This window comes from Diadema setosum, chromosome 8 (assembly GCF_964275005.1).
Source record: "Diadema setosum chromosome 8, eeDiaSeto1, whole genome shotgun sequence".
Lineage (NCBI taxonomy): Eukaryota > Metazoa > Echinodermata > Echinoidea > Diadematoida > Diadematidae > Diadema > Diadema setosum.
In genome coordinates, this window is record NC_092692.1 from 8,483,547 (window position 1) to 8,627,725 (window position 144,179).

The window sequence follows — 144,179 nt, forward strand, 5'->3', positions numbered from 1 at the left end:
CTTGAAGATTTCTAATGATGTAACTTCTCTCACTTTATTTCCACAAATCTACTATCACAAAATCACTGAAAGTGAGTATTAAAACAGACAGTCACTATGAATAAACTAAACACAGTCTTTAGAAAGTCAGCAGTGAAGTTTAATGCAGAAAACTTAACAATCAAACCTTATTGGAATGTACTTCATTGGAAGTGAAAATTTTTAAGTGTGTCTATATAATGTTAGTCTTTTAAAATACAGACAGGAGTTTGTCAAGACATGTATCTTTTGATATTTGATCCAAGATCAACATTTATATTCTTTTTTTTTTTCCTTAGATTAGTCTGTGATTTCATGAGGGTAGCATGACGGTGGCATGTTTAAGATGTGGTGTGATCGATATTTCTGCAGGTATTAACCCGCTGAGGACGAGTCCCGAGCATACTCGGGCAAGTGTCTAAGGGAAATGAGTGTTAAAGCAAAATCAGCCTGTCCTCAATGGGTACATATATAAGTGCATTCTCTACAGTGAGCTGTACACACCTCATATTATCTCTTTTTTTTGTGTGTGTATTTGCAAGTACAATATTATGATAAATGCTTGACAAAGAATAGAGTGAAATTTATCACAAAAGTGCACTCAATCAACAGAAAGCAAGTGACACACATTTCTAATCTGTTGCATTTACGTCCAAGTAGAGGACGTATTGTGATTGTGGCTTTGTGACGCTTGGCATGTAGACTAGAGGGAAAAAATGTGCTATTAATTATGATCTCTGAGACTTTTTAGAGTGAGTGAATTTGACTGGCTGCCTGAAATACCTTTTGTTGAAATCATATTGCTTTCTTTTTCTTGTTTTTCTGTTCTGCTTTTGAGCTCTGTATTCATACGCTTATCATTCCATCTCCTGCTATGCACATTAGTGTTTGATTGCATAGTAAGAGAAACATTCTGCAGGTTGCAATCTGGGTATTGATATTTACTCCAAGTGGCAATCTGTTCTTTGTGTCTTCTTTCCTATATTCCTTTTCATATTTGTGAACAATACAAAGAAGTGCACCATATAGCCTACCCGTTTTATGCACTTGCACATAGTTAGTAAATTAATGGGAGTTGTTGCAAATTTTCATGTTCAGCAGAAGAGAGAGATATACAAAAGCACTACTTGCGCAATGTGCATTTACTATATATTGCAGAAACAATTTAAAAACTATTTAAGGCATACATGATATATGTATATACTTTCTCTCTTGTGTGATATATTGGCAAAGGCTGTCATGTACAGAGAAATTTGTATTTTGCACTATATACTTTACATCAAGTAATAGAGGACTCTACCTCTTCAAATAGAGGTTACAGTGAAATAGGAGTCGTAATACCACAGAAATTTCATGACACTGTGTTGACAGCATACTGCACGAGCTGAAATTTTCGCGGTTTTATTTTCGCGAATTTCGCGAATCGCCTTTGAACTGCAAAAAAAACAGCACACGAAAATAACAACACGCAAATAAGTAAGTTCAGTTAGACCCTCGCAACCGCGAAATTAACAACACTCGAAAATGTCCTCCAAGTAGCAATTCGCGAAAATATCTGTACGCGAAAATTTCAGCTCGTACAGTACTTGCATGTACCCTATGTTGATTAGTAAGAATGAATTGCCAGGAATAGCAAGATGTGTGTGTTCTTTTCCCTTCATCTGACTCGTGACAAATTTCCTTTTTCATTGGCAGTCTAAAATTGCTTGTGCGCCTTCCCTATTAGGGCTGCTGTCACAAAGTTAAACTTTGCATGAGTATTCTCACAAGTTCAGTTACACGACAACTTTACAAAAGAGATGTTTGATAATCTGTGACCCAGTTTGTCAAAGACCGAAAGATCTAGAGGTAGTGGTCTTCGTAATATTTGCTACATTGAATAACAAAAAAGCCATTGAATTTTGGCCAAGTTTCATACATTTTGTGTTTTACAGTCATGTGTTGACTGAAAGCCTACAATGGGATTTGCAATATGGTTTGTCTCATTTATTATGAGAGTACATTAATATTATTTTGGGAGTTTTTTAGTATTGTTTCCATATAACCTTAGCTGCATTATCGACTGGATTGGAACGACTTCACTCAAAGTGAAAGCAGTCTTATTTGTTTTGTTTTTTAACATTTGAGGGAATGATTTAGAGTCAATTTCATATACTGTAAAACCAGAAATATATGCAGCATGAAATCTGTGCAACTTGCCACTAGCATTCAATTTATTAGTGTTGACAAGAACTTTTGCATGCATTTTAATCTTGCCAATCCTTGCAAAATTCACAAAAATTTTATGCATGCAAAAATGTTTGGTTTTGCAATAGCCCAGGTATTCACGATTTGGTGTTTTTGCATCTTAGCACTTAAATATGCCACAATGATGCATTGTTTTAGATGCTTTTGGATGCATAGATTATCTTCTTAGAGTTCACTATCATAGCAAACATGGCAAACGTTTTTTCTTTCACTAATATATGTAACTGATTACAATTTAGATAGATGCTAGAGGTAATATTTCTCTTTGGGACCCAGTGTGAAGTGCTTTATGGTACATGTATTTTGACGTGCATTATTGGGAGAAGTTGCATGTCAATTCACTCAGCTGAAATAGCTCTCTAAAAAATTGTGTGACATTGTGAGATTGGCTGCTTTTTTGTGTATTTCCATCCATAGGTAAGTTACATGTACTGTAAGTGAGTTGCATGTACTACTGTGTATCTTTTGCTCTGTACTACTGTGTATCTTTTGCACTGTACTTATGTTGTTTTATCATTGATCATCGCCAAAGCAAACAGGAGATTTGACAAAATCGGTGTAGGGCAACTGGCACCTTTCCAAAGTGTTGTGAGAATTTCTGCACCTGTACCCGAGAAAATGTGACATCAACTTTCATAGTGTCTCAGCGTCGAATAGTCTGCGGTGTAAAAGTAAAGCTATGAACATCACCGCTTTTTCTTCTTCTTTAAGCTAGAGTGACAGTCTATTACAGAGTCTGATTCTTTAAAATCTGCTCTCACATGACAATGAGCTGGTATTCTACCAACAACCAAGAATTGAAAAGTGTTTTGCCCTTGTGTGTCCCAAACCAACTTGGTTTGAAAATGCTGCTCCTGATGCATATTTGTCAGAAACGGCATTTTGTCCAGTAAGCACATAGATGTATGTTAGGGTGGACCATCATAGGGTCAATCGGGGATGTTAAATGACATGGACATAGATAGTCTTCTTGTTCTCTACCGTGATAAATGGTTGCCGTCCACTCTTCCAGTCCACCTAATGTACTGTACACGAACATGTTGCCAAGGGAACCAGGAGGGTTAAATTCACTTGCATATTCCAGTCATGGTTCTGCCCTCAGAGCGGGGTCACTGTCAAGGTCTCAGGCATGCTAGAATGTCATCCATCCTTGGATTGTGAAATCCTCCGTGGACACATTTCAGGTTTTGTATTTATGATGGATACCAGTGCGTCAAGTGCTCATATTATGACTATTATTACTGTTTATTCCTGTGTCACCCTACTCTGTGAGTTAATTCCCAGAAAGACATGACAAATCTTGTCTAGACCCATGCAAGAAAGTGAAATTTACCACTTGTTTCAGCAAGTATGGACTGACATTGTGAGAAATCTCCAAAGAAGATGCCAGAAGATCAATTATTTTGTGAACACGCCATCAGGGCCAATCACCTTCTCTGCCCGACCGTTGTAGTGGGGGGGGGGGGGGGGGATGTACAGTTGTACAGATATGGGGGAACTTCTTACATATAAACATCCTGCTTGAGATCACTGCATTTCCTTGTTATATCAGGTATAAGGTCATGTCAGAATATTAAAATGATGTTAATGAGGATGGGACCTGTAAAATGATTTTGTTATATCAGGTATCGTGCTACATGTGACCTTGTTATAACAACGTTTCTCTGTACATGTATTTGGACTACATAAATGTGGCTGCAATTGTAGATGACACATATATGGAACCTCAAACAGTATGTCATTTGCTGTTCTGTAGGGTCCAGATGTCTCCCTGCTCTCACACTGAAATAAAAATAAGTGAAATACATAGGGGCTAGAGCTGAATGCCGTATATTACAAATTTATGTTATGTTGTAGTTCTTTTTGAATATTCATGCATTTCCACCACTTTTGTTGTGTGTGCGATTAATTATGGACAACTTTTAGGAAGATTTAAATGTAACCAGATGGATGTGCAATTTTTAAGCACAAGTCCATACAAAGAAGGTGGATCTCTGCAGAAATTGACAAGAAACTTCTGTCAAGGGCTACAAGCTAAGAAGTGTCTCTTACAATGTACCTTGTGTAATACTGTACATTTACAAGATGTATAAACTTGTGGGTAGGCTGGCTTCTTTTTTTTGTAACAATTTTGAAATCAAGTCTTACATTGTGTCTCCAATGTGAAAACTTGCATTAGGGAAAGCATGTGCAGAAAAAAAAAAGGAAAAAAAAAAAGAGAGAAAAGAACAGATAAGAAGAGCGCTTCCGAAATGTGGCGATGAAGCTTGAAAGTACAGTGTAATTCCAGGCGATTGTTTCTCAATTATGCTCTAATGAAATGAAGGTCTTGTTTGTTTTTATTTGTGAACAGATAAGGGCCTCCAATTCATAAATTTGTGTCATATTTTGTATTTTTAAAACAAATTCATTCGTCTTGTTTGGTCTTGCTCTATGTCTGCTGTTGGTCTTGCAAAATACTTTTTTATGAATGCTAGGTAGATATATTGCCATGTACTAGCAGTAACCATGATGATGAGGAATATTTATAAGCATGTGTACCTACATTGTGTCTTTATCCCTCTGTGTACTATTAAATGAAAACTTCTTGCAGAAACTTCCTTGTAACTCTGGTGTGTTCAGTTACATGTATTTGTTTTCCCAAGCTCCACATACTTTGCTGCACAAACGGAAGAAAGTACTGTATAAGCTGTTATTTTCGTGTACAGATATTTTCACGAATGAGCAAGTCACAGACATTTTTGCGAGATGCTGTTTTCGTGAATTGACACTGTGGCTATTGTAGGTGCACTAGTAGCCTAGCGCATGGTGACATTTTTGCATGTTGTAGTAAATTCGAGGTCCGACAGGGATTTGCGAAATTTGTGAAAATTCAAACCCTTGCAAAAATAACAGCTTATACAGTGTTGTCCACAGTATTTCATTTGTAGAAGTACTTATAGATTGTAAGTTCACACACTTGTCATAATTTTTATATTTTTAATCTCTTTGCTGTCTTGGGTCACAGGCTTTCCCCACGGCAAATTCAAATGATGTTTAGCAATTTCATATTGCATACATGTACCTGCTTATCATTAACTATACAATCTTTAGCTCAAGTCATCTAGGTGTACATATCAAATGACTCCGTGCTGTGTGCAAGTCAACATTTAACAGAAGTGAACACATTTTCTCTGGTCCTACAAATGTTGACTGTAGATTGCACACAAGGTTACTGCATTCTGACTCCTTTCAATAAGTGCAAATCTCTTTTGTAGGAGTCAGAAGAATTTTTCTCGCTAACTTTCAAATACTGCACTGAAATATGCCTGAAATATGTTTGTGAATTCAGTGAGTACAGAAAAAGAAGTGATGTCACTGTAGAGCTATGATATAGAGAGTTTCTCAATTTTCTTTTCAATGAAATGAACACACTCCCAACCTTTTCTCGACATGAGATATCAAAAGGGCAATAATATCATTCCCTCTGTTGACAGAGGTCAATTAAGCACTTAAATTGTAGAAGTCTTCTTTATACAGTGATAAAAATGGTATATAGATGAAACCAAATTGTCAAGTTTGATCCCTAATGAACAGATTATCCAAATATCCTCAAACTTCACTGATTTGTATATACGTACTACTAATTAGTACAAAATACTAATACTTCTGCTTTCACTGAAGCCACATATCGTCACTGGTGTGACAAGACCTTGTACCGGTATCTCCATTTTTGTGAAAAATTACTTTTTTTGATTAATGGTTAGATAGTCAGTTGAATGCTGTCCTGTCCAAATCCCAGTTGTCTTTCCCCAACAATGTAGCCGCCATGGCATGTCAAAGGAAAGGCTATCCCATTTGATATATTGGTTTGGCTGCCAAGTTTGTTTGCTCTCCTGAACATTTAACATTTTGTAGATATGATGTCCTGTCACCCCAGCGACAATATATGTTTGGGGTAATTTCCCATTTAGCAGTCATGAGATAAGAAACCTTTTTGGGTTTGATGCAAACCTCATCTTCTTTATCAACTCCTCCCCCACCCCACCCAACCCCTTCCCCCTCCCCCGCAAAAGGAGAGACGATAACAAAAATTGATAGGCCTACACACTCCAAACCTGTGTGCCTCCACAAGACTCCACTAGCCTGGTGGGAAAAAAACACAGACTCAAAACTACAAACACAAAGCAATGTAAAATTGGCCATAGGTATCAATTTTATTGACTCAACATTTTTTAAACACATTATTCATAATCACGTCGTCCTCCTCTGTCATCTCTTACTTTGTCAACTATGAGCATTTACTTCTTGCAAAATCGGGAGAAATAAATGAACATGTACAACACGAAATACATAAAAAGGATTCCTATCGTACATTCTATATATTACTACAACCTTTCTATGTGTCTGCATAGATGTGATTGTAGAGAGAGGAAACAAAGTGTAACACAGACGACGGGGGAAAAAAAAAAGCAGAAGACATGATCAATCTAGTGCTGATAGGAACACAGAATAAACACTGAAAGAGTAGAAATGAACAATGAGGAAACAAAACCGGGAATCATTTTTTTTTTTCCATTTCAAAGAATACCCCAACAAATTGATAACAAAACTCAGAATAGAGCACAATATACAGACATAAAGGAACTTGATGCACTTGTAAGAAAAAGGATGTGTACATATTTCTTTCTTCTCTCCTTGAGTACCTCTATGTTGATACTTCACGTAGGTTAAATTCATTTTTTTTTTGTTTAAACTTTTTACAACTGTACACATATTGTGAGAAACATTCTGAAACATGGAAAGAGAGAGAGAGAGAGAGAGAGAGAGAGAAAAGAAATAAAGGTAAGAAGAGCCAATTCTTACAGATTTTCTAATTTACAGATATAATTATTCTCTCTCATTTTTTCCATTAATAGACACAACACATAGCGCCCAGTGTTAAATGATGTGAAATGACTCGGTAGATATCCTCCCATTCCAACATTCTTTCTTCAACTGTGCTCTTTGGAGCAATCGTCAAAACAGAAAGTCAAACACATCAGCAACAAAAATGACCACAAAAAGATTCCAACATTCAGATTAAAAGCCCCTATCAGACAATGTCCAGTCTAAACCGTCTACCATAGCATTGGTATTTGATTTGTTTTTAGCAGTATAGGAAATACTAGTGGTACTTTTGAGAACAGTTGGGGTGTTGAGGTACATCACTGAGAGTATGCGGTGAAATGTATACGGCTGGGGGCCAACAACGAAATGCCCCTGCTCAGCGCTGCCGTTGGTTTTGAGGTGATAGTGTTGGTGAAGACACCTAGAGTGATGAGGGCATTAATGAACCCGGGTCAAAAAAGGACAACGTTTCCTGTCAATGAGGCAAGGTTTCTGGACAGAGTGGTCGGCATGTTGGCTTGAAGAGCATTGGTTAGCGGGACTTGGCCACAAGGATGGGGGTCATTTCAATGACAACAGAGGCTACCCGCTAACTTCACAGAATATCATCACTTAGTAAACACATACAATTGTCCTAGTATGAAGCAGTAATAATATTGGTTCATTACAGGGGGAGGGGGCGGTGGCATTGGAAAAGAGGCAACAAGTCTTGAAGTATTTGTATATCTCAACTAGCTTTCTGCAGTTGTACGATTAGTAACAGATTTTGATCTACTCGGCACACACCATTAGCTCCAGCTCACATAAACAATTACCACATGTAATCTGTATAACAGTGTCTGTTCGGTCCCTGAACTTAAAGCTTGACAATTTCGCTCAAATCACATTTCAAACTATCTACACAACTATTAAACTGAATCTGGGCATCAAGTCTGCCAGTATCAAAACCATCTACCATCTACTTTTCTACTGCAAGAAACTACACGATACCAGTGGAGAATCTTGTAGGGTTGGAGAGCTACTAGAGGAGATCTGGCCTAGAAAATACATATCGAACTCTCTGGCAAGAGTTTGTTTTTATCCCCTCGTCCTTCCTTTGGATAAGTGACTGCAACCTTCAAGACCTTACTGACTGGTAGCAACTCGGAGGCAGTGACGGATACATGTATAAAAGCTTTCCTCCTCTTCAAATGCAAGACAGCCTAGTAACCACTAGTAACCACTAATTTAAAAACTTTTCTCCTCTTTAATAACGCAAGATAGCCTAGTAACCACCAACAGGCCACGGTAGGGCAAGAAGCAATCCACAACATACACTGTTAAGCCAAGGCTATTGCAGTTGCTCTCATCTCACAAATTACAACAGTTTGGTGAGCTATGCCATTTATCCACAGTGTGCTATCTAGAGTGTTTTATTCATCATGTATTTTCAAGCAGGTGCCAATGCGCTCATACTCCTGTGCAAGATATACATGCAGGCTTCTCACACAACTACGAGCACAGCTGTAACTCTAGTGCACACAAGAAGACTTTTACAATGGGCAAACTTAAGAAGCTGGGATTCTGAGGGTTATATGTCTCACTAAGCCACATTTGCAGTTGCTGTTTATGAGACTGTCGGGTAATCAGTAATATTTTTTAAAGACAGAAGTACTTGAGTAAAAGACTGTTTGATGTTTGCAAAAAATCTATCAGATATTTAGTAATATCATTCCAAACCAAGGAAGCAGAGACATGGAGTATGAGTGAGGCACTTTTTTAATGTTTACCTAGGACCTAAAAAAAAAAAAATAATAATCAAAGACCCAATGACAAAATCGCCTACATGAAGTAAGTTTAGTCAGGAGAGTGAAAAAAATGGCAGAAAACTAAAGATGAGTTTTTATCAGAGGTACAAGGAATTTGTGAACGAAACAACATGTCCTATGATTCTAATATACAGATCCTCAGTGACCCACACCTTGGCAGAGCAAACTACAGACAGTGCATCATATTGTATACTAGGACGGTGGTTGGTCCTGCTGAAGTCCAACCCATCCGTCACCAGTAGAGGTTGGTACACTTGCTGACATGAAATCTGGGGGCTCATTTGTACACATCAAATTAAGAAAACAGATCTAGGCCCATTAACTTCTTATGGGGAGCAACAGAATCAACAAGTTTTTCAACTTCATCTTCCTTGAGATCCACCATGCACATCATGCAAGGATGCCAGGTTTTGTTTTGTTTTGTTTTTTGTTTTGTTTTGGGTTTTTGTTTTGTTTTGTTTTTTTTTTTTTTTGGGGGGGGGAGGGTCTAGGGCTTTGGGACTTTGGACTTGGCAGGACAAAACCTACACTGATTATTTTGGAAAATGTGGTTATTCTGAGAAGTGTCACACAAAACCAGTAATGTCAAGTACAAAAGCCTTGTATCCTCTCTTTAAAGAAAATCAAATTAGCGTACAAAAAATAACAAAAAAACTGCAAAATGATGATGCCTAGGTACAGCTCATTTCAACAGTGCTTACATATTTTCATTCAAAAGATGTCTCGCACAATGAAACGCAAGCACAACAGAAAAATGTCCATTCAAGCAAACAGCCATTATCATCAACAATATCTCCCGAGACTAAAAACCTTGCCAATGCTGTCTTCCCATTAATCGATTTCCAGTAAGCAGCTACATGTATGTTACAGTCATCTACACACAAGGAAATGAACACTGGGAATGGGCCTTCAGACAGAATTCAACTTCTATATTCACAGAGTAGCATGGGCCCCCATTCCAAACATCTAAATCTATAAAAGGCTGACCTGGACTCATCAGACTACACATGCCTTAAAAGTTGGACACCGAGCCCAGTTCAGTAAATATCAATCAAGACGTTAAAGATAATGGCCTACCCCCTCCACAATACGGTCACAACAACCGAACAAATGCAGCCGCAACAATGTCGTAGTACTGGCATTTTCTTAGAGGTGCACAAGTCACGCTCTTCGTCATGAAGAGCACATGCATTACAGCATACCTCCCATGAACTTAAAATTTCTGCCACTAGGGCCTTAGGGAGATGGCTGCAAGGCATTCTCAGACACTATGGCCAGAATTCACGAAGGTGTTACAATCTTTGTCCATGGTTTAAACCATGGACAAAGACGGTAGTTTTGTTTGGGGCGCCAAGTGTCGCATGGCCTATTTCGTTATGAAATCAGTCATTTCGTCGCCAACGAATTGTTAACATTTCATAACAAAATGTCTGATTTTGGAACGAAACAGGCCATGTGACACTTGGCGCCCCATACGTTTGTCCATGGTTTTTAAACCATGGACAAAGATTGTACCACTTTTGTGAATTCGGGCCTATGTGAGAACAGGCTTTTGGATGCTACACCAAGACGCTACCAAGGCCAGATCCAACACGAGCACACCTATTTGACGGTGTGTGGAGAGCTGATAATTTTAGTCTCCCTCCGTTTCCTCATTTACGAGCCACATTGGCTCCGTTTCCTCATTTACGTGCCACATTGGATGTCGCTCTCATCAGTTGATCATCCATGCATTACTTCGCAAGTGCATTTTCTGCTGACAGAAGAATTGGATATTAAGTATCATGTATTGGCACAAGTGTTAATATATATCTTTCGTATTATATGCATCTAGAATTGATACCAATTTGTCAAAGAAAAGAGAAAGTAAAATGGTAAGGGATCTAAAGAGGTATGAGATTAGATTTGGGTTTTGAAATAGGGGTAATGTTGCAGTATGATGGGGGGTAAGGGGGATAAGGGGGTCCACTTGTATTGGTAATAAAGACACAACAGGAAAACTTTCCAAAATTGTGACATCAAGCTTACCACAACTGTTTGCCTCTTCATACATTGGTGTAGAATCATGTAACTCCATAAAGAAGTCAGAAGTTATGAGAGCTCTTCTATCTGAAGCGGCAAAACTGGTGTATGTTCCTTCTGTTGAAACCCGGACTTGTTGTGAAAGAGATGCTACATAGGCATTATCAATCTCCCATCACCATTCTACAAGTCTCCATGTACTGCCTACGCTAACAACGTTATAATAAAAGCACTTTCTCTCTATGTGTGTGATAAGGTTCACCCAGCAGTCAAGTGTCTTGACTACATAGGCCGGACCAATTGGGGTCATCTTTCTATTTCCTACGATTTCAAAGTCTTCTTTGCCATGTCATGTCACAGCTCATTTCGAAGGTATAAAACCCAATACATATTAGCATCTCACACATGTCGCCACTTGAAATATGTGAATTTGCTCGGAACTTGTTACGAGGTTACTGGTAGATTAGGAAAAAAAAAAATTGTATGAAATGGGAATTAAAGGATATAAATACCTACCATGAATTAAGAGAGAGAGCATACACTTAGTCAACAGGAAGAAAAGGACAAAACAAAAAAATAGTAACAATTTTATCCACCCCTGAGAATATAATTAACGCAAGTCAAATCAAAATTATATACACACAACAATAGTATGGACAATAGGACACATATACAGCGAGGTGACACAGGATTCCTGCCTTTCAAAACACTGAATACTCCATCATGCTTGAAGCTAAGATTCCTTGGTAGGCAGTCCCAATCAAAAATTCAAATTACCTCCCCCACACTCTGCCTACTGCTACGTCAGACATCCCCTCTATCATTCTGCGTGCCTACATAACCATACAGCAGAAAACTGGCACATTCCAATGAGGACTAAATACAGGATTTCTGTGATCAGCATTACGTGCTATAGACTGGCCGACATTGCACTCTCAAATCTTGCGGCTTTTTTCCCTGCCACTAAAATGTATTCCTCCAATTCTTTTGTAAGCTCGGTAAAAACATCTTGCGCATACAGACTGTCAGTTTGAGAGCGATGATACCCATCGAGTCAGACATAGAACCTTGATGGCGATTTCCCCAAGCTGACATGAATTCCTAGTAATACCTTGAAGGTACACAGAAGTGAGGAGTTGATTCATCTTGCAAGAGACTCTGCTACAGCTTTTAAACATTGCTAACAGCATTATGAAATACTGATGAAAAATATCCTGAAACATTGTGCAGACAATGCCAAAAATTGGTAAAATGGGGGTGGGATACTAGAATTTCTTTTGTAATGTTCACCGAGAACATGGTGATTTTGATGAGAACCTGCATTGCTATCAAAGCAAAGTTCATATTAATCATACACTCTGCATACACATTTCTTCACAAGTCATAAGGAAATGAAGAAGCCTCAAGCACCATAAAGTCTCATGAACAGTGTATAATTATGTGGCATTATGAAGTGGAAACAAACTTAGATTGCTTTTTTTTCTTGTCAAACTTCAGGATTGATACAAACATGGGTAAACATGAGTTTGCTCACAAAAAGGTGTGTTCAACATGGTGAATCTGACAAAAGCATCGCACAAATCTTTGTCTACGTAAAGCCTGAACAGTCACCTCACGGTGACAAATATCAGTTTTTCGAGTGCTGCTTCAAAAGATGAATGACAGCATCTGTGAACATTTGCACCTGACCCAGCATGGTTAGTGAACTCCACTGGATTACCCATGGAGATATGGTTCCTACATATTGGTACAGGGCATAGCATGGCACAACTAGTGCGCCTCTTCTGAATGGGGTGCAGAACACCAACTGTGATCCAGATAAAAACAGAAATATAATATGTTACATGTATATAAGAGATATATATATTTTACTTTCCCTGCTTTCTACACAATCCTGACCATCACACAGGATTGCTCATCATTTCCTCACAATAAATTATGAGCATGGATCACAACTCTACAATGGTCTGAACAGAACTTCATCCAAGACAAAACTGAAGGAAACCTTTGAGGTGTAACAAAACTAACATAAGAACACAAAATTGCTGTCAGAAGCAATACTGCACACTGATGGAATTTTGAACGGGAGGGACACAGCAATGCATAACAGACATCAGATTGAATTCATGAACATCCATTCGCTCTCAGGATCTACTTTAACAGAGGGTGTAACAGCATTCAAAAAGACAGGACACACAGATTTCTGACCCACGTGCCTCGACACAGTTGCATTGTTTGGGATGCATGGCTCCATTTCCTGTGCTCACTACTCGCTGTGAAATCCGCCATGTCAGGCAAGGCTACATGCTCATAGGAGTTTTGGACTGTGAGCTTTTAAAGTGAGCAATCCATATCATATTCACTCCTTACTTACTGTTGAGTCTGATCACTGATTTTTTACTACGAATACAGAAATGACAGTGCTAAGAAACATGTCTCAAATCTATTTTTGTCTACTTTAACTTTGCACTAGTTGCCATACATTGGAGACCAACTCCACCAGACAGGCGCTCCCTCAAACAGACACGTCAGGGGCATCCAGGGACCATTGTCATTGGGCGCATCCGATCAATATCTTTGCACTCCTCTTGGTACATATGAATTCATTCTGCCATAAATTCACCTCAATTGTCCCGTCTCTCACACATCTCTCTCTCTCTCTCTCTCTCTCACACACTGCCACACAAATCACACCTAAGCTGCTCTTCTGGTTGGGTCACAGGCATCAGGCTATCGGTAAACCAATGACTGACTGGTTCCACGTTGTTTTCATCGGTTCCGTTGAGGACCCCTGCAGCATGTTTAGCCGTACCCCAGCCGCTGATCTCAATCCCACCCAACTTTCTGTCTTCACATCCCGTCTGCACACGAACTGGTTCTCCCAAGTCAAGTAGCTTTGACAGCAGGCTGCAGCAAACTGGCCAATATATGTTTCTCTCTTCCCTCACTCACCCATGATTCTTTCTCTCACTCAATCTCTCAATTTCTCTACCTTTTATCACTCTCTCCCTCATATCTACACAGTAAAGTTTATCTTTCTACCTCTCATCTCTCTCTCTCACTCTCTCTCTTTATCTCTTTCTATGCCTAATTCAGAATCTTGATTGGTTTCTCCACATAGTTGTAGCGAGGGCGCTTGTTCTTGTTGACATGGTCCAAACCCAGCCACGGTCTTGGTTGAGCCTGAGGGTTTCCACCTACACACACAGGAAAGAAGTTGGCGATAAAAGTGCAATCAGCAAACATTCATCACTTATCTCTAGATCAAATGTACCTGAACTCCAGTTTCAGGACAAATATCTTCAAAGTACCTTGGAAGTTCTACTTCACTTTATCAACTAGATACAAATGAAGCCACTGATCTTCAGCCTCCAGCTGACCTGAGCTGAATTCTCCTGCACAACATTGGGGTAATATATCTGATGAAAACTTACAAAGATTTCAATCTAATGTGATTACACTGCAACAAGTAACAAGGCAGTACTTCAAAGCATGGGCTTTAAGAGCTTTCACATGACTATATACAGCTTTAGGTGATTTCTTTGTTTCTTTTTGTGCATATAAAGTGGTAAAAACTGCTCTGAAAAATGTGAGACAAGAAATAGATCAAAATGATAATCTATGAACATGTATAGTATAATAAGAACACTGAACTCACACAGGCACGTCAATATAGCATTTAGCAATATGATCAGAATTTCAGTTAGGCAGCTGGGCAACATGACACAGTTTTTTTTTTCCTGATTGAACATCCTGTGCCATACCCCCCCCCCCCCCACCCCATCCTCCCATCCACTTATCAAAATGAGGGCCGATCAAAATCATGAAGAAGGCAGGGAGAAAGGAAAACTATTCTTAAAGTGCGTTCACCTGCGTGTCCTTGGGGCTGGAAGTCCTTGAGTCGAATCTCATACTCTTGATCTGTGGCAGGAAGAGAGGGAACAAGACCTAAAGCAAAACGTACATACATTGTATCACTCAAAAACAAAGCTAGGTATTTCACAGTTTTTAACCCTTTACGCGCCAAGGCACACAGCATAACCTGCCTTGCTTTTTCATAAGTACATGTAGTTAATCTCAGGGATAAATTCACTTATTTATGGAATCACAAGCACACTTAGGTGTAGCATTGTGCTTTGTTCCAACACAGTGAACACAGTGACATGATAAGGATTCGGGGATTAGTTAATCTTTTTTCATTGCCAGATTAGTTGTTTGTGCTAAGCGATGAAAAAAACGCCCTCCAGCATGTCTGCCGATTTTTTTATTATTATTATTATTTATTATTTTTTTTTCATTTATTTATTTATTTTTTTTTAATTTTTTTTTTTTTACAGTAACACCAACTGATATTTATTTGAAACCTTCTCCACTGAAAGTAACACATTTCGAGATGTCATCTCTGGGTTATTATTGGAGTAAAAAAAATATGTGCTACCTACTGAGCAGTGACAGTACCTAGTGCAAGTTCAATAAGCGAATGTTACCAAATTGAATCTCATTCCAAAAAGAACTGTCACGTCACTTTTAACTTCATGCATGCCAGCTTCAGCTTGATGTATGGTATTGCCCGGAAACAAACATTCTTAACAAAAAGCTCTAATTTATTGGTGCCATGTTCTTACCTTCCCCGATGTAAGTCTGCCTCCCCATGACCACTATTGCAAATTTGATCTGTGGGGAGAGGGTGAAGAAAATTTGGGTGAAGGGGAGGGGGTGGTGTTAGCACATATAATCCAAGATTGCTGGGGATTTAGAGTATCAAACATTTGAAATATTGATCCAGCCAGGTTCTCACAAACTGCTTCCTCATAAGTTTGTTTGCTTGCATGCTACTACATCCAAAATATAATGTTTCTACAAAGCTAGAGACATATGTCAAGACGTTCATCTAAACCAACAGCCTGTTTGCTTGTTGTCGTTTTTTCACACTTCAAGACATTAAGTCTCCATGCATTTTCTTGAGTTTTTTTTTCAAATTATTGTTTTCACTGCAAGAGGCACATCATCTTGCGTGCTACTGAATTATTGCAAAAGTGATAATAGGTGAATATCTTGTTAAAAAAAGAATTGAAAATATGTTCAGAAATGCTCTTGTCTAGTAATTACAGACTTGCCATATACAGTGACATTGGTCCAGCATAACTCAAAACGTTTCCACCTTTGCAGCAGTCAAATTATGAATGCACTTAGTATATCTTTTTCTTTCTTTTTTTCAATCCCCAAAATGTTGCTAACACTGGAGCAGCCCTGCGTCCCATTTTATAAAAGATGTAAGGATGGCAACTCTTGCTGGAATGGCAACTTTCCATAGCAACAGCCAATCATGAAGCTGGATTCTTGTCGTTATCATGACAATTGCCATTCCAGCAAGACTTGCTATCATATCGACCTTTTATGAAATGGGGCCCAGATCTGCATCTTACCTTTTCTAGTTCTTTCTCTGAGATATCTAGCTGTTCCCGTATCCTCTCTTTGACATTTGAGAACGGTTCACTCTGCAGGTAGACAAGGAGGGTAGGAAGTGGAGACAATCACAAAAATGGAACACTGTTACAGTATAAGCCACATATTGCACAATGGAGACTTGTACGGCAACAACAATATGAGCATGATACAAAGAGAATACAATATATTTTCTTTTTTTATCAAGCACAATGTGAGAGCACTTGATTAATCTCATTCAGAAGGCAGGCTGAATAATATTACCCTAAACATATTTCAGTAACAAGTTAAAGGAAATAATGGAATTTTGTGGAATTCTCTCTATGTTTTCATTGTATCATTGCCCCACAGTGACATCACAAACTGTGGTAGTCTTTTCATCCTACTATGATCGTACATGGATATCAGCTAGACTTTAAAGGAATTGTTTATAAATTTTGAAATGACATTTCGATTTTCCTCAAGCTTCACTGATGTGCATTTCTGCATTCACTTTATCCACATGTAAATTTGAAGTAAATATTTCTTCAACAGAGACTTCTGGGGAAATGTTTTCATTCTTTGACTGCTGTTGTTTACGTGGGCTCATACCAATATGTATTACTAACACTACAGCGGCACGATGATTGTTCTTTATTGCCTACAATGAACATGAGCAGACCAGCACCTGATCCTTGAAGGACAAAAGAGTACAGCCTTATGAGGAGGGCAAAAGTCCTCCCCACATGCTGGACCACTGCTTCAGTTTCAACTTCCTTCACAAATCTGGAAATATTTCATCTCTTGAATCCTTCAAATTCTACCCCAAGGTGTACTGTTGTTCAACTTTCATTTTGTGCAAAAATAATTTTTGCCCCCTGCGTCTGTCTCTTTTCAGTTTATCCTGACACATGTGTTCTTTTCTCTTGCTGCATCTTTAGGATGTCAATATATGGAAATGGCTCATCATAAGGTGTTTTTTTGTGCGTATTGTTTTATTCACTGCGCTACCGATACTTGCCTCCCGTAATTTGACAAAGAAGGGCGTGCCAAACGTGTTGTACAGGTCCTTCTGGAAGTGAGCTACACACACTAACATCTCATTTTCATTCAGCTTGTGTTGGTCCCGGGGGATTTCCTGCAATACAGAGAGAGAGAGAGAGAGAGAGAGAAGGGGGGGGGGTGGAAAAATCATACATGCATGAATATTGAATGGGTTTGTTTGTTATTTGTTTGTTTTGGGCAATGGAATATTCTTTCCTGGTATCAGGAATAGATACATACACAGATCTGCTACATTCTTGAGACATGCCTGTACCTTTTCTTTTTTAACAAATCTTTACACAAGCATAGACAGTAGTAAAAAGAAGAGAAATAAGAAACATAAGAGTCCCCAAGAAACGTGACACTCAACCGAGCTTTATGATGAATTTGACCTTGATGCAACTTCAATGTCTTGCCCTTGATGGTATATCATTAAATGAATTATAGCCACCTCTTCACAGGCTCCGCATACAATTAAATATATTATTCTTTTTCTATGACAGTATATGTACAATATTTACCTATCCTTCTCGATAGTGATATGATGATTGAAATGGATATAGTCTCGGCTCTCTGCAGCCCTACCCAAAGATCTCCTTTTGCATACATTCAGCGCTCAACATTAGCAGTGGCCCAGTGGCCCAGGGCCACTAAAAATTTACGATGGGTCATCATATTAAAAAAAAAAAGGTTATCTTTTGGTGGCCAGATCTGGCAACTAAGATTCAAAATCTATCATTACACTTGCTTTTTTTTTTGGGGGGGGGGGGGGGGGGGAGGGGCCACCACATATCTATTTTTGGGGGGTCACCAAAATTTCAGATTGAAAAGATCTTAGTGGCCAAAATGGGTCACCAGAGGAAAAAAAATGTTAGTGTTGATCCCTGAGACATATAACTCTGCATTCCTTTCCTAAAAGGTTCATTCCAGCCAAATCTGATCAGAATCCATCCATTCAAAAAGGTGGAAGGTGTATTTTCCTCAACAACTGCAATTAACATTTTGTTCTGTTTCCCTCCCACATACAGGTGTCCACTAATACATTGCAAAAAGTTCACTGCTTGGTGCGCAGAAGACATCATCATCGGCAGTACTTTGCATCTAGCCTTACGTCAGATCCTAATTCCAGACCCCAATATGGGACATACACACACAACCTAACTCAGTTGGTGTTACCCCCAACACTCCAAAGTATTGTCTAATGAGAAGACCAAGGTAGTAGAAATAAACTCACCTCTAGTCTGTACATCTTTGCCCCCTGCATGGTGAGATTGTCGATGGTGTGTCTTCAGCAAATATCTGGAAGATCTTATTACTGATAATGTCTAATAATCTGAGGACAGAAATGCAAACACAAAAAGGTTGTTGTTATTGGATTTGATTTGATTTATTCTCTGTATGACAGTGCTTTGCAATTCCTTATTTTCAGTAATGTCATCAAACACTATAATAGACACACATATGGTACTACACAGTACGGTTATTTCATACAATTTCAACAATTTCAATTATACATATACACCTGTATCGTGTAACACATATACATTAGGTGGTAACTTATCTACAGGATAAATAAAATTCACACAGTAATCATAATGCTGGTCTGACATAAAAGGAAATCTACAATCTGTATGAAATTTCTACGCTGGATGGAAATCACAATTCATATACGAACAGAAATGCACGTAATCTGGGTGTCTTAACGAAACTCAATGCTTACTGAAAAGCTTTGCCATTTACATTAAAAAGAATTTGCAGTGCCATCAAAAAAAAAAGATGGACAAAACATTAAAACACACATGCATGAAAAGAAAAGAGTATCCTTAGCAGAGCTCTCCATTACAGGACAAACTTGAGCAAAATATGTTTTTGTAATTACCAATGCATCATCTGAATTTGCTTTCCGACAACATTTCTCTATCCAACATCATTTCGCTCACCGAGAAAAATGCAAGTTATCAAGGAATTAAACTGAGACTTTCTAGTCATCATCCTCTTCAGAGTACTCTGTGATGGTCAAATCATGACATAATGGGAAATTGAGGAAAACTTATCACTTTAACTGACATCAGAACAGAGGCAGGACACTGTGGAGACTTTACTGTGGCTTACATCATGGCTGCCTGTATTCCCACATCAAAATCAGGGAGGTAGCAGAGAAAAACAAAGGCAATGCTCATTTCTACATGCATTTCGACGGGCAAAAATAATCCAACTTAGAGACCCTGTCATACATTCTCATGTCAGAACACATAAAGAGTTTTAAAGCTTTACGGGAGACTCCTGCAGAATAACGTAGGCTTGGCAGCTTTGCTTTCATGGCCTGCCTCTCATGGGATTACATCAAAGTTTTAGAACCAGAAGGACAATAATAACCATGAGAACTAGTGGTACTTCTTTTTTTTTATGGGGGAGGGGGGTGGCTTTGTTTATGAAACTGTTAGTGTCACAAGGCATATCCTGACAAGGGTGGGGGATGAGGGGTAGGGGAATAAGAAAAGATTCCTCATGATGTGCTCACCTCAGCTTCCCTGTTCCGTTTTCTGAGAGAGGAACGTGTTTCCTGGCCTCGATCAACATGTCTCGCACACAGTCCGTCTTGTTGGGATATAGTACAACCTCCTGGGGGAGAGAAACCAGAGAGAAACCAGCGGTCAGTGAAATCTCTACACCCAATGCTTGCTTTACTTTGGTTTTAGTAACTCTTTCCACAATATGACAAGTTTGCGCTTCACATCCCAACAAAATGCCATGTACAAAGATACTGTGTAGCTACAGCACTCATCATGCAAAGTAAATTTCTACAAGCAAACTGCTTCCTGAGATGATGTCAATGATTCCTTGTTGTACTATGCGACCTAGAGAGAAAAAAGAAAACAGCTCTCATGCAAATGTGTTTGGATATACCCTCAGCCTTGTAAGCTTTACCTATTTTCTCTAGTTGTAAAGGCATACACTTCGTTTCAGAATCCCTGTTGGTACAGAGATCACCTCTGGAATCTGATGCTTGAGCTCTTTGCAAAATACAAATGCAAAATAATGCCTTCCAGTTTAAATACCCACCTTGCCACTCAACAAATTTTCTGAACTCACTGGATCTGAGAGCATTTTGTTTACTCCATGTTGTTTGCCCATACCTCTTGGAACCCTGAGTGCCCGACTGGCCAACGGAGAAAGAAATACTGTAAAAGTGGAAATTTTCGTAATGTTGAAATTTTTGCACATTTTGCACAACCAGGAGCTAGCACGAAAATAAAAGCACGCAAATATTTTTGCGTGCCATATGTTCCAGTTAGCTGATGTCTTGATTCCGTGGAATTAAAAACAGGCAAAACTCTTCTTGCCTGGCCAAGCGCGACAAATTAGTCGCCCGAAAAAATCCACTTTTACAGTAAGCTGGCTACACTCACCGCTTCCTTGAGTTTGTCTGAGACCCATATACACTTGAATTGCCTCTTGTTCTCCAGCTCGTCAATTCTGATGTTCAACTGCATCGGGCACAGAAGAAAAGTAGAGAGATACAGAGAGAAGGAGAGAGACATTTCAATATAAATCACCATAATAATACAAGAACTTGCATTCTGATTACATTACTGTCATATCATAGAGTATGTCATACAGCAGTTCTTAATTGAGTATGCGCTATAATATAAATGACAGTTTATCATTATTACTATCCCTTTTACATTTACATTGTTTTCACTCCATTAAAACGGTCCTGGTAGAGATTGGGAGGGGGGGGGGGGAGGAGAAATTCAATCTAGAATAAAGACACACTGTGCATGGATACAATGAAGAAAGCTGCTGCATCAATATAAGATGGTAATCATGTAACATGTGTTGGCTAACTCATGCTGCTGCACAGTTTCGAAACTGCTAGTACTAAAGAAACTAATCTCAGTCAAAAGTATCATAATCTACTTGTTACCCCCCCCCCCCTACCACCAGAACACAATGGGAGAACTATGAACCGACCCAAACCAGCTTACACAGGAGGTGAGAAGAGCCCTAACGGGTGCTAATGCCCTCACTCCCACTTTCCTGTGTATCTGCATCATCAACCACGAAGAAATCTACATCAAGCACGGAACCAAAATGATTTTCTCTCTCATTTCCTCTGTCGGCACTCACCATCTGGTAGTACAGCTTTCTGGGTTGTCTCGACTTGGTTGGGGGCAGGAGATCTCGTAGCGTGCCCTCAAACGAAAACCGGAGGGGGTGACCGGGACCATCTCTGTGACTGGAGCAACAGCGCGGTGGAGAGGCGGAGATGGGCGGAGTCAAGAGGTTGGCACAGATTGGGATGAAATGAGAATGCAACATTAGCTGCATCACTCACAGAGGGTTTGGGGCTTTTCACTTATACAGAAGAAACTTCACTGGAAATTCTTATACAAGATGAATAGCTACATATCAATCCTCATACGATCCCTTTCATGTGACAAAACTGTTGGCTCCAAAAGGTACATTACTTGAAAACTCTCTATCTGAAAGTATGATAGTAAAACAGAAACTGAAGGATATTCACACAGAACAGAAAGTGAAATTCAGACCGTGAGATCATTGATTAAATACAGAGGCAGAAAGAACAATACAAAGACAGACTGATAAACAGAAAGAATACAAGGATAATAAATCAGACTAAAATGCATGAGCTAGCTGCAGAAAGGTGTTAGGTCATCGGTCTTCATACAGCATTAATAATGCCTTTCCTCTTCTAAACATACACACACAGCGAGACACAAAGAAACGGTGATACAGAGAGAGAGTAACTCTTGAGACAGGTCTGATACCAACAAGACAGATGGGAGCGCGAGTGAGACATGGGGAAACAAAGCATCAGTGACATGATAAACAGTGAGACACAGGCAGAACAGACAGAACAAACAGAAAAATACAAAAATATACAGCAACTACAAAAGGACAGGGATGCCAGCAAAACCTCTGAAGATAAGAGAAAAACAAACAGATGCACAGCAAAAATGACACATTTGATATTGTAAAAGCAAAAGAGAAAAATACACAACTGCACGTAGCAAGCTATCTGCATTAAATTTTATAGAAATACAGACCATTGTTAATTTCAAAACCATATTTTATTCTTTTCAATAATCATAAAACGCACTAACCATGGAAGAAAGAAGGAACAAAAAGGATTAGTTTGCAGCTCTGAAGGGATGAGAAAGAAAGAAAATCAACAGAGAGGCTCACCCCTGGCTCTTGAAGAACTGGAGCAGCATCATGTCTGTGTCGAGGTGCTGCGCCACGGCCTTGGCAAAGTGGAAGTAGTTCATCTTGTTGGAGAGTACTAGCGTGAAGCCGGGGTCGCGTGGGTTCGTCTTGTCGCAGAAGGTCACCTCCTCGCGGCAGAAGAGGTCGCGGAAATAGTCCTTGGCCGTGGCTAGCTCATATTGCATCTTATCGGGATCATCCCTGTGGGTTGGGAATCGATGCAGTGATGAATGTTCAAGATGAAGATTTCATTGATGGTGGACAAAAGAAACAAATACAGTCAAACCAGGAGGCAACACTTTGTCAAGTTGTTCATTTTGCACAGTATCAGTCAACCTGCAAAATTTTGCCAAAATTAAAACATTGCAAAATAAACCGTGTATGAAGTACATGTTACTCTACTTTAAATGCTTCTTTTAACAGCCCAATAGCAACAATATTTGAAGAGTTTGTTTGCAAAAACCCAAGTCCATTTTTGAAGATTTTGAAGTATGGTCTCTGTCATAAAGTACAAAACAATACCCTTTAAATGATATATTGGTCACTACATAATAAAGGTACATTTTTGAAGTTATGGTTAAAAGAAGCAAAAATTTTCTTATTATTCTCTTTATTTTTCTTGACCTTTAATCGTAAATATCTCCATTTGGCAAATATGGACTTATCGGTTTTTGCGAACAAACTCTTCATTTCTATCCATTTGGGACATATGTATTTCTGTCAACATATCTACTGTCAATGCCATAACATCTGGCAAGCTTATTTTGCAAATCCAGACTTGTAAGACATTTCACAAGTGTTTAAATTCGAGATGGGGAACCATAGCGATGGAATTAAAAGTACAGTGTATTACCCTCTTTGAGAAATAAGTTAGCAATTTCCTAACACTGCATTGCTTGAAGAGAAGTAACTATATCTTCACATTTTTCTTTTTGATTTAGCAAATATCAATAGACTCACAGAATTTGCAAAAACATACAAATACAGAAATCTATGCTATGTCCCTCAGACAGGACATAAAATGGAGGTCCCGTGTATGAGAGAGTAACAACTCATGCACGTAAAAGATCCCGCGTCATTCAGTCATCGCAGAGAGCAGGGTGTTTAACCCGGTGAAGTGGTCCCATCTCACATCCAACTGGACCCCATGGAAGACCAGCTTAACGTATAGCTGAATATGGACTATCCAGCCATCTTCTCAGATGGAAATGAACAAACAAACAAAACATGATTATTGATATCTCTCCATTTAGCTTAGTATGTATACTTATTGTCATATTGGCTAAATTCATCATACCGCCCTCATGCCTTTCCTTACCGCTGGAATACAAGAATATCTCCATCCATGAGCTCATCAAGCCCCTTGTCCATCTGCTGGGTGAGGTCTTCTATTCTCTCCGTCAGATTTGGCTTCACCTCCTGTGGACCGAGAAGAACACAGATCCACATGGTTTGAATTTGTGGGGGGGGGGGGGGGGGATATTACACAAGGGAACATGGGCAATTTACTCCCCAGGGTCACTCGTAGCCAATATCCAATAATGCCATGTGGCGGCAGAAAGTGGACAGAGGTCTCTGCTATTGTTAATTCCCGTGGCGAGCCACAATAACAAGTTATAATCAAATCATTCCACAAGCTACACTGTACGTTACTGAAGAGATGAATAATTTGTATGCTGTACTCAACTGAACACAGCTTACTCATGTCACTGGTTGCAGCGCTGCCATCATGCCACCACTGCTTCCAGCAATGTGATCTTTTAGGCCACAAGTAAGCCATCATGCATCTTTGTAGGTACATACTAACAACGACACCCTCCCCTCTCCCCCACACGCTTCCTGTACAAGTTCCCACCATACCTGGCTACTGCCGGAAGCACAAATAGGCACACCAGGAACTTCAATATTTATATTTCTCCCACATTTCACTTTTTGAAGCACTAAAAGCACCATTTATCTCCTTTATTTTTACACAATATCAAAGACAACAGAATGACATGTAGGACAATTCATGTCAGATTTTCAAAAAACAGCAACAACAAAACATAATGGCTAAAAGAGGATAAAGACAGCATCATGCACACATCTCTGCCTACCTCATAGAGTATAAGGTCTGTGTTCTCCGGATAGCCCGCCCTCTGGTTCATCAAAGGAACTAATGCCTCTGCAAATGAGATATACAGAAAATAAAAGGATTTGTATGGTGAATCTGCAAGCACTAGAAGGTCTATAGAAATACATCAATCAAAAATTTTGATATATCATAAACAGAAAAGTTCATGATTACACCCCCCCCCCCCCCAATATATCCTTGGATCAATACACTGGAAAATGCATTTAGAAGAAAACCAGTGTCTGCAACACACATCATATAAACCGAGGATATTCATCAAAAAGAAAATTCCACTGGAGAGTGAATGTTGTGGTCATCTTTTTTTTCCAATTTACTACTAAATTGAAAATCATGACTTCAAAGTAGCGTTTACTACTTTATTTTTTGATGTTGTCAATTCATATCGCACAACAAAACAGCTTGGGGGAAACAAACTTGAACACTTTGAGCTTACCTTCCTTATGATAAAGACATATCAGCATGACCAGTAGTGCAACTTAACATATTCCAATCTTAAGTAGTATGCACTCGTCTAATGCCACGGTCACACCTTCGTGTACATTGATGCACATTGCTGCACTTTGCAGGGTATAGCAAAATGCAGCCTTACCCAGCAATACGCAGCAAATGTGTAGGGTTGCACATATTAGCTTGTAGGTACATGTAGCTCATATGCCACCCATACAAAGACTGTGTATGGCTGGCTATGACTGCCTATTACCTCGCTACAGGACGCTGCTGCTCATAACAGTATGATTCAAATTGCAGTTTGCTCGCCACGTTGCATAATATGTAGCTTGTTCTTTGTTCGTTTGCTGTTCGCTAGCTGCTCCACACCAATTGGTCTCAATGTGTCTCACAGCGAGTTCCCTTGCTTTAGCTGGTTTGTTGTTCATACTCTGCGTGCCACCTTCACTCTACAGCGTAATAGCTCGCCCGAATCCAGCAGTGTATAAATTCTAGTCATTTGCAGGACTGGGCATGAGCATCTTAGCTCTTGACGAGTCTACAAACAAGAAGAAAATAACAATCTGAAAAATATGTTTGTATTGTTCTGAAGAAGAATTCAATTTAATTTTACTTGAATTCAAGCAATTGTAGTGAAAGCTGTCGTAATCCAAAGGTCATCCCTTGTTCTTTTCACTGGCAGGAGTGAACGTTTTTTGACTTTTTACATTTGACAAATTGACTCACATTTCACTGCTGCAATTTCATGAACTGCTCATACAATTATCTTCCTCTTATATTCTTTGTTAATAAATGTTTTGGTGGTGATATTTTGTGTGTATTTTGTTTTCTTTTTTTTTTATTCTAAAGATGTATGGTAGCATCTGTTGGACATGTTGAACCAAGAGTTATACAGTCAAACCTGTCTTAGCAGCCACCTCTCTATAGCGGCCACCTGTCTAAAGCGGCCACTGAAAAATCTCCCTGAGAGAAAAGCCCTGTTAAACACCCTGTGCATAGCGGCCACTTGTCTAACGCAGCCAGCGGCCACAAATTTTGTTTCTCGCGGTAGATTTTAACCTGTCTATAGCAGCCACAGACTCGATAGAGCCATAGCCGAGCCGATAATTCAGCGTGTTTTTCTGCTTTTAGCCGTGCCAGTCATTCATGGGCAACGTTCAGTGTAGATTGCCGCCGCTGCATTCATCACTCATGGAGTCATAGTTATGCACTAGTGCTATGCTTTCTTCATGACTGTACACATGCTACTGTGCAACCATTGATAAACACCGGCATCGTCCTGTGCATGAAACACACTTGTGCATACGTACACACATACATGTACATGTAAGTAATTACAGATGTATACAATAATACATGTACATGTAGGCAATGCACACAAAGTTGGATTACCTGTCTATAGCGGCCACCTGTCTATAACGGCCACCTTTTCCGTTTCCCTTGGGTAGCCGCTATAGACAGGTTTGACTGTATTTCAAATATGTATGTAATTTTTCAATGAACTCTTGCTTTCACATGGCTAACTATAAATCAGCTTTACAATTTTCTCTCTGTGATAGTTTTCATTTTAATAAGACCCTATGATTGTGTATACATGTGCTGAGCCACTCACTGTTGCTTGCATTCACCGGTTGCCACTCATGTTCGGTTGTAGGCGATTTTAAACTTGCAATTGCTTGCAATTGCTTAAGTTTAGAAAATTTTAAAGTAGCGAGCAACTAGCACAGGCCTACAGGATATTAAGTACGTAGTGAGCACGTTTCATTGCCTTTATGGGATATGACTGTCCAAACTTGTATATGTCTATGTTTGGGCGATACGCAACAAAACACATGCTAAATACACAGAGGTGTGACCATAGGATAAATAACCTTTGAATTTGCTAGGATCTCTTGCAAGCGCATTAAAAAGGAATGTCATTTCGACCTACGTTAAATGCTAGTGACTGCTTTTCACGCCAATGAAGAAATGGCAACAGTGAAACACGAGCCACCTTAGAAGCTACGACATGATGCTGTCACATCTTTGCTAACTCATTTCTGGGCTTACAAAGTTGGTGTTTTAAAACTTACGTATTTTGGTTGTGATGGGAACGTAGACATGGCCACAGTATGAAAGACTCTTGGTCTTTGGATCGTACAGTTTCAGAAACAGAAGGACATCACCTGCAAATCAAATGAGATTCAGAGAAAGTGGTGAAAACAACGATGATGATATACTGACTACATCTGCAGCACAAATGCTGTCTTATATCAACATTTTACAAACAAACCTTTAGTTTTTAAAATCCTGCAGCATCACTATTTTATCAGCACGTTATTTTTTTTCCATTTGACTTAAAACATGATATAAATATCTCCAAGGTTAACAGAATTTACGTGATATTTTTGTCTCCAGTATTTCTGTCCAAAATCAGTACTTATACAGAATAATGTCATATCGCACCTTCAAAACAAGCCTCATTTAGGACATATGGCTGACACACCACAGTTAAAAAATGAAGAGTCGCTGATGGAATGAATACACTTGATCATGAATGGATATTTGCCATACACAAATAAGGGGAGAATGATCGACAGATGAGCGAGGTAAGGGATATACTGTATAGGCCATATATCTAGTGAGTCTAAATTTTCACAAATTCAGGACTTCATGACGATTTCTGCAAGTGGTTAAAATTCGCAATCGTGGAGTACTGTATTAAACGGAGAAATGTATACGTGTGTGCCACATTCATATCAGGATCAGAGTCATAATTTTCATGTGTTTTGATTTCGTGAATAGCACCCGACTCGCAAAATTTGCGAAAAAAAAAAACCTCGCAAAAATATTTGGCATATACAGTAATAGATCTTAGAATACAAACATACACAACAGAGAGAGGACCGAGTCGTTCCAAATTCATGACAGCTGTGTGTAGAGGTTATAAAGAATGACTCTATGTCAGGACTGCCTACATTTAAATGCATAAAGCAGAGGTAAGAGTCCAGAAAGCTTTCAGGGTGATACCCAAATGTTATATGCATCTTGATGGACAAAACTGGTCGCTAAATCAGAGACGCTTTCAACATGAGGATGTAGAGAGATATTTCATATTTTAGAGGGAGACTCCTACAGAATCAGGCAGCTTGGGTAAATATTCACAGAAGACATATGGAACACGAACGCAACTCAGCGCAGCAAGTATGCTGCCCTCAGTTCATGGAGGGAAAGAGAAATCTGCTTACTTTCTCTGTCGAAAGGCGGGAGGTTTGATTGAGGGAGCTCTGGGTCCTGTGTCTCCAAGAATACCGTCCACACGCTCTCACCGTCGGCTACCTCATTCATCTGAGAAGAAAACGAACGAAATGGAGTCATTCAAGTGAGCGGAAATGAAAGATGAGGAATATAAGCAAAGGGGCAAAAATCTTCTTTTCCCATTCAACATAGGCGCAACAGATTTAATATCACGAGCGTTCGCCCGCGTCCGGCATGCCTTCTTATCTGTTAAGTAGCCAGCTTGGCTCGAGCTTGGCATGCGCCCATGCCGTCCGCGTTCGGGAACGCCAGCTTAAAAGTCTTTTGTTTAGTGCCTTTGTTTCGAACACATTAGCGTCGACTTCACTGCACCCAATCGACCACGAAGCCATCGCTCCATGTAGCAAGCGTTCGGGAACGCCCGGATTAAGTCTTCCCTTTTAATGTCTTGTGCTGAACTCTTATACACAGTTGATTTCATGGAAGCTTAAAAAATGGACAAATTAGCAAACAAATGAAACCACCAAAGGCATCGCACTATTACGCGTTAGTAACGCTGTGATTACCTTAATTTGCGTCGACGAGAGGCGTAATCAAAAAGTATATCCGAAAGAGTATTTATTCCCCTTACATGAGCGTGAGACCACTCTTGTAAGCAGCTTCTCAGGTGAAGCAAAATGTGTGTAATGAAGTGACAAGTGTATTAAGAAAAACATTCACAATAGCTAGGTAGATTGACGGAAACTTGACACCCATGGCCATGCAGCCAGGCAACAGGCTGGTGGAAATTTCCAGGAACTTCAAAGCAGGTTTGCCGCCAGGCAAAACCGCAGGGTAAAGGAATTTGCGTACGCGCTGAATGGGTCGTAAACATCGTGTCAATTGCATTGGGGCCTGGGAACAGGGCTATGTATAGTAACATTGTGCTGTATAATACGAGCATGCTGATGAAGACACGTGCTGGAGTTGGCGAGAGCTAGCTGATGAGAGCTGCCTGCCTGAAACCAAGGAGGTGCATACACATCTGGCTCTGCTGAAACTATGGAGCTATAGTACAGTAAAGTCGACACGATAAAAAAGTCCTGATTTTTGCCTTTGTTATTCCTTGAAAATTTCTTCATCTTAGTCGACATTTAGAAGTCGACAACTCGCGTAAGTCGACCTGATTTTTTAGTGCCAACTGAGCTGAAATACGTGTTTATTCCCTTGTCTAAGTCGACATAATTTTTTTTTCGCTCAAAATCTTATCGCCAATTCTCTGAAAAAGAATTAATTTCCCGCGAGTCGGTAATTCGCTAGTGTACGGCGTGGTAGCGTTCGCGCCATGCGTCCATTGTCTTGTACGCCAGAAATGAAAGGGCATACATTCATTTACATTCTTTGGAGAATTACATGTAGTTGCCTACCCAAAGCAGTTCACTTTCCCCCTTTTCTCCTGCTCGTTATTCTCAAAACGCACAAACTGTGTACACATAAAGGTCCTAGTAGAAAATCATTTCAGAACATGATACACGTGTAGGTGTTTCTGTTTAACCGAATATTCTAACGTTAATTTTTCCGAAGCGTTAATAGAAACCTGGGCCCGTTTTAAGAAAAGTAATAAATCACGAGCAACTTTGCACATAAACGCAAGTGCGTTGCTGAAAAGGCTTGCGTTTGATAATCATATGAAACTAGAAAATAGTTGTACAAACCTGAACTCAATTGCGTTGAAGTCAAATGAAGTCCATCAAATCACGCGCAACGCTGTATTCAAACGCAAGAGCGTTGCAGGGAAGACTTGTGGTTTTCGTAAGAAACTAGAAACTGTGGTTAAAAGCATCTCTTAACATCTACGGAGGTGCGTTATTGTTGAAAAGTCTTGCATTATTTTGTTTGTTTTTTTCGTACGCAAAATTAAAAATCAAACGCAGCTCTGAAAATCAAATGCAATTGCAAGTCCTTGTGATCACGCGGAACGCTGAATAGACTTGCGTTTGATAATCGTACGAAACTTGAAATTGTAGGGAACTTCTTTAAAGGCATAATTTACCATTTGCAGATGAAACAAAAAACCAGCATTAGTGCTTCAAAATATTTCTAAAATGTGAGTTATGGATAGAAACAACTGCTGTGAAAATTTGAATCTGTATAATCAATGTTAAGTATTGTTAAATACACAAAATGTGAAAAATAGTTATAATAAGAATGCTTCCAGACTAAACCGTCTACAGTTATGGTTTAGTGAGAAAAATGCTGATATCTCCTTATATTTTAGGCTTCATTGTGAAAAATTTATATGACACGATGTTTTGTGATACAACAGACCTACACATATGCATCAAATGTGATATCTTGAACATTTTTTAAATCACTGCTCCCAAAGGTAAACTGGACCTTTAAAACTCAGTTGCGTTTCAACGCGATTCTATAAATCAAATGCAAGTCCATCAAATCACACGCGACGCTGTATTTAAACGCAAGAGCATTGCCGAGAAAACATGCAGTTTTTGTACGAAATTATAAGAAACTGCGTTTTATACGCATCTCTAAACATCTACGGAAGTGAGTTATTGTTGAAAAGACCTGTATTATTTTTTACTTCGTACGCAAAATTAAAAATTAAACGCAACCCCAAAAATCAAATGCAAGTCCATCAAATCACACGGAACGCTGAAAAGACTTGCGTTTGATAATCATCCGACACTAGAAAATTGTAAGAAACTTAAACTCAATTGCGTTTAAACGCAATTCTAAAAGTCAAATGCAAGTCCATCAAATCACAAGCAACGCTGTATTTAAAACGCAAGAGCGTTGCAGAAAAGACTTGCGGTTTCTGTACGAAACTAGAAACTGCGTTTAAACGCATAAAAATCTATACCGAAGCGTGCTATTGTTGAAAAGACTTTAACCCTATTCTAACTGGGCTATTTGAGACCAAGTTTTTACTGAGGGGGGGTCAATTTGACCCCCCCTTCAGATCTCGGCCGCCGATCGCGCGATCGCCGCAAAATTTTGCCTGATCATAGAGCCGGATGTCAACTACAAGATTACATGGTCATACAATAGAAAAATGTTGATTTCATATTTTCTAATAAATTAATTATGCAAATTAACGTATGAAATCATATTTTCACCTATAACTCCATCAAAAAGACTGAAGGATTATCAAATTTTTGTGTCAGAGTTCCTCAAGACACATCAAACAATTTTCTTGTATAAAAATAGCGCAATCAAAATCATTTTCTTTTGTTTTTTATTGTTTTGTTAATTTCTTATGTATTTTATTGTTTTTTCGATCTTTTGTTTTCTATTTTTTTTTGCCAAAATTTGTTTGAGGCACTTTTTCAAGCTTATCTACATTAGAATTGATTTATTTCAATGGTTAAAAGTTGAAATAATCTAATTTATATCAATTAAACAAAAAAACACAGTTTGCATTGGATTTGCACACGAAATCATGAATTCGAGCGGTTTTTGGGTTGACATGCATATGCAAAACATTGCATAACTTCAGAACGGTGTACCCGGACGTCGCAAATTTGGTCTCAAAATATGCGGGAGACTTCAATGAAAAAAGTCATGAAACGACGGCGCAAAATCTTTGCGCGTAGCGGAATCGTGGCGCGAAACGTTGAGGGGGGGTCAATTTGACCCCCCCCCCAGTTAGAATAGGGTTAAGAATCATATTTTTTTATTTCGTAACGGAACTTTCGCCGTGACCGAACTTAGTCTGCACTAGCAGGGGAAAGACATCGCAACATTTACACGTTTCAAACTACCGAAGCGCATCGTGCTTCACGAAATGTCAGTGAAAAAATAGTAGCAAATTATTGTTACTGCAGTTCGCTATTCCGAAGGTTTAAATCTCAGTCCAAAGTTAAATAAGTCCGACGATGGAAAGATATTCATCTTTACGAAGGTTAGTAATCCGAAAGATGTCATTTCCGGATTAACAATTTTTTCTTCTTCTTTTTATTTCAGACTGGCTCGCGCCGTACAGAGCGGTAATGTTGCGAATCGGAGCGCGAGAACAATTCATTTTCAGAGTATGGCAATAGAAATTTAAACAAAACAAAATCACATGGCGACTTAGGGAAGGAAAATCACACATCCTATTTCAACTTAGTCGGCACTGAAAAATTATCTCGACAGAATCATACGAAATCACACGCATATCTTCACAGCAACGCACTTGCATTTAAATCGCAAAGTTGCATGCACTTTGGGGAATATGCGTTTGTTTTTTCAAATCAAATTTAAAACGTACAGTGTCTAGAAACGGGTCCAGGTTTCGGATCCCGCTCTTTCAAAATCTCTCAAGAGATTTGGGTTTTGTGCAATGCCGTTACTAATCCGCGTGTGCTTGTTTCGCAATAAAACTCGAATGAAGATGTACACAGCGATAGAGGCTCAGCTCAGTAGATACCTGCCTCCAGTGACAATATTCATGTATACAACAAAAGAGTTTGTGAGCCCATTAGCGCAATGTCTATTCATGACTATGTGTAGCTGGTGCCCGATCGATACTTTCATTGTTTGATGGCACATGTAGTTGACCATGGAAAGGGGATACATGTATAGGCCTACAGCTTGACTGCTTCCGCATCACAGGAGGAATACCAACCTGTCCATTCTCAAGTCGACCTGCAAAGAGAATCTCGCTTTTGAGCATTTCAGGCTCTTGGAGATGTGGAATTGGGTTGTGTAAAGCTAAAAGCCGCGTTTACACCATGTTCCCGGCAACCACGGCAGTCACATTTCAGGCCATCAAGGACAAAACGAGACGGACGTGAAACAACGCTGTGAGACGAGATAGGCAAATGTGACAGGCCGTGATTGCCGTGATTGATATTCGTTGATGTGACAAATAAATACGATTCATTAATCCGAAACCGCACGAATTTTGTGATTCTAAAGGTGCATTTATCGGGATATGAAATTAATTACGTTACTCTGAAAACGAATGACACAACCTGTTCCTTTTAATTTCTGGGATTAACAAAACATCAGAAAGCAAAGCTTATTTAATTTTCGGATTTTTAGTCTGACATTGGGGGTTAGTAGTTCGGAAAATAAGTATTGAAAATCTTTGAGGCAAGAAAATATGTTGAATTCTTATTATGGCATCGTTATTTCCTTTGCCTTATGTTCATTATTCCGAAAGAAGTATAAGGTTCGTAAATCCGATGGTTCTTTTTGCAGAACCCGCAAAACACGCAAATTTGATATGCCTTAACTAATAAATTTGTTAATCCAAAATTGTATTAGGGCTCGTTAATACCATTTGTGGCATTATTCCGAAGGTTCGTAAATGTGAGAATGAATTACGTGCATGGTACGAAACTTATATCATTTTTGGCTAAAAGAAAATTAGAAACGCCGAATTTTTTCCTGTGACGGGAATATGGGTTTATTTCTGAACGTGACATCGTTTACTTCTTTGCACGATATTCATCATTCCGGAAAAAAAAAAAAAAAATCAGATGGTTCATTCATCCGAAAATGGAAAAAAGGTGGGTCGTTTATCTGTAAAGGAATTATCATATTCGTGGTAAGAAACTTCGTTTTCGAATCAGCTATATAACGTCCGAAATTTCGAAACTTATAAGAAAAGCGAACTTTCAGCATATTAAAATAGCGAATCGTAACAGTTTTTTTTTTTTGTTTTTTTTTTTAATCGAGCAGTGTGGAATAACATATTATATCCGACATTTATTTTAGCATGGTATGGGGCAGAATGTCACTGCTATTCACTTCCAAAAGTAAAAGCAATCATCTGACATTTATTCTGGCATCTTCTGAATGTTATTGCTATTTACTTTCGAAAGTAAAGCAAATATCCGACATTTATTTAATCACCGTATGGAATTGAATATTACTCTGATTCATTTCCGAACGTCAGAGGAAACATTCGACATTTATTTTAGCATCTTCCGGAGCTGAATGTTATTGCTATTTATTTTCGAACATAAAAGCAAACATCAGACATTTATTTTATCATCATACGGAGTTGAATATTATTATTATTCATTTCCGAAGGTCAAAGCAAACATTCGACGTTTATTTCAGCATCTTCCGGAGCCGAATGTTATCCTTATTCATTTCCGAATGCAAAATCAATATTATCTGACATTAATCTAAGCACCGTACGGAGCTGACTCTTACCGTTATTCATTTCCAAAAGTATAAGCAAACATCCGACATTTATTTTAGTATCATACGGAGTCGAATATTACCGTTATTCATTTCCAAAATTAAGAGCAAACATATGACATTTATTTTAGCATCTTACGGAGCTGATTGTTACCGCTGTTCATTTTCGAAAGTAAAGGCAAACATCCGACTTTTTAGTGGCCCGATCGGGCCACCAAAATCTTCATTTCTGAAATTTTGGTGGCCCGACGTGCGTTTTTGGTGGCCCCGAGCCACCGGGCCACCGTAAGTGTCGAGCCTTGACTAATGTCATCGAAAAGTAAACCAGAATGCAACTTCTCGCTTGTGAATTATTGCTTGTGAATAATCGCAAAACTTTGGCAAAACTTTTGGAATACCAGCCCTGTTCATGACGCTTGGAAACTGCGAGTCGAGAGAATTTTGCGAACTGGTGCAATGTTACTCCGTAGCGTAGGCGACTGTACTTGACGATTAAAAATGCATGTGGAGTCGCAATCGTTTGTAAACTGTCTGAAGTGCGCGATTTCTCTCACCCTGTTTTTTGCCACGCGATTTATTTTTAACTGGCAAGAACGATGTGGAATTCTGGCGTCCACCGTAAATTGTGCACTTGCCGGCGCAAATTGTTCTTTTCATAGGTGAAGCCGTGCGCGGAAGGCACGTGGTTGGGATAATCCTTGCGTTCCTAAAGCGGAAAGGAACGCCACGAATGCGACTTGTGAGCAAGTCCGTTCTGTTGCGTCCAAGGAACGCCCTCATTAGGCTGATGAATAGAGGGATTAAGCCCCCCATTCTGCACGCAGGAGGAATAGGGGCGTCCCCTAACAAAAGGAGGAACGCGAGCGTTCCCCATGCGGCCGAACGCTCGTGAAATTAAATCTGTCACGCCATAATACTCTACTACACTCTGAAGACATAATGTGCACAGTGATACTGTTCACTGACAACATTACTGCTTGTTGTTTGCGGCAAAACCAAAGTGAGTTGGTATTTACTATCCAAATCTTCTGAACAAGTAGCTTGGATCTCTAAGGGTGCGTTTGAGTGCTCTTAAGCGAACTGAACCAAAGCATAACGTACCGAACTGTGCCAGATTTGAAGTGTTCAAGAGGTCTTTTGAGAAAGTATACCTCAATTTTATAAAAGGTCACGCATTTTGTAGCAAGAGGGTCATTCACCTGGCGTGGTTGAACTATTTACAGCTGTCCCAAACAATTTTCACAGAAGATATATGCTCCTAAAGTGTACCTTTTGGCTCGGTACAATACGGTACGGTACACTTTAGGAGCATTCGAGCGCTCCTCTGGCGCGGGTACGGTACGGTACGGTACGGTTCGCTTTAGGAGAGCGCTCGAACATGGGTGATTTGTGACTTTTCGTAACACAGGACTTCTTCTCTATGCCATGTCTACGGAACAGACTGCCGTACCTCTCACTAGAAGGGGCCTACACGATAACACACAATATTGCTCAGTCAGTCTCAACAGGTCTCAAACAATGACCAATGGCAGACAAGCTATCGACTGAGGCAACTTGTTGCCCTTTTCACACAAGATGGAGCACAGCTACACACGGAGCGCTTCATGTTTCGTACCCTTTTTATAAATTCTACTTCAGATTGTACAAGGCATCCATTATAACAAATACTTCTTTCACACCTGCTTTCCCGGATCATCGTTTTCCAGTAAGGTGGGCCGAAATGTGTGGTTGGTTCTTTGCGAGAAGGGCCAAATCCTGATTTGGTCCGGCCGGTAACCCATGGACTGGGCAAGCATGTCCATGCCCTCCGCCAGCGTGGCCGATTTCAGGATCTTGAACTCCCTGCAGTGAACAAGGGGTAGAGTAAGTGATTTTACTGCAGTGAAACTGATAATACTCAGTAGATACATTGTACTTCCTATACTGTGCCTTTCCTCCATGTCTGGGTGCTTAGAGCACTTTATGCATGTCTTTGTGACCCTTGCTAATTCTTGACATGTTAACATAAAGTTTTCAGTCATGCAGAAATAATGCAGAATTCTGGTCATGGTAAGAGTGTTCACAATATGTTCTCACAAAAGGTGATTGCACAAAGGAATGTCTTTGAAAAAAACAAAAAAACAAAACAAGTACTTCTACTTCCCATAGCAGAGGCAGGAAACCCATTTTTAATAACTCAAACTATGAAATCAGATTTTAGTGAAGCAAAGAAAATAATCCCCAGCTTGAATTTGACAATCCATGACAGGTGTCACCCAAAGAAACTACCTGTTTGTTGGTGGAACAAGGGAGCTCATTTTTGAAAGACCATCTCATCTAATGTGATCATGACGCAGGAGATGGAATGGAACAATATCTCTCGAAAGAGTATTTCTTTCACAGACAAAAAGACACCAAATTAGACAAAACTATATAGAATTGATGTGTACTGACTTAAAGCAAAAGAAAAATTGCATTCATGGATATTACATACCTGATAAGCATTAAACCAATGAACATTTGAGCTAAACAGAGCATAAATTCAGAGTTACTACAACAAAAGAGGATGATCACTTGACTTTTGGGAGCTACAATACATAACATTGTGCTCTACCAGAATCATAGACAGACATGTGGGATGAGCATATGAGCAATACTTTTCAAAGTGGTCAAACTGCTGAATATTGTGAGATGCTTTCATTCAGTACGATTACAGTTCGACTGAATTGTGCAACAATGGCCAACTGAAGAGATTCAGAGCACAAAACGTGGAATCCAAAGAGCCGTACTTGAATCGTATTCTGTCGAAATCGAAGAGGTCGTTGCCCTGGTGACCATAGAACTGGTCCTCCGTCACCACCTGGATTGTCATGTACAAGTGTGCCTCTGTCCTCTCTTTTCTCCTTTGTGCTTCTAGTTTCCTGCAGTGCAACGAGACAAATGAGAAACAGTATGGGAACAAGCATTCATTTCTCATTAAAGTACTTGGCCAGCTGGGAATCCTCGCTTAGCGTAGGTCTATTCAATGTTCATTCTCATTACGTCACACTGGTGAACTCGAGAAGGGTGCTTCATGATATATGACGATAACCAAAATCTAATCTATTTGACAGACATGTTGCTTTGTGACCTCTTTATCTTGAACTCTTTTGATTTAAGGCCTGCTATAGTTGTGACACTGCCAGATATCTGGGAACACAGCTTTGATTGATTCCCCTGTCGCTGAACTTGGTGGACATGTACTCATCTGTACAGCATTAGGGCAGAATTGATGACATTGGACTCTACTTCACGAGACTGTTCCAGCAGTTTAAATCACTGTTAACCCGTTGAGGACGGGCCAATTTTGCTACAACACGCATTTCCCATAGACACTTGACCGAGTATACGAGGACTCGTCCTCAACAGGTTAAGACTTTACGGTTACACTCCAACACATCCCTACACTTGATAGGAAGATGAGGAGATCACAGACAATACAAGCAAATGGCAGGGATCCACCATCTACCAATTTTATCTGAGTTAAAGGTTGGACACAGACCTCATTGATGTGGACCGACAATTTTGGATAAATGAAGGGCAGGGCTGGTTTATGAAAACTACTACCCTCAGAGTCATGGATTTGCATTCATCATCTTTGTTAATGTGTGTTTTTGTCTTTCATCTTATCGTTCCCCTTTAACCCTAAAAGGGCCGGGGGAAATCCGCCCCCCCTCGACGTTTCGCGCTATAATTCTGTTACGCGAGAAGGCCTCATCGCGAGGCTTCTTGACTTTGTTTGTTCAAGTCTCGCGCAACTTTTGAGACCAAATTTGCGACGTCCGCGTGTACTTTTGCGAAGCCACACCCATTTTTGTAACGGAGAGTTGCCCAAGACGGGCACAATTTTGTGATTTTGTGTACATTTCCTATGGAAAACAGTGCTCTGTCGTGAAAGTCATAAAAACCTGATTATTTTTACAATTAATCACTTTCATTGATTAGTTTTGTGCTAATTATGGTAGAAAAGTGGTCAGTGACAATTTCCAATGAAAAAACAAAGAAAAAACAAAAGTTGAAAAACAGAGAAATACATAAGAAATTCTGAAAACAATAAAATACATAAGAATTGAAATGAATTTTGGAAGTTTTTGTGATGTACAATCGTTGAATATGCTGCAACAGATTTACAGACCAAAAATCAGACTCTCAATGCTTTTAATTAGGCTAATATATGATCTTGAGCTTAATTTGCATAATTAATTAATTAAAATTAGAAATTGATTGTTTCAAAAAATCTTATGACACAATCTTGTAGATTATGACGCAGGTCTCACGCATGCAAAATTTCATCGCGATCGCGCCACCGATGGCCGAGATCTCGGGGGGGGGGGGGGGGGGGGGGGGGGGCGGAATCCACCCCCCCCCCCCCCCCCCCCCCCCATTGCTGCATGTAAAATGCAGCAAATGGAGGTTTGTCATTACTCTGGCTGGTCTGGTTAGAGGAGACTACTAGAAACATATCATCTAAAACTAAGGAAGAGTGCTCTGCTGCGCTTAGTTTGGTACGGTATCCTATGACAGTATGACCCAATCTACTAGTAACTATTAACTTGGGGACTGGGTGAGGCACAGACTGGCGCATTCAATTAATATGCAACGAAAATAACTTTATGGCATGAAAGTATGAATAATGTTTGCTTACTTCTCTTCTTGTAATCTCCTTTTGAGTGTCTCTGGAATTTCATCATCAGGCACGTCTATTAGCATTTCCCCTAGAAGAGAGAGAGGGAGGAAAAAAACACACACACACAACGCATCATATTATATGTAATCCACATATTATCACAAAAGGCAGACAATTTCAGAGGTCAGAAAGGATTAAAAGGCTTTGCAGTGCAGAGACAGCACACAGAGAAGTTCTTAAGCTTGTGAAACAGGAAATTCATTATTCATTCAGCATTGAGGGAATCCTCAGTGTGGACTAAAGATGGATTTCTTATGCTCATAATGGGTCATTTTCATAATTTACCACTCTTTGTACTGCAGCAACAGTATATCGAACTTTATATGGAAACAAAAGGTATTAATCTATCCATCCATCCATCCATCCATCCATCCATCCATTCATTCATTCATCATCCATCCATCCATCCATCCATCCAATTGCACTGTACCTTTGAAGCTGTCCCGTATGTACACCAACATGTAGGCATTTGTACAGTTCCGCACTGAGATGTCGTCGTCATGGCCACCAAAATTGTTGTCTATTGCTTCCGTCTTGGTGCATTTTGAGACTACGTCATCGTCAAATTTACACCACTGCAAAATTTACGAAAGGAGAGGCAGAGCATATAGAAATTCATTACCCACAGAAATATGGCAGCAAAAGAAAAAAAAAAAGATCACACATTGGTTTATAGACATACTGACAAATCTGTTTAATACCATAGTTGTCATTATGCAAGACACACTTAAACTAAAGTTAATGTCACTTCTGTTTTTGTTTTGTTTTTTTCTCATGATATGCTTTTGCAGTATAAACTAGCAGACACTTTACGATGGCACATTTGCAATCGTGTCATACATCCTGGGAAAAAAAAAACACTGTAGCGGCAGGAAGTATTATTTCCATGTAAATCAGTTACCAAATAGGGGTCCCACCCCTTGGTCGCCCTCAAGAAAAGTACTGTGTTTAAATAGGTATGGCACCCCCAAATCCATTAGATAATCCCTCTGAGGAGAGGGGTAACATTGTGCCACACCAGCAGTTGGCACATCATCCTTTGTGAGGCAAGGACCACTTGCACCCCAGCAGAGATGTGTAGTGAAAAAGTCTGTGAAGTCAGGGACGGATAACAGTCGGTAAGTTATAACTCTGTCCAAATTTTTATATATTTGAGATGTGGCTGATCAAAGGCAGTTGCAGGAAACATCAAATGTTATAATTTAGTCAATATTATTGTCTGTATATAGTATCTGTGTTCCTCATGCACAGAAAGGTTACATAGCAGAGGAGAGAATAAGAAGAAAGACATCTCGCAGATTGGTATGATTCGTTCAACCTTTCTCTAGTAAATATTGGTTGAGTATATGAGTGATTTAGCTGCTATATCTGTTTGCAGATATATAGGCAGAATCAAAAGCTATGTTATGTCTTATATTGTTGCAATGAAGTGTCCTACTGTAGATGTAAGTTTGCTCCGGATACTATATGAAATGTGAATTGGCTTGCAGGAGCAGAGTGTAGTATATAACAAGTGCTGTGTGAACAGCTCCTAGCTGTAATCTCAGCTTTTAACCTTGTGTGTGAACATGACAGTATGAGTCACAGTGTATTGTATATAGCATGCTGTAAGAACAAAGAGAATACGATGCCCAAAGTTTGATACAAGTTCAGGTGTATGGGGCAGTGTAGGTGGACAATGTCATTGTCCAGCCAAGTGGCAGTAAAACCCTCTGTACATAAATCGAGATTAGTTTAGCTTTTTCAGACCCAGTTGCAGCATACTTTGCTTGTGGAGTTGGGTAGATGGCATATATCTTACAATTTAACTTACGACGTAGTTGTGGTATAATGAAAGGATTCTTCATTATGCACTGTTTATTTTCTATGAGCATATAAGCTCAGATGTAGTGAAGAAAAAGGCGAATTTTACCTTTCTATCGTGTTATGGGTCTGTGGTGTAGAATAGTTCACCTCCTACAGAAGTTGTGTAGGAGCATCTTAATTGTATGTGCCTCTTCTAATGTTTGGGTTTGTAGCAGAGCAGGAAGGGATTAGCTCACTACGAAAAGAGGGCTGAACGAACAAGCTCTTTGTTTTATCACAGTTTTGCCTCTCCTCCTATGTTCTGTACCTTGCTTCAGCCTTCTCTCTCTCTCTCTCTCTCTTCCAAGTAATCCTCCATTTCCTTCTTTATTGCACTAAATGTAGTGTACTGTAGAAGTTGCTATCTAATTCATGCAATGCTGGAAGAAGCTTGCAAGTTTCGATGTTAGTGAAAGAATACACCGACTCAGTTGAGCCAGGAGTATTTAGGCTATGTATATACTGCGCAAATTGTACGTGCACTGTTGAATAAGGTAACAGAATTAGTTGAATTGAAGAAGAAACAAAGAATTGTAGCAAAGTACAAAGAATGCAAACGTTATTATGTATTTGTATTGTATTTTTCTGTTCACTTGCAGTGAACCACGCTTATGTGCAGCCGATGCTTACACATGCCAGCTCGACGCTGCTAAAGAAGAACGCCAATAAAGATGCTATTAGTGTTTGAATAGTACAGAAATTGGTGCCTGTGATCATTGGGCTCGTCGAGTGGAGAGTCTGATTGGTGCACGCGTGCGTTTGGACTGAATCTTAACCACTTCTGTGTAGAAGGCTCGCTTGAGTGCGAGATAACGCTACAAACACTATGGAGAGTGAATTTTTGAGCAGCAATTTGCATCTCCTCTGAGACTAATGATCCTACAATTCCCAATCCCCAAGCTAATACACTCTCAGTCCCAAACCCAATTTGAGAATAAGATAACATATCATAGATATCATATCAGTCATTTCACAGAACTGAGAACCACCAGCAATCATTCTCTCTGGTGATAGAGAAGAGATGGGAAGGAAAAAAAAAAAGACAAGATGCAGAATGAGGACAACAGGGATGACAGTGGTGATGGTGCTGGTTGGTGATGATGATGATGATGATGATGATGATGATGATGATGATGATGACCATGATGACCATGACCATGAAGACCATGGTGACGATGACGATGATGATGTATTGATGATGAGATGCTGCTATGACAATGAGGATGGTGATGATGACGACGACGATGACATGATGCTATGATAATGAGGATGACGAAGATTACGACGATGACGACGATGATGATCGTTGATGATGATGCTATGATAATGAGGATGACGAAGGTTACGATGACGACGATGATGATGATGATAATGAAGATACCAGAGTGACCCCTTCCCTGCTGTCACTTTTGGAATCACTGCGAAGAGACATAGGAGAGAAATAAACATGAGGCTGAACAAGAAAGCAAAATGATGGTTTTCAATACCCACCTTGCCATCACCCTTGGGATTGATGAAACCTACATAGTGACCCCCATGATTGTCCCCGCTGTGGACCAGCACCGAATGAAGAGTATAGTCCGCTGGGGTGTCCTCTTGTTCCTTCATGAAGGGATCAAGGTTCAGCTTGAAAGGAAACTCATACCTGTGCAGGAGGTCAGACAAATCAGAAAAGAACCTTCCTGAAATAGATGCCAAGATCTATGACTCAAACATGAACTCTGTTACACTATCAGAATTTATCAAAATCAATCACGGGTTACAAGTCACATGGTTGTAAGTTTTGCATGTGGAATCACAAAACAAGGGGGGGGGGGGAATTGTGCCAAATGACAAAAGAGTGAATTGGCTAAGAAGCAAGTAGTATTACTACCACCGGTATCTCATATTACCACTCAACATTCCAAGCTGAAATTACAGATGAAAAAGCAGTTTTTGGCATAGCGCATAAAATTCAATCAGCATATCTACCCCTCACATAGCAAACCTGGACTAGGTATCAAGAAAATCAATTGAACTGTTTGTCTCTGATCATGAAAACTCGATCTGGGACGGAGAGAACGAGGGAACTACAATGTACCAGCGAATAAAACAAAAATATATGCCTCAGTACCCTACCAAGCAGACACATAACAATTTTTGTTTGTTTGTTTGCTTCATTTTACATCTAAGAAGATGGCTGGATAGCCCATATTCAGCAGCAATAGCTGATCTTCCATGGGGTCCATAACACCACTTGGTCACAGAATCACCTCTGATTGCATCACAAACCAGTATGCGTACCTGTCATTGATCTTGACATTGGAGTCTGTCTGAGGATCATACTGGAATCGCATCAGCTGCAGGTGTAGGACCGGAGGGAACTTGATGAAGATGACTCCCTTCTCCGCTTCCTGCCATGTGATCAATGGAAGGGTCAGAAAATGAACAATTTTATGTACGGAACCCACAACAGTTTTACGTTCTGAGTTGAATGATTGCAATGGAAGCATAGAAAATAATGCAGTACCAAATAACAAATTATACATATATCTAAAACTAATAAATAAATAAGTAAATGAATAAAAGGAAAAAGAATCTGTAACAGATTTTTATTAATTTATTTATTTTTTAAACAGCAGTAGCTTATGAAGTTTGCAGGAAACAGGGCATAGAGTGGCAACTGCCGCAACAAATCCAGACACCAACAAGCATTGCCAAGGCTGAAGGGAATATTGCACACGTCATTTTCACAGACTTCACACATTGGGGGGGGGGGGGGGGATAGGGTACAATACACTATATTCAATTCTCCACTGGAGCTCAAATTTGATTACAAAATGCAACTCCAAACTGTCTTGTCTACATAATATGAACAAAATACAATAATAATTCAACATATTTCTATTTTTCTAACACTATGAGAGGGCCTCTTATCTCTTTTAGAAGGCAGTGGGCATAACATTACCCTTAACATATGTCAATGAGTCAAAGGAATGCATACTTTTCACAAGAAATACAATTCTGCATAATGTTCTGTATATATTTTTTTTCTGTTATCACCTTATAATGACATCACAAAGTGTTAGTTGTTGTCTTTGTATCCATCCGTAATGGAACAAGGAGTTAACCAAAACTACAAAAATTCATAACTTTGGAACAGATTTGTCCAATTTTCATCACTCTTAAATGATGTGTCTTTCATTTCTACATTCGCCGAATCCACATACATATTTCAGGCAAATCCCCCTACTTGTACCATGCACTTGTTGGGATACGTGTATCTGACCTGCATGCCATGTTCTCCTGCATCATACTTGTTTTCCCCATCCATCGTTTCCGTGGCGATGTAATCCTTGAAAGATTCATACACTGTGTGGAGACAAAACGGCATGAACAAAAAGTGAGGTAATCAAAGTCCAAAGAATTATCAGTTCACTTAGTTTTATATTGCAATCAATTGTACTTAATGGACAAAACATTGTAACCTTGTTTGGATGAATCTTAAAATCAGCACCTTCAGGATGATTGTCCATCTAATGTACAATCCTCACTACATCATCAAAATTATTCTTGTCACAATTGATGCCAGCCCACGGTATTCTCTCAATTAACGCAATTTCATCATCTGAAAACAACACCCGAGAACGACCTTCAGTCAGCGTGATTATGATGAAATGCGCTGGCACCACCAGTAAGAGACCTGATGAACCTGCACTGTTCAGAGGTGATGCTGATCTTGGTAACATTTGCTAAATTTATGCACGTGCACACATACAATACAACTGCACAAACCCAGCTTTAGCATTGATCTTCCTGCAAGTCCTTGCAATGGATGGGAAATGATCGCAGATGACTCACTATTATTTGGAAAAGATAACACAAACAGTGATTACTCCAGTGTTAAATTGACTCAATTCATCGGGGGGGGGGGGGGGGGGAAGAGAATGTGAAACTCACCATTCTTCTTCCCTTTGATATTCAGCTGAATGTCATAGAATTGCTCCGTCCTCACTGACTCATAGCTGACATGTTTGCACTTGATGTAAGACTAGAACGAAGGACAAATGTGAAAGGGAAACCATATTGTCATACATTAATGACGATCACTAATCACGCAAGTTATTACAAATGCTGCTTTGGTCATGCAATCTCAACATTGCTTACAATTACGGTTTGTCTTCTTAACTATCTCCCCAAAGTTGCATTAGAAAGCAATATCTACAATGGGAATGATAGAAATGCAGAAATTAGTTTTGTCAAGACAATGAACTCATCTCATCTAAAAAATCACATTACTGTTGGTTTTATGCTGCTGTCTTTATTTTATAACTTTTAATATAAAAAAAAGGTTTGCCATTAAGGCATGTAGGGGCGAGATACTTACAATCATTTTGCCTTCGAAGAGTTTTGGAATGATTCCTTCCACAACCGTTCCTTTCATCTTGCTCTCAATGTTGTCCAGAAGCTGAGGAAAGAGAGGAGGAAACAGAATGAAGAAATGTCGGAGCATGACACAGATCTGCGAAACGGAGAATTTTTGCCGTATTAAATTCTTTTCTTTGTTATTATAACTATGCATGAAGCCCTAATAAAACAACTAACATTCCTTTTGGTGGTTTTTCTTTTCTTCCTCTTATTAGTCTACATCACATTACCCATTACAGAACATCACAGAACACAGATTAACTTAGTTAGGCTTTACGTCTTTGAAATTGTAGATGTAAGAATGTCTTGCACTGACGGCTCTGCTTTCCCTTGGCTTATTTCTTCTACGCTCAGAATATTTTCTTAGACTCACCACTCGACAGAGTTCCTGGACATCATGTTGCATGAAAGAATCTAGTGTCTCCCACCTGTGAGAAAGAATGGAGCAAATGAAGTTTAATCAGAATACAAAAAAAAAAAACCACAGACTAATTCTTACCATTTCATATACAAACTCACAAACCCTTCACTAATGACCCACAATACATGACCACGCCTACAAAAGATACATCATCAATCACGCTTTCCAACTATCAGCAACTAGACTACATTATACCCACCATGTCTACTAACCCTGAAATGCTACAAACAGGTACACTGACAAGGAAATTTGCTTAAAGAAATAGGATTCATTAAAATTTTTTGTTGTATCTCATATCTAACTACCAACTTATGTTTAGAAAATACATTGTACACATGTATCTTACAAGTTGAGTGATATTTGCAAAGGTCATCAATACACCAACAATTAAAGAAAATTCTTCCTCCAACACAAATAGAATGTATGTATTGTTTACTGGACTGAAAATCACCCATTTTGCTTCTCAAAAGGAGGATAATGTTGACTACACGTTTCAAAACTAATTTTTCATTATAAATTTAACCGCTTGCGACATCGTCTTACGTACATGCCATTCACGAAATTCATTGTTAGGCCTACATGGCACATACATTAGCCATGTAAATGTAAAGCTCCTTCTCTCTGAGAAACAAATAAGAAAACCCAAACTAGAAAGGCAAGGTGGGCAGTTGTTCTCACACTCTGCCCTCAAGAACAAGGCACAAAACTGACCAACAAGAAGCATTTATTTGTCTGGAGCTCTATACATATGAATGATAATCCAATGACACCTGTGTATGGAACTTTGGTCCTCTGTGATTAGAGAAGACAAGACCCAAGTTGGTCTTGTTGGAAAAGAAAAAAAAAATCACCAAGGCAACTAGCACAAGGCACACTGTGTATATATCTCGGCTGGACCCCATGGCTTACCCAAACGACTTGGTTAGTTTCTTGGTACTGACAGGTTTGTCGCTGTGTTGGAGCTCATAGAATACCCTCTGCAATGCAAGGGGAACGCTTTTTGAGGAGTCGTCACTTTCCGTCGGCATCGAGTACACGGCCTGTCGAGGAGACAGAAACAGAAGTGTTACCACGAAATTATAAAACGCTTGCATTCACAAAAACAGAATCATCATTAAAAATGTCAGTTGTAAAGAAATGAACGGACACTGCAACCCTTGTTTTGAAACTTTACAGCTGAACTGGCCCCCTGTACCTTTAAAAAATGAAGTAAAATTAAAACGTACCCCTAGTCTGAGGAATTTCTAGCTTTATATTGGCACAGTGTATCATAATGTAAAAAGTCTGTACTCAAAACAATTACGAACTACATGCCTCCAGTGAATTCTCATAAGACTAATGAGAGTCTACCACAACTTTGGTGTGCAGTGCACAGTTCACTAGGATACATCTCTGCTTCTGGTCCATGTCAGAAGGCATAAAAAAATACATCCACACAGAATGCAACATAGATATGTGCACACACATAAATGCACCCGTACAAATGTATGTGACCCTCCATCACAAAAATCAACAAAAAGTTGCCAGACATGGTTTTTAGTTAAGGGCCGATTCTGAAAGAGGAGACTCTAACTTTAAAATGGTAACTCAATTCAAATGGACTCTCCTAACCTATCTAAATACTGGAAAGAAAGCACACACTATGGAAGAGTGTGACCTGAGAAAAGAGGCTCTTAAGTACAGGGTCTATTCAAGCGCTTAATCTTTACCACACTGTGCTAGCTGTGTGATGAATGGGACAAAAAACAGGATGTAAACCAAGGGAGCAGCAACAATGAAGGGATTATCAGATTAAGCTGAAATTGAGCAGGCTCTATCAACACATTCTGTCCCAGATTATTGCTAACTTTCAAAGCAATAGCATTATCCTTTCAAAAATTATTAGAGTTGAAAAGGAAGAGTGTGCAAAGGATTTTCAAGAAATGAAAAGAGGCCTCTAAAACATACCTGATCACACTACTCTACTATAAAAAAAAGTAGTAGAAAAACTGCTGAAAACACACTTTCATATTCATTTTATGACCCAAAACTTAGGAATAATGTAGAAAAATAATAGCTCTTCAAGAAAATATGAAAAACTCTAGACTGACTTGGCTGATCCGTTTCACCTCTTTTGAGTCATCAAGTAATATCAAGGGGCGTGACTTTTTGTTGATTTTCTGATGCACGGTCACAGACTGACACAATCATCATCATCATCATCACTGACACAGATATATCCTCACTACGGCTATCGAAGAACAAAAGGATGGAGAGAGAAGTTTTCTGTTTTATACTGCATCCAAGAATGAATGGGGATGGGGGAGCTAACATACTGCTTGACATGTATCCATTATGTGTGTGTGTGTCCAGATGTTCATATGCTTTATCATTTCTTCCACTGCCTGACTATCCATATTGTAAAGCATGTTATGAAATGTTCCTTTGTTGTAGTTCTGTAAAAGTGGAAATTTGTCATGGTGTGGAAATTTTCAATCATTTCAATCATTTCGCGCAAAATGAATCTAATAGTAGCAAAAAAGCTGCTGAAACTGCTTATCCAATAGCAGCAAGCCAACGGAGTAAAATGGAGTCAAAAGGGGCCTGAGCTTTTGATCCCAGCAGAATCTTTGTCAGAGGCAAAATGACAAACATGTAGGAAAAGCAGTCACATATGGACTACACACAACAAGCATAGTCTGAGGAGAGGGCTAGGGACACACAACAGGGGTGGGTTAGCAGTCAAAGTCCTATTCTTTAACCTTCTGTTGTTCCTTATCTTGTTTAATGTTGCCTTGCTATTCACCTCTATCCTTCACAGGTTGCCCCTGTGATCATCACTGGCCCACCTCTGCCTTTTGTCTGTTTACCCCCTTGCTTTACTAATCCCCCTCCCTTACCTGTATGGCTCCTTGCCTTTGGCTTCTAACCCATCCCTTTTGTTTTCATTGTTCTGTGTCCCTAGCCCTCCTTTATAGACTGTGCTTGTTGTATGAAATCCTTGTATGTAATTGCTTTCCCCACATGATTGCCATGTTGCCACTAGCTCAGGCCCTGCAAATGTAGCAAAGAAAACAAAAGCACACAAAGTTCTTGTTTGTTATATATGTAAATACTATTTCAGAGTTTTGAGTCCGCGGAATTGAAATATATGTTATTCGTCTTACCCACCAAACAAAAAAAAATTACTCACACAAAAATATATGTTTTTACAGTAATATACAATTAAATTTGTGGCAAATTCCCTTTAAGTGAGGTTGAAGTACAGTACATACATTTCTCAGCTTGTTTGTAAAGAAGAGACACTGTAGTAGAGAGTTCATGTAGCAGGTGGCTCCCTGGTTCTTCAGACCCACATATCCTGTCAGCTTCTTGGAATCCCAACTGGAAAGGATAGGCAGAGATATGGGAAGAGATAAATTCAATAGATGATCCATAAAAATACGGAGAGTTATACTATGTCACACTTACACTGGTCCAGTGTACAGTGTCAATTCAGTATTCACTGTCATACATGGGACTTGACCTGTCCAAAACCTTTTATGGTACATGAGAGAATCAGAACCTGAAATTACTGTCTCGATAATGACTACGGAAAAGCAGTGAAAGAAAACAACAAAAACAAAATAAAAACCCACAGAGATCAGTGACTCTTGATAAAGAATAAGAGTCACATTAAGAGAGATTTCACCATTAGCATGTGAATAGCAGTCACTGATATGGAGGTGGGGGCAGCTACAACTAACATAGCTTACATGACTACATACAGTCTTAGGTAATTGATAAGCTTTCTGAAAGAGAAAGGTTCACTTCTTTTTCTTTTTGATGAATCTGCTAACAAAGTATTAGAACACTGTGTTCTTTCACATCTATCTTACCATAGAAGTGAATATCATTTTACTCAAAGTGGAGAAACTTCGCACATTCATTCAAAGTGTGCACTGCAAACAATCGAAGAGCTGAAGTCAAGCAACACCATGCTAATGCAAGACCGAGACAATTCATCATATCTTGACTCAGGTTGCCAACATGTTACACCGACAAAAGCCCACGGAAAAGACTGTTGATACGGACGTACATGGGCACAGTGATCTAACTTCATCATTGAGTAATGCTGCTGGCACCTTTTACAACCATGGCATCATGAAATATGGATGTGTGTCATAGACGGAGAGGGGGTCCTTTATACAACATGCATTCAAGTACCACACTCTGGCATATTGGCGAGTATGCCTACTATCAGCACGGTTATCAATACAGTACCACTGCGGCAAGCTGTAAACATATCATTGGAATAACAGAATAAGAATGAGACTGTAGATTGCTTCAAGACATCATTGAGTGCAAAATACTGGCTCTACATTCTATGTACATTAAAGACCTAATTCCACATTGATCATAAAACAAAACAACTCAAGAGCTTACAGTGACAGACTTGTCCGAAAACCCAAATCCCCTGCTCATCTTTCACACACAGCTCCAGGACTACCAAATTGTTAGGGCAATATATTCAAAATTTATGTCACCTTGTTGTAACTCTACCATTTAGTACCAAAAGGTGCAATTTATCACACAGGTTTGCTCTTGTGACTTAAAAAGCAGGGGGAGAAAAGGTAAAGCTGTTCATGCAATCGTATCATGTGACCCATTACCTGACACCGTGCGGGGCATCCGCTACTACATGAACCTCAAGAGTGATAGCGTCATCCTTCACGTAGCCCTTCTCTGGGTCCAACAAGTCCTGTCATCAGGGCCATGCAGAGAAAGAGGAGAAAGTAGAACATAGAGGACGTTCCAAATTCTAAGTTTATGAAACGCGGAATAATGAAGCTACTGTTTTTGCCATATATCAAGCAAGTCTTTTGTGAATCAGGACTTCAAAAAAATGTTTCAGGGGTGGGTAAATTTGTCATCATGGAGTACAGCAATGGATGGAGAAATCAGGAAGTGTGTGCATCTGTTCACACAGTATAGGTGCCCCAAGGCCTACTACTAAAACTGTATTGTCACACACCTTGTTCATGTACTGTGTACTGCATACAAGTTCATGTACGTGTCCATGTCATATTTTTGTCAGGATCAGAGTTAATATTTTTGTGTTGTTAAACTTGCCCATAGCACGAGATTCGCAAAATTTACGAAAATAAATCCCTCGCAAATACATGGCACGTAGAGTACAAGACTCTTCACTTCTCTGTCATGAACGACAGTACGACAATAAGTCTGACTGCATTTTGCATTTTATCAGCATGCCATCATGATTATGCATCCCAGTAGGGAAATTTGCGCTTCTTTTTCACTTGAGAGAATTTGTGGCATTGTGAAATCTTTACAAGGAGCAGGCAATGCTTCCCATTTTGCTCTGTAAAAACACCTACATGAACAATCCAAATCAATGGTTTGAAGGTTACAATGCTTTGCAAACTTACACTCCAGGCCATGAAGTGGCTGAACCCCCAGTCATTCTCTTTGCTGTAGAACAGATGAGAAATTTCTGTGGAAAAAAAAAAGAAGAAAAGAAAATGGAGAACGAAAATGAGAACATTGTGACAGATGGGAAAACATAAATCAGACATAAAAATGAACTCATTTTAATGGAGAAGAAATGACAGAAATAAAGTGCCAGAAAGAAATTTTCGCACCCATGAAACTTTTGCAAATTTTGCAAAGAGCCAAGACTCGCATATTAAAGTAAAATGCATGAGAAAATTTTTGTTTACACAGTGCATTGAATGCTAAACTGCAATACGCAAAAGTATCATGCAGTGAGAAAGGTTGTTGGCTCCAATGCCCGAAAATTTTGTGCTGCAAAATGTTTCTGGTTTTACAGCTTAGGCCTACATATCACTGGAGGAACTATAGGACACAGAACTACAAGTGAACACACATCATTCAAAGAAAAATAACTAGTGTGCAAAAATGAAATGGCTACTGGTCATCTGAGAAGTAAAACATGCAGAAAAATTACATGACAATGCGCCCCACCGCACTACATGTAAGTATCAGTGGCGGATCCAGAGGGGGGGCGCAACCAGCGCACACCCCCCTTTATTTTTAGTTAAAAATGAAAGAAAGAAAAAGGAAAAAATGAAATGAAATCCAGAAGTGGCACAATTAGTTGCACCCCCCCCCCTTTACAGAATTCCTGGATCCACCCCCGAGTATGTAATTTTTTCCCTTGTTTTTATTAAAGCTTGTGAATGCAATCTACAATGGCACAGAATCTTGCTGCTGTTGTTGTTGTTGTTGTGCCCTTCTTTGCTCAAATCATCCAGGCTGCAACTGTTACGAGTGTCCGTGGCAGCTGCCAAATGGTCCATGAAATCTTATATCAGATGCGAAGGGTAAGCACCTCTAATGGTAATGGCAAATTGGAGCTGAGGACTCTGACATTGGGAATGCATATCGTGCTTTAGCATGTACCACGTTATTGGCAAGTTCTTGGCACTGCAGTGCGTGTGCAATGTGCGGGGCTGCCTGATGTGGATGCAGCCATCCAAGACCCAAATTACAATATCAGAACTTTTCCAGAAGATGGAACAGACAGAAGGGAGCATCACTCATTTTCTTATTTACCGACTTTCCTCCCAATTAACAGGACTCAAAACAGTCCATTTTTTACTCAACTGACAGTTGCAATTCATGCATTTGGATGAGCCATGAATTTCATTGTCACACTGTTAGAACCACAAAAACCACACAAAATGGGGGGGGGGTGGCAATGAGCTCAACAGAGACAATAGTACATAAATAAAGCAGAGGAATGCTTCTTGATCAATCCCTCATATCATATCCGCATTCTGCAATATGTATTTGTTCTTTCATACATGTAGGTCAATAGATGGGTCCATGTACTATTCAGATTACTGATTCAGAGCTTCCCCACTTACCAATAGGGGGTGAAAAAATGCAAACAAAAGGTTATTTATAATATCACCATTTCAGCAACAATGATGATGATAAAAATAGTGATCATAATATTATTATTACTACTACTACTACTACTACTAACAATAGTAATAATAATACCACAGGTAATAATAATAATAATAATAATAATAATAACAATGACAAGAATAATAATTGAGATTTTGACATAATTGATTACATGAGGTTTTAAGACCATCTTCACAAGAGTTCAATATGATAATATCATAATCAATAAAGGCATATTTTTGTAATGGAGTAACAGGAGAAATTCCAGAATAGATCTTGATCAGTCAATCTTAATGTCCATAAAAAAAGAAAGAAACACTTGAGATATTTCTGGTTCTACAATTTTGATGGAATGATGAATTTAAGATTATTCATTAATTACCTAAATATATTCACTACAATCCAATCAAACACAGACATGTATGAAACAACATTTTTTTTTTTTTTTTTGGGGGGGGGGGAGAGTGGGGTGGGGTGCCTCTTGAAAAAAAAAAAAAAAGAATGTATGGGCCTTAAAGCTAAACACAACTAACCAAACCAAACATAACCTGATCTATAATTTACCAACACAGAGAAAAATGAGCGGTTATTAATGCCAACTGTCTTCTTAATTCTTTCCCTTGCATTCTCCTCTCTTCTTTTTCCCCCTACTTGTAATGAATATAGAATGAGAGAGCATCAACTCCACTAATGACATCGGCTTTTGTTCACACCTCATTGCCCAAATGGGCCTACATACAGCCTCCAGTCACAGCACCACAGGGCCAGTCAATCTAGTTCCGCATTTAATTAACCATTACGACACCACTCTCAGATTTGGACAGATCTGTAATGCTAGTCTGGCAGCAACCTGGCATGGCTACAGCACAGACACCATGCAGTCAGCATCTCATGTTTCAGATCACATTTTTGCCAAGCGCATGCACACTGCAATGGAATCATATTTGTAAGTGCACAGACGAGAGACCCTTAGAGAGGGTTAGAGAATGCACTATCAATGTGGAAATACATAAAATGACTGTGGAAGAGCAGATCTGATCTACTAGAACACCGTCACACACATAAACACACATAAACACACACACAAACACTCACACACACACACACATGATTGGACTCACTTTTGACGTGGGGGGATCCCCCATGTTGGTTCAGCAGCTTCAGTTCTGCAGTGGCTTGGCAGGACCATGTTCTGTGAACGCAGAGAGGAAGGAAACATGAAAATTACAAGCACTAAAATGACTCAAGAGACAAGTCGGAAAATCTATTTCCAAATCTCAGAAAATAGCTCAAGGAAATGTGGCTGACTACAGAGTTAAATCTGAGCATGATCCATCTGTGGGGTTGATGGGGAAGAATATAATATAATTCATAAATTGGTCCAATTTATACTCAGTTTATACTGGTACATAAAGATGTTATTACTTGGTTGGTTGGGTTTATAGAGCAATTCCAGTGATGTGAAAAGTAGTATAAACAGTCTCCATTCATTATGATTTTGTCAAATTTCTTATGAACCCCTCCCCCCCCCCAACTTTTCCAACAGTATCTCAGACAAAGATGGATGATATCAACTGAACCTCACTATTATGTTTTTCTCTTGTTTTTCCCCTTCAGACACAGCCAAGGATAGAACAAAAATCATCCCAGTTCTTATCTCCCATAGTCATTATGAGAAAACTTCAAAATGTCAATCTAATGCAAAGAGAGAAAATATTCTTTGTGCATGCTGCTTTAAATAATCCAATATAAAGTCTGCACCTGTGTGCCAATAGTTTTCACAAACACTGTCATTTGAATGACATAAATGTGTGCGAGTGTGAGAACATAATTAATACGGCATTTGCAGGTTTTTATTTTCTGCACTAATATCACAGATAAATTGCTCTCACACACAAAGTTAAACTTACTGGGAATCCGAATCGGCATTGCACTGTAAGAAGAAGCCAAGACTCCGCGAGCTGCGCTCAGCACTGTTATGACTTGTCCTGGGCATCGCCATGATTTTCCTGCATAAGCAAAGCAAGGAAATTGCATGCAATGATGTTACGATTTGCAATTAAAAAAAAAATAATAAAAAAAAAAATTGCATAGGGTTTGAATGGATAATTGCATCGACAAATGTAGGCGATAAATCTTACAGCAATTTGTAAAATCAACCTTTAAATAATGGAAACAAGATGAAGCAAGACAAACATCCGTTCACACACAGTTCCTTTCAAAAATTTTCAACAGACTGAATTACACCTATATTCATCAAATTTCTGGCATACATTGTACAATGTTGCAAATGAAATTGTGACATAAAACAGCACTCCAAGTTTTGAAAGAAAAAAGAAACCACAATTTCTGCTTTTCATTTACAATATCCCATGTGAAGCTTGATACACTAAAAATATATGCACTTTGATACTGGTATATCATATTCATGCATACAATACATACAACCTATCTATTCTTGGATGATTACACTACAGCTGACTGATGTGCAAAAAACCTAGTTTCTATTGGAACAAAAACTGTAACATCTTGATTAAATAAACTATTCATTCTCTCAATGAAAAGAAGAAAGAAACATACATTGTACTCTGCTTGGACAAATGCAATGAATAATAAGTTTAATGCACAATTACTAATCAATGTAAAACTGCTATCAATCTGAGAATCAATCACAAATCTGTCATACAAAATCTTCATATTTTGTTGAAAATTTTTTTTTTTGTCAAGATTAGAATTGAATAAAAAATTTTCTTTGAACACAAACAATGCCCATGTAGAACCATCGCAAGTCCATCATGGCTTTCAAAATATTTGGAATCCTGTGTTGGGCATGTGTTTGGCACCAATACTATCAAATACACAAGTGTACTGTGGGTATACGCCATATATTTCGCAAGTCTAAATATTTGCGAATCGAGACTTCACAACGATTCTGTGAGTGCTAAAATTTGCGATCGTGGAGTCCTGTATTGAACGGAGAAATGTGTACGCGTACGTCGCATTCGTATCAGGATCAGAGTCAATATTTTCGTGTGTTTTTAATTTTGTGAATAGTAGCTGACTCGCGAAATTTGTGAAAATAAAAACCTTGCCACATATTCGGCGTACACAGTACTTCACACTGACTCAATGACACACAAAACCACTGTACAGTACATTATTATCCATTCACATACAGTACGTACATCTTGTATCTTCAATGTAAAGCTGAAGATCTTGCTGTGCTATTTTGGACTGCATTTGGTGGTTTCATGTCATACCAACATATATATCACTTTGAGCAGGAACTACTTATTGATTCCAGTCATACAGTAAATTTTGAGCATTAAGTCTTTTCAGTGCACAAAGTCAATAAAGCCATGGAAAAGAGCATATGGATACTTTTAGCACAATGCTTGGGCTTTACACAGTTTTACTAGAGAGAGAGACACCAAACAAAACAAAAAGCATCAGTATTTGAATAAAATCCCTCGGATCCCATTAGCCAGCTGAAATGTTAAAATCCTCCTCATAATGTATGATTTTTATATGAATTGCAGACTCTGTTCCAAGTACACTTGTACAAGAATTGTAAATGACATACATCGTGTAATGGCACAGGGGATGGTACAATGTGAACTGTTTCATACTTTCACTGATCAAATCCCTTGGCATAGGAGAGACAGGGATAGAAGAACAGACAAAAGATGAAAAAGAAAGGGAGATAAAAATAGACAGATAGAGGAAGAGAGAGAGAGGAGAGAGAGAAGTGCAAAAGCGAGAGTTTAGCTCTCTCTCTATAGGTACTAAGTACTTCCATCTACATGAGATGAACATGCTTCAATTGCAACCCTCACTGCAGTGGTTCCTATGGCTGCATCACTGTGTTCTTTGAAAAAACAACAGCAGAGGTTCAGTAAATCCTATTCATGGACTAGCCCCCTCCCACTTCAATTTTTATTGCATTCATTGTATTTACATGCAATACGTAATCTGCAGTCTTTGAATTATGTAATACCACTAAAATCAATATTCATTTCAATACCGAATATTGTTCACATTCGCAAAGCAATTCACCACTAATTATAGTACTTATTCAAAAGAAATCAAAATTTTCCATGAGCGTCCATTATCCAAAAGTCAAGATGGGACTCTCTTTTCCCATTTTCTAGTGGTCCCACCGCTAACCAATTAAAGATGGCCTATTTACCAAAAGGGCAAAGAATGACAAAGCACATAACCTGTTGATAATAAGTCTTTAGTGGGAGCAAGCTGCTAGTCACATCAACTCAATAAATGCTAAACATCTCAGATCTCTTGTCTAAAACATGGATGTCAATTCCAGCAGTGGTATCCCCCTCCTCCCCCATTAACAACATAAACTGGTCTCAAAGCTACTGTACATTGTACAACTGTATGAATTTGCTGTAAGAACATAGTTTGAGCCTTCATACTTCCGAGAACATTTTCAATCGCAAATAACAACATTAACAATCGCTATACAGTACATGATTTCTGGTCAAAGCACATCTGGCAGCATGGCACACAAAGAAAATAAATCAAATAATCTGAAGCTTGATGCCATCTCGACATACAGGCAGCACTCTTGATGTGCCTAAAATATGAAAGCAAGGAGCCTACAGATAGTTGCAAAAAAGGAAAGTCTGCCATTTTCTGATCTAGAAACACAGAATACCAAAACAACACAAGTGAGCGGCCACTTATTGTATACGACTGCATATGTCAAGGAAAAGCACCAGACCAGAAAGAGGCATGACGAGCAAAGGCATCCAAAGGTAAAATTGAAGGAAACCATTCAGAGCTGTACAAGCACCTAAAATGCCACCGTTTACCATTGACAGCAGTGATCAACAGAATGTATGAGTTTATCACATTTGATGCATTCTTCAGTTGTATCACCAAACATCCCACCATACAAAAAAATTGGAATAAAGCCACAAATATAAGGACATGTCACTTGTTTTCTTAATAAACCATAATTGTAGACGGTTTATTCTAGAAATGATTTTAATCACACTATTGTTCATATTTTGTATATTTAACAATATTTACATGTAACACTGATTATACTGATTAACATTTTCACAATGGTTGTTTCTGTCCCTAAATTCACATTTTAGAACTATTTTGATGCAATAAAGCTTTCTTTAAAAAAAAATAAATAAATAAAAATCTGCAAATGGTAAGTAGTGATTTGACTCTTAACATTACCATTGGCAACTTGTTTTTATACAATCTCAATGGCACTTTACGGCTACTTGGTGGATTTGAGATGATTAACCCTATAAAGCCCAAGGGGAGGCACATTGTGCCCCCCTACCAGATTTTTGTTTGCCACTCCTTCGCCCTTAATCCGATTTCAACCAAATTTGGTGACTTTTCCTAAATCTTATTGCGAACATTTTGATATATAATTTAGCTATATTTGATGTTGCTGGTTGCCATGGCAACCATAAACTGACAACCATGTCAGTCAGATTTTGCATCTTTTTTCTGTTCCCATTTCATTTAACAGCATTAGAGTGTATGAGATGTGTGTTTCTTGGCTGAAATTTGTTGAAGGAGCAAAATTTGAAGTAATTATGGTCCTGGAAAGTTTTTCTTATTATTTCCTTTGTTTTTATGTGACAAAGGCATAAAACAATAGATATAATAGAGATAATTTAAAACAATAATGTTTTCTAAAGATTGCCCCTTATATTTTGAGTTATTTTGATTGCTTCACCCAAGTTATGCCTCTAATATCATTAGTTTATCATATTATCAATTTGCAATCTCAAAATTCCAGTATTATGCAAATATGAAATGTCAAAACTATACATGTACCCATCCCAAACATTTCATCTCAGGTCTCATAATGTATCACTATGTTGATATGAATAGCGCCCCCATGTGGTGACCTTGAGAAATTTCAACCATAATAAATAATAAAATTCCACTTGCTTATTATTTGTGGCAAATATGAAAATTATTGGTCTCTGATAAGACATATATAATGAGAATAAAGAAATTATACAGAAAAAAATCATGTTTTTAGCATATACATTTTTTAGCATATACATTTCATATGTATTTCTTCATATTTTGGTTAATAGCGCCCTCCATTGGTGACCTTGTGAAAATTCAAATGCGCGGTCATGTAGAGTATGAGTTACTCTACGCACGTGCCAAATATGACGATGATACATCAAATAATAAAAAAGTTATATGGGGTGCCCCCCCCCCCCCCCTTGGGCCTGCGAGGGGTCAAATTAGCTTGGGCTTAATAGGGTTAACCCATTCTGTGAGAGGGCCTTTGGAGAGTGTGTACAACTCTATGGGGGTCTCTTGTGCCAGTCGGCACTCACTGCACACAAAGGATTATAAATGGAATGACTGATCATGGAGGGGACTGCCTACATCACAGTACCGGGTATTTAATTATACAAGAGTGCTTGCCTGATTTTTCTCCTGTCAAAAAAAAAAAAAATACTGTATATACCGTACAGTTCCGTGTATAAGACGCACCCCTACTTTCGAACCTAAAATAGAAAAACAAAAAACGCAAATTTCCACGCAAAAATTGTGTGTCATCAGCTCAAAATTTCCCTAGAATGCAGCATGTATTTGCTCAATTTTTTCGTTTCCTTTTAAACTTTCTTTTCACGGTATTCTTCGGACATCGGCAAAATATGGAAGACGCAAAATGTGAGACTTGTCTCGGTACTCACTTGCTATTGTTTTGCCTTTCTATCGTGGGGTACAAGGGTACGGTATCATCAAAGATCGTACTCAGAGTGTACGGTACGATCTTTGCTTTCATACTCGCATATTGGCGCGTGTCAGACTGGAAGCACAATGTTAGAGCGATCGTATGCCGAGACGTACAGTGCATACGGTACACTCACTGTTGTTTCACCTCGGATTACCAGTAACACATGTGTCTCTTGTACCATGCTTGTATGTAGTGCTTGCCTTTTGCAATAAGGCAGCTCGCTATCAGCACATGCACACAGACAGCAATGTAATGGACTTGAACACGCAGCGCGCAACGGGCAAGCGCGCTCCGATCCGATCGCTGTGTGCACGCGAGTCCATTGCGAGAGCCTCCGCTACCTTTCGCTATCACAGAGCAAACGAACGCCATGGATATGCATACTATAGTACATGCTTGGCACCATCGTTCACATTTTACGGTGACATAGGGTCGATCCTACTCCGTATTTTACAGCTTTTGTCTTTGGCCAGATTGATACTAGTACATCGATAAGTTTTACGGTATCGGTAATTTAGTAATGATACCTGTACATCGCGTATTATACAGTTACTAGGTTGGCTGTTGGTAGCTTGGTAGACCGATACACATTGGTAAGTTTTAATGATACATCGCGTAATTACAGCTGTTGTCTATGGCCAGATTGATACATCGTTACTACAAAAGGCCAATGTAAGTTTATCCCTTATTTACAGCTGTTGTGTGTGTCCAGATTGATACATCGCTCGTTTATCCGTATGTTTTAATGATTGCTTACCCTCCGGATGTCGATGGGCGTAAATGGCCCCAAGTTGACCTTTAGTGTATGTGACAGATTTTTTCCCGTGATTTGACTGTACCCGTGTATAAGACGCACCCCCGATTTTTCATATTTTCTGATGGAAAAAAGTGTGTCTTATACATGGAACTTTACGGTATATATTAAAGAAATGACTACAACGCTGTATGTCTTGCTTCCCCCACTGGTGGCTTGACTCTGGCTGTTTTCACACTGTTCAAGAAACGTAATTGCAATGCTGAATCACAATTATGATTACAGTTAGAATTTTTGTCCATACACATGACCAAGGAAGGCTTCACCAATTCTGCACTTTTGAATCTTAACCCATTCCTCCCACAATTCTCTGAGAGCCTCCAGTGTCCCCAAACGAGATTCTTTTTGCAGGTCGACAACCACATGCTACTACGAGTGGGGAGGTCTTTTAACAGAGACTAGGCATACACTTGCACAAGAGGTGCTCGCAAATGCATGAGTTCATGTACCAACCATACATACTGTACATGCAATACATGTAGTTTCAATACGTGTGCTGGTGGCATTGCCGCTGCCTAGCCTTCAGATGGTGACAGCTTTAAGTCCTGGCAAACAATATTCTCCGCTCACAAATATTCAGAGATCAAGCATCCCCTAGTTACTATGGGAAAACACTTTGTTTGATATTTGCTACACACTCGGTACATGATGTATTAAGAAATATCCCTATTGCCTATGCTGAAGCTCACATTGGTATCTCAACATGAAGAATGACTCTCATGTCATACAATTTGATATCTACAGTACGTCAAAGCTCTCACATGACATTGTTAACGATCATTTAAAGAATGACTGCATTGATTGTCCACATTTGAGGTACAGTACTGCAATCAAGACCAAGCAGAACCATGGGCGCTGTATACATTAATGTAGTGGATTTCCTCTGGTGAAAAACAGTACCACTACTAGCACTGTGCAAAGTGGTGGGGTTGCTACTGGCTCTGAAGTCCTCTACTACTATACACATAACATTTGTACATTCTGTTTTGGTAAACAGCATCGATGTGGCTACTACACACATAAATAGCTTGCCTTGAAGATTGATCAATATCATATGAAGTTATGTTCGTTGTATCTAATACTTGTACTTACAGAAATAAATGACAATCTGGCATTGCTACTCTTGACAGGAAAGGATGACCTACTACTGTAAAATAGTAATTTAATTATTTTTCCTGCTTCAACAGAGCCATATTGGATGTACAAGCCTATTACATCAAATTGTCTATCACAAGCATTTACATCAGTTGTAATCCTGCTGCTGTATCTTCATCTCCCTATCAAGGAGGTTATGTTTTCTTCAGCATTGGTTTATTTATCTATTTATTTTGGTCTGTCTGTCTGCAAAATAACTCAAAGCGATATGAAAAGATTTGAATGAAACTTACAAGAAAAGCTTAATAATGACACAAGGAACAGACAATTAAATTTTGGTAGACATGATCCAGATAACTGTCTACATCCAGGATATTTTAATGATTTCTTGAAGGCAGATAGGGCCAACAGGGCCAAAAAGAAGGGAGTTCATTAAAAAAAGCAGCATGTATTTGAGGGGTGCGTGCAAGCACAGAGCGTGCATTAGAGGTGCAGCATGCAGAATTTATATTGTAGCTACTGTTGAGGATCTCTTCTGACACACAACAGAAAGGCTACATCATCACTGGAAAATAAAAGTGTGATTTCCAGCATGCATGCCTGAGACACGCACACACACACACAAATTAAAATGCATGTGAAAGTTTTTGTCTACACTTTACACATTGAATGCTAGAGGCAACTTGCGAAAATTTCACGCCGCAAAAAAAGGCCATTGGCTCCAGTTTGCGAAAATTTCACGCCGCAAAAATATTGTGTTATATTACAGTATTTATCAAGAAAATAAGTGATTTTCCGCATGCACCTATGGGTAGAAATGAGCTGCTTGGCAGAGGTCAGAGTGCTTTTGTATTAAAGTTTTGATCTTCTTCTTTTTTTTTTTCCTGGCCTCGTATCTTGTTTATACACAACAAAGGCTCACTGTTAACTGTTACGACCAAAATCACTCTGAGAATGATCGCACAAAAGAAACAATCAACTAATGTTCAGGCGGTTTATTAACAGTGATATTGTGGGTACAGACTCGTAATCGGTTTTCACATCAGTACAATAATGATCACTATAAACAAATATAAGTCAGTAATGGAATCACTTACTCACTAAATCACGAAATCCCTACAGTTTCCTGGTAGTGTCCAAATACGATGCTTGATGCACAAATGAATGATCCGTGATGCACCGATGAATGATTCCTTCGACGTAAATCCAGAGGCACAGGTTACAATAGTCCGCGTTATAAATCCAGGGTATAGTCCACGATAGATGTTCACGGCGAAACGCGCAGAATCCAAACGTTGTGACGACCACGTCCAGTTGATGCGTTTAATGATGATTCACTTTATAATGTCCAGCAAGGAATCCAGCCCGTCACAGCTTTGCCGTAATAATGTCCGTTGACACTAAAATATGGAGTCTATCTCCAATGTAGGCAAACTAATTCTCTGCAGGCAAAATGTCTCCCAGGCCTTATCTCCACAAACACAGTTTGTATAGCAGGTCAGCAGGTAACACAGGACTGACTATAACAAGTCGCTTCAGAGCCAGAAGTGACGTAACTCTCAGAGCAGAGGTGTTGGGTACTCTGCCTACCTCAGAATTTCTCCGGCTTATATACTATCCATTCACCCCTTTCTAGTACATTCTGTAATTTTCTCCAACCTGGGGCCACATACCTGAACATACTAGCAAGTCCAAATTCCAGGAATCCTGGATGACTCACTGCCTAATATGTGCATAACATCATTGCCAAAATTAACTACCAATCACATTGGGCTACAAGGGCAGTGCCTCACTCAGCCAGCACTTCCTAGAATTTTCTGGAATGGGTGAAATCATTCTAGATTGAGTGAGCTATAATGTATTTCCTGTCACATGCATGTACTGTAGCTACATTGTATACCACGTAGAAAATTCTTCACTGATCTGGTCAGCCTGTATGTACTATATCTACATGTATAGCATATAGAATGTTCTCCATTATTCTGGTCACCCTGTGTACATACACATTAAACAACCATGCATACAGCCTTGATACATGTACATAACTACTTGTGTGTACATTTGTGACACCATCCCCCATGGGAAAAAGAAAGCCTTGCCGTAGCAAGGGTTTCTTTTACCTTCACAATTTCTTATTATTTACAACGAACGTGAGGTAAAATCCAACTCAAACAACCATAATCATATACTATCACATGCCTTTTGAAAAGCTGCATTGATTCCATGTTCTCTTTTCATGGATACCATTTACATTGATATTGCTTGGATTCTTGAAGCTTGTACAATCATGTCTAACTGCTTTGCATACATTAATGGATATGCTAAACACATACACTGTAAATGATAGGCGGTGAAAACTTTTCACCCTTGAATTCTGCTGTGCTATCCACTACCTATGTCACACCAACTGACTTTCGGTCATAGCACTCTTTCAACATATTGACATGACACATTCTCTGATCTGTGCTCCTGTCTGGTGTACTGATCACATAGTTCACATCATTGAGTTTCTTTTTGACACAGTATGGGCCACTGAACTTGGCTTTCAGTGGTTCACCTTGTATGGGCAGCAGTACAAGAACTTTGTCACCTGGTTTGAAGGTTCGGGCTTTGGCATTTTTGTCTGCCTTTCTCTTCATTGAGTCTTGTGACACTTTCAAGTGTTCCCTAGCTACCTCACAAGCCTTTGAAAGCCTTTCACAAAACTTTGACACATAGTCAAGTAGGTGGACCTCATCATCCTCAGTCATGAATTTCTCTCTGATGAGCTTCAGTGGGCCCCTAACTTCATGACCGTACACCAACTCAAATGGGCTGAAACCCGTTGACTCATTTGGGGAGTCTCTCGTTGCGAACAGCAGGAAAGGGATGCCCTTATCCCAATCCTCGGGATACTCCTCACAAAATGCCCTAATCATTGTCTTTAGGGTCTGGTGGTAGCGCTCCAACGCACCTTGGGATTGGGGATGATAAGCTGACGACTTCAGCTGCTTCACACCCAAACGATACATCACCTCTTGAAATATGCCTGACATGAAATTTGACCCTTGGTCAGACTGCACTTCCTTGGGCAACCCATACCTAGTGAAAAACTGCACTAGAGCATCTACCACAGTCTTGGCAGTGATATTTCTCAATGGGATAGCCTCTGGAAACCGTGTAGACATATCCATGATTGTCAAGAGGTACTTATGACCCGACCTAGTCCTAGGCAAAGGTCCAACACAGTCGACTAGAACCCGACTGAATGGTTCTTCAAACGCAGGTATCGGAATCAATGGCGCCAGCTTCACTGAATGCTGTGGTTTACCAGCCACCTGACATGTGTGACAAGTCTTGCAAAACTCAGCCACATCCACATTCAACCCTGGCCAATAAAAATGCCTCATGATCCGATCCTTTGTCTTTCTGACGCCTAAATGGCCGCCAACTGGTAACTCGTGAGCAATCCTCAAGATCTCACCACGGTAACAGGGAGGGACAACAACTTGACGGACCACCGTCCAATCCTCATCAGCTGGCCTATGGGGAGGTCTCCACTTCCTCATCAAAATGCCATCTTTGACATAATAGCACTCAGGGACCTTTTCAGCCTCAGCCTCAGAACACGCCGTCTGAGACAAGCCTTTCAACTCAGAGTCTGCCTGCTGTGCTTCAACCAAGGAAGACTTGCTAAACAGCCCATCACTGTTAGCCTTGGAGCCTAATACAGCAACCCCATCATTCAAATCCTTGAAAAAGGTTTCTGCCAACCAAACACCAGAATTCTCCTCCACATCAACAGAATCCGCATCATCTTGAACAGCTCTACGAGCCTGAGACCTAGTCACAACACAATCTGGGAAAATCCCAGGAAACTCCTCCTGCAACTGCTCAGTTTCAGCAACCACCACTGGTTTATCCGAAACAACTGGAGACGCAACCACCTTGTCCCCAGCCAAGTCATTCCCCAACAAAAAGTCAATGCCTACCATGGGCAACTCAGGAACAACTCCAACAGTGACAGGACCAGAAACTAGGTCACACTTCAAATCCACTCTATACAGTGGTACTGACATATAACTGCCATCAACAGTCTGAATCAAGACTTTTGCATTCACTGCACTATCTGGTGGAAAAGTCATACCACCATCCACCATCAACGACTGAGAGGCCCCCGTATCCCGCAGGATGACTACTGGTTTACCTGCCTCACCAGAAGTACATGGGGTCACCTCACCATCAAACAAAAAGCTTCGATAGCTCTCATCCACCTGCTTAGTCCTATCTTTGAACTTGGGAGATCGACTTTCAATGGCCTGTGTTTCACTGAACGGGACACTATTTTCGGGTAGGACACTTTTTGACATGACAAATCCCACCTCCTTCGTTGCACCATTTTGCAACTTCCAACATTGCGACTTTATGTGCCCTTTCTTGTGACAATGAAAACATCTGATGACATTCGCACTTGTACTGGACCCTTTGTCAGATTGAGGCTGTGGTGCCGACAACATTCCTGAACCAGCATTTTGTTGGTTGCTCGACTGATTTTTGTCTCTCTTATTTCCAGAGAAATTTCTGAAAGGTGGTCTGTTTTCATGTCTGTGAGTCAACTCATACTCATCAGCCATGAAGGCTGCTTTATGCAAACTTGTCACTTTGTGATCTTCCAGGTGCAACCTCACACTGAAAGCAACACTCTTTTTGAATTCTTCCAAGAGAACAACCTCACGTAGGTTATCAAAATCCTGATCCACTTTCAGGGATCTATACCACCTATCAAACGTCATTTCTTTTTCACGAGCAAACTCAACATGTGTCTGGCCTGGTTTGCGGTACGAATTTCTGAACTTATGTCTGTACGCTTCTGGCACCAACTCATAAGCATTCAACACTGCCTTCTTGACTGTAGCATAGTCACGTGATTGCTCTTCAGAGAGAGATGAGTACACATCTGCCGCTTTGCCGACAAACACACTTTGAAGGAGCAAGGGCCAAAATTCCTGTGGCCAGTTCAAACTGTTAGCCACCTTCTCAAATGACACAAAATATGCATCAACTCTGTTTTCTTCAAACTTTGGCACCAATCGAATGTTCCTAGCCAAATCAAACTCAGAAGGAGCCCTTTCACGACTTCCAACAGTCTGTGCATGAGTCAATTCCATCTCACGCAATTTCAGTTGTTGCTCCACTTCAAGTTTCTTCATTTCGATTTCTCTTTCCACTTCTCTAGCCCTTTCCCTATCCTTCATTTCCATTTCTTTCTCCTTCAGTTGCAATTTAGCAAGCTCAAGCCGTGTTTGATCTGACATTTGAGCTTGAGCTGGAGTGTCAATTTCTTCTTTGAGCTCCATGTGACCAGCTACTAAGTCAAGAATCTCTGCCTTTCTTACACCTTGTGGAACATCAACATTTAAATGCTGTGCAACAGCAGTCAAATCACATTTGCGTAACCTTTGCAAATCTTTGAGGGACAAATCTGTCCTCTGAACAAATGCCTGAACATCCATTGTACTGATTGACATTGTCACATGTGTTACACACAATGTACAATTGAACAATCAACTCAACTGATATATATCTGTACCAATATTCTAGATTCCGGAACGTTCCAAATTCTACGTTTTGGCTTTAAATTCACTTCCCGGACAAGCCCCCAATTTTGTTACGACCAAAATCACTCTGAGAATGATCGCACAAAAGAAACAATCAACTAATGTTCAGGCGGTTTATTAACAGTGATATTGTGGGTACAGACTCGTAATCGGTTTTCACATCAGTACAATAATGATCACTATAAACAAATATAAGTCAGTAATGGAATCACTTACTCACTAAATCACGAAATCCCTACAGTTTCCTGGTAGTGTCCAAATACGATGCTTGATGCACAAATGAATGATCCGTGATGCACCGATGAATGATTCCTTCGACGTAAATCCAGAGGCACAGGTTACAATAGTCCGCGTTATAAATCCAGGGTATAGTCCACGATAGATGTTCACGGCGAAACGCGCAGAATCCAAACGTTGTGACGACCACGTCCAGTTGATGCGTTTAATGATGATTCACTTTATAATGTCCAGCAAGGAATCCAGCCCGTCACAGCTTTGCCGTAATAATGTCCGTTGACACTAAAATATGGAGTCTATCTCCAATGTAGGCAAACTAATTCTCTGCAGGCAAAATGTCTCCCAGGCCTTATCTCCACAAACACAGTTTGTATAGCAGGTCAGCAGGTAACACAGGACTGACTATAACAAGTCGCTTCAGAGCCAGAAGTGACGTAACTCTCAGAGCAGAGGTGTTGGGTACTCTGCCTACCTCAGAATTTCTCCGGCTTATATACTATCCATTCACCCCTTTCTAGTACATTCTGTAATTTTCTCCAACCTGGGGCCACATACCTGAACATACTAGCAAGTCCAAATTCCAGGAATCCTGGATGACTCACTGCCTAATATGTGCATAACATCATTGCCAAAATTAACTACCAATCACATTGGGCTACAAGGGCAGTGCCTCACTCAGCCAGCACTTCCTAGAATTTTCTGGAATGGGTGAAATCATTCTAGATTGAGTGAGCTATAATGTATTTCCTGTCACATGCATGTACTGTAGCTACATTGTATACCACGTAGAAAATTCTTCACTGATCTGGTCAGCCTGTATGTACTATATCTATAGCATATAGAATGTTCTCCATTATTCTGGTCACCCTGTGTACATACACATTAAACAACCATGCATACAGCCTTGATACATGTACATAACTACTTGTGTGTACATTTGTGACATAACACATTGCCCCCCCCCCCCCCCCAATATATGATATACATACACAGACATGCACACTATGGTATGCAATCACTGATGATATTCAAGCTAGTGGATGATGCTACCCAGTTTGACGTAAATTATTCAGAGATGTGGAAAGGCTCTCCAAGCAAGTCCTGAGATCAGCCTAACTGGATAGCTGTACATGTTTGTACGTTGTAACTACTACTTTCAAATTGGCTACTGTCCATGCAGGGATGGAATGGGCCATATCAAACGATAACATCCAATGTGTCACACAGCAGAAATCATGCACATCCACTGTGATGTATTAATTATGTTGCACTGCCATTCAAATTTTATCAATGACATAGGATTTTTTTTTTTTTTTTAAACCAAGGCATTATTACATACACTGGCTAGCCATCTACATGTAGTTTTGCAACATCCATGAACTTGGATGCAGCAAAGGAATTCCATTGAAATACATTCATTACTACAGTATGAGTACTAAAGTATCAGATGAGAGACTACAACATTGTACATTCAGATGAAATAGGTACATTATGCCAGAGAAAAATGCCAAGGCACTTTATATCAATATCAACATCAAAACTTTGATACACTGGTATGTTCACCTATTTGATCTTTCATACCATGATTGCATTCTCGATATTTCCAAGGGCAACAAAACAATGTGATCAAAAGGTACCTGTAGGAACAAGAGACCATGGGTCTAGCGCTCACCTGAGTATCGCAAGTTCACCTTTCACGCAGTCACTAATCTAAATTATTCACAGCTCTACTAAAATTTGACCAGGTATTCTAAAGTAGAAGATGAAAATGTACAATAAGGGCCCAAATTTTTTAAGATTCCTTAATTTGGGGGGATTGGGGCCCCCCTGGGACCCTCTGGGTGGGGCATGGTGCCCATTTTGATAAATTTGAGATCCTGACTCCCTAGGGATGCTACCTGCCAAGTTTGACGAAAATCCATCATGAGGTTTTCAGGAAGAAGATGAAAATGTACAATTCAGGCCCCCATTTGGACCTTCCCAACCCCCCCCCCCTGCCCCCAAGAGGGGCACCCCTGGATTTGCTATGAACAAACTTGAAACTACAGTCATTAATGTACTCACTCATAGTATTATCTTAGCTCTATAACTTCTGATTCTAGAGAAGATTTTCAAAGATTCCTTCATTTTGGGATCCTAACCCCCTAGGGATGCTACCTGCCAAGTTTGGTGAAAATTGGTCATGGGGTTCTCAAGAAGAAGATGAAAATGTATAATTTAGGCCCCATTAGGACCCCTCCCCACCCCCCTCCCCTGGGTCCCAAGGGGGGGGGGCACCCCTGATTCTGCAATGAACAAACTTGAAACTACAGTCATCAATGTACTAATTCATAGTATCAACTTAGCTCTATCACTTCTGGTTCTAGATAAGAAGATTTTTACAGATTCCTTAATTTTGGGGGGTTTGGGCCCCCTGGGGCCCCTGGGTGGGGCATGGTGCCCATTTTAACAAATTGAGATTCTAACCCCCTAGGGATGCTACCTGCCAAGTTTGGTGAAAATTGGTCATGGGGTTCTCAAGAAGAAGATGAAAATGTATAATTTAGGCCCCATCAGGACCCCTTCCCACCCCCTCCCCTGGGTCCCAAGGGGGGTACCCCTGATTCTGCCATGAACAAACTTGAAACTACAGTCATCAATGTACTAACTCATAGTATTAACTTAGCTCTATCACTTCTGGTTCTAGAGAAGAAGATTTTTACAGATTCCTTAATTTTTGGGGGTTTGGGCCCCCCTGGGGCCCCCTGGGTGGGGCACGGTGCCCATTTTAACAAATTGAGTTCCTAACCCCCTAGGGATGCTACTTGCCAAGTTTGATAAAAATCGGTCTTGTAGTTTTCAAGAAGAAGATGAAAATGTAAAAAGTTTACGCACGACGGACGCCGGACGACGGACGCCGGACGCCGGACGCCGGACGAAGGGCGATCGCAATAGCTCACTTGAGCCTTTGGCTCAGGTGAGCTAATAAAAGGGTGGAAATGACAATGTGATTTTCCTGTGCTCAGTAGAATGGATAAGAATAGCTCAGTACATGTCATTTAGAGACAGGGTAATGGCTGAAAAATACTGTACAGCAAGATATTTTTGCGGCATGATATTTTCGCCAATTGCCACTGGCATTCAATGCATATCCCTATAGTGTAAACATAAACTTTCACATGTATGCATTTTAACTTTAATTTCACAAATCTTTGCTCTCGTGACAATCACAAAATCAAACTGCACATGAATTTTTCTGGTTTCACAATTAAAGAACAGCCCAAATGAGACGGATAGAGAAGAAATGTAAAACAATAAAAGAAAACAGGCGAGAAAGACAGAAACTCAGAAAATCATTTATATTGAGTCAAAGTAGCAGTCTTTCTTTCATAATTTGAATATTTATGTGGCTGTTTGAGTTATCCTCATCTCACAACAAGCACCAGTTGTACAACTATCAAATTGTATTCTTTCAAGTTACAATGTGCTACATGAAAGTATATCAATGCACTCTAAAATGAACTGTACTACAAAAAAGATGACTTTCATCATACACAGAGTAATGACTTCATGGACCTAGTCTCATTTCAGATTGGGCACTGAGAAATCGCTTGATAGACCGGGCGATCAAGTTTAAAGTCTCGCCACATTGACATGATTGGAGCATGCACATACTGGCCATTGGCATGACAGCTGCCTACAGTAAGCCCCATTATTGAAGAACAGATGCCAAGAGACTGGTCATGTAAAATGCATCAGGCAGATCCCTACAAGTACCATGGACCTATACAAGTACTGTATGTACAATAAATGTACTCAAGATTGAATTGCTAGGTTGCTACAGTAAGAACATTATCTGCAGAATGGAGGATGTGTTTACGTGTGTATTCATACATGTGTGTATACCTGAGCTGCTTTACAAGCATGTGTGTGTGTGTGTGTGTGTGTGCATGTGACATGTCTACGTATGTGCCAAGTATGTTGAGTAAAGGTGGATTGGCAGCACTTTTCAATACCCTCATCCCAAAATCTAGTCTGTATAATGTTCTTCTCGAGATGGGGATAATTTTCTCCATAATATCTGAACTCCTGTCTACCATAATATGCCAATGAAACAAACTAAACAACAAATCATACATCGGTTCATCTTGGTATTACATGCCACACTAATATTCATACTAAGTTTCTGTTTTCTTGTAATTCCTGTTTGATAAAAACTAATTATGCATGTCAATGGAATAAAAGTGCATGACATACATGTACACTTGTCCATGTACAAACTGCTCACTCAACAAGTAGGGATCTGCTGGTCAAACTATACTGCATCAACCCAACATCAACCCTGATATTCCATGAGCTCTGTGTTTTACAGATCTTTGTCATTGTGTCAATTATGCATTCTGCCTACAGTTACAGTGCAGGGTGCTACATAAGCGCTGGCCCGATTGCCTGGGTCAGGTGAAAATCATGGTCGGGCAAGTGTTTTGGAACAATGAAAACAAGAGACCCGCGGGTCTAGTGCTCACCTGAGTATCGCAAGTTCACCTTTCACGCAGTCACTAATCTAAATTATTCACAGCTCTACTAAAATTTGACCAGGCATTCTCAAGTAGAAGATGAAAATGTACAATAAAAAAAAAAGGGCCCAATTTTTTAAAGATTCCTTAACTTGGGGGGATTGGGGCCCCCGGGGCCCTCTGGGTGGGGCATGGTGCCCATTTTGATAAATTGAGATCCTGACCCCTAGGGATGCTACCTGCCAAGTTTGATGAAAATCCATCATGAGGTTTTCAGGAAGAAGATGAAAATGTACAATTCAGGCCCCCATTTGGAAGTTCCCAACTCCCCCCCCCCCCCCCCACCCCCAAGAGGGGCACCCCTGGATCTGCCGGATCATTAATGTACTCACTCATAGTATTATCTTAGCTCTGTAACTTCTGATTCTAGAGAAGATTTTTAAAGATTTCTTCATTTCGGGGGGGGGGGGGGGGGGGTTGGGGCCCCCTGGCGGCCCCCTGGGTGGGGCATGGTGCCCATTTTAACAAATTGAGATCCTAACCCCCTAGGGATGCTACCTGCCAAGTTTGGTGAAAATGGGTCATGGGGTTCTCAAGAAGAAGATGAAAATGTACAATTTAGGCCCCATTAGGACCACTCCCCACCCCCCTCCCCTGGGTCCCAAGGGGGGCACCCCTGATTCTGCCATGAACAAACTTGAAATTACAGTCATCAATGTACTAACTCATAGTATTAACTGAGCTCTATCACTTCTGGTTCTAGAGAAGAAGATTTTTACAGATTCCTTAATTTTGGGGGGTTTGGGCCCCCCTGGGGGCCCCCTGGGTGGGGCATGGTGCCCATTTTAACAAATTGAGTTCCTAACCCCCTAGGGATGCTACCTGCCAAGTTTGATGAAAATCGGTCTTGGGGTTTTCAAGAAGAAGATGAAAATGTAAAAAGTTTACACACGACGGACGACGGACGACGCACGACGGACGAAGGGCGATCGCAATAGCTCACTTGAGCCTTTGGCTCAGGTGAGCTAAAAATGCTTGCCTGAATTGGGCAAGCAAAAAATTTTGAAGCCACTTTTTTTTTTTCACTTTTCCCCTTTCAAACCCATGAAAGCCACCACATGGAAGCCCAAAGAAAATTTCTGTTCAGTGATACAATGTACATGCACTTTGATTTCATAATCTAGAGCAAATTTTCAATGCTTATGTGAAGAAGCCCCAATGCAATACAGAACCAACACTAGATCAAACCAAGTTTGTTACTCCAGTGGCCCGAATTGACGAAGGTGGTACAAATGAAACCATGGTTTAAACCATGGACAAAAACCATGGAGCGCCAAGTGTCCAACGGAACATTTCGTTCCGAAATTGGTCATTTCGTAGACAAAATGACCGTTTCGTTAACAAAATTATCATTTCGTGCACAAAATGTTCATTTAGTTACAAAATGTTGTCATTCCGTTACAAAATAATTGTTTCATAGACGAAATGACTGATTTCATAACGAAATATCCCATGCAACACTTGGCCCTCGATGGTTTTTGTCCATGGTTTAAACCATGGTTTCATTTTTACCACCTTCGTGAATTCGGGCCAATGTGTTTATGTGTCTATATCAATGAGTGCTGTTTATTCAAATGATCGTGTTTTATCAAGCCCTTGACTTACAAGTGATTTTCTTTTAATAGTATATTTTTGACCTTTTTTTTTGGGGGGGGGGTCAAGTCAAATTCATATTAGGGCAAGTGTTCTGCAACAATTTGAAATCTGCTTGCCTGACTGGGCAAGTGGTTTAAAAAAAAAAAAAAATTATGTAGGATCCTGCAGGTGCCATGAATAATACTCTCTATTATGAGATGACACGAAGCATTACTTACTGGCATGTGTGCACTGGTGCTGTCACCTGTTGCCATCATATGCCACAAATGAACAATTATGGGTTTTGTTGTTGTTTCAAATTGTATTTGAGTGATCATTCATAAAAGACCTATATAATGCAAAGTGAGTCCCATTCGCACAAATGGTGAATACCACAGTATTTCATAATGTGAACACAAATACACGGCAAAATACTATGGTATTTAGGGTGGTACGTGTGTAATTCAATCTTCCCGTGAATGCGAGCTCTGAGTGTGCATTGTGTCAAAAAATACCACCCATTCCTCTTGTGGCCTGACATACAATAATGTACTTCTTGTTTCTCTTCAAAGAGAACCAAGTATGCAGGGAAATGTACTTTCAAGCCAGAAATATCGCACTATTTTGTGAATGAGAACAGTAGGCCTACCAACTGAAATACCACAATTTCTATTATCATTGTATGTCGCAAATATGAAAAGTGACAACAAATTACAATTCTAAATGTGATTGTCACTTTGTACATATGCCACACTAATGCAAAAGTGGCCATCCGTTGACCACACTTTGTACGATGCACCACGTCGAAGAAAAGACAGGTATGCAATGATGTCACTCAGAAACTAAAGTCCGAAGTGCGGAGCAAAATAAATCATGCGGGAGGATGTGTCTGATCTATGCATTGTGTCGCTGTGTGTGTGTGTGTGTGTGTGTGTGTACACATTTTCTACATGTTTGCAGAGTTGGGCAACAACTACCAAATATGTCATTACAGGATCAGATTTTTCAGTTCATTGCCACATCTGCCAAATAAATGGAAAAGGTACCAACCCCAATTTACATCATTGTAGGATGTCAAAAAGCATTGTCTCATCTTTGTCTGAAAAGGTATCTAATGTGGTGTCACATAATGAATTATTATGAACAAACATTTCACATTTTCATGGTACCTTCCTGTTTTCGGAAACTGGAATACAGCTGTACCTCTAGAGCCCCACTCCAGTTTTAGTGACAGAACATGTCCAAAGAGACTCTTGTCAAATTCTGCCTTTAAGTGGTTGAACACATAAATTGTATTTGTTAATAATGTAGAGGGTCAAGCAATCCTGCTGATTTCTGAACCCTATGTATGCCCAAAGTAGAAAAATCAAAGTGAAAATGAGAAAAAGAACAAAGGTATAAATACCTTCTTGGAATTTGAGCAACATCTAACCTGAAAAGCAGTTACCTGCAATATGCCTTTCTCTACACATGTACATTATTATTATTATTTTTTTTTTTTGGGGGGGGGGTGGGTTCATGTAAGTATGAACAAAGTGTTTATTTTGCAATATTTTCACTGGTTCTTTGCCCAAATTCTACATTACTCATAAAGACATAGTTTGAAGTAGCCAGAGATAATGACAGAAATTGCAACAACACCTGATTTAGACTATCTCAACAGAAGCAGCTGGCTAAAGAATTGACCCATGGCTTTTTAGTTATCAAATGGCACACATGCATTTAATTTGGTAGAAACAGAGAACCAGATTTAAAGCAAAAGAAGACTACCATTTTAACCCTCAAATGCCCTTGATAATGCATATTATAATTGCTAGTATGTAGCAGTGATGGAGTTAAGGGGCTTTGAGCGTGATTGTATCCTTGTGTGCACATTGTGAATGAGAATCTTACATAGTACAATGTTGTAGTGTCATTGCAAGCAACAGCTCTGTTAAAGGTCCTGTTTACCTTTGGGAACAGTGATTTAAAATTTTTTCAAGATATGACATTTAATGCATACATGTATGTGTAGGTCTGTTGTACCACAAAACATCATATCATATAAGATTTTCACTGTAAAGCCTAAAATATAAGGAGATATCTGTATTCTTCTCAATAAACCGTAACTGTAGACGGTTTAGTCTGGTAACATTTTTATTATAACTACATGTATTGTTCAAATTTTGTATATTTAATAATACTTAACGTCAATTTTACCTATTCAAAGTTTTACACTTGGTTGTTTCTATCCCTAACTTACATTTTAGGATTATTTTAAAGCACTAATGTTGGGTTCTTGTTTCATCTGCAAATGGTAAATTATGCCTTTGATAGTGTTTATAGATACAAGTGAGTGCAGTGGCAAGAGTACGCACGTATGTAAACACACACACACACACACACACACACACACACTTGTGATTCAGCTTCGCGCCACGAACGCCATGTGACGGCTGATGAGTGTCAAATTTGCACCTATGTGTGGACGGTACCATGGATTCTTGCAAATGGCCATGTCTAAAAGCGTTTGCTGAGACCAAAAAATTGATTGTAAGGGGTGTTTTCAAGGCATTTTCCCTACCTGAAGATATGGAACTAGTGAAAAACTAACCACAACATCAGATTATGAAGCAGATTATATCCACAGCTACTTGCTTGCAACACACTGGTTCATGTACACTACCAAAGCAGACGCTGAAATTGTATGGGGATACATATGGGTGTGATTGTGTTGATGTTTACATCAATTCATTGTCACAGTCACATACCAGCGCTCTAAATATGGAGACAAATTTCTTTCTCTTAGTACCAAATTTGTTAGGATTCGTTGGCAGCTTGCTATGGGGATAATGCCGTAAGGGCAAAACCTGGCACAAAATTGAATGTCAAATTGACACATCACACATTTCCATTGGGGCTTGTATTCGTCTTAATGTTGGCAGGGCGCGATCCGACATCCCAATTATTGCACCAAACACTCTTTTCTGATGCATCTTGCAAAAAAGAAGAACAAAAAAAAAAAAAAAACCTTCAGAAAATTGGAAGGGCTACCCTTTCAAGACTACATGGGATTAAATGAATACCTCATGCTCAAAAGATAACTGCACAAAATATTTGGCATGTGTGTGTGAATTTGCTTTTTGATATCTATCTTCAGCATTCACAGACATGCCACTGACCATGAAAAATTGAATTAGATCACAACTGCACTTAGCCTGTGTTTCACTCAAACAAAACTATAATATTGTAAACCAAGTAACTGCCTTCAATTGTACAGTGTGGAAACATAATACAGAGGGGAAAAATTAGGAAACAATTTGTCATTCTTCATCTTTGAATCTTCACCTCCCCCCCCCCCTTCCAAATAACTGTAGCATGCAGAGAGTACTATTTCCACATAATAATTCAAGCTTCATTTCAAGTGCACTTGTTTGTAGTTTGTTTGTTTTCGTTGTCTTGTGTTGTTTTGTTTTGCTTGCTTGCTTGCAACCTCCATGGATGAGGCTGGCTGACCCTTGGACAGAAGAGGCCTACATTCTTTCTGGAGCTGCCCATCTCCCCAAGAAGGTGTCCTTGACCGAAGACTATCGCACTTACCAGGGTAGGTTTCTGACAGTGACAGCACTCCCCAGCGAGGTCTCCTTCAGCTTGCTGATGTTGTGCACTGTATGACGGAATGTGGCCTCTGAGCGACTACCATCTGAACATGGAAATGGACAAAAAACACAGGCACGGATGAAAGAGAGTAGATATTTAATGATGAAAGATGTCTGCATCTGATTGCTGTCAATTGCAATGTGACCACAATAGACACAATCTGTACATGTACATACATACTGTATGTACATGTTGTAGCTCAAATTGACTTTCACGCGCAGTGGATCTCTTAATGTGCACAAACTGTGATTGCATCTAGAACAGTTTTTGCATAACTTGATAGTGCATCCATGCATGTAAGAGGACCATATACATGTAGTCACATACCCCTAATTTTGTTTATCAGCTAAATCATGCACGTCCAAGACAGTCACTACATTGTATACTCAATAGATAATGAAATATAACCAAAACAGTACTAATGCAAACACACAAAATCCTAGGGTGTAGGAAGCTCTAGAGGTCTATAAAAAAAAAAAAAAAAACTGAGCAAAATATAATAAATGCCACATCTAATTCTTTTTGATTTTGTTTTTGTTTTGGTAATGATTAAAAAAAAAGGGTATTGCAAATTATCAATGTTTCCTCATTTACCTGTCTGTTGATGTATCATGCCTGCTCTGAAAGCTATTTCCTCCTGGCATAGTAAACCAGGAGCAACAAGAACAACATCAAAATATGAACACCAACAATGCTTTTGTGTAGCATTGCACTTCTGCTAATGAGGGTTGTGCCATTCAAATTACCCTGGTATTTCATATTGCAGCCTTTCAGCTCTGAACAGCACCATACTCATCATCTTCACCTGGGAGGAAGATGGGGGCAGAAGGCCTAGTAGTGTGATAAATCCCATCCATTTTAATACCACAAGGTCAAATTGAGCTCATCACATACATGGCAGTACTAATGCTCCCTCTCCTGCACATTTCTGTAGTTAAAACATACAATGTATATTGTACACACATCTCAATCCACTTAGAGCATACGGGTCACACATAGACTGGTGCAATATGCATCACGCTATCTACATGTACCCTGGAAAATACGCTACACACAGCCATAGGATTGACTCTATGACGTGCTCCCTAAATCAAGGCCCAGGTTACGGGTAGAGGAATTCTCACGATACACAAGCAATCCAATATATTGATCCCACAGAACAGCAAAATTTTGAGGCACAAACCCAATTGAATGCACAATATCCCAACATGAAGTATGCATAGATGGCTGATTAAACTGGACGACTGCATACTCAGCTGTGATGTATAATGTACTTGGAGGACTGAAGGGAAAACATCACATTGGTTTAGTGGTGAGTGCACAACGCTATCGCCATGTTTACCGGTAGATGCTCACTGGTCCATAGCATGTCTGGGGACCATCATATCCATCAATGCCACAAAAAGGAAAAAAAAAAATGTATGATTTTTCATTTCTTCAAAAGAAAAGAAAACTTCTTTCTACTCAGTATATCATGCCTATGTTGTCAAAAATATATAATGCAGAATCAGCTGCCCTGCTGTATTTTCAGGAATTTCAACAGTCCTCTATCACATGAAGTGTCTTCTCTTTTCTATGGAATGCAATGCAAACCCCCAAAAGATCATAGTATTGAGTTCATTCTATAATTTGTTACCTTTACCAGTATAATCTTTATATCAACTGTCAACACCTCATCATGTTCTTTAATGCTAGTGTAAAGATGCAATATTTTTGTGCATACTGCACAATGTATTAAAGGGACTGTACAATACTGGTTGAGGTGGGGATTCATGTTTTAAACATTCCTAAGTGAGATAATGAAAAGCCTCTTATGAAATATGAAAGAGTATGTCATTTTAAGAAGGATTCAATGTTTATTTGATGAAAATCGGTTTTCAAATGGCTGAGATATCCCAAAAAGTGCTAATAATAAAAGGCGACATGCCACAACTTTATTAGGATCTCTTTGTTTCACCTTGTTTTTGGATATCTCCATTTCAAAATCGATTTTCATCAAATAAACTTTTGATACCCCTTAGAACTGCATGCTCTTTGACATCTCATAGAGTGGTTTCTGAATATCTCGCAAAACGTTAAAAGCTAAATCCTCGTCTCGACCAGAACTGTACACACCCTTTGAAGTGTAAAAATGAAATGTATCACGTACAGGTACAATGTGTTACGCTATTGGCAAATAAGCAATGCGCCTTGGAGATCACAGCAGATCTCAATTCCTGTCCAACAGAGATGTTATTGATCCTCAGATATCTTTCTTTGCTTGTAATTTACGCCCATGTCTAATACATGTTACTGTACTTTAAGAGCATATCACAGACACTACTTCATGCCTGAGTACATGCATTAGAAATAATTCCAGTAGCACTAAGCAGTTCTCTAGTCATGTGTCCTGTAGTGACATGACATCTTCAACAATCTGTACAGCATATTACAACAGACAATACTTTGATAGGAGAGACTTACTGAAAAAAAAGGTGTTAGCTTACTTGTGCAACTTGTTACAACAAAGTTTAGACATAATTACTGTTTTTGCTTTTGTTTTGCATTGCTGTTTGGAGAGTGGTGTCTAGTACAAGCATTCTATCAGGTACTGTATACGGCGAATATTTTGCAAGGTTTTTATTTTCGCGAGTCAGGTGCTATTCGTGAAATTAAAGACACGCGAAAATATTGACTCTGATCCCGATGTGAATGTGACGTACGCGTGTATAATTCTCTGTTCAGTACAGGACTACACTAGCGTGAATTTAACCACTCACGAAATCGTTGTGAATTCCTGATTCACAAAAATTTAGACTCGCGAGTACATGGCGTATACAGTACTTGTATGCTAAACGATGTGTAATGTTGGCGCTTGATTATTCTGTTCTTCAACTTTCCCCTCATTTTAAAGACTACAAAATTTTCAGATCGTTCCAGAACACATGCACATGTTTCAATGACTGGGTGTTAGAAAGGTCATGGGAGTATAATGATGTATATCATCAAAATGAGGCTGAACGCTCCACTTTGTACAATGAATGCAATACAATAGTTATTTCCATGTGTGTGTGTCTGAATAGCTTCATATTGGTACATAAATAACTAGTGCGATCACTAATAGCGCTGACCTAACCTCTCCTCCAAAATTGATGCAAGCATGCAAACACAGTACTAAATAAAAATTTTCTACAGTCTGAACTATGCAAAAGATTTTAATAATAAACAAATCAATGAGCTCCTGCTGCTAAAGTATGAGACCATCTCAAACCTTAAGTCTGAATGCTTTCATACCACAGTCATGTTTGAGGCTTAACAGTCCTAACGTCGTTCGTATGCAGTGATACAATGTACATGAAAGCCAAAGGTGTCTGAAAGTATCCATTCATGTTGCATTGTAAACTGAAGACAATCATGCATGGAGGGGCTCTTCCGCTAAAATGTACCGGCAAACTGCAATACAAGCACTTGCTATATTCATGAATGATATTTGTTTTTCTCTTGCTTAAAAATTGTGGTGGATAAAACAATTACATTATTTGCAAATACTTCCAAAACATCACACTGTAATGCACATTTCTGTCATACAATTGTACATTTCAGGCACTGCCACAACTGTAATCAAGATGAGTATACACAGCTCACCTTCTTCAGTGGTATTGTCTGGTTCCTGGTCTTCCAGCCTGGGCTCACTGGTCAGGTCCCCATTCATGGTTACCTGGTTCTCCTCCCCACCCCCACCCCCTCCCGTGTCCACCTCGTCACACAGGGGTTGGGTGGGGGAAGTTTCTTCCTTGGTGGGTACATTGTCTGGTGCTGCGAAGATGAAAATCAAACAGACTAGCTGTTAATTACAGATTATGAAAGTTTATTTTCAGTAGAAAATGAAGGGGTGTAAGAGAGTGAAGCAGGCAAGACAAGACAAGACTATAATTATGTTGCATACCATGTATTTTCTTACAGAGGCAAATTGATGTTGGCATTGCGCGAGCACGTGAGCTATTGAGTGTTGTAATCACTAATTGAATACAACAGAATATCACTATAATTATGTGGCAAATAGAATAAAATGAATAAATGCCAAATACATGTACTTGTAGATCCAAAGAATGAAGACAAACAATGAAAACAAACACAAACGAAAAAGAAAGAATAGTCTGCATTAATTGTTGTGACTCATTTTTTTTTTCCCCTTTAAAGCTATAACTGTAACTAGCGCTTAACACTGGCACAGGTCCGATGGTCCCAGACTGGTAAAAATCACTGTCAGGCCAGTAACTTTTCAGGAATTGCCACATTTATTGGTCCAACATGACCAGTAAAAAGAAAATAACATTGTCAGGGCCAGTTGAAAAAGAGAACAGGGAGTACAGTGTATTTCATCAAGTGTTTTGGTCGCATATTTTTCTGACAAACTGTTACAAGCTACTGAAAATCTTGCATCTGATAGGCTGAGAGCAAATTTGTCTGACAACTTTGTCAGACAAAATGCTTTATGAAATGCCCCCAGGACTAGTAAATTCTAGGTTCAGACCTGTAAAGAATAGAAAAACTGGCTATCTACTGGTCCAACATGGGCAACTAATATCAAAACATAACTGTCTCTTTAACACACTGGCATGTACAAATATGAGTGCACATGTATCCCATGTTCATACAGTTGTACATGTACACACATTGCATGTACAGTACATGCAGTCTTTTAGTGGCTATCCCTGTTTGTTTTGTTGTAAAAAAAAAAAATACATAATTGCAGTATATTCATGATTTTGTGCATCATTACTCACAAACCAGGCATTTGTGTGAAAGTGAACTTAGTCACAGTTAAACCATACCCCCCCCCCAAAAAAAAAACAAACAAACAAACAAACAAACAAACACACACACACACACAAAAAAATATGAAAAAAAATAAATAAATGAAAATAAAAATGATAATTGTTACATACTCAAGGTAAATTCCTCTTCAGTGTTTTGAAACACATCTTACAGTAGACACTGCAGCTTTTCATTCTGACCTCCACTGCACTTATGATTGTACATCATGTCCATTGATGAAGATTAGTATGAATTGTTGTACATCTACACTGTACATGTATCAATGGTTAATTGTTTCAGCAGAGAAAAATCAATTTACTCCAAACTACCTGGATATGATGTAAACGAGTCAGACATGGGTAACTGTAAGTACAGAATACAGCACTGGAAGGCCAACATCTGAATTGATTTCTCCATTTCCAGACCATTGATTAAAATGCACTTTCATATAAATATTTCCGAAAAGAAAAGAAAAAAATCTTTTGACCAAGCAAATATCAACATGTTCTCATGTCCACCTCATCCCATCCGAAATCCATAAACATATCATAAAATACATTGTACCTATCATTTACAATCAAGTATTTGCAAGTTATGCATCAACCTACATTGTATCTTGCCCCCCCCCCCACATACAGTTGTATGTACATAATGGATGACACTGCAATTGACATGCCATATTAAGACTAAGAGCTAGCATTTTCATATGACTGCAGACTGCCTGTACTCAGTACACTTCTACAGCAATACTTTAGCATAATTTCTACACACTTACTCAGGATTCCTCATTTACTCTGAAATCAGTTCATTAGGATTCATATTTCATCGCATACATTGGTCATGTTTATGTGAAGTAAAAAGTAATGTCAGTGATTTTTAGCTCATACAGTAGGTACCGTATGTACAGTAAGTGTTCTTGGTACATTTGTACATTGTACATTTCCCATTTTAGCTGCATATCAAGGCAAAGCCATTTTGTTTCTGATGTCCTGGCTTACAGCATATTTGCACATTTGTTTCTGATGTCTTTTTTCAGAGAAAAAAAAAGAAGAGAATTTCACAAAATTGCATATTTTGAAAAAAAAAAATGCATATTTCCTCAACTTGTCACTGACGTATGTTACGGGTAATAGTATTCCCCTGCCTTCTGAAGGAGGCAAGTCAGCCATTCTTTTATTATGCAAGAAAAGTGAAAATATGCTGAATTTTCTTTGTTTTCTTTATATCATTGCACACATGTGACATCACAAGCTGTAGAGTAAAATATCCCGTTTGCGGCAGTTTAAGGATTGTTAAGGGTTTTTCCAACTTGTAAACAAATCAGGCAAATTATTTTCAACCATTTCATATATCATAGACAAGATTATTCATTAACGCAATTGTTTTCATGAAAAAAATTTACCATTGAAGAACGCAGTTTTCATGATTTACCAGGGCAAAACCCGGCACAATTTTCGCCGATATGGGCGATTTGCGACGTAGTATTTCTGCTTGCGGCACGATGTACAATCCCTATGCAATACGCGCGTGCTCCGCGATCTTAGCTGAACGCCTTCACATGTCTCGCGAACATTGCGTAAGCGCCAATTCCCATTGCGAAAGCACGTGAAAATAGCGTGCGCACATGCATTGGCCGCAAACAAGATCGCAATTCTGGCGGTGTTGTTGATGTCTTTCTCGTGTTTTTCTCTTTTTTTTTCGATGGTAACTCCACTTTCCGAAAAAAATGGCGGCCCACATCGGCTCGCGAAAATTCTATTTTAAGTAAGGATATGTTTTCAAAATCCATGAACATCGAGAAAACGACAAAAAATCCAGTTTCTTGGACCATTGTTTCTTAACTGTTATGTTAAGAAGTACCGAAAATTTCATTTTGGATGCGATATGTTGTCATTTAGGTGAGAAAATTTCACTTTCGTCAGAGATCGTGCCCATTTTATCGGCTGGTTTTTGTTGGTTGCTAGTGTGTTAGTATATGTGTAGTGTGCATGTAACAGTGCAATGCTGTGTTTAGCTGTATATTACCGTGTATGTTGTACCTGCCGCGAACGGCTGCACGGCCGCATAGTGACGCAGTTACTCTAGTAGTCTTCTCATCCAGCAGTGACTGAGCAGAAACTTCAAAAATTCATAACTTTTGAACAGTTTGTCCGATTTTCCTCAAACTCTAGCTGATGTGTTCTACTACCGTAATATTGCTGCATTCACTCAATCCACATGTTTATGAAGGTGGACTTTTCCTTTTATAGATGCCCCTACATGAAACTGCAATGCTAAGCCAGCCATTTGCAGTGGGACTACACACCCAGCATTAAAGGCATACATTGCAATTTACCATAGCAGATGAAACAAAAACCCACCATTAGTGCTTTAAAATAGTTCTAAAATGTGAGTTAGAGATAGAAACAACCATTGTAAAAATTTGAATTGATAAAATCGATGTTACAATTTGTAAGTATTGTTAAATATACAAAATGTGAACAATAGTTATAATAAAAAGGTTTCAAGACTAAACTGCCTACAGTTTTGTATGGTTTATTGAGAAAAATACAGATACCCTTACATTTTAGGCTTTATCGCGAAAATTGTATGTGATGTTTTGTGGTACAACACCCCTACACATACACTATACATTAAATGTTATCTTGAAAAAATTTTAAATCACTGTTCCCAAAGGTAAACAGGACCTTTAAACACACCCAAACATTTATTTGAACCCCCTTACAGTACAAATCTATTGCTACTAAGAGATCGCTGAACAAGCTCTATGTCAAACACCATCAGGTCGCCAATTTATTTTTTCAGAATTTCAGTCAAAGTAATGGGGAAAATCAATGATTTACCTTTCATTAATCTTTTCAAAATCTATGAAATTTCAATGTTTCACCTTTCTCCCCATTCAGAGGGCAAGTCCAAGCTATTTTGCACCAGTAACGCGTGGGACATCACAAGAAGATTTAGCCCTATATTGCACTGTTAAGACTGAAACTTCATAAGTTGGGTTGCTTTTGATAGCTAGTAGGTATCTTTGTTCAAAACAATAGAAATAATGAGAATCACGCGTTCAGTATTTAATTTATGTAAAGTTATTCTCCAGTAACGCGTGGGACCACAAAAATTGTCCTTTTTTTCTTCTTTTACTTTTATCTCAATTATTGTGAAAATACTTGGTAAACTATAAAATCATACCAAACATCTTTTTCTACAACAGTAACTGTACCTGAAACAAAACATTTCAGAAAAAATCATGAAATTGTGTTCTCTCAAGGTCAACTATAGAAAGATAGGTATAGTAACGCGTGGGACAGGTAACGCGTGGGACATTTTTGTCACTATGAATATTGTGATGTGAATTGCACATTTGCTCAGGGAAATTTTAATATGGGGTACTAATTATCTAAATAGATGTATTTCTAATAAATTCTTGCAAATTCAAATGATTTAGACCCACCAGAACAATAGATATAATAAAAAATATGAAATGCCTGTGTTATCCTTTATTTTTTGACATTTGACTTTGAATGTGACCTTGAAAATAGCATGTAATGATCTTTTGTGAATTATTTATCCAAAGTGGAACTTTTCACCAAATTTCAAGTCAGAATTCAGAAAATTACAAAAAATCCCTCAATAATGTACACATTTCCCATAGAAGACGAAGATTTAGTACATTTCCATAGACTTGTACACAAATTGTCCCACACGTTACTAAAATGTCCCACGCATTACTAGATTTAATTGAAAATTGCAAGTATGAGATTTATCAGACTAACTTTTTATCTCTTGGATATGATTAGGTCCATTGTGAATTTGGTCTTTTGAAAGTTTCAAGTCAATTAAATCATTAACTTTTATGCAAATGAGAAATAATGACCTAAAAAAGTAACGCGTGGGACATGCTAATTTTGGCCCATCCCTCATTTGCATATATAATCAGTTAAGAAACTGAAAATCACAGTCATGATAACTTGTTAGTCAGACTTAAGGTCACCATACTTATTTTCATAAAAACTTGTAAAAATCAAAAGATACATTTTAAAATGCAGAATTTTTGAATGTCCCACGCGTTACTCTAAATTTTAATTTATGCAGATTAATTAATTTATTGCTGGTTATTGCGAAGGATTTTTACTTTTTCTTTTTGAAATTCATGTATTTTGACTTCTTAGCTTTAAAATGATACCAAGTTTATGTAGATTGACCCATTTTGAATTTTCAGTCTTGTGTGATCAAATAGCTTGGACTTGCCCCAGAAGCAACAGATGAAGCTGTTTTTGGTTACTTTGGAGGAGACATATTACCAGGTATATGTTTTTCACCACTTCTGGAAGGCAACCCACCAAGAGCAACGGGTTACCAATGAAATTAATCATTCAACTGCACGCTATTAACCCCCATGCCTTGTTGAAATTCATTCTGATCTTATTCCGGTATACTGCCTGTCGCTATTGTATGCCAGCGCTCTCATCAGGTTGTCAATTGGTACACTGTAGTGATGTTACTGTCAAACTGTCACAACAATTTTTGTATTTTTTTTTTATTTACAAATTCCATCCATTTGAAAATGGAATAATCCTACGCTTAAACTTTCAAAAATCTAACATATTGATACACATTTTATATAACTTTTGTTCAAAACATTACTTTTCCCTTTGAGAAGATTAGATTGTCCCAGGTCTATTGCACCAGTCCAGGCAACATATTTGGTGCATTTGTGTGTGTATAGTGCCATATTTTGACCGGTCCGTTTATTCTTATTTCTAGCCAACGTTCAACATGTATGCATCATTCATCTATACTCCTTTCACCTTATGGTTTCTATGTCATCATCCGCACAGTAGCCCAATCTATAGTTCAGATCTAGATCTGGAGACTCATACATTAATAACCAGATAGACTAGAATTAACATGGTAGCTACAACTTTATGAGAACATTCTATTCCACTTATTTACATTATAAATTTACATCCCTTTGATTCAGGCAGTGTATACAACTACACAAGTCTCTCTACCATCCAGCCATATGCGCGTGATTGTAGCCACGGCCAAAGTCGCTGGATACAGCCACACTCGGGTGGTTGAAAAACTGGTTTCCAATAAATTCTCATCTTTTCTCCTCGCTTTTTTTTTTCTTGTCATAAATGTTAATCTGTTTTAACTGCAAGCTTTCTCAAAGAAAATCTTAATTTCTAACCCAAGGTCTCGGGTTTGGTGTGCGATCAACGCTGTGCCACAGCAGCTTGGCCAGCCTCGCCGGCGCACCAGTCAGGTGCGGCTTGACGATAGCCCTAATTTAATGCATACCCTGTACACTGTACATACTCTCCTACACATACATGTATAGTTACATGTACAAATACACACAGTATACAATACGCTTGAGAAGAGATTGAGAAAAGACAAACACTTTAGCACACAACGGAATGCAGCCAGTGGTAAACATTCATCCTTCATTGATGATTTTAAATGAATGGACGCTGCGTTATTATCTCAAGTAGGGGAGCAATCTTCAAACCTATCGCAGAGGACATTATAAGCCGTGTATGTCCACTGCCTTGGTGAAATTATTCTGTGAAATAATGAAAAAAAAATCCAAAATCTTATCACAATTAGTCAGTTTGTTGTGTTTATAGTGTCTACACAGTTACCAATTTACTCGTCCTATTGACCCTGACCAGATGCCATGCGAAGCATGCACTTGTGTACAGCGACAGGGCTGTGTATCACACACACAAGCCTCGCCCGTGTGATTTGGGTGGTTTGCGCAATTTGTGATGGGGTCGTGATGGATGACGGACGCATAAGAATATTCTCGCAACTGTTGTGGCTAAGCCAATATGTTCAGAAATGGAAGCTATTGACTGTGGAGTGTATCACACTCACAGACTTACTGCCACCTTTCTAACATTTTGCGCCACGATCATAGCAATTTTCTGTGATGTAACATTACAAATGTAAAGCTTGATAATCCTGCAGCGGAGAGCAAAGGCCCGCGATATTGCGATTGCACCGTGTTCAATGTGTCAGCTACCATTACGCAGCTAGTTAGAAGCGCAGTGAGTGAGGCGGTTTTAGTGACCTTATCACTTGTCAAACGGTGTTCCATACAGCAAGAGAAGCTCATCATCTGCTCAGTGCGCGGTGGTTCATGGCATAATGTCCTTGGCGTACAGGGAATGAGGTACCGATAATGTAGGGCTGTGAATGAAGTGTACAATTGCCGCCGATGTACCAGGACTCCGTCACAGCTTGGCGATTGAATCAATCACCCAGTCCCCCAATCAACTGTAATTTAAATCCATCATAGATTTAGATAGGATAGTTTATAAAAAAAAAAAAAAAAGAATGGAATAGGAAAAGGCCAAAAAGACATTGCAGGAAAATAAAGCTGTTTAAAAGGTACCAACGGTATGCATGTTTGAAATGATAGCTGAGCGAGGTATTTTCATTGCCTTGCAAGCTGGTGGTGTGTGATGCATGAACTCGTACTCACGTAGTCGTAGGATGGGGGGTTGATTGTCCGGACACTTTTAGACTCTCGCGTACCGACTTGTCATTTTACTTTAAATAGATCTACGCATTTACGTACAGCTCCTCACTGACAAACAACTGTTTACGTAGGCGCGTCTATTGTCAAACCAGACGCACTTGTCTTTACAGTACGCGTCTGGTCCCACCTGTCCGGACACCCAATGACTGGATAAGGATAGATCTAGGCCTAACGTTAGGCGAACATTGCATAAATTTAATTGGCGTGGAGCGTGTGTCAATATGTGGCCGGCTACACACAGTGGGTTTTGTACACAATATAGACAGACAACATACAGTCAATACATAGATACCACGCTCTAAATCTACGTGCTGGTTAATATTCAATATTCGAACTGGACAGTACAGTTAGGCCTAGGCCTACGTGTAACAGAGTTAGAGTGTTGAGTGTACGACCACTAACGTTAGCACTGCACAGCTACTGCACTCTGCCACTGCACTGGCATTTGTCATGTCATAAACTGACTCACCCTCCTGGGTATCCATCTCCTCCGGCTCACTTTGAGGTCGCTCATTGCTGGGGTAGTGGTTCATAGTGCCTGTAGGACTCTTGTTAGTCTTCTTGGTTGATTTCTTCTCGGTCTTCTCTTTCGTTTCCACAACCGACGTCGCCGAATCTGACCCCCTGTCACTGCCCTGCGACGAGGGGTTTCGGGACGCTGGAGGCACCTTCACGTGCTTACTTGCGATCCGCCCAATCTCGGCTGATTTAACCCCTGCTCGCAGGGGACCTCCTCTCACACGACAAGCCTAAATCTAAGATTTTAGGGAATCAATCGGTAGCTGAAGATATGGGAAACAACCGCATCACATATGTACGGCGTGTTGGGCACGGGCACTCCATTCAATGCATGATTGTACTCCCACTCGCGCCTTGTTACTACACTGTACAGTGAGGAATAATACGTTCGATAAATGCAGCGGCAATTCTTGTGTATTTCTATGGGCAGGAATATGCAGCGCGCGATATCGACAAGAAGTGTCTCGCATACGATCTGGCGAACGAGAAGTGCAAAATGGCGTATGTCATTCCCAGCATATGCAATGCATTGTGGGATCGGACTTCGCCGACTGCTGTAATAAGCTGACCGCTTTACGGTCAGCCAATGAACTTCACATTTGGCTTCGAGTGTAGTAAAGCTCTCACATATACTTTCGAATAATAGTTCTTAATGTAGGCTACTTTTAAGTAGTTTACTCACCATCAGCAGAAACACAAAATATTTTAATCATCTGACGACAACCAAAGAGAAAAAAGGAGGAAATTATTATCTGCAGTTTGCATGATCAGTGAAAGAATCGCAGTATATCAAATTCTGCTATTATGATATATACTTTTTGTTTTTCCATAATCTTTTACTGATTCCATATTCAATACAATTTTATGATAAATCGAATCACATGTATTACAGAATCCACGATACAACAAAACACAATTATAATGAAATCAAGCCAAGCTGTACTTTCAGCAGAAACATTGCATTCGTTAAGAATATACAATGCACCGAAAAAACAAAACAAAAACAAAACAACATACACTGCTTACTTTCATTATAATCAAATGGAGCTGTTCTTTTAGCATGACAATGCATTCATAAGAAAAAAAAAAGAATATTTATATTAAATGGAGCTGTACTTTCAGCATGACATTGCTTCATAAGAAAAAAAGAATATTTAACACATCAATATACACCCAAATAAAATCGATATACAACCAAATGGAATCGATATTCCCTTGAATCACCCCCTCCCCCTCCCCCTCCCCCTCCCCCTCCCCCTCCCCTCCCTCTCCCAACTACCCTTCCCCTCCCTTCCCCCTTCCCCGTGGACATCTGGCTCCGGGTCCTTTCATACTTATTTTCAAATTTTCCCATTTACTGAAATGAATGGTTAAAGTTCCCCTAATTGATGCTAATTTCTTTTCCTCAAATCTATCCTCTAAAATCTTATTTTTTATTTCATTATAATTATGTAGGCGGCTTTCCATATTCTCTACTTTAAAAACTCAAATATTTAACCAAAATTAAAATATGATTTAACAACTGGTGTTTTCCCCTATCATCCTCCTTCCACCCAAACAGAATTTCTTCCCAAGTACAATTTTTTAAATCAACCTCCTCTATCATTTTTTCACATAATTCCCAAATTAATTTCACATGCTCACAAGTGTTAAATAAAGTATGTTTCTTCTTCTTTTTCACAAAAAGAGCATATTAAGTTACTTGCAGTAAAACCAAACCTGAAAAGATGGTGATTTGTATAAACAATACCATGCACCAGTTTAAACTGAAACTATCTTAATCGGCTATTTAATGTACATTGTCTTGGCCTTAAAAATATATTTTGTATCTCATAACCCATAATTTTGATTAATTCTATCAAAAATCAATACTGCACTTTCTTTTTCCTTAAGAAATTGCAAATACATTTGTTTTGATCTTAAATTGCTAATATCAATTGTTTTCCCTCCTATAATAAAATCAGTTTCCAAAATATCTTTTTCTTTTTCTTTCATATTTCTCCTCCATCCCATCGGTATATTTTCATAAATACATCTTAACAAAAAAAAAAAAAAATATCTTTAACTCCTAAACCTAAATCTCTAAAATATCTATCACATTTCAATTCACCATTATTTCCTAATATATGTTTTAATCTATAAATTCCCTTTGTATGTATATTTTCATCATATATACAATTTCTATTTAATCGTATATATTTATTATTAAATATTATAACATTACCACTATACAAACTATTACTAACATTACTTCTCATTTGTTTCGTATTTACCCACACTTCTAATAAATCCCTATAAAATAATAGAGCTTTCACTTTCAACAGCACTGGTAAATAATCACACAAAAATATAAATTCTCCTCCTATGTCTCTCGTAACAAAATTAAAATATTGCTTCCATTTCATATTTTCATCTTTATTACGAAGTTTCTTAACCCACATAACTCGCTGTGCTTTAACTAAATCAACAAAATTCATCATTTTTAACCCGCCTTGTTTATAATCTAAAAACAATATATTTTTTTCTAATTTTATCTCTTTTTCCTTTCCATTAAAATCAAAAACCAATTTGTCTAAAGAGTAAAAAACCCACCTGGGAACTGGGGTGAGAGAAGCTCGATATATAACTTTGGAATAAATATGTATTAGTAATACGCAATCTATGTATCGATTTCAACTGATCTGAAAAACGATTATTTCTTTAATTGACAGGCCCTGCAGAGAAACCATTATTCTCTTTAAATTTCTGTAATAATGAACATAGATATGGACAAACACATCATACAGCGATACGTACATCAAATGATAATTATTTTACAAATGGAAGACTGAATTCCAGCGAGAAGTTGACGTGAACAGTTGCCAATTTATTGATTATTTACTTATTTATTCATTTACCTATATTTGGATGATGATTTTTCTGCAACTACTTGAACCCTTTGAAGACTCGCATAGACCTCCCCGAAAGTGACAGAATATAATCAGCAAGTTGATTGTGGTCACTCTCAGGAACTCGTAAGAAGAATTAAGAAAAAGAAGAAGAAGAAGAAGAAGAAGAAGAAGAAGATCCTGAGAGACTGGGGTGTGGGGGAACAAAAGAAATAGCTATGACCTACTTTGATACAGGTCTGTGATGGCATGTAATACTAGTACCCCCATCTCACTTTAGACGGCGACTCCGCCTTTCCCCTCAAACTGACAATCCGATCGTGGCGAGATCGCTTCAAATCTTCTCTATCGTTGTATGGGATTTAAAGAGCGTTTCAGCAGCGTGTGGTGAAGATTCGCCACCGTCCAAGTTTTGAACACTTAGTCCGAAACTTCCGTAACGAGAGCAAGGCTGTTTTAGAGCGTGTGTGAGTCTCCTAACGAGCGCATTATTTAAAGCCATGTGCAGTGGCGGATCCAGAGGGGGGCGCACCCTGCGCACGCCCAACCCCCTTTATTTTTCGTTAAAAAAAAAAACATAAGAAATAAAGAAGAAATGAAACCCTGAAGTGGCACCAGAAATATTAGTTTCGCCCCCCCCCCCCCTTTACGGAATTTCTGGATCCGCCCCTGAAAGCGGCATTTGATATTCGTAGCTCTAACGTGATATAGCAACGGGGATCTGAAGGCGGCTCCCATCGCCCGTGATAATTTTCACTTTTTTTTTTATCATAGATCCTGAATGCGTATCCGGGCAATTTAAATACCCCCAGAGGGCAATTACCCCGCCCGGCTAAATACTGGTTAGTGGTAAGGTTATAGAGTAAATATTAGGGTTAGGGTTAGGTTTAGGGGTATATTTTTTCTTCTTCTTCTTTCTTTCGAAACAATGATACAGTTATAGTAATTTTATCTATTTTGTAAAAAACATATCATTGTGTGTGTGCTCTATTTAAATACTGTACATTATTTTGGGTTGAACCATGATATGGATGTGTCTGTGCGTGGTTGAAGGTGTGTGTATGTGGTTGAGTGTGTGCACGTGGATGAGTTAGTGTGCGGTACACGCGCGCGTGTATTGTGTAATTATTTGAGTTTGTCTGAAGAATAATATGAGGTATTCATCAATATCATATGAGCTCCCTCGTGGAGACGTAATGAGCTCCTTTTTGGAGACAATATGAGCTCCCTCGTGGAGACTTTATGAGCTCCTTTGTGGAGACAATATGAGCTCCCTCGTGGAGACGATATGAGCTCCCTCAAGGAGACTTGGTATGCATTTAATATTCTTGTTTATATCTCTTTAAGATCTATAATGTTTGTCTTATGTTATAAGTGCTGTCTGGGGCAAATTATTTGTATAGGGCCCCATTTCTCTCTCTCTCTCTCTTCTTTCGATCTTTAAAATAACAACAACAACAACAGGTTTAGGGTTAGGAGTATAGGTTACGGTTAGGATTAGGTTCGGGATTAGGATTAGGATTAGGATTAGGGCCAGGGGTAAGAGTCCGGGGTAATTGCCCAGGGGGTAATATTGCCCTATAGACCCCCTGAACGTGCATATACGCAACAAGAACCAGGAACCATGGACAAAAGAACTGATGCACTAGACCAGGGATGAAATTAATGGAGAATATAGCGTGGAGAAATTATTTTCTCTAAGTAGAATTACGCGAGTATGAATGTTCTTTGTTTATTGTTTGCTTTTCATTTACCATTGCTACTCAATGCAGGTATACCCTATTTTATTTCGTAATGGTAATTGCGAAATATCTTCATGAAATTTAAGAGTCTTAATCTGATATAAGATTTATAGATTAATTGCAGTTCTTTAGTATAGGGCCTAAGCATGGATACGGTATATCTAAACCCTCTTTAAAAAATAACTGAATGGATGGATTACAGTGCAATCCCATACTAAGTCAAGCTAAATATATAACCAGAAACCATCACATCCCCAACCCTAACCCCATGGGTCCTTGGAGAAAATGATAATAACGGAGCACTCACAGAAGCAATTAATATTGTCGTGTCACCGATCGCAGAAGCAGCGCATCTCGTCGGTCTGGAAAGGCGGCAAGACCGTGGCAGCGTCGTACCACCATCGTAGCTCTATCGCCTTCACCGCTGATTCCATGTTAAATGATTTATCTGTATAATTATTATAGTCTCCATGTAATAATCAGAAAATCAAATCTAATTCCTTTGCAATGACGAACCGTATGTATCAACCATACATGATGAAGCACACGAAGCAATATACACTGGTCATAATCATAGTACGACCTGCTCTATCAAAATGAAGAATGAGCCTTATTGTTGTATATCCTTATACAAGTCATCATTAGACATAATTATGCATTTCATATAGTATTTTTAAGAAACAAATTATTTGTCTTTTCAATTACAGAACGAATTCTCATAAAAAGTATACTTGACGTTTACAGATAATTGATTGTATCCCTTTGTACCATTATAGAATTTAACTTACGAATCGAATCAGTTCAATGTATAGCTCACAGTTTGGCACCGTACAAGCAGGGAGGTAGGAAGAGTACCTACTCTTCCCATCCCATCTCCCTGGTACAAGCATACTCGCAGAGTCCCGTAACTTTGGAGTCGGAATGGGGCCGGCGCGGTGTCCAGTGGCCCATTGCATAAAACTTACCGTTGAATTCAATGGTAACTACCGTCAAAATTAGGCGTCACAGCCAATCAGCATCAGAGATTTAAAGCTTTACCGCTAATTTGAAGACTTACCGCTAGAAAGGAGCGGTAAGTCCAGCGGTAAGGGTTTTATGCAACAGGGCACAGGAGTTCGAACGAACCCCCCCCCCCCCCCCGCCCCCGTCCCCGGGCTTTATACAAAATAACAAGATAATAGCTCCCCCAATGATGGCCGCATGCATGCATGCGGGGGGGGGGGGGAGGAGAGAGAGGCAATTTATAAGGTTATTGCCCCCTCCCCGAAATTTTCAAACCCCTTTTCTTCAGACTCGCTATTATCATGATTTCCGAGGGATTTGATTAGAAATGAGACAACTGCGCTGAAATAGAAATGATTTCGTTTGCAAAATAAATGATTATAAGGAAACGTATCGTCTTAATTTTTTTTTGAGTGAAAAAAAATCCTGATCGATTATTCCATCCAGAGTGTGCACAAGATCGTTGAATTTCAATTCCCAAACTGCCATGCAAGTTGAGCTCCCTATTTAGAGTGTGGGCGGGAGGAAACCTCCCTTAGGCTCCTATGATTGTTCACTGCGCTCTGGTTTATAAGACTTTCAAATGATTTGATCAGTAAACGACAAAATTGTGCAATTGCATTGACAGAATTTTGTTTGTTTCGGGATTTTTTTTTTTTTTTTTTGTTCATTTACATAACAGAGATATAGCCCATGTATGTCGTCTACTCTTTTTGGTTTTTGTTTTGAAAGTTTCCCATAATGTTCCCCCAAAGTTTGGAAATATCCTACCCCTTCTCCTTAGGGGGGGGGGGGTGGAACCCGTGAAACATTATGACAATCCTGCGTATGTGGCATATACGGAAAGCAGCATACATGCCTCTCCCAGATCCTATCCCCTCTCGTTCCTAGTCTAGCTTCCAGACCCTCTGCCCGTACTAGTTCGCTATACAGGATGTTGACGCCCTCAACGTCAAAAACTAGTATAGTTAAAGGTGGCTTAACTGTCCTGCAGAGGCGGGGACTTTGTCGCCGCGGAGTCCAGTTGGCAAAGGGTGTGGAAACCAGACTATCTCGTTACCTTCTCTTCTTCAATCAGGGTCCTGGACTGTTTCCGCTCTTTGACACCCCCCAAAATATACGTTTGCGTCTTAGATCTGACAGCCTTGAACAGTTGAAGCTTCTTTCAAGTAATTCATCACCTTTCAAGAAGAAGGAATATGCCTAAACACTATATCTAACGCCTCATGATGATATTTCTTTTTTAAAAATCAGAATGCTTGACATTCATTGCTAGAAATAACAATAAATTAGAATGAATTTGAAAAAAAAAAAATAACTGAAATTCTCTTCATTTTGAGCCCCCAAATAAAGATCATAAGATTGTTTGTTGCAGTTGTGGAACGATAAAGAGTCCCTTCATTCAATGAAGAAATTGTAATTCGGAAATTGGCTACACATAAACGTTTCCTTCTAAAATGTGCATTTTCCCCCTTTTTGCTTTTGCGTTATCTATTTATTTATTTATTTATTATTATTTTTTTTTTTTGGTATTGACTGTCCTTATCGGCTACAGGCATGCCAGGAGTTACCAATAATGCCAAGAATGAAGATAACGTTATGACGTCTGCAGCAAAAATGAACTATAACGGCAATATCCCCATGATTGTGATTATTGTAAATTCAATTCAATTTCAATTCAATTCATTCAGTATCATTTTAAGAGTACAATTAAAAGACACGCAAAAAGTACATAATTGTATACAAAGAGAAATTCAGAACAAAGAAAAGAGTTGAACTTGATGGTGCTATGCAGAAACCCACCAAGAAGAATGCAGTGCTTCGTATAGCTCCCCTCATTCATGTAAATGTATAAGTGAGAGCGTGAAAAAAAAAAAATTATACATGTGTCAGTCGCAAGTAGGTTTGATTGGGGAAAAGAGAAAGGATTATAATATAGACAGAAAGATGGATAGATAGTTGACAATACATACATTTCTTACAGTATATTTGAAGAGTTGTTCGCAAAAAACGATAAGTCCATGCTAAATGGAGATATTTGCGATTAAAGGTCAATAAAAATAAAGAGAATAATAACAAAATTTTTGCTTCTTTTGACCATAACTTCAAAAATGTACCTTTATATGTAGTGACCAATATATCATTTAAAAGGTATCATTTTGTACTTTATGACAGAGACCGTACTTCAAAATCTTCAAAAAAGGACTTATCAGTTTTTGCGAACAAACTCTTCATTTAATTATATTATATATAAATAAGATATATAATATTATAATATGTATTCATTTATATAATATAATATAATTATATGAGATGGATAGATAGAGATGGAGTGTAGAAGATAAAAACATTACACTTGATTTCAAGCACAAGTATTTAGCAGATAGAGCGTTGCTTATTTTGATCTGCATTGATTTTAAACTAAATCTAAATATCGATCGTTATGAAAGGGGCCCCTGATGTTACTGTGATAGATATTGATATAAAGCATCCTACACACTCCTCTTATCTGACGGATTACTAATTGATTTTTCCGCTTCTTCTTCAGTGTAACATTTGACATCGTCAAATGTACTTTTTTTTTAAAATTCCTTTTCGATTGTTAATGATAATTCTGTGGGTGCACGTCACCCATGAGTCACACAGCCCACGAGTCATACAGCCAACAATCGTCCTCCAGTGCTACAGCCCATGAGTTCGACACTATGGGCAAAAAAAAAAGTAAATGACTTCGACACTACGCAAACAAAGCCCACGAGAACGACATTACACACACACACACACACACACACACACACACACACACATACACACACACACACACACACACACACACACACACACACACACACACACACACACACTCATATAAAGGCTCATGAGACCGACACTATAAGGCAAAGAAGGCCCAGCCGACGAGACCGACAGGGTGAATAGCGCCATACCTATAAACAAAATGTTATAAGTGCATTGATTGTATGTTACAAAATGTATATGGAAGAAATTAATGATGGGAAAAGAGGAGTTGCTGTAGGGTGTTATACCGTGTTGCCCTCCACCACCCCCTGGAATTGTCGATACTTTTATTTGTGTGTGCGTGTGTGAGTGTTTGTGGAAAAATTAATAAAAATTCATTAATAGTGTGCAACAGATATTCCTCAATTCCAAAAATACAAAAGCACCCCCGACATTTTTAGGACGTAATCTTGCTCACCCCCCCCCCCCCGGAAAAAATGGCCATGGTTATTAATAGTCTAGTAGAATCTTCGAGAGAAAAAAATATTTATAATCTCGCGCTCTGTGTGACGAAAGTGCACCCGGCAGTATGTTATTTTCCCTTTCTATGACATTAATGCAACATAATCCCACACAAAATTAATACATACTTGCAGTTAGATGGCGCTGTTCATCCTGTCGATCGTGGGTCGACTTTGCCTAATAACAGCTGGTAAGCACTATTTGGGCACCCGTCCCGCTTCATCATGAATATTCATCATCTAAATGTATCCGTAATACGGTGGAAATACATGATTTTTACATTTCCCGGCAGCGTTTTTACATTTCCCGGCAAAACTGAACATTTTTCCATCTCCCGACGAGACGTTTTAACATTCCCCGTTGATGCAATAATTTTTCGAGATTTTGATATTTCCCGGCAATCACACAAGAGTCGGTCTCGTGCATGGGCCGACTTTGCCCGGTGTTTCGGTCTCGTGGCCCTTTTTTTTTTTTTTTTTTTTTTATGCGTAATGTCGGTCTCGTGAGCCTTTTTTTTTTTTTTTTTTTTTTTTTGGCGTAGTGTCAAACTTATGGGCTTCTTGAGTTGCCTATAGTGTCGAACTCATAATGAGCTGTATAACTCGTGAGCTGTGTAACTCATGGACCTATTTTCAATGTCGGTCTCGTGGGCCGTTATGACCCGTAATAGTGTCGGTCTGGTAGGATGACCCCGATTCAGTCACCATAAGTGCCCAATAAGGAATGAACATTCTCACGAAAAAAAGAAAAAAAAATATGGCTATCCAGTGAAAGGTCCGTCGCAATTATCTGCCGCTAATTCAAAGCTATACCCCACTCTTGGACACACATCTGGTAAAAAAATCTCTATATGCAAACCCATATTGGAGAGAAACCCTGGAATATAATGAAAAAAAAAATTGACATTTGAACTTTGCAAGAATTACAATATGCAGACTTTAATAAAAGATGTGCTTCACTATTCACTAATGACCATCACCGTATTGAAATATTTCAATAACTGAAAATATATTTTTAATGATGCTGCTGAACTTGATAGATGATAAATACTTGCGCTAGTTTTTGTTTACAGGCAGGAAGAAAATCAGAAACTTTTCTTAATTGATAATAGGAATAAGACGAGTGTTTAAGATCATCATCATTTTGTCGTTACCCCATCTCTTTGGAACAAACTACTTTTTCATATTCAAAATGCTGAAAATGTAGACACTTTACTCATTAGGACAAGTTCACCTCTACGAACATGCGGATTGAGAGCATGCATCAATTTTTAGCAGAAAACATTAGTGAAAGTTTGAGTAAAATCAGACAATCCGTTCAAAAGTTATGAATTTTTGAAGTTTCATTTCTGCGATTGCTGGATGTGAAGACTACTACTGTTTGTGAGGTCATACCTATGTGTAGAATAATATAAAGAAAATATAAAGAAAATCCCCTATATTTTAACTTTTCTCTAATAAATGAGCACATGACTTGCCTCCTTAAGAAGGCAGGGGGAGTAATATTACCCTTAAAGTTAAATGAATATGTACTTTAAAAAATGAAACTTTGTGGAATTCTCTTTATATTTTCACTGTTTTACGCATGTGACATAATCGATTGTAGTCTTCCTATTGCAGCAGTGACTGCACAGAATCATAACTTTTGAAAGGATTGTCTGATTTTCCTCAGACCTTCACTGATGTGTTCAAATCGATCATATTGCTGCATAAGACTCAATCGACATGTATATGAAGGTGGTCTTGTCCTCTAATTGATAGTAATATTCATTTCTATAACATATATTATAATTATACCAATATTGGTATTTATATATGTTATAGTTATATTCTGTGTTCTTCGCTTCGTATTAATTATTATTATTATATATATGAAGAGTTTGTTTGCAAAAACCGATAAGTCCATATTTGCCAAATGGAGATATTTGCGATTAAAGGTCAAGAAAAATAAAGAGAATGATAAGAAAATTTTGCTTCTTTTGACCATAACTTAAAAAATATACCTTTATATGTAGTGACCAATATATCATTTAAAAGGTATTATTTTGTACTTTAAAACAGATATCGTACTTCAAAATCTTCAAAAATGGACTTATCGGTTTTTGCAAACAAACCCTTCATATATATATATATATTTATTTATTTTATTTATTTATTTTTTTTTAAGGTACCGGCGAATAAAAACTATCGAAGAAAATGATCATCTTCATGACTTGGCTTCATAACAAATGTAGCCCTACATCTGGGCCTTCCAAATTTGTTAATTGTTCAATCATCGATTGCTGGAAATTGCTTCAATGTAATGTCTGACTGAAGAATCGTACATAACATTTTCTGAATTTAGCGAGTCCAAAAAAAACTACGTTACCAATTTGCAGAATATAAATATTGATTGAATGTTATAAAAAATCTTGATGATTAAAATTGCATCATATGCACCTTAAAAATAAATAAATATTTATTTTTCATCTTAGAAAATAATAATTTTAAAATTCTCAAATATTTATTTTACCTTGAATATTAAACTAAAATTGGCAAAATTTCAGTACTTGGAGAATGGTTACTAATTTCTCACTATGTTCCTTTCGCGAAATGTATACAATCGAACGCCTCTCGCCGATGTGTACGCCACACAAGATGTGTATGCATACAGTACAGGCGCTGTCTATACTGTGTTCGTCTTGTTGGAGTTACTGCTGCGTTGTGTGTGCCGTTTTACGTGCACTGTATGCACTGTATGCATGCATAAAGTCTATGCAGTTTTGAAACGTATAGTCGACGAATGCATTTCCGAGCAAAACGAGGGAGAGGTTATCCCCACAAATCATTCTATTTTACTTTCAAGTGCCGTGGAATCTACTCTTGTTAATTTCTCGCATGATCTTGTAAGAACACTTTTTTGCATCATGAATGAAGGCCGCGATCGCGGGGACGAATCTGGCAGCGAGATATGGAATTCAAGTAGCAGCTGGGAGGCACAATGTCTGGAAGAACTGGATAGGGAACTCGAACCAAATTTGGATGAACGCCTTCCGCAAGAGAAACAATTTGCGACGGAAAAACTATGGTATTCCTTTCAGAACTGTGCGAGTGCTGTAACTACATTGTATAAAGGTGTGTAATGGACAACTGGTAAATATGGATGTATTCATTTTCAATAACAGGTCTGTGTTCTTATGTATGAAAACGAATGAAATGAATTTAACTGTCGCGTCGAGAGTGTATGCTTGAGGGTGTCTTAAAATTATGCTAGTTCAAGGCAGTTCTCAAGAGAACGCCTGTTTTCAATCCCCCCTCAAGAAGAAGAAGAAAAAAGGTCATAGAATGCAAGGTCACTGCTAAAGTGCTAGGTCAGGGAATGAACCAGTATTTAAAGGACAAGTTCACCTTCATAAACATAAGGTTGAGAGAATGTAGTAATAATTAGTAGAACATATCATTGAAAGTTTGAGGAAAATCAGACAATCCGTTCAAAAGTTATGAATTTTTGAAGTTTTTGTGCAGTAACCGCTCGATGAGAAGACTACTGCAGTGTATGAATAACTTAGATGTCACATGCGTACAACAATATAAGGAAAATATAAAGAGAATTTCACAAAATTCCATCTTTTGAAAAAAGTACACATTCCCCTGACTCGTTACCGACAAATGTTATGGGTAATATTATTCCCCCTGCCTTTAGAAAGAGGCAAGTCAAGTGCTCTTTTATTATGCGAAAAAAGTGAAAATATGTTGAATTTTCTTTTACCTTTTCTTTATACTGTTGTACTTGTATGCATATGACTCACAAGCTGTAGTAGTCTCCTCATCCAGCGGTACCAACACAAAAGTTTTAAAAATTCATAACTTTTGCATCGATTGTCTAATTTTCCTCAAACTTTCACTGATGTGTTCTACTAATATTGCTGCATTCTCTTAATCCTTATGTTAATGAAGGTGAACTTGTCCTTTAATTATGGTACAGGTGTCCAACACATCGATACTCTACACTGAAACTGACACCCCTCAACATGCTCAAATACTTAGCATTAGCAATAGCATTGCCATTGCACGTAAATAATGAACATTCAAGCATGAGTGGTTTTGCATTCTTCATTGGGCCGTTGATGTATTACTATTGGACACTCAACCAGCTGCCAACAATACCCGATTTGTTACATTATTAATTTTGTCAAATCATGAATGTAGTCTAATCAAGTAGACTCCAGTAAATTAAATAATTTACCTTCTGAAAATTCTCAAATTGGTCTATCCACTGTATGCTGGTCGAGGTGAGGATTTAGCTTTTAACGTTTTGCGAGATATTCAGAAACCACTCTATGAATGAGATGTCAAAGAGCATGCAGTTCTAAGGGGTATCAAAAGTTTATTCGATGAAAATTGGTTTTGAAATGGCTGAGATATCCAAAAACAAGGTGAAACAAAGAGATCCTAATGAAGTTGTGGCATGTCGCCTTTTATTATTATCACTTTTTTGGATATCTCAGCCATTTGAAAACCAATTTTCATCAAATAAACATTGAATCCTTCTTAAAATTACATGCTCTTTCATATTTCATAAGAGGCTTTTCATTATCTCACTTACATGACTTAGGAATGTTCAAAATGTGAATCCCCACCTCATATCAACCAGTACTGTACAGTCCCTTTAAGGGCTGGGGATGTCTGACATACTGTACGAGCTGAAATTTTCGCGAATTGCTACTTGGAGGACATTTTCGTGTGTGGTTAATTTCACGGTTGCGAGGGTCTAACTGTACTTAGTTATTTGTGCGTTGTTATTTTCGCGTGTTGTCATTTTTGCAGTTCAAAGGCGATTCGCGAAATTCGCGAAAATAAAACCACCGCAAAAATTTCAGCTCGTACAGTAGAGTGACTGATGAGTGATATTGATACCAGGATAACAGAGTTTTCTTCTTTTAGTACATCTGTCAACTCGGCACACAACGTTCTCTCGTCACTACATTACTGTCTCTTCATCAATCTTCACACCTTGTAATCGATCTACAATTTGTACAATTTCGGTCTACTAGTACTATTCCCTTTACAATTGATGCATACTGTGCTTGAGGATTCACCACTAAATGACATACATTGTACAGCAGAGAGCTACAATTAGTAGGCGCAGGTCTCTGTTTCAATTCTCGGTATTGCCAATGCGCAGAAAACTTCTGCGCACACTGAAGAGCCCTGTCACAGATGCACTGTGGGATTCCTACTTTGTAGGTGCCATTGTCACTTCCAGTTGTCTGTCGCGCGTCACAGTTCTTACTTGATTCAATGGAGTCGTTTGTCTGCTTTTCCATTGTTACCCCTTTTTTCTTGGATGATGTAGTTCAGCTTTAAAAGAGTTTAAAGTTTCTGAATTTTACTGATTTGTGGTCACTAGAGTCTATGTTCACTACTGCAAGGCTTGAATTTGCTGGTCACATGATGGAAAGTGAAGAAATCTTAAAAAAAAAAAATACCCCTGGATAAACACAGAACATGACCTGAGTGCATATATACGCAGCCAAAACCAGGGCGAGTTTGTCCCCTGAGCTATCCCATAATGCATCTAAACGCTGCTCTGTGTACAGCACCTACAATGTATGTAGGCGGAGGTATTGGTGATTTTTGAAGAATTTGTACCTGGCATGGTCATGGTGTTGCACATTGTTGTACTGGTACAGCAACTTATTTTATATTTGCTTCTCAATGTCCAAGTCCATCTTGCAAAGCTTGCAAATAATGGCCTATACAGATCTCTGTAACCCCTCAAGTTAGGATCTGACAAGACTGGAAGTGAAAATGACAACTTATATGTACAGTGCAGAAAATCTAGCATATCTACACATAAATCTGAAAAAAAAAATCCAGGTATAAAATGTTTGATCAAATTACACACACACACACACACACACAGATGTGGCCATCCAATAGTATCAATTAGAATGAATAGTTTTGGTATTTTTAATGGGGGATGGGATGGGGGATTGCCATTCTTGAGTTGTTACTTTTTATTTCCTTTTGCCCTACATTCACATTAAAGCAAATGGTTACATTGTACAAAACAAAGAAAAATAAGATCAGAGTATACTCAATGCACAGAGTAAACATGTCATTGTTTAACACGTACTTGATTCATTGTTTGACTCAATTTCACAGAAAAAAAAAAACACCTCACAAAATACCTTCATAACTCATATCACTCAACAATGATCATTAAGAATTCAAAACTTACATATGATTATTTCTTTTTTTTTCTCCAATCAAATAGCTTATAAATAAAATCAGGGAATATGAAATCATACTCTGTATTTCTTGTCAAGTCTGAGTATACATGGACATTTGTACAGTACATGTACAGTAGGTCTAGTAAATTTTTGCAGGGCAAGACTTCCTTGTGCCTCTCCTTCACTGATAACCCACCACTTATACATGTACAACATAGTTCGTTGTGCATGCATGTGTACATATGTACAAGCTACAGGCTAGCCCCATTATCAGGGACAGACCAGGATCAAAACTGGATGATGAAAACCCCCACTACGTCTGAACGGGGATAGCAGGAAGCCTATGAAGGTTCGGTACATGTACAAGTGTATACCATGTACAGTACATTGTAGATTGCCTTATATTAAAGACACTGTAAGGTCATGCAACATTTTTCTGTTTTTGTCTTGTTTTCCCTCTTCTTTTTTTTTTTGGGGGGGGGGGGGTGGGGGGTGCAGTCTTAACAGGTCAAAATTACTAATCACACACCAAACTGCCTTACTGTGTTTGAGTATGGTATTTATTTGTGTGTGTACAATGTATGCTGCTGAGGCGTACAAGTTGTATCGCATGCAATGTAGTACCTTGTCAGTTATAAGAAGATGATCAGTACACCTGTATCTACATACTGTATACGTACAAACTGTAGCTTACACTCTGTCTTGAAGAGTGCTAGTGCATGCAGAGACAATATTTAAATATTTGGGGGGTTTTAAGTGTGTGTTGGAAAACACGTTTGAGTTACAATTGTAGTTGTCCACAAGGAAGGAAATTTTTTTCGAGATTCCAGTCATGCAGATGAATACTACAGTGTAGTTTTATCATACTTCCTGGATGAAGTGTGCAGTATGCATTGTAATGGCCTGCATCATTGCAAAAAGTTCATGAATGGAATTTGGCTACTTGGAAGAGTTTCATTATATTTGATGTACAGTGGTTGAGGCCAGAACTGTCTACAATGAACAGTACTCAGGGTAAAGGGGCAGTTAAGGGAGCTTTTTTTCCTTGACTGTCTTCTTTTTCGTTTCCTCCTCTTCATGTACTGTACATGTACATACAGTATACATTGTATGTAACAACACTGGATTTGCATTCCCAAGAAACACCTAAGGCTACATATACAGTGTACACACGTACGTATCACATTATTATACAGTTGAACCTCTCGTATCCGGACAAGTCGGGACCGGGGCTCATCCGGATAAGGGATTTGGCCGGATACGGGAGACTCAATGCTTTATACATGTACATATACACATGTACTGATGTAGCCCATTGTAGTACAACCACGTATACTGCAACCTTTTCATTGTTACACTCAGTAACAGACCCCGAAATAGAGGTGTATGTTAATGTTGGAAGTAATATATAATTCATGTGTGTTTGTGTAGGAGTTCTTTAAGGAGTTGGGAATCCCCCTTTCCTCCCGTAATTATTAAAAAAAAAAAAAAAAAAATCTCGGCGAGATTCCGTCCGTATAATAGAGAGATCCGGATAAAGGAAGGCCGGATAAGAGAGGTTCAACTGTATTGTATTAATGTAATGTGCTGTCAACCTTGCCTACTGTAAGTTGAATCTATTTGAAGTGTAAAGAAATACAACATTGTAACTTGGACTTCGAGAAAATTTGACTTTATGATGGATTAAAATCCAAAGAATATAAAGAGAAGAGGACTTGCAAAGACCTTTGACTTTATACCTGGTAGGCGATTATTCGACTTCTTTAAAGGTTGACCGATATAGCAATTGTTATCCTTTGCCTCAGTACAGTGCACTCCTTTAATAACCAACGTGGTAAAAATAACAGAACTGTTGTTAATAAAAATGAATTAAAAATTTGGGTCGCTAAATTACTGTGTATACACTGTATACTCTAGCATTTGGCTACATATAGCGAAATTTTGATATTGACATAAACAAAAGAAAACTGCCTGTTGTGAGGGTTTTGTTATGATGGGAGTGGTCTGTATGTTTGCGCATTTTTAATGGGGAAATCTTTTCCCATTTGCTGTATTTTTGAGACATAAAAATAAATACAATCAAGAAATGTACATCTGTCTGTATTATTGCTGGTAAACTTCCACCTCAATTCATATTTTCACAGCTGCTCTTCATTACTTCATCCACATGTCCATGTAGATAATGGTATTTCAAATTTCATAAAAGAGACAAGTTGCAGATGCACACATGATGTACATTTACAATACATTTAGGATGGAATGCTTTTGAACACTGGATCAGTGTTCAGCATATTCAATGAGTACAATAAGACCCCGTTTACAGTGCGAGGCTCGGCCGTGGCCGAGCCGCGGCCAAGTCCACCTTCATTTCAGTGTAAACGCGCAAAAGGCCAAATGCGAGGCCAAAATTGGCCTCGCATTTGGCCACGCTCTGGAGGCCGCGGCCGGCCTTTTCTCAGTGTAAACGCAAACTGGGCCAAATGCGCGGCCAATTTTAGTCTGGCTTCCAAACCCTCTGCCTGTACTATTTCGCTGTTCTGGATATTGACCCCATCAACGTCGAAAACTAGTATAGTTTAAGGTGGTTTTGTCCTGCAAAGGATTTTTTCCTTCGGCAAAGGCCTTTGCCCGAACGGCGACTTTGTCGCCACGGAATTCATTTGGCAAAGGGTCTGAAAACCAGACAATACCAAATTGCATTTGTTTACAAGCAGAGCGCCACTACGACAAAATATTGAAAGGTTTGAATTAAAAGCGCGGCCGAGCCCAGCAGTGTAAACGGACAAAATTGCGAGGCTGGGCTGTGCAATTGAGGCCGGGCTTGGGCGAGCCCGGCCCCGCACTGTAAACGGGGTCTTTATAGTCAATTGGAAAAGGAGGTAGCCTGAAATAGAGTAAGACAGCGTTTAGAATTCTAAGGCCCACAGCACCTGTTGACTTAGACCCCGTTTAAACCGCCTGACCACTTTTAGGCCGGCCCAGGGCGGGCCCAAATTGCGGTACTCGGTGTGCGTTTACACCGAGAATTTGGGCCGGCCTATATATAAATATTCTGACGGTAGCGGCGCTCTGCATACATGTGAACAATGATTTCATTGGAGCGCGCCTGCGGGAAATGTGCATTGTGTACGTATGCAATTCTGTGAACTGAATACCTTGGAATGTAATGACTATTTTGTCCGACACAGAGCATGGATTTTGGGATAATTCGAATCACAAATAACGTCACCGCCACTACCCGACAAAAATCAATTTCACAGTTTCTCACCATCCTTACCTATGCAAAAATTTTCTGGAGTGAGGAAAAAAAATTACAGAAATGAAACACTGTGAGACATTGCAGGACAGAATTCTCCGCTCCTTCAAGACAAGACAAGACAAGACAGCATGCACGATATAAGCACTCATAACATTACGCAATTACGTCACGATCGCTGCGGAAAGGAAGCGGGACTCGCATTTGGTACCGCATTTGGGCCAGCGTGCGTTTACACCGAGAATACATGTACGGTAGGTCGGCCCAGGGTCGGCCCGGGACAACCTCCGGAGCTTGTCCAAATGCGGGTCCAAATTTGGTACCGCATTTGGGCCAGCCTGCGTTTGCACCGACTTTTAGTCCGGCCCAAAAGTCGGTGTAAACGGGCTCTAAATCTTTCTAGGATAGCTGAATAATCTTTTATCAGATTCACTGATTCATGTGAAAGGTTGGACTTACTCTTTCATTGGTTGTGTACAAACACAACATGCTGTATGTCGTACAATTTTAGTACATGTATTGTACACTGCATGATGTTGAGCAGATTCATGATGATAACGGTACAGCATGTACAAATCTGTACCTCCCCTGCCCTGATTTGCAAAAATGAATTGTTAAAGCGAACAGGGAGTTTCAGCCAGCCATTCAATTGCCAAAGGTCACATTTAAGACAGTTAAAGTTTAATTAGGCTGCTTGCATGACCATCAAAAAGTTATATTTGTCTTCTTCTCTGTAAGATTTGATGCTTTTGACCGGAAATTGAGAAAAAAAAAGTTTTGTTTTTTTCCCTCTTGGCGCCTTCCTTCCTATCCTACACAGTACACTGTACAACTGTATGAGTATGGCTAATTCCTGCAAATGTCAACATCGACACTGCAACAGTAGTCCAATGACAATATGTGACACTATGGGACACAACCCATGTCAAACATGATGGTGTCTTCCACAAAGTTATGTTACATTTTACCTATTTTTTCTCTCTATTGTCTTGATGGCACAGAGCGTCTGTCACAAAGCAATATCCACTTGCCCGTCTGGCTGGTCTTCAAGAATGCTGCGGAATCAGTCACACAATTGTACAAAGGTGAGTAATGACATTTTGTGTGCCCATTTGTACAAATGTGTGTGTGTGTGTGTGTGTGTGTGTGTATAAGTGCTTGTATGCGTGAATGCTTCGTCAGTTCACAAGTGCATCATAGTATCATCTATGTCTACAGTTAGTGCCAAATTTGGTGTACAATGTATCATGAAGAGGGAAACAAATGATTGTGACTTTTTGCACAGTCAGTAGGGAATCTATGCACACATGTGCCTAAAAATGAAATATAAAAAAAAAAACAAAAAACAAACAAACAGAAGAACTTTGTCTTTGTTATTTCAGAGGGGAAAAATCTTGTATTTGAAGCTGACTTGAAGGGGCCGTTTGTACTTGTAGAAAACTACAAAGTGTGTGGATAATGCAGACTTCGGCATCTGCAAATTGTAAAGAGGTGATGATTCTCCCAATACTGTGTAACTAGTGCAATACGTTTAGGATCATCAGCAAAACTGATGAGTATTTTCTGTGGCTCATTTCTAACCACCTCCATTTCTGACCATACCAGAAATATTGTTTATATCCGTGTCTGATTTCACATTAAGTTGCTATGAAACAGAAAGACAAATAAACCAACCGAGACTGGTATAAACATGAGCAGAGGAAATCTAGGAAATTCATATTTGTTATATTTATTTTCACTTTCAGCAAAGAAAAAGTCGGGGTGTTAACTGTAATCCAATGCTTTTTGTAATACCAGATGTCATGGGCTCGCAAAGCTTGTGTAATATTGCATGGTCGTGGTGACACTATATACACAAAAAATGTGCCTGTTTTGAGTTTTATTTTGTGATTTATACCAAATAGTCTGATTTCATGCATCATCATGCATAAATTAGCATAATGTAGTATAAATGATAATTTTTTGATAAATTAACTTCATGGTATTTTAGATTACATCATAGGCAATGTGTGTGCCAATTTTCGTCACGATCGCACGGTCGACGGCCGAGATCTGGAGGGGGGGGGGGGGGGCCTGGGAGGCCCCCCGGCTCTATCAACTACCTAAATAGCCCGGCCTAGTTAGGGTTAAGAGGAATTGCTATTGTAACTGCTATGGTGTGTAAAGTATGGAGAAACACGAGTATTACAAAAATGAAAAAACAGAATTATTTCTTTGAAATTTCCAATTAGCAATGCTACTATTCATTCAGTGCAGACATACAACGTGAGTTTTTATTTGGAACAAATACATGCATAGCCTACTGTAACTGTTATTGTCAACAGAGCTGTATCTTTGGATTGATCTCTTTGTTGCAATTTTGTTTTCTGACTTGCAGATAGTCTAGATGCACATAAAGGTAGCTTAGACCTGGGCATCAACATTGGGCATCAGCGACGCACCAGAGACATCGTCGCCTGGGTCAAGAAGCGGAGGCGGCACATCCGACGAGAGGACCTACTGGCATTCCTGTGCGGCAAGGCAGCTCCGTCGGCACGCATGCGATCAGCCCACAACGTGCCCCGCAGCCCCTCGGAACGCTCCTCCCCCCGCACTATCTCCCCACCTCGCGAGGTCCCACGGGTAGTGGAACCTGCTGACGACCTCCAGCCCTTCAGAGAGGCATTAGCGCTACAAGGTTAGTTCAGCATGTGGACTATTTCAAGACTTTCGTTAACACATGGTACAGTAGTATATTATTTCGATGGTCTTTAAATGTTAGTCTAACTTAAAGGCATAATTTACCATTTGCAGATGAAACAAAAACCCAGCATAGTGCTTCGAAATAATTCTAAAATGTGAGTTAGGGATAGAAACAACCAATGTAAAAAATTGAATCTGTATAATCAATGTGAAGTGTTGTTAAATACACAAAATGTGAACAGTGGTTATAGTTAAAATGTTTTGAGACTAAACCGTCTACAGTTATTGTTTATTGAGAAAAATAGTGATATCTCCTTATCTTTTAGATTTTATTGGAAAATTCTTATATTGTAGGATGTTTTGTGATACAACTGACGTACACATATGCATCAAATGTGATATCTTGAACATTTTTTAAATCACTGCTCCCAATGGTAAACAGGACCTTTAACTTATTGCATACAAGGTGTTGGGTGCTACAGATACATACTTCATCTTGCAGGCAGTACATTTGTGTGTGTAAAATGCAAGGCGAGTGAAACAATGTTCAAAGACAAGACTTCTGTTATGTTTGGTATACATCATCTAGATACCAGCTAGAAGTGTTGATGTATGGCTGACATTTTGCATGACAACTATGAGAAAGTCGTAGCCAGTTGCAGCACATACATGTGCAGTAAACTTAACCTTTCTCCCCTGCTCTCTGCTTGTATAGGTCTCAATGGTGCAATGGCCAACATTGGTGTGTCACAATCACCATCTACACACCACTCACGCCGCCGCCACTCCTCCAACCACGACCTCTTCCCGGAGGATCTCGTCAGCCACCCGGACACCCGCAAGCGCTCCAGTGGAAACTGCGGGCCAACTGGGGAAGGATCACCGTCACACAAGCGCTCAAGGCTACTATAGATATGAGCTGGAGAAACACACAGCTGTTAAAACCTCGCGGAGAAGAGAGAAAAAATAATAAGCTGGGAAAAAAAATTAAAAGTTATTAAAAAAAGCTAGATGTATCTATAATGTGCCATCTCTGAACTTGTCATCAGTGATATATGATATGGATATATGTACCTGTGTATATGTCTCATGAATTGAAACAAATATTGTACTAGGTGAATACAGGTGAAAATGAATGTTGCCTTCCTTTGTAAGTGTGCGTTTTGTATCGATTTTGCGAGCGCGAGGAGAAAGACACACGTGTCTGTGACATCCAGCAGACTCAGTACACAGATGTCGGAGGAAATGGCACTGGCTGCGTTAATCGTCTCAGTCTATACTCCGTGTTGTCTGCAGCAGTGCGCTGTACTGTAAATAGTCGGTGTTCCTTTTACGATGCGACGAAAGTGTGTGAACAGTACGGCAAGTTGTGTTATCCAAGCTTCTGGTGGCATTGTGTCTCCTTGTGTTCTGCTCCTGTCTGTGAATGTTGGCAGTGTACCATTTTATATCAACATTGAACGCTCCTTTTCTCGTGAATCTAGTGGCTTTTTTTTTGTGGTGGTCATTGTAGTCAGCTATATAACTTACTACCACATTTAGTGGAGAACCAAGTAGCCTCAGTATATTGTGTTTCAAAGCTATGAAACGGCCACTTTTTCTTGCGACAGGAAGTAAAAATCTTTACCCCCATTTTCTTTAGTACTTTTGCATTATCTACTTGCCTCACACATACTCCACTGGTTTATAAATCTGATGAAAGAATTTACTGTCAGTAGTTTGTGACACATTAATGAGTACAGACTCATTGCAAGGGCTTTGATTGGATTTTTGTTTAATCATCGTGTGCTTTTAGTGCCGATTGGCACAAAAAACCCCATAGTGCTCTACTCCCTGTCCAAAGTCCCTAGCACAGAAATGGTGATAAGCCTCGGTCATGTGATTGCAGTATGTAGGAATTTGGCTTCTCAAAGGCCATAAATAAATGGATGAATCTGCTCTCTCTCTCCTTCCCAAGAGTGAGAAAGATTATGAAATGGCTGAAAATTTGACTGTGGTCAGATGAGATGATAACTGAACCAGGTTGTTGTATGCTATCCCAAAGAAAACTGTTCAGCTTTCTTATATAAAATGAGATCTGTCCTACATGTAGAGAAGCTATGCTGGACAAAGTTGTCAATGTACTAATTGTTGCTATAGCAGTAGTGAACCATGAAGTCTCAGGCTTAGCACTAAATATCATTGTGAAATCAATTGGTGGGCACTCTGTCGTTCCGTACACTACACACACGGGCAGAACAATTGTTCAATACACCAGTCTCACAAGTATTTGTGCATCACTGTCTTGTTGAATTGCTGAGTAGAAACTGCTTGCAAAATTCAAAGTAGTCTGTGAGTATGTGGGTTAGTGGACTTTATGTCTACTACATTGTAGTTACAGTCCATCTAAAATCTGCCGACCGCCACTACATCTTTCCACCTCTGGCACTCCTGTGGCATTTGTTGAACTGAAAGTATGCCACAAAAGATAACATTGTAGTGATAGACCCGAAAACATTGTATGAATGAGTGCTGTGTGCATGTGTCTCTGTTTGACAGTGTGATATGTAAGTAACTTCATAGTGATAACAGCTTACACTGTAGTATGCTACTACCTTTCTGAGTGGCATACTATATGAGTCATGTTCAAATGAGGTTCTTAGACGGAGGATGAAATATGATTGCATGGCCCTTATTTTTTCCCTTCTAAATCAGTAACATTGCTTGTCAACACCCCCCCCCCCCTCCCGAAAAATAGGTGTATCCACAGCTCTACAGTTTTATGATGACTACACTGCACATCAAGTGGTGATAGCTTCTCCTGTGAGAATGAATAAAGAAGTGAAAACGTTATTTAGATGACGGGTACATGTACAATGTATTATGATGCTGTACTGGAGTATTGATATGCACATTATACGGGGTAACCTCTTTGATTTGTGCTGGTCTACCCTGAGAATTTCATTTGTAAGTCATCAATGTGCATTTGTTAAGTGGATTACCAGAACTATAACCCAATTTCCTGTTCCTATTTGGGCAAGTTGTGGTCATTTTATTTTTAAATCCTTTCTCTTTTACTTTTTGTCCCAATATCTGGAGATATCCTTAGTTCCCTCAACCTTCCTGATCATTAGCATGAAATGTTTTTTTTTTTTTTTTCATAGATAAATTTAATATGATAGAGTCTTGTGAGTTATAGGGAGCTACTAATATTTTATCTTTACTTATGATGAGAAAGGCTTCTATGCCCAGCATGTTTCATAAACTTTGTCAATGCCCATGAAGTGGGAACTGTCTTGTCATTAGATTATTGTATGGAAAACCTATTTGCCTCATTTTGTATGTAAAGACAAATGTATGTACAACTTGATTCAGAGCTGTGAAAGTGAAGTGACGCAATCGTATACTTGTATGTTTGAGCCAAATCATCAATTCTACATATAATATATATATATATATATATATATATATATATATATATATATATATATATATATATATAATGGTATTATTATCCGCGTGTTGGAATAAGAGCATGAAGACGATGAAGACAAACAAGTTGACATAATGCATTAGAATCCAACTTCATTTATTTGTAAACCAAATTTTCGACCCTTGCACGGATCTTCCTCAGGGTAACAGTGATATTTGTATTTGAAGCTCAGCACAGAAAAATAATAATAATAACAAAGAAACGCGCCTGGTTGTCAGCTTAGAGTTTGAGCTAGGTTAGCAACCAACACGCACGGTTGTTAGCTTAAATTTTGTATTTTGCGCGGCTGGTAAACGATCAGTTTGATTTGAAAATGTCTATGTCTTACTTCTTATGCATTTTATGATGCATTGTTACGTCATAATTGAGTTTAACCCTATTCTAACTGGGGGGGGGGGGTCAAATTGACCCCCCCCTCGACGTTTCGCGCCACGATTCCGCAACGCGCAAAGATTTTGCCGCGTCTTTTCATGACTTTTTTCATTTGAGTCTCCCGCATATTTTGAGACCAAATTTGCGACGTCCGGGTACACCGTTCTGAAGTTATGCAATGTTTTGCATATGCATGTCAACCCAAAAACCGCTCAAATTCATGATTTCGTGTGCAAATCCAATGCAAACTGTGGTTTTTTGTTTAATTTATATAAATTAGATTATTTCAACTTTTAAGCATTGAAATACATCAATTCTAATGTAGATAAGCTTGAAAAAGTGCCTCCAACAAATTTTGGCAAAAAAACAATAGAAAACAAAAGATCGAAAAAACAATAGAATACATAAGAAATTAACAAAACAATAAAAAACAAAAGAAAATGACTTTGATTGCGCTATTTTTTTACAAGAAAATTGTTTGATGTGTCTTGAGGAACTCTGACACAAAAATTTGATAATCCAGCCTTTTTGATGGAGTTATAGGTGAAAATATGATTTTATGCGTTAATTTGCATAATTAATTTATTAAAAAATATGAAATCAAAATTTTTCTATTGTATGACCATGTAATCTTGTAGTTGACATCCGGCTCTATGTTCAGGCAAAATTTTGCGGCGATCGCGCGATTGGCGGCCGAGATCTGAAGGGGGGGTCAAATTGACCCCCCCCCCAGTAAAAACTTGGTCTCAAATAGCCCAGTTAGAATAGGGTTAAGGATTTTGCACTCATGAAGGTAGCGCAAATTTTAAGCTAACAACCGTGCGTGTTGGTTGCTAACCTAGCTCAAACTCTAAGCTGACAACCAGGCGCGTTTCTTTGTTATTATTATTATTTTTCTGTGCTGAGCTTCAAATACAAATATCACTGTTACCCTGAGGAAGATCCGTGCAAGGGTCGAAAATTTGGTTTACAAATAAATGAAGTTGGATTCTAATGCATTATGTCAACTTGTTTGTCTTCATCGTCTATATATATATATATATATATATATATATTGTTTTTTCTTAAAATGTTTGCATTTTGTTTTCAGGGTAGTGAGCATTGGGGAGTGAGGTTGCCCAAAGTACTTGTTAAAGTTTGTCAGATGATACTGTCTGTTGGTATACTTTTATTTGTTTCTGTTATAAAATCAGTTATCAATCCCAGAGAGTCCACATATTTTGCTGGAGTGAAAGACCAGGTTTTCAGATGCCATTTTGAAAAATGGAACAAATTGGTACGTGTGTCATTTTTCAGTAGATATGTTTCATTTGATGCACAATCAATTCTTTACCACCTTGTCAGTTTTTGTTTTCATAAGTTTCTGTAATAGTGCTCTTTAAAAAAAAAAAAAAAACTGAGACAGTAGGTAAAATCAATGTGATTTTAATTCAGCATGAAGACTGTGGTCAAACAAACAATGATATGTTGATCTTTTTAGGTTATTCAATTTTACAAGTCAAGCAGTATTATCCCCCCCCCCCCCTCACCCTGGCATGGATATGTGTAAAGGTTAACCTTTAAAATGCTGTAGAGGGAAACAGAAGAATCCATGCCCTCATGGTTTACATGAGAAAAATGCTTGGCATGCCCAATGTGATCATTCGTTTCATTTGCTGGGTTTACTGGGTTTGAAAACACCAGAATTCAAATCATGTACTGGTATACTTTGATAGTTTGTCTTCCCCCACCCCCTTACTCTCGAAGCTCAGGTTTCAGATGGTAGCTCCATTAGGTCAATAGGTTAGGCGTCATATTGTTGGAGTGAATACCCCTTCATCATTCAGTGTACTTAAAGTATTTCTCCATGAGATAAAGATTAGCGTTTTTTAAAATCTTTATGTCTGATAAAAGATAATTTGTACATCTTGAAGAGACTGCACTATAAGCTTCCATTCAACTGCAGTGTGGCAAGAATGACGACATACCTGTGGGCATGCACAAACACACACATTGCAAATCGTACTGGTAAGACCAAAAGTACTGTATATGCCATATGTTAAGTGAGTCTGATTGTTGGCGAATCAGGACTGATCTTGCGAGGAGTTGAAAATCATGAACATGGAGTACAGCAATGAATGGAGAACAATTGTACATGTGCTTGTGGTAGTCATGTCAGGATCGGAATGGATAATTTCGTGGGTTTTGATGTTTGGGAAGAGTATTCAACTTCCGAAATTGCGAAAATAAAACCCCCACAAAATGTATGGTGTATAGAGTACTTGCAGAAGACTTGCTCTATTACTAATCACAGGCATGATCTTTGTGCCAAAAGTTGCCGCAAGAATGCTTGTGTTTCAGATGGCACCTGGATCTTACTCATTGGGTGCGGTTTGGCATGTGCTCTCTAACTACTGTACATAAATGCCACATTCTTGTCATATTTGAACAAGTGTGATGGGTTTAAGGAGTCAAATAGTGGCATGAAAATTATCATTTATACCTTGTTTGCATGGGCAGTGTGATGTGATCGCCATTTATAGCGGGACATTCCCACATCTGTGTAATCTCCTACCAGTACTGTATAAGCCGTTATTTTTGCAAATTTCATGAATCACTGTTGAACCGCGAATTTAGCAACACGTGAAAATGTTGACATGCGCTAGGCTGTCATTCAACTTACAATAACCTTGGAGTCAATGCGCAAAAACATCTCGCGAAAATGTCCTTGACTTGCTCATTTGCAAAAATATCTGTGCGCGTAAATAACAGCTTATACAGTATTTGCTACGGTAACGGTACTGATCCTAGAGCATTGTGAAGCTTTCTGTGATACCTAACACCATGAGCATTATGCCACATCTTTGTAGTTCCTCAGCGTTTATATTTATAAGGAGCACTTAGGAACTGGCTTTCTAAGCATCATTTGTGAATGTGGTGAAGAAAACCAGCAAAAAGAAGATAAAGTCTGTAAGAGGGTCCAAGGATTTAAATGGCATTATATGCACTTATCATATAGTCAAGTCAGGTGAGTTTTCTGACTTATGTCGCTAATCATAGTTTTTATTGTTTTTTTTTTTCCATTAACAAATTACCATTTGATAAGAGATTGTGAAAATTTCAGTTGAGAATTTGGCATTGAGGCAAGTGGTTACTGTCATGGAGATATTCCAGTCTTTTGCTTTTGTTTTTACTTGTCTAGTCAAATCAAATATATAGCACATGTGGGTATTATTTTATGTGTGTGTATGTGGTTCTGATAGCATTAATTGCAGCTATCCCATGTCTCGATGTGTTAGCTGCCAGCTTGAGAAAGAAGCTGGCTTGCTTGATAAACTCTGGGATAACTCCCCAGCATTGTTTCTTTGGCTCTGCAAAAGATTTATATAAAAGTAGACTTTCTCTGAGAAAGTAAGGCAATTTAACAAGTGTTTGATGTATTGTTTAATATTTTGTATTGTGCCCTATGGGGGGGGGGGGGGGGGAGAGGGGGAGAGAGAGAGAGAGAGAGAGAGAGAGAGAAGAAGAGGACTTGATAACTGTTTGCAGTAGGTGGCTACCTCAGAATGTGTATTTGCCAGCTGCCATGTTACAGATCTTAAAAATAATAATAGATTCAGTCAGTCTTATGATGTACAACTTGTACTTGTTTAAACGAGAGAGTAACCTCATATACTAGTGAAGCTGAAAAATGTTCAGTTTTTCTTTTTCTTTTACCTTTTTTTTGTATCGGCTAAAGACACAACTTTTGCTCCGTGAAATGTGTGCTCTTGTGCTTGCAGGTTCTTAAAGGAAAAACAAAAGCAGAAAACTTCTGTGTACGTGTACTACATTATGTTGTACTGTGACAATTTCAGTCCTCTAAAAAAAAGTGTGACTGGCTCGTTGACCATGAGATTATTATTTTTCTTATAAATCAGGGCATTGTTTGCAAATGATTGAAATATCTTTAATGATATATGGAATATGTATGTACAGAGGAAAAAAAACCCTTTTCAGTATACATTTTAAGATGTGTAGATCGAGTGAAGGCTTGTCAACATTTCATAATTGAGTTGGTGTCTGAAGAGTTTCTCCAATTTTGTAACAACTGAGAATGGAATGAAATATTAGAAGGTGTATATGTTTTTTTTTCCCTACTCTTTTATTATGAGGTTTTGTATAATCTGTAAGTCTTGATTATAGAACGTATCGGAATGTTGGATTTTCATTGCCCGAGTTCGTTTTGGGTCGCAAGGACCAATTTAATGTTTCTGCCAAAGGGGAAGAGTAGCAAAGTCTGGAGAACTGTGATATGTGGGCAAAAGGGGACTGTTAAGATCTGGTGATATTGAGAATTCTTGCTCGAGACATTGTTTTGAGGGTTTTCTCAACTTCACAATCACAAGTATTATATTCTACAAAGCGAAAAGCACATCCACAGGGTCATCATGTCATCATTATAGTGCAGCCCCACATGTGTCTCTGTGTGTGCTTTGTATGGCAGTGCTGGTTTTGTTATTAAGAACTAGGCTTTTTAAGTATGCTCCAGATGACAACACATGTGCATACTTGCTAATAAAAACTTTTCTGCTTAATAATATCAAAGGAGTAATTTTTTGAGGTGATGCTGGAAAGCAATGAATACTGTAATACACACATATAAGTGATGAAGTATTTTGCATTAAAAAAAAATGTGACTACATGTACTGCAAATGTTGATATTTTCTCAAAAAATTTCCGTGCTTTGCGGCTCAAAAACATATTCGCGAGTTCTTGAATTCATGCTACACAATGGTCAACGACAAAAAAAAAAAAATTGCAGAGAAAATTGTGGAGATATTTTATTGTGTTTTAGAATTACGCAAAAATTAATGTGCCACAAAAATGTCTGCGTTTACAGTATCTAGCAGTCCATTTGTAATGTGTGCTCTCTATTTTTTTTTTTTTTGGGCAGGTCAGATGTCATTCCTGGTACATTGTAAGGAATCTTGTTTTAATGGGGGATGAGAATAACTACTGACATTGAATGATTTTTTAATTGTGCCTGAGTTAAGAAAAAATACTTGTTTATATCTTCCTATGCACTAACTGCCTGTGTGAGAGGCAGAGGCACCCCAGTTCACCGTGCGCACAAGCCAAATTGCTTTAGCTATTGTATCAACGTGTGGGTAACAGAATCGATACATGTAACAGTAATACGTCACCATTCATTTAGATATAACTCTGCAAGATAAAGAATGTCTGTGGTATTGCAAAGTGGGAAGGTCCTGTTGAATTAGATTGTGCTTGAAAGTTTTTGTTTTGTTTTTCCCTCTTCTGTCTTTCTCCCTGCATTGCCCCGTAAAAGAATGTATGGCGTTTTGTTTCTTTGTTTCAGTCAAAACGAAAAAAGGAGAAAAAAAAAATACTTGCTATGTAATGCACCAAGCCACAATGAATCTTGGTACCTGTACTTCTCAACTCTGTGCTCAACACTTTGTGAAAATTTCTTGCAGCATATGCACCATAATGTCGGTTGACATCTGCACCACCACTTAACAATAGACAGTGCTGAAATATTGTAGAGCTTTGGGGCATGTTTATAACTCTGTGACAGAGGGGGCGTTTCTTGTAAGCTGTTAAGGTTGGATGAATGAATTTTTGTCTCCATGGTTACCACACAATGTCATCTGCGAAGGTAGAATCGTAGCATCTTACACAGTGGGATGTAATGGCAGTATACCCTGTACTCTGCTGTGAGAAACTTGTTAGTACATGTACATGCAAAATAAAAATTGAAATAAAAAAAAAATTACCAAAAACAAGAGAAAAAACATTGTCTTTTTATTTCTGTTTGTTGATTCAATGTGTGGATATTGTACATTTTGCTTGGATTCTCTGAACATTTTGATTCTTGCATGATTATAAATGTAAATAAACATATCTGATGTCATGCTTTAGGTAAATTGGCATTCCAGAAAATTTACATTATTTCACATCATGTACATAAATTGATAGTGCCCATATATGTAGATTCATGGAATTTATTGTGGTCCTTGAGTAGATAAACCAATACTTTGATAAAACCCAAAACATAATACACAGAGCAAGTGTGATGACATAGGAGGCTCACATATTGTAGTGGTACATGTAATGTAATTCCATTACAATACCACTTCCGGATGATTTTCAGATTTTTAGAATTTAACATCTGTAAACTGGTTATACTGCACAGAGAGTTTCAAAATTCAAAGTGTTTTGGATAAGGAATAACATTGTTTTCAAAATTGATAACAAATCTCAATGAGCAAAGATGACAACATAGCAGCTTCATATGAGAATACATGATTGGGTGCTCAAGGAAGCAAAGCAGTATGGATAAATTCTACCCACATGCACATGTTTAGCAAGGGGTATTGGAAGGGAATTACATTGCTACATTTTTGGAATATGCGAGTCTCCGATGTCATCATCCTTGTTCAGTGTTATACATTGTATGTTTTGGGTTTTAGAGTACGCTGTACACGTTTTGGTTTATCTGCTCATGGACAACAATAAATTCCACAAATTTATACATGGTACGACAAATTGTATCACGTTTATGTACTACATAATGTTAAATTATATAAACAGTCTGAAATGTCTCTTTAACAAGTTCACCTGAGCAGAATGAATGCATGCTTACTACTTTTGTTCTGCTTCCTCATGCACCCAGGGATGCCAAGTTCAAAAAATTTTTATGAGTGAGATTTTCATGACTCGGCATCTCGGCGCGTGAATATGCGCATAAGCGAGGGTGTGGGAGGGGTTCCCCCCCCCCCCACCCACCACAGTAGGGAGCTTTTTCAATTTTTAGCTCTTAATGGTGCGATCAGGTGCATACTTAAGTGACTGTTTCCTACTTATTTTGAAAGACAAAAGGGAAATATACCTTCAATTGCAACTATCACTTTAATCGTCTGAGCTATGCTCATTATTATAGGCCCAAGTTGCAGAATTCGCCCGATGCGTGAGAAAAATGTGTGCCATGCGTGAGATCGTGAGACGGCCCCTAAATGCTTGCGTCTCACACAGAATGCGTGAGACTTGGTAGCTCTGTGCACCCAATCATACATTATAAATACAGCTGCTGTCATCATCCTTGTTCATTGTGATTTGTTATGAATTTTTGAAAAATTTTTCATTCCTCATGGACCCAATCTCTACAAATTCTGAAACTCTGTACCCAGTATAACCAATTCATAAATGTTCAAATGCAAAAGTCTAAAAACTATCTGGAGGTCTTCTTTAAGAGCTCATTGAATAATCCAAACTGTTCAGTTCACATCGATATGTTGACTGGTGTCTTTAATATCGAATACAATTAGGTGCGAACACAAGTTCACTCCTTTCTCCTTCTCTCATTCTTTCTCTATGGTATTTCTTTAAGTAAACAAATTTGCACTGTGTAATGGATTTGACATCACAAATACATTATGCAATATTTCTACTTTTTATTCAGCAAAGGTCAGCCACAAAAAAAAAAAGTACCATGTAGATATAAACCTCTTCAAATTCATTCAAGCAAAATAAATGTACTTAATATGAACACTCCATGGAGAATTCAAATCACTCATATTTACAGTCTGTCCCTTGATTGAACACGCAAATTAAGTATCAAAAGTTAAGATATTAGTAGTAGAAATAATGGCAATAAGACAATGACAATCTATCACGTGATATAAATAATTTTCATGTGTTTGTTCCCCCCCCCCCCCAAAAAAAAAAAAAAAAAAAAGTACTGGTCAATTCCCAGAAAGACTTGTGGTGTAAAAATGATTTGTCACAATTCTTCTCCAACAAGGCAGTTCTTGGTCTCTGATAGTCACTTCCACATTAGGATTGAACCAGTCTTGAATTTGCTTTAATAAAATGCAAAATGCAGTCCTTTAAAAGTAACCTGAGGCAGGACATGCACTTGGGAAACAGTACTTCTCTTGGGGATGATTGCCATCTGAAAACTTTCCCACAACTAGGATATGCACCCCGCAACTATCACAGACCACTGGATCTCTTCTCAGAATCTACCAAACCATAGCTCGCATTTGCTTGGTCTTGGGATGACTGAATGTTTAACTGAATGTTAATTGGAATGGAATAAAATGGAATGGAATGTTAATGGAGAGCCCTCTGATTTAACAGTAAAAATAAATGAACTCCGTACATGATTCAAATGTTACGCTACTCTTTGAAAAGGTTGACTGGAGCTGTGTCTCCATCCAATGTTGTTTAAATGTGTCTTGTACCTGAGAGAGTTTGGGTTATAATATGAAGGTACTTTGGTGAATTAAAATAATTGTAATGGTACAAACAAATGGTAACATATATACAACGTATCAACACAAATGTGAATTCTCAACAAATTCGCTGATAAATTTACACTGTAATTGTATTGTTAGAACTAAAACATACAAACAGATTAGGATGTCAGAATGAAATAAAGGACCTTTGCCTCTTCAACAATGGCATGCCTCACGACCCCTGAAGCAACAAATTCAGGCACACAGACCACTGTGGAAGCATGAAAGACTTGAATTTGATGAGGGTACAGTCCAACCACCCGCTGCCCCCACCCTACTGCTAGCATAGCATACTTTGTAATGGAAGCCTATTGTTCTACCTAACCATAGCGGCACATGCACACATGAATCCATGGCTTGCCTGTCATAGGCTCATCATGAACATGATCATGAATGGAGAGGTGCTAACTTTACAGACTGTGCACTCTTTGGGCACACAACTTACAACAAACTAGCTTTGATTACTGGTACATGTTGTTGTTGTTTTTTCAATGTTGGTAGCAGCATCCAGAATTCCAGAACAGAAAGAAACAACAGTAAGTAGCATACATGTATCTCACAAAGACAAGCTGAATACGAGCTTGAAGAACAAAAACTACCACGGGACCATTCCAAATTCAAGTCATGGATGATACACAACACTGATCCTACATCAAATAGGGCTTTTATCCAATTTTATATCATCTATGACAACTAATGCATACCTCCAGAGCATATTGTTTCCAATTCTAGATGTAATCTACATCAAAATCCTGATCAAAAACTCAATGTCCCACGGCTACACTTTATCCTTATCCTAAATTTCTCAAAAACTCTGATACTATATAAAATATTTCAGAATACAGTGCACTCCCGTTATAACGAACACGGTTATAACGAAATTCCGGTTACAGTGAAACCCCGTTATAACGAGTTCGGTTATAACGAGGAACCGCTTATAACGAGGTGATCGCGTCGGTCCCGTTTTCCTTTGCGTGTAAACCTATGGCAGAACGGATCGGTTATAACGAGCTCGGTTATAACGAGATTCCGGTTATAACGAGGACAATTTCGGTAAATCATGATAAAGAAAAACATAAGCATTTTGATCGGATATAACGAGGTTCCATTTCTTGACCAAATTGCCGCTTTCAAACACGCGACAAATGAAACATTGAAAACCGAATTCACGCTATCCACGTCTTTTCCCGTTTTGCAGAGAACCGTTCCTTCCATGTTTTCTTCTTAATCACGCGATAAGACACAGGAATACCTTCCGATGTTCCTACTATATTATTAAACATAATCATTCGATTTTCTTTTTCGCGAGAAACGAGTGCGTGATATGAGGTCAGACCACAGCGCAACGAGAAAAAAAAAATAGATAATTAACGCATTCAAAAACTTTTCATGTAGCGACAATTGTGACCAAAAATGGACAACTGGAATGCGTGTGCAACTCATTATTATATCCTTTCCAATTTTAGTTCCGACTTCCAGTTCTTTTGCTGGTTTTAAGCAAATATGAGTTTGGATGATTAATGCCGAAATAATAAAATCATCGCCCCGATCCCGCCGGGTGACAGTAGCGTTAAAATAGTTGAGTAACGCATGTTAACCTACTTAATCGGTGTTCAGAAAAAGAAACAAACGCATTTATTGGTTTGAATAGATCTGGATTTGTTCATTATCATTTAACAAATGATAATTCGAATATGAGTGTGTGATCAAAGCAGAAATAATTAGTGAAATCATCGCGATCCCGCCGGGTGACAGTAGAGTACATATAGTTGAATAACGCATGTTAAGCTACTTAATCGGTGTTCAGAAAAAGAAACAAACGCATGTATTAGTTTGAATAGATCTGGATTTGTTCATTATCATTTAACGAATGATAATTTAAAAATGAGTGTCTATGATTAAAGCCAAAACAATTAATGAAATCATCGCGATCTCGCCGGGTGACAGTAGCGTAAAAATAGTTGAATAACGCATGTTAACCTACTTAATCGGTGCTCGGAAAAAGAAACAAACGCATTCAACAGTTCAAGAACGGATGTACAAAACGCGAAGAGATTTTCGGAAGAAAATAAAGAACGCATTTTTAATCCCTTCGAGCGCAACGATCATACATTGTATAAAATTACAGCCAAATGATTCATGAAATCATCGAATTCCCGCTGGGCACCAACAGCGTAAAATACCTCGCAAGTTAGCGGTAAACAACGCACGTATGTTACTTTGAAATCATCGCGATCTCGCCAGGTGACAGTAGCGTAAAAAAAGTTGAATGACGCATGTTAACCTAAATCAGAAAAAGAAACAAACGCATTTATTAGTTTGAATAGATCTGGGTTTGTTCATTATCACAATTTTAACACTGCATTTCACAATGGTGATTTTTTCTTTCTTTCGGAATGGTCTACCAGGTACAGCATTGCGTAAAAAGGATGACAACCTCCTACATTCAATCCTGTCGCATATTTTTCAAGAACGGTCGTACAAAACGCGAAGAGATTTTCGGAAGAAAATAAAGAACGCATTTTTTATCCATTTGGGCGCAACGATCATACATTGTACAAGATTACAGCCGAAATGATTCATGAAAACATCGCATTCCCGCTGGGCACCAACAGCGTAAAAATACCTAGCAAGTTACGGTAAACAAGGCCTGTATGTTCCTCTATATATTTGCGCTGGTGTTTATTTGAAAAAGCTTAACAAACAAGAATTACAATAAAGAATTAACTTATCATTTCAGCCCCTATTTCTTCGTCTAATTCACAAATAATTTCCCTTTATTCTCTCAATAATAACGCTCAATAATTGTGTAATAACAACGCAAAGTATATGTTCTTAAGTTTCATTGATGGGTATATGACGTCATGCTTATGTTTTTCTTTGTTTTTGATGCGTACGGTTATAACGAGGTACCGGTTATAACGAGGTAATATCGCCGGTCCCACGGACCTCGTTATAACGGGGTTTCACTGTACAACGAAATAAAATTTAGGGCAGCAACATTATCAACTCTATGTATTTTTATTGTTTATTCATTCGGTTATAACGAAATTTCGTTATAACGAAATTTCGTTATAAGGAAAGAAAACTGCCGGTCCCGAGGACTTCGTTATAACGGGAGTCCACTGTATTGCAAATGATACCAGCTAAACTTATACCTCCCTTTCACGTCTGGCATATGTACAAAGAACATCAAAAATTCACAGCACGTTTGAAGCTCAGATATGTACACTTATAAATAGGAAAAGAAAAAAAAATCTCTATGCAAAATATAGACATCAGCTGCCACATAGGAAAAAGAGTAAAAGTACAGCACTTCTCAAGAAAATAAGCATATTCAAAGCCAAGCCATTAGCTAATTATCAAACATCACCACAGAACGCACACCAATATGAATGTATACATTACTCTTTAAGTAGGAAACCTGAACTTTACAATAGTTTTGAATACCAAGACATACAGTCGTGTACCATTCATTGCATGTGAAATTCAGTCCACACCCCACCCCTTTTTGAAGTGTAAATTTCACAACCTACACTCTGCAGCTACAGCAAAAATCATAAAAGGTCATTTTACCATGTCATGAGTGCCATAATACCAAGATCAAATAATGATCTATTCAGGTACTGAATTCTAATAAATGCTAATTATTATAAATGGACTACAACTGTAAGACATGATATGAAACCATATTTCATGTAACCCTAATCAGTAACATCATGTCTAATTATACATCATATTTCTGATTTTTTGATTACTTGGGATAACTTCATTGTGATCACATTTTCTCTGTTGGTTCACATTATCATTACAAAATGATGCTCTTGCCGACTCCTGCATTTGTTACCTTCTCTTCATTCATACATGTATATGGCGTCAAAATAGGCTAGAAAAGATAGCACTGAACTCTTGTGAACCTGCATCAAGCAAATGTAGTGTCCTACCCTTTTGCAGTTTGAAGATACCTGCTAATTCAGCTTTAGCATTGCCTATGTCTTTTGTATGAAAAACTCACTAATTGTGCTACATTTACACCATGTTCCCGGTGGCCATGGCAGTCCCGTTTCAGGCCACCATGGACAAAATGGGATGGATGTGAGACAACATTGGAGTATGTGATGAGCAAACATAACAGACCGTGACTGCCACGGATGCTGTGTCAAATTTTCAAACCATCAAAAAATTTGCCATGGCAGTCACAGTGCTGATAAGAAACCTAGTAGGCCACGATAAAATTGGGTGAACACAGAAAAACGTAACAGATCGTAATAGGCTGGGACAAAACTAGGACAAGGTCCGTAGTGGGACGGATAAGAAATATGTGTAATCTAGCTTGACCAGACATCATCACAAGAACTGTGTCTGATAGCTAAAATATTCACTGAAGTGAGGACTGGCACAAAAAAGACAAATTTACAGAGGGGGAAAAAAAGGAGAACATCTCTCCTACTCACTGTCCACTATGTTTCGAGCAGATGGGGCTGCTGTGGATGCCAGGAACATGGTGCAAATGTAGCATTACACTACTTTACTTATTTTCAAGATGCATTATGATACCTACAATATTTAATAAGTAAAGAGCTATTTAATAGCCCACTGTTGTACATCCCTAAGACACCCACGCTTAAATGGAGTAGCCCATTCCTGCGGTGCATCCCTGTGACGAAACGATCCAAATCTACTTCTTGTATGGGTTTCCATAGACACTTTCTCCAGGGTAAGCTAATTAAATAACAAGATGAGAGAAGCAAAAACATGAACACTTAAAATAAGATAAAAAAAAAAAGCACAGGCATCCCAATGTACAAGTGCATCATCTAATTTCTGCTGATTCTTAGTTGCCTTATGAGTACTGTATATGCTTTATATTTAGCAAGTGTATTTTTTTTTGCCAATCAGCACTTCTCAACAATTTTGTGAGTGGTTCAATTTGTGATTATGGAGTATAATAATAAATGGAGAAATGTATGTGTGCACATCATGTCTATGCTGGGATCAGACTTTACACATTCTTGTGTTGTTAGATTTGCAAATACAGCTGTAGCACCCAATTCTAGTGGCAATTCAGCAAAAAAAAAAAAAAAAAAATGTGTACCAGTCAGCAGGAGACTTGTGATAGATTAATTTTGATCACTGAAATATGATCCCCCTCCCAATTTTTTTTTTTATTTTTTTTTGGGGGTACTGTCTGGAAATCAACTTCCTTTATGGTGAATGGAAGAGTCAGGAGACTAAGAAATAAAATATAATTTCAAAACACTTACGAGGGGGCTGCTCTCCAGGATACGGGTAGGATGCCGGCTGGGCCGAAGGGTACGCTGGTGGCTGGGCAGGGGGGTATCCCGGAGCAGGTGCAGGTGGGTAAGCATTAGGAGCTGGTGGCGGGTATGCCCCAGATGCTGGGGGGTAGGCGCCAGGAGCAGGCGGGTAGGCGCCAGGAGCATTATATGCCCCAGGGGGCGGAGCAGCAGGGTACGGCTTGGTCTCAGGAGGTTTGGCCACACCCGTTGGGTATGACACTGGGGGCGGGCCAGAGGTGCTTGATACAGAGGTGGTGTGCTGTTTAGAAATGCAATGGCAAGTTATGCCTTAAACATTTGGCATGTGAAACAACAGCTTCATGCTAAATATGACATATATTTAAAACACACATTTGCTTTGTGTATATGTGAGTTGGATAATTTCACTGACAAAAGGAACTACGAGCAAAAAACAGAATATAGACACAGCTGACAGGACCAGATTGCTAAATGTTCCTCCACTATAATGTAATTTGAAGCATCAGATTAACACCAAAAAGTGAAATACAGAGCACTGCATATTTCAAGGTGCTTCTGTGAGCTGACTTTGCAAAATTAATAGCTCCCCCAAAACCTGCATTCTGTAACACAAATGCACTGTGTACTGCCTTCATGGTACTTCTTTGTCATTCTACATGTAATATTGTGCATCTCCATCACCAGTTCAGCCAGTGAATATTGTCTCACAGATTATATAGTATACTGTAAAAGTGAAGATTTTCATGCATCTCGCATGACCTGAAACCAGTGCCAAAATTAACTATACACAGCCCAGTCGCTGTACATGGTACGTCGTGACGTACCATGTACAGCGACTGGGCTGTGTATAGTTAGGCCTGGCGTGAAAGATTGTGTACCGTGTGGACGTGCTGGATATGATGATCAATTTCGGTAAGTTTCATTGCGTACATTTGAATACTGATAGCATCAGATGTAGAGTAAATATTGAAGAGTATACTCGATGAGTTTGAGGTGACAAAAATAATGTTAAGTATCAAAATTCAAAGCTATCGTGATACGATTACGTCGCTCTCCTAGTGGTTGGTGGTCGCGCGCGTACAGCCCTGTCGCGACGTACCATGTACAGCGACTGGGCTGTGTATAATTATGCCAAAATAAAAGCAGGTGAATTTTACCTGTTACATGAATCACTATATGATGTCTTGATTTGGTGGCATCAAAGCAAGCGACAATCATCTCACTTCGTACAGTGCAAACAATACTCGAATGGGAAAATATCCACTCTTACTGTATACACTTTATGGTCCTGAATTAGGAAAACCATGTTGTAAATCCAAATATCAATAGAACATCTGTATGTACAAGTGCAAATGCTGAATCTGCATACCTGGTAGACGGTCACTCCTGGAACAGGGTGGGTAACAGACCGGTGCATACAGTGGTGGGGTCCAGTGAAGTGGAGGTGGGTGTGGTGATGGCGTCCTGCCGCATGGTGCATGTCGGCCCTGGCTCCAGCTACGGCCGCTCGATGGTGGGCCTTGTCTGCTTTGGCCTGTACACAATGAAGAGATCACAAACCCCACATCATAAATTGACCTCCTTTGCTTATTTTTATCATTTGTTTGTTTGTTTGTTTTTTTGCAATGATTTGATTTGTAAGATTTCTCCCTGTTGACAAAAAAAAAAAAAAGAAAAATACACAGAGTTTTACAATACACTATTTCACAGGGACTGCACTGGAGAGATTTTGTAAGATGAAGTCCAAAAAATAATTAAGAAATTTAGTCCATTCCTAACAATAAAGATGATATTTAAGTGTTGTGATTTAATAAAATTAGAAAAAACAAAACAAAACTTGTGATACACTGATGGTACAATGTATCAGAATAAAAAGACAAGACACACAAAAATAACAGAGGCACAAATAAAGTTTGCTTGGAACAGTCCAAACATTTTTGGTCCCCCGTTTTCTACTCCACACCTTGAATATCCTTCACCCAAATCTAAAGAACGTGGTACTGTGTGTGGTTCTACAAATGTGAGGAAAGGTTTACAAAGGTTGCTTTACCTCAAGGCGCACTGCCCTGCCAACGTTGCCCTTCAACAGCTGGTTGGTGGCTTTCACATGAAGGCGGTCCTCCTTTCGCTGTGCCCTGGCTTCTTGCTAGTTGTGTTAAATGAAGAGAAATACCATTTATACAGTTAAAAATACATCCTTTCATATCAATCTATGAAACTTCACGTACTCTGTATCTGTCTATATTTTTACACATGTATGATAAATACCAGTCTGACTGGATATGGATTTGCATCATTTGGGGCACTGTGGCATAGTGGATAAGACTCCCGACTCCCGATCGGAGGACCCGAATTCAAATTCCGCCCAGTGCTTACGTCCTCGGACAAGATGTTTCTACCCACTATTTACCTCTCGACCCAGGTGTATAAATGGGTACCTGGCAATGCTAGGGTAAAAATAATAGCAGGGCCCTCTGGTAGAGCAGTGGTAACAATGAAGAGGCTACCTTGGGCAAATAAGACTTTATTATTATCATCATTACAAATTATGATTTTCCTCATATGAAAAAGAAATGAAATGCTTATTGCTGACAGATACGGAGTATGCATCCAGAGATAGATTCCACACAAATTTTATTTTAAATGTAAGCAATAACAGACAAGCCCCTTCTGCAATACTCTAGCCTACACTATCATTCTAGTCAAACATATCATTCTATGATGCAATCTTTGCATAAAATCTGCAAATGTCAAAGCCACATTCTACTACAGCTTACAAAATGTGTCATTAGTTCGACCAATTGTAGAGCATACTTCCTCTGTTTGGGACCCAGCTTCCACGATCCTCATCCACAAAGTGGAAATGGTCCAGTTAAGAGAGCATGTGGGTTCACTCTGAATCGCTACCATAACACCTCAAGTGTAACTAAAATGCTGCAAGAACGTAATTGGACCACTCTGCAACAGTGCACAGAAAATGACAGGCTAACCATAACATACAAAATACAAAGCAATGATTTTGCTCATATTTTGGCACAGTACTACAGTATGAAACAGGTTATCCAGTTGACGGGAGCCACCCAACCACATTCCTATTAGATACCATACTGGAGAACTGAATCGTATTGTCACTCATTATTTCCAAAAACAGTAAGCATGGTAAGGGGTAGACAGAAAGATCCGTCTGTCCGGAGGAGTCTTTTATTTTTTGACGTTATCGCTCTCCTCCTCCGTATAAGGAGGGGATCCGTGAAGCCAGACGCAGTCTGCGCGGAACATTTCCCCGATGACCAGATAGAGACCGATCTTTCGGTCAAGGTAAGGGGCTGCCTGGAATTCCCTGGCCTCGGAAATTGTTGCAGCACCATCTGTAAGACTGTAAGCACCCACTGTGGCATCATTCAAGAGTAGACTGAGAGCCCTTCCCACAGGAATAGAGGGCTAATCAACCAAGTATCCAACAAGTAAGTAAGTATCCAAGACAGCATTCCATAATCGACTGACATTGGTGATGGTTGATGATTAGTGGCTAGTCTTTATTCTTCATATTTGCTATCTTTATGTGCTTGCAAATATCAGTAAACAAACTGTATTATAATGTAAATATTATATATACTCAAAAAAGTCAACTCAAATGGAGAACACACAGTTTGCAAGAATCTTGACTGAATTGTCGAAGGAGGCAGACTTCAATAACTATAAACACAGTTAGAAGAAGAAATCTCAATCATGCTAATTTAGATTAAATTTACATCCCTGTTTGTCTTTTGTTGTTTCACTTTTCACGCATCACCAAAGTCGATGGAATTTGACCAGAAATCCAACAAACTTCATGACTTTATTGACAGGCACTGATCGACAGTCGTCATGCAAAAAAATGGATAGGTCTAGATGAGATCATTAACATCGTTGTACAGACTACACTACAGTCTTGAAATAATTTACTTCGTTGATTCAACACTCTGTTAAAATCACTTAACACCCGCGCAGCTACCTAAATACTTCTACCAAGGCCATATTATTTAAACGCTAGTTAGTAGTAATCTAGTGTAGTGTCTACTTGTGTCTACAGACTGTCGAGCTCGAGCTCCGTTAGTGATAGCCCGACCAGACGCCACACTTGTGTACAGGAGCGACAGGGCTGTGTATAGTGTACGTGAGTGGGTGCTACATGATGATGGATCTATCCAGTAATGAGTAAATGCCAGCGGCACTCTACTCTCAGCTCGGCCGCGCCGTTGACAGTGGATTGGCAAGAGTGCACGGTTTTCGGCCCGATGATGATGGTAGGTAGACATGATGGAAACGCAGACAGAGTTCGCTACAGAATAGAAGGGGTAGAAGCACTTCCAGAAATGAGAAAATTCGATGCGTTCAAAGCGCACGTTACAGATGAAATGCGGCGATGGACTCGATGTTAAGGAGGCTTAAAATCTACTCCTATTTGTTTTCAGACAAATGCCCATACAGAAGGTCAGGGGTTAGTGCAGTGTGTACAGTACGTTTACGTCACAAGTACATACAGTACAGATGTACGTAGAGTATACCGACCGCCTAGCTAGCTACTCTGCGATTTTTCTGTGGTTCTTCCAATTCCCATGCCCAGCATGCAGTGAACGGACGATCGAATCAGGTGACTTCGGAGTTATTTCCAGCAATGACGTAGTTCAATGACGTAGGCCTACGGTTAGTTGGAACTTGTCAAATTCTTATCAGTTGTTATTTCTTTTCCATTTTTTTTTAACCTGCAGAAAAGGTAATCATAATATGCTGTTTACTCTTTTGTAATGTCTTCAGCAATTCGTTTGTTTAAATGACACTTCAGGCGTTGGGAGCCAGTGTACAGGCACGACGTATACAGTGTCTGACATAATAGGCTACAAATGTACTAGACTGAAGGGACTGCACGTATACAGTACTGGTTGAGGTTGTGATTTAGGTTTATAATATAACATTTCTAATTAAGTGAGATAATGAGAAACCTTTTAAGGGATGTGAAAGAACACGTAATTTTAAAAAGGATTCAACGTTTATTTAATGAAAATTGGTTTTCAAATGGCTGAGATATCCAAAAAAGTGATAATAATAAAACTAGGGTGTGTGTACTAGGCGGCAGGCCACGCCTTTTATTAGGATCTCTTTGTTTCACCTTGTTTTCGGATATCGCAGTCATTTCGGAACCGATTTTCATCAAATAAACTTTTGATACCCCTTAGAACTGCATACTCTTTGACATCTCATAAAGAGTGGTTTCTGAATCTCGCAAAGCGTCATAGAAAAGCTAAATCCTCACCTCATCCAGACTGTACAGTCCCTTTAAATTTTCGGACAAAACAGTTTTGGCGTGATTACTTGGACATTGTCGCTTTACAAGTAGGCCTACATCAATTGTTTTGATGCCTGCATATGTTTGTTGTTGTTGTTGTTTGTTGTTTGTTTGTTTTTTTCTTTTTGCGTTTGTTTGTTATTGTTGTTTTTTTCTTCTTCTGGATAGGCAGGCCTATGCAGGGCCTAAGTTTTGGGCAGCCTTTTCCTTTGTCGAAGAAAGCTTATGGAGTATATACCAAAGGGGAAATGTAATGTCATAGGCATTGAGCATCGCCATGGAAACTGCATGGTTTTGTAAACAACCTTACCAGGAACCTCACCGGGCCGGAATATCATCTGTGAACACTGTTGTTGTTGCTAACCATGCTCGCACGTGTACTGGGCGTCCTCGTTCCTATACTAAAACCGCTATAGGGCCTTGAAAAAAAAAACACCCAAAAACCCAAACAAACAAACAAACAAACAAACAAACAAAAAACAAAACAAAAACAAAAACAAAAACAAAAACTGTGACATCATCATTTCGGTGTATATATACCGTCCTATTAAAGGACAAGTTCACCTTCATGTGTACACAATGTCATGTGGATTGAGTGAATGCAACAATATTAGTAGAACACATCAGTGAAAATTTGGGGAAAATCGGATAATCCGTTCAAAAGTTATGAATTTTTAAAGCATCAGCGCCGTCACTGCTGGATGAGAAGACTACGGATGTCACATGCGTACAACGATATAAGGAAAATAAAAAGAGAATTTCACAAAACTTTACTTTTTGAATAAAGTGCACATTTCTTCGACTTGTCACTGACGTATGCTAAGGGTAATATTATTCCCCCTGCCTTCTGAAAGACGAGTATTCTTTTATTATGTGAGAAAAGTGAAAATATGTTGATTTTTCTTTATTCTTTCTTTATATCGTTGTACACATGTGACATCACAGGCTATAGTAGTCTTCTCATCCAGCCGTGACTGGGCAGAAACTTCAAGAATTCATAACTTTTGAATGGATTGTCCGATTTTCCTCAAACTCTCACTGATGTGTTCTACTAATATTGCGGCATTCACTCAACCCACATGTCTATGAAGGTGAACTTGTCCTTTACAGGAGGAGTCCTTACTATAGACTACTAAGAGGACAAACAAAAGTTAGCCTAAAAAGAAAGAGTAAATTCTTGCAGCATAAATAGTCACCAGTTTCGCGATCGCATACAGCGGCGGATCTAGAGGGGGGCGCACCGGGCCCGCGCCCCCTCTTTATTTTTTGTTAAAACACGAGAAATAAAAAGGAAAAATGGGGGGGGGGGGGGACAAGTGCGCCCCTTTAATTTTGTAAAGGCGCCTCCCCTTTATACGGAATTACTGGATGCGCCCATGATATGGAAAGAATAATTATTCATGGAGTTACGAAATTGGGAAGTTTCGTTAATTTTCACAGTTCTTGATCTGTCAATATGATTATATCAGGACCTCGGTGCAAATTGTGAAGTGATGTCATCCCTTCACAATATTTGCCACTCACAGTATGTACAAAAATCATGAAATGTCCATTTTTTTTGGGGGGGGGGGATGAAATGCAATTGTGCCCCGCCAGTCTCACAAATCCCGATATGATTTATTATATCTTTTGACTGACCAGTATTTTGAAGTTATTCAACCAAGGATACGTTATATTTCATACTTTTAGAGAAGAATTAAAAAAAATAATAAATTTTCGCAATTTTTTGGTACAAGCTCAATGAATATTGTGAGGTGATGACATCATCAGCTCAATCATTTAGGTATTCATATCGACTGTTCAAGACTTGTCATGCAAAATTAGCAAATCTTTTGAAATTTCATAACTTTCCTAATTTTTATCCGATTTTGTTCATTTTTTTTTACAGTTCAAGGGTGTACTTAAAATTGTTATTGTTTACTCTGTCTTTTCAGACTACATGTAACTTTTAACTGGTGTGAAATTTCCCTTAAAATAGGCCTTCCATAAGGAGACTATACTGTTCGTGAAATGTGTGAGAATACGTCGTGCTATGATATCTTCGACTTAAATGATTATGTTCCTCCTTTCGCGTATAGTGACCATGATGAAGTAGATACACAGAATCGTAATATTTGCATGGACTGTGTGATGACGCCATAACTATGATAGCGTCATGAAGGAATAATGTCCCTTGCCCTACACGACAAAAATCTATTATGAAACTGTGAGTGCTTTATCATCAACTGCATGGTATAACATATAGTTGAGTGAAAAGTGGATCCGAGGCCTCCCAGTTGACTGCATGTTCGCGTTAGTCGACTTCATTGCTCTAGTTTTTGTATAAACGTGTATGAGGGTAATCAGAATCATATTATTATGATTAATATTTATGGCATCATTCATTTAAATATGACTCGGCAATAGCCATGATATTAATGTTCGTGGCATCTTGTGCAGCAATTGAATAGCAGGACCCTGCCCCTGCTATGAGAAATTTGTTTGTACATGTACATGCAAAATAATGATCGAAATTTATTCAAGTATATAACAACAAAAACAAAAACAAAATATATAACAACAACAACAACAACCAAAAGTATTGTTTGTGTTTTTTTATTCCAATTTGTGGATCCCCGGTGTCCATTGTGAGTATTTTGAAGGGATTATGATTTTGCTTCTAGCATGATTACAATACGCCATTATTGTGAATTTAAACATGAATGTAAAATAAATTTCTGATTCTGTGCTGTGTTATAGTTCAGAGATCATAAAATGCATGTAATTCAAACTCTTCAGTCTTCAGTGTCGATCGATCTGGCAAATGGTGTCCCATCATACACACAAGCGCAAACACAAGTCCAGTGAGCCCTGTACCATAGATTTATGTATTACTTCAAACTCTTCAGTCTTCAGATTCATTCAGACAATTAAAAAAAAAAAAAAACTACTCGGAAAATTTTTCATGTATAATTAAAATCACTCGTATCTACAGTATGTCCATTGATTGAACACCTAATTAAGAATAACGTAAGTTAGCATGATTATAATGAAGATAACACATCAAGAAAATCCAAATTTGTGATGTAATACACAGCAAAGTATTGTTCCATTCCAAGAAAGACTAGTGAAATTGATATAATTTTTTAGATTTCAGCTAACTATAAATAGGGCCCATTTTATGCTATAAGAAAGTGTTTCAAACAAGGCATTTTTTAAAGACTCTAGATAGTCACATGCATCGGTAAGGATTGGACCAACAGGGGCGTCGTGGGGGGGGGGGGTGGGCAGTTGTCCCCTAATGAAAATGTGTGTGTGTGTGGGGGGGGGGGGACATATCTTGTCCCCAACAATTCTCGACTTGTAGAAAATTTTGTTACTTTGTGATGGCAAATTGCCCAAATATTTCACCCAAAGTGTGTACCAGATTGCTGAATTTCAATTCTGAAAATGCAAAATCTCCCTCACATGGTATAAGGGGGTGTGTCCTCCCACACCACCCCCGCTCTATCTTTTTCCACAGACTTAGTACACTTTTTAGATTGACAGATTTCTGAATATTTCATCAAAAGTGCACACCAGATGCCATAAATTCCCTCGAGTGGGAGGAGGATATCCCCATCTTATCAATCCTATAAATGCCCAAACCCCCGTTTCCATCCATAGATCAAGTACACTCTTCTGATTGACAAAACCCCAAATATTCCTTTAAAATCATTGTGTATACGAGATATTTTCATATTAATTTTACAGAGGTAATGCAAATGCTCCCTCTTTTGAATATTGGGAGGTATTTACCTTCTCCCACTTCATTTCCCCGCTTGATCTCCCTCCGTAAATGAAAAACTTGCTACATTTCTCTCATAAAATTTGCTGCCATTTCACCAAGTGTATGCCAGATTGCTGCATTTCAATTTTTAAACATTCAAAATCTCCCTCGACTGGGAAGGGAATATACCCCCCCCCCCCCATATGACCGGTCGCGCCCTTGTCAGGTGCCCCGCCATACAGACTCGGTATACTTTTGGGATTGACAATTTTCCGCATGTTCCACAAAAAAAAGTGCATCAGTTCGTTTCATTTCAATTCAGAAATGCCAAAGCTCCGTCGTGTTGGAGGGTATATTATATATATATATATATATATATATATATGAAAAAAAATATATGTATACATAATGTATATATATATATATTACATTCTATTTATTTATGTATATATGCATGAATAAATATATTGTAAGATATTATATATATATATATAGATATATATATATATTACATTATATCTATTCATGTATATATATATATGTATAATATTCAAGAGGATGGGTGGTTACCAATACTGAACAAAACATGATTATATTCCTTTCTCTCTCTCTCTCTCTCTCTCTCTCTCTCTCTTGTACATGTATTACAAACCAACAGAACGACAAAGAGATGACATAAAACATCAGCCTCTAATTAATTTTTGTGGTTGACTGATATCACACTTTCGTGAAGACTGCCTAATGCTGAATATTCCTTTGCGTTTACGGGTTATTTATGTTCTATAATCGGGTGCTGTTCGTTATTCCATATCAATGGCAATTCTGCTGTCAACAATGGTACTTCGTTTGAATGAAATGTATTATTATGATATTGATAAAGATGAATTTGATCATGAAGTGCTCTTCCCTCTAAAGTGACGGAGTCCACATGGCCATGATCCAGCCAATTAGAAGACGTCGACAGAATCTGGACCTGAATACAAAGGTGCGTATCCATAGGTAGGTATCATAAGTTTCAATATATCTCAAATGGGACTCACTGTATGTTACTCTAATTTTCTCTAATGTTTTTTCTTATTCTTAATTTGCTTGCACTATACAGCTAGAAAGAAATCTTATTTGATACTCTTGCGTTTTCCCCATCATTCTGTAATATGATGGCAAGTTTATTTGGACATGTATCATTAAGCGTAAATAGTTACAAAGTCATGTCCATTAGCAGAAAAGAAAATCATGCAAGATTATTGCTGAGAATGATGAAGCAATGTTTAAAAAAAGAATAGAAAATCTGAAAATATAAAAGAATGTATGTACATTGACCCATATGTCTATAATGGTATACGTAGATTATTTACACAAATTTATTGATTAATTTTGTACATGGGACATCACAAACATGGTGCTTGTAATGAGCCTTTTATGGTCACGCTGCGTTTTCATAACCGTCGCGGGTTTGATGCTGAACAGTACTTACAATAAACACTCAGTAATTTTCTATCCAGCCATCATATTTTTGAGTCGCTTTGCACGGAATAACAATGACAATAGTATTAATTATATACTGAGTAGACATTAGATTTTATAACGTACAACAAATCCATTCAGAGTGCTCAAGGCGCTCACATAATGTTCACAAGAAGTAGGCCTCGGATACGCCTATACACAAGCGGAGTCTTAGAACTACCCGTGCAGTTGAGCATCAGTAAACATGAAGATATTGTAATAATATGTAAGATGTAGCAAATACATTTTGACTCACAGATAATTTCTTGATAAGTGTCAAGGATAGGCCTAAACATTGGCAAATGACCGGGATGTAATATACACGTGTAATATAAAGGCAAAAGAAGTACGGAATCATCCATTTCAAGTGGAGGTTCAAGAGTACTGGTAAGTCAACTCAGGTATGTCAGAAGACGATTCAATTGTGCGTGAGAATTATAGTTTGGCTTCCAGACCATGGGTCCGTACCGTATGGTTTTGCCTCCCAGAGTATCAATGCCCTCTAGCGACGAGAAAAAAAGTGTGAGCTGGCTTCGTCACCACTGAGGGCGCCTTTTGTGGAAGGAACTGCTGTGGTTGAGGACCACAGAGAGAACTGAAGACTATTTTCGAGTTCGGTGGTAGGGACTACAGTTGGCTATGGGATCTGTCGACCAGACTGGATTTTTAGGGGGTACAATAAACTTGGGAGCGTGGGTACACCATGGTTATGATAACTATAGTGATGGAATGAGACTCAGGACTTGCCCGGTTCGGATATCCGAGAACCTCGTAACGAATTGTGTAGCCTATATAATACAGGGTTATCACTGATCTCAGTGTAAAATACCCACACAGTCGAAGAATCTCAACTGATGTCGACCGTTAATACAGATGAGAGTGCGCTTCGCCGCACATTTTTGCTGACAGGTGGCTGACTGGTGCTATGTATGCTTTTTGTATGTCGGTGGGCAGCGAATGACGATAATACATTCAATCGGACCATCCAATAATCTTTCCCAATACGCTACCGATATTTAAGCGTTACATAGAATAGATCCAATGTCGTTTAATGTGAAGATATCGTGCGTAGAACTCTACTGTTACAACACAAAATGCAATATTGTAATCAAAGTTAATGGCTGTAAATGGATGACGGGTCATCTTGTCATAAGGTGTATAATGCTCTCGATGTGCAGTCACAGCTGGTCTCGCTTGGTGGTGCCACAGCTAATGTTACTTTCTCCATCACCGTTCTCCGACAAATACAACAATGTCCTAGGGAAACAGAAAGAAATACCAGAACCATTGTTATTGATTCTAGTAATTTATGAAAGGGATATAGTGCAAATACTCACAATTCATCTACGTCACTCCTCCATCAATTTGCAGAGATTATAGACTCAGCATATCATTGTACTTGGATCTCAAGCTTTGAGCGGGAAAAAACTGAGACTATAACGTATGTCTTGACGTCACTCAAGACGCCATTAAAAATTATGCGAATAGCTATTTTTTTTTTTTTTTGCAGTACGTTCTTAAATGAAACGAAAAATTGTAACTTGCTTTCTCAAGAGCAACATGACTGGATGTTGTTGGAGCAGTATGCAGGTAGATTAAACAAGTACAAGCAAACATCATCAGGTGACACACGCAGATTGAATATTATTGCATTACATCGATAAACATAACTACATTGAATCGTATTTCATGTTCCAACATGGCGACATCATAAAGATGAATTATCCACATGTGACTGTCAAGTACCACTCGCGAAGTTAATCATTGCACGAGCCGATCAATTCCTTGGAAATGTGATATTTTTGTGTGTTTTTATTGTATCGTAATGATGATTATACGATGGTTCATAATATAGTTTCCATACCTGCAAAGACTGCGTTTGGTGAAGTTATATGAATGCTTACATTTTTGTTAACCTTAATATTGTTTGTATAATGATCCTTAAAAAAAGACGCCTGAAAAACTTCCAAAGTCTCAGCGAAGTGTCGAATTTTGGCACTGATAAGCAACAATACGTTCTATTGGGGCATGCACAGTGGATTTTCGTTTTAAGCTCAGGATATGCAACAGCTAAAACCATGCAGTCAAATAAGCAGTGGTATTACTTACAGTTCTTCTTATGGCTTACCTGACACTTTCTATTACCATGGGTGGTGGTGGTGTGGTCCGCCGGGATGCGGATATCCTGGAGTGGGATGATGCTGTAATGATCAAAAAACGTATGGAGCGTGAGATACAGCTACGTCATCAGTTGTGTCAGTCTCAGTGAAAATCAATCTAAGCTTGAACCATTTTCTCAATAACTTTGACTTTTTCTCAATGCTATAAGCAATCTTAAGCTCAGTGTCAATGCAATGGCAATCATGTCCATAATGATAACAATTTTACTCACAGATTTAACGATAATGATGATATAGTATCTACCAAATATGTCAAGAATCACCATCAAATAGACATGTGGGGGCCAAGAAAAATAGCAAACACAGATATCATTTCCTCTTCTCCTGTGTGAACTTCCTCGTAGACATTCATCATAATTCCTCAGCTATTAATTTTGATTGCCAAGTGTACGTTATTACTCAAATGGCTAGGTCTTCGATCTGTATACTAGTATACGGTCACACGCTTTTGAACATGTAGGCCCTACACTCTTAGAAAAAAAGGTTCTTTTGAGCACCATTAAATGGTTCTCAGCACTGTCACAATAGCGACACCCTTTTAGGTGCTCGTGAGAACCTTTTCTAAATGGTGCTTGTCGGCACCTTTTGCAAAAGGTGCCCATTAGAACCTTTTTCCCGATGAAATGGTGCTCGTGAGTACCATTTAAAAGGTGCCCGTGGGCACCTTTTTGACTAAAGATGGGCACCTTTTTGACTCTTTTCAAAAGGTGCTCATGGGAACCATTTCATTGGAAAAGGTTCTAATTGGCACCAATATTAAAAGGTGCTGACAGGCACCATTTAGAAAAGGTTCTCACAGGCTCCAAAAAAGGTGTCGCTATTGTGACAGTGCTGAGAACCATTTAATGGTGCTCAAAAGAACCTTTTTTTTTTTTCTTAGAATGTAGTATGTGAATTGATGTCTGTGTATTTTTTGGTGTGTTTCACATGCAGTGCTGGTAAAGTGCTTCACTGGCACCATTCTTAAAGGTGTACATTACCTATCTGCATTGAAAATGTGCATCACAAACTCATTTGAAATGAAATGAATTCATCTGAATTTCATCTCATCAGTCAAACATACGTTCAAAACATGTATATTAGCAATACATCAGCATATCATAAATTATCATTGACACTGACAAAAAAAGAGCAAGGATAACACACCCATGCACACACAGTTTCACAAGCATGAATACATGTACATGACATTCACCAATATTTTTTCATGAAACATTACTCAATAACTGAAAACCATAGAAATTTGCTTTCATAAATTCGCAGAAATGTATTTATTCACCTTCACTTTTACAATCTAAAGGTGAGCTTTGTATTTGTCATATTATAATCTGTCAAATATTCTTAACAAAATATTTTCATTTGTTCACTAATTTTTTTCCACAATATTTGTCATTTGTGTACCGAGCAGTTCTTGAAACACCATCACACATCTCTGTACAGATGATATGAAATAGCAAGTGGTGCATCAGGCTTTTGAAATACATAACAAAATTTCTAATTCTCTGTGAAATAATTCCTGCATGGATGAGATACAGTAACTGTGTAAGTCTTAAGATAGGCAGAAGTCAAGTACAAATTGTACATTACCTGCTTAAGCAGTATGAGGAACTTTCTCCACATATTTGCTAGTTTGTTCGGTGTTGTTGTTTTTTTTTCTTTTAACGCATATTTGTCCTATAAAAGCAACTACTTGACAAAGGGCAGGAAAACAATTCCATTAAACAGGACCTTTGGTATTGTCACAGAAAGCATACATTACATTGCTGGTATGATACTTGGGATAGGATAAGCTTTACACTTCTTCACTTCACTTCACTTCATATTCATAACGTCGAGTACTTTAATTAACTTATCTTTGTATACGAGTGACCTTTTTTTTTTGTTGTTGTTGTTGTTCTGCAATTTGAAAGCACCATAGACACATCTATACAACTGCAAATACAAGAAGAGTATCAATTCAGGTTAATCATGACTTCTCACAATTTACAGCATGTCCTACGAAAACACACACAAAAAAAGAAAAGAAAAGAAAAGAACACATTGTTTTATAATGAGAAGGATAATAAGAATCCAAAGGGGAAAAGAGCTAGTATACCACACCCACACAGTTTCACAAACATGAATGAACAAAATTCCTCGACCATGATCTAAAATATATAACATGGGGAATCGATAAAAATTTGAAGAGTTTGATAGCAAAAACCGATAAGTCCATTTTTGAAGATTTTGAAGTACGGTCTCTGTCATAATGTACAAAATGATACCTTTCAAATTATATATTGGTTACTACATATAAAGGTACACTTTTGAAGTTATGGCCAAAAGAAGCAAAAATTTTCTTATTCTCTTTATTTTTCTTGACCTTTAATCGCAAATATCTCCATTTGGAAAATACGGACTTATCGGTTTTTGCAAACAAACTCTTCATTTACGCTTTTTTTTTAAAGCAGAGCAACAAATTCATTAGAGTAAACTATATACAATGCAGGCCTAATGCTGAGGTTTGAATTTGCTGTCCTATAACCTGCCTATGACAATAATATGTTGTTAATAGCATTTGTCATTTTGTTCACCAAATTTGCCAACAGTCTTTTAAACACCACCACCACGTACATGTACATTTTGTATTTCTGCAAAAGCAATATAAACTGGTGATAAGAGGTGCATCAGTGCTTTGAAATAAATTACATAATCTATAATTCTCTACACTAGACGTAATTCCTGTATGGGTATAAATGCAATAAGTTTCACCAGTCTAGGTGCAAACTTTAAAAGTGTGCAGAAATCGACCACACAATGACTGGAGAAGTATAAAGAGCATTTTCCGTTTGTGTTTTTAAAGTTTAGAACTATGAATGACTCCACTTCTCAGATTGGCATCTGGTCTGATCTTATGACGTCTACCCCCCCCCCCCAAATACAGTTGATTCAAAGCAGTTAAATGCAAATTATAGTGAAACATTATCACTGGTACATTGTAAGTTGCAAATACTGTATTGGGATCATAACAAAACATATGTGACCCTCCATCACACAGACCAACAAAAAGTCGCCTGACATGAATATTTGGTTGACGGCAGATTCTGAAAGAGCAGCTATAAAATACACTATAAGTCAATGCAAACGGACTTACTTACCCTATCTACATATTTCTCAAAGGTTTTCTCTGGCAGCATCAGTGTTTTTTCTTTGACTCAGCTCATTCTTGGCTAGCGTAGATTTCTGGTCGATGCTGTCAACGGGCTATCAGGCTAAAATTGTCATTCTGATCGATGTATTCTTTTGGTCACCCAGCTCATTCTTGACTAGCCCATCGGTTCTGTTTGATGCTGTCAACGGGCTAGATCACAGGCTGTCATTCTGATCGATGTATCGTCTTAGCCACACAGCTCATTCTCGACTAGCCCAGGGTTCTGGCTGATGCTGCAAATGGGCTATCCCGGGCTCTTATTCTGATCGATGAATTCTTGTGGCCGCCCAGCTCATTCTTGGCTAGTGTTAAGCCTACGGTGTTCTGGCCGATGTTGTCAACGGTCTGTCACGGGCTGTCTCTCTGATCAATGTAGAGTCTACCTTTTTCCCTAACCGCACCAGCGACCCAAACACGTACGTACTGCTTCATCGTCCCGGCCAGAGTTACTTGTTCCCTGGTTTCTGTGCATGTTGGTGTGTCCACTTCCCTGATATATGAATTGAAAGATACAATAGACCTACACCGCGTTAATAAAACAATGTCATTGCTATACACATGTAATTCGATAAACAGAACACGGCACTACATGACGTGACTCCTCACTTAGAACAAGCCTGAAAACATACTGAAGAGATTTTGACCTAACAGTTATAGGCCTACTGCACTGGGCTGTAGACAGACCTCCATTGGCTCTATTAAACGTTAACACTGACAGTTATAACTTATAAGTTATAGAACAAAT

The 144,179-nt window shown here is 38.8% G+C and overlaps 4 protein-coding genes across 4 annotated transcripts in view; 1 reads left to right on the forward strand and 3 right to left on the reverse strand.

Annotated features, from left to right (window-relative positions):
• Nucleotides 1-10,889: 10,889 nt before the first annotated feature.
• Nucleotides 10,890-89,471, reverse strand: LOC140231940 (ubiquitin carboxyl-terminal hydrolase 7-like). Its single transcript, XM_072312088.1, is given in 34 exon segments — nucleotides 10,890-14,161; nucleotides 14,835-14,885; nucleotides 15,590-15,638; nucleotides 16,391-16,462; nucleotides 17,410-17,526; nucleotides 18,667-18,710; nucleotides 18,713-18,765; nucleotides 19,954-20,054; nucleotides 20,843-20,920; nucleotides 21,564-21,672; nucleotides 22,644-22,865; nucleotides 23,983-24,083; nucleotides 24,761-24,828; nucleotides 27,318-27,410; nucleotides 28,473-28,572; nucleotides 36,297-36,459; nucleotides 37,386-37,517; nucleotides 39,281-39,350; nucleotides 39,753-39,897; nucleotides 42,659-42,812; nucleotides 43,451-43,560; nucleotides 44,436-44,518; nucleotides 45,107-45,197; nucleotides 45,534-45,614; nucleotides 45,948-46,002; nucleotides 46,905-47,035; nucleotides 49,250-49,358; nucleotides 50,627-50,715; nucleotides 51,404-51,468; nucleotides 54,032-54,102; nucleotides 54,821-54,919; nucleotides 77,118-77,220; nucleotides 80,802-80,972; nucleotides 88,994-89,471. Coding segments are annotated over 34 exon segments (3,354 nt in total). The 5' UTR covers nucleotides 89,058-89,471; the 3' UTR covers nucleotides 10,890-14,051.
• Nucleotides 89,472-100,690: 11,219 nt separating this feature from the next.
• LOC140231561 (HUWE1-associated protein modifying stress responses-like) lies at nucleotides 100,691-113,210 on the forward strand. Its single transcript, XM_072311698.1, has 4 exons — nucleotides 100,691-101,046; nucleotides 108,405-108,488; nucleotides 109,781-110,080; nucleotides 110,801-113,210. The coding sequence occupies exons 1-4, from the start codon at nucleotides 100,839-100,841 to the stop codon at nucleotides 110,995-110,997; spliced, it is 789 nt and encodes a 262-aa protein (XP_072167799.1). The 5' UTR covers nucleotides 100,691-100,838; the 3' UTR covers nucleotides 110,998-113,210.
• Nucleotides 113,211-126,471: 13,261 nt separating this feature from the next.
• On the reverse strand, nucleotides 126,472-129,643 carry LOC140231641 (uncharacterized). The gene is made up of 4 exons (XM_072311790.1): nucleotides 129,538-129,643; nucleotides 128,857-129,021; nucleotides 127,473-127,767; nucleotides 126,472-126,930 (listed from the first exon to the last, which is right to left on the reverse strand). Exons 2-4 carry the CDS (start codon nucleotides 128,965-128,967, stop codon nucleotides 126,887-126,889), a joined length of 450 nt encoding a protein of 149 aa, XP_072167891.1. The 5' UTR covers nucleotides 128,968-129,021; nucleotides 129,538-129,643; the 3' UTR covers nucleotides 126,472-126,886.
• A 7,557-nt stretch (nucleotides 129,644-137,200) lies between these two features.
• The window catches only part of LOC140231642 (uncharacterized), a 13,597-nt gene continuing 6,618 nt past the window's right edge, over nucleotides 137,201-144,179 (reverse strand). The window contains exons 4-5 of the mRNA XM_072311791.1: nucleotides 140,193-140,265; nucleotides 137,201-139,321 (exon numbers count right to left, since the gene is read on the reverse strand). Coding sequence (XP_072167892.1) covers nucleotides 139,292-139,321; nucleotides 140,193-140,265 — 103 coding nt within the window. The 3' untranslated portion in view covers nucleotides 137,201-139,291. The remainder of the gene's footprint in view (nucleotides 139,322-140,192; nucleotides 140,266-144,179) is intronic.

Bases quoted from the DNA above. Each gene is read 5' to 3' on its own strand.
- LOC140231561 (XM_072311698.1), top strand. From the start codon at position 100,839: ATGAATGAAGGCCGCGATCGCGGGGACGAATCTGGCAGCGAGATATGG. The intron at 108,489-109,780 runs GTGAGTAATGAC...TCTGACTTGCAG, and splicing joins AGTCACACAATTGTACAAAG to ATAGTCTAGATGCACATAAA. The intron at 110,081-110,800 runs GTTAGTTCAGCA...CTGCTTGTATAG, and splicing joins AGAGGCATTAGCGCTACAAG to GTCTCAATGGTGCAATGGCC.
- LOC140231641 (XM_072311790.1), bottom strand. From the start codon at position 128,967: ATGCACCATGCGGCAGGACGCCATCACCACACCCACCTCCACTTCACT. The intron at 127,768-128,856 runs GTATGCAGATTC...ATTTCTAAACAG, and splicing joins CAGGAGTGACCGTCTACCAG to CACACCACCTCTGTATCAAG. The intron at 126,931-127,472 runs GTAAGTGTTTTG...TTATTTAATTAG, and splicing joins TCCTGGAGAGCAGCCCCCTC to CTTACCCTGGAGAAAGTGTC.